The sequence below is a fragment of the Bufo bufo genome, chromosome 2, assembly GCF_905171765.1.
Source record: "Bufo bufo chromosome 2, aBufBuf1.1, whole genome shotgun sequence".
Classification (NCBI taxonomy): Eukaryota; Metazoa; Chordata; class Amphibia; order Anura; family Bufonidae; genus Bufo; species Bufo bufo.
The window spans coordinates 72349329-72493507 of NC_053390.1; the positions used below are offsets into that span (position 1 = coordinate 72349329).

Sequence of the window (144179 nt, forward strand, 5' to 3'; positions counted from 1 at the left end):
AGCGGAGACCAGTGCAGCGGAGACCAGTGCAGCGGAGACCAGTGCAGCGGAGACCAGTGCAGCGGAGACCAGTGCAGCGGAGACCAGTGCAGCGGAGACCAGTGCAGCAGAGACCAGTGCAGCAGAGACCAGTGCAGCAGAGACCAGTGCAGCAGAGACCAGTGCAGCAGAGACCAGTGCAGCAGAGACCAGTGCAGCAGAGACCAGTGCAGCAGAGACCAGTGCAGCAGAGACCAGTGCAGCAGAGACCAGTGCAGCAGAGACCCTAGTCAGTTTTGAGTCACATTTAAATAATAAATGTAATAGTTTTCTATTTTAACATGCACCTTGTGTTACCCCCGGTCCCTGGGAAAATTGTCTGGCATGAAACTGGTCCTTGGTGTAAAAAAGGTTGGGGACCACTGACATAGAGAATACATCGGTTATATGGTACCCAGTGGTGCACGCTGCAATTTTTTTTTCCATTGGATTAAATGGGCGACCCCTTTATGCCGTACACTGCAGGGCGCTGACATAGGAAATCCATCCCTCCTTCATCACTTGGTGCAGCTCACCAGTTCTTGGCCCTTCGCACGGAATGTGCTTCTAAACAGTTGACTCCAGCATCACATCCATGGCAATGAAAATGGCGGTTGACAGCATTCAGCGCAGGTGCAGACATTATACTTTATCTCTGTGCAGACTCCACTCCTGATTTTGGCTCACAATCACTGCAGTGTGAACAGGGCCTAAGCTGCATTTTTAGAACGGTGGGGACGCATGCCTCCCAAGTGTCCCTCTGTTGGGGGGACAGTCCCTCTTTCTGACCCAAGTCCCTCTGTCCCATTATTGATCCTTAAGTGTCCCTCTTTTTGACCTGGGGAATTAATGTATAAATGTGCATTAATAAATTTACTAGACAGCTTCTTACTAAAGTGTCTGTATGGTTTCTACCTGTATATTAGACCAGAACTTCATTATTTTGTGCAATTTGGACCTAAAAATATCTATAATCTGATGATTTATGTGCTAATATTTAAATGGATATTGAAGCGCAAGAAATAAATTTGTCCCAGGGGCTCCACATGCGGTAAAAAAATAAAGGCCTAGTTTGAAAAGAATTTCCGCAATGCGTGCCGGCATATATTGTCCCGCTTTGCGATTTTCAAGCGTTCCGGAGGTATGCGGACGGCTGAGCTCGTCTTCACTATGTAGTTTTGGAGACTGGATTCAGGTTTCTGTTGCCTTTGACTTGAAAAGAAGCCCCATGACAAGCTCAGGGTCGCGACCTTCCACTTTAACCAGTTCAACACCAGCCACGCCCCTATCGTGAATAGGCACATTTTCTGTATACAGTTATGGAAAAGGCAGGGACCGTAGGAAACAGCCTCTGACTTGTGTACGGGGAGCCTGACATCATCATGTGGGTACACCGCGATCAGTCATGGCAGCCGCGGCCGACACACACGGATTGCGTTTTACGGGTCAATCACGGTCGTGTGCAGCAAACCTTACAGTGATAATTGGCACTGCAACTGGTATACTGTAAAAATAAAAAATAAGTCCCCCTTCAAGTCATGTGACCTCAAGACCATGTGACTTTTTACATGATCAACCCAAAAGGGAGCACTTCTGGTATCACTACGTCCGTTCCCCCCTCTGCCGTATCTCGGGGGTTTCATTCTCCATACTCAGTCCACCTGCAGCTCCCTAAAAGTTCTCCCGACTACAACGTAACAGGCAGCGGTCGCAGGGCATACCGGGATTTGTAGTCCACACCTCGGTAACTGTCCTGCTTACTCTACCAGTGTTTACTACAATGTGAACTACGACTCCCGGCACCCCGTGCGGCTCTGCGTGCAGCCAATAAGAGCACAGGAGCGAATGTTGTACTGGAAGTGGCGGCCGCAGCGAGTGATGGCTCCTCACAGAGACTGCAGGTACTGGCCGGGGCCACAGGGGGCGGGGCAGCTGTGAGGAAGGGGCCAGTGGTGTGCGGCTGAATGTCAGGGCGGGAATAAGGAAATTCAAGCATGTCAGATCTACGCCTCCTGATATTCACTTATTATTAACCCTTCCCTCGTGTCTGATATCCTGCCCCATTGGTATATCTTCACCCCCCCCCCCCCCAAACCTATCTCCACACCTGCTAATCATACGCACCCACCTGCCCAATATTATTCTTCCCAGATATGCTATCACCCCCCGAGCCCCTCTGATGCTCGCCCCCCCAGAGCCCCTCTGATGCTCGCCCCCCCCAGAGCCCCTCTGATGCTCGCCCCCCCCGAGCCCCTCTGATGCTCGCCCCCCCAGAGCCCCTCTGATGCTCGCCCCCCCCAGAGCCCCTCTGATGCTCGCCCCCCCCAGAGCCCCTCTGATGCTCGCCCCCCCCCGAGCCCCTCTGATGCTTGCCCCCCCAGAGCCCCTCTGATGCTTGCCCCCCCCAGAGCCCCTCTGATGCTTGCCCCCCCCAGAGCCCCTCTGATGCTCGCCCCCCCCCGAGCCCCTCTGATGCTCGCCCCCCCAGAGCCCCTCTGATGCTCGCCCCCCCAGAGCCCCTCTGATGCTCGCCCCCCCAGAGCCCCTCTGATGCTCGCCCCCCCAGAGCCCCTCTGATGCTCGCCCCCCAGAGCCCATCCGATATTTACCCCCAGAACCTGGATATACAGTATTTGTACTGTATATGTAATGATGGATTCTGTTATGTTGTATCACCCTCTGTATGTACAGGCTATGATCAGTCTCCTCTGTGGCCCCCAGCGTCTGAGGATAAGAGTACCCCCGGGGTGAGATATGGAGGTGGACGGTGAGACGGGGGAGGGGGACTGCAGGACGTGGTGGACGCAGGAGAACAACATCATCATCAGGACATGGCAGGTAAAGATCAGCCCAGAGCTGCGTGGCTACTGCACTGGTGGCATCCATATGGGTAGTGCACAGCGCTGCAGAGCATTGCATCCATAAGTGGACCTCTACTAACAAGGGACTGTATATAGGGAAAGGACATCTCCACCCGAATATCAGCCCTGGCTCGTGCTGTGGGCGCTTCTTCACACTATAACTGGAGGTGTTCTCTTTTGTCAGGATTCAGAAACCTGTCCGGACTCTCACACCAGGAAGCAGAGGAGGCAGCAGTGTCACTCCGACCTAATCCACCTTCTCCAGAAAATCCAAGGTAGCGGCTACCTCTCCTGCTGGGAGCGTGGGCTCACACCAGTCACTGTGACAACTACACTTTCTGTCTTGAATTAGACTTGTTGGTTGTCACAGCCCCACCCTCTCTTTTACCAGCACTAGTAAATAAGGGTTTTTAATGTACACCCCATGTGCATTACATAGGGCTTCCAATTGGCTTCATTACCCATAGCAACCAATTAGAGTCCAGTTATCATTTCTTAAACTGGTTTGGAAAAATACAAGCTGCACTGTGATTGGTCTCTGTGGACAGGTAATACTCAGGGGTCTGATGCACTGTGCAGGGCCACATGTTATTTGCTGCAGATTACACCTTTATCCAGACTGCACTTGTGATGATATTGCATTGTGATTTTAATATCTGCCTCTTCCTCATGTCTAATTTCAGGGTTACCCCCGGCACCCCACACCCTGCCCCTGGAGCTGACTGTCTTGTACAATATGGTGATCGTTCACAGTAATGTATCTGCTGGTGGATTCCTCGCTGAGCACTCGGTGCAGGTGCAGGACGCCCTGAGCAGAGGTGAGGAACGCCCCGTGTATCATCTGCTATCGGGCGGCACCGGTGTAGCGATTGATTCCTAGCGGACATCACCTAGAAGGGGCTGCAGGTGTCTCTCCAGTAATATGCAGTTTATTTCTCTGAGTTATCAGCCATCCCAGGATCGGGGGAGGCTGATGGTAGCGTTCTATAATGAGATGAGGCATAGAAAGTGCAGGAAACTCTGGAATATTTTACATATAGAATGAATCTACATAAAAAGTCCAGTCACTGTGCACATACATTACATTACTTATCCTGTACCGATCCTGAGTTACATCCTGTATTATACTCCAGAGCTGCACTCGCTATTCTGCTGGTGCAGTCACAGTGTACATACATTACATTACTTATCCTGTACTGATCCTGAGTTACATCCTATATTATACTCCAGAGCTGCACTCATTATTCTGCTGGTGGAGTCACTGTGTACATACATTACTGATCCCGAGTTACATCCTGTATTATACTCCAGAGCTGCACTCACTATTCTGCTGGTGGAGTCACTGTGTACATACATTACTGATCCCGAGTTACATCCTGTATTATACTCCAGAGCTGCACTCACTATTCTGCTGGTGGAGTCACTGTGTACATACATTACTGATCCCGAGTTACATCCTGTATTATACTCCAGAGCTGCACTGACTGTTTTTCAGAATTCCAACAGCATTCCCTGCTTGTTCAGGGACTGCATTAAGCCTTCTTTAGGATTTGCTTTCTGAGAAGTGTCTCATACAACTGTCTAGCTGTCTCCTGTATTGTAGGACATGGGTAATGTGGTCTCTCTTGTATTCATGCAGTGATGGAGGCCCTGGGACACGGTGACACAATCAGCACTGGGCTCTGGGTGAAGATTCTTGCCGCTGACCTTTCCCTGGAGATGACCTCTGCCCTGCACAGACTGGCCGGGCTGCAGTGTGCCCTTTGGTTGTCAAATGGTCAACTGCGTGATGCTGGGGAACTGCTTTCCTTACTCGGCCATGTAAGTTCCTTGAGGGTCTCTCCTCTATCTTTAATGCCTACAAATAACATTCTTGTAGGCGTCCAACACTTCAACATCATGTAGCTCCTCAGGCTGGAAACGGCATGAGGTCCAGCTTTCTAATACACCCTCTCCGCTCTGTCTTGATTCTGCCTCTGTACCAGTAGTTGCGCTTGCACTAAAGTGGAGGGCAGGAGTGGGCTCTGTAAGAGCCTCCCCTGGGCGTAGACCCTGCAGAATGAGCTACGAGCATTCTGTGTCCTACGTTACTGTACCTTGAGCTGCATGTGAGGTCCACACGTCGTATGTTCACGCAACAGATTTTGAAAATCCGCCTACAAAATTCAGGGCGGAATCCATGCATTTATTTTATTTTTTTGTATGATTTTTTTTGTGCATTTTTTTTTTTTTTCATTTTTATTTATTCTTTTTTTCCACATTTTTTTTTTCTGTGGTTTTTGTTAGGGATCCACATGTATGAAGAGTTTTTTTTTTTTTTTTTTTTTTTTTTTACGCTTCCCATTCATTTCAATGGAAGATTCTCCAAGATAGGCCATGTGAAAGAAAGTGTTGCTTCCCATTAATATGAATGGGAGGCTATTTTAAGGCGTTTTTGGAGCTGAATTTGAGGCGGAAACATGCCAAAAAACTGTCATGGACGTTCCCGTGGCAGGTACCAGGAGATCGTAGAGACTGGCTACTCGTTGGATTAAATTGACAAGTTCCCTGGGGATCTTATTGTGTCTGTGTTTCGGTGAATGCCACACCCCTTGCTTCAGGTGTTGCTTGTTGGTATATTACCTTTCCCAGAAGTAGCCGCTTCTCACTCTTGGAGGTGCGGTTTATAGATTTTCTTCCTGCCTTCTAACTAGCTGGCCGGTTGAACTCTGTGGTGCTTCTGGAGTTGCCAGTTTTATACTTTCAGCTAAGTCTTGTCTTTTCTTATAGTTTTGTTTGTTATATTCCCTGTTGTTTGTATCTGGGCCTGAGACAGAGACTTCCATTCATCCATCTGGGGAGGAATGGGTTGTCTCTGGTCCTAACCTTATTCCAGGGCCTTATAGGGAAATCAGGGCCTAGGTATCCTGCATATGAATATTCCTACCTTCAAGGTGTATTAATAGGTAGTTATGGCTCGGATTAGGGTTGTTTAGGAGGTGACCTGTTTCTTCTCTAGTTTCCAGGCCCAGTTACTGTTCCCCTTTCCTCCTGTGTTTAGTGTGGAGTTTTTCCCCCACAACGATCGTGACAAAAACTATGTGAACTGGCTCTTATTGCGATCATGCCTGGCTAACACTAGGGGAGGTGGGGAGCCAACTTTGTTATTATGCAGTTAAAGGGGGTTATCCAGGACTTTAAAATTCATGTCCTCTCGTTTAGGGGACAAGGTACTTGCTATAGCACAGCTGTTGCAAGTTGGACCCCCATGGTCTCATATTTATAGCCAGGGATCAGCAACCTCCTTTCACTTCTGTGGGAGTTACAAGAACAGCCGAGTAAGTGTGCATGCTGGGAGTTGTAGTTTCACAGCAGCTGGAGGTTGTTGATCCCTGGAATGGGCCATCAATTTTAAAGATGCAGAAACACTCTTAAAGGGGGTTGTGACCTACTCTTATTTTCACCCAGGCAGCCCCCCTGAGGCTAGCATCTCATGCTCCGATGCGCTCCCTTGCCCTGCCCTAGATCGCGCAAGGCATGGGCTCTTTTGTTTATCATAACACACTGCCGCGCGGAAACTTCCTCCCGGCAGTGTGTTCGGTGAAGTCACCGGCTCTGATCCATGGAGAGCCTGGTACGTCACCGGAACTCCTAAAAATGCCTTTGCCCTGAGCGATTTAGCGGAGGGCAAAGGAGAGCATCGGAGCATGAACTGCTCCGATACTCTTGTCAGGGGGGCTGCCGGGGTGAAAATGGGGATATGTCCGGGTTCAGCTCTGAACCCGGACAAACCCTTTAAATATACAACAGCATACAGTTCCCTCTAGTGGCGGCGTGACATCCTTCGCTTGTGTGCATGTGCGCTCCTGTTGTAGAGAAGGCATTTCTGCTCCCAAGAGATTACTTTCTGTACATGTCCCACCCCCGCTCATTAGTAGGGGCAGTAACCAGAGCAGTGTGGGTTAGGTAAGTGGCATCGCTACTCTATTTCATCCTTTTGGACCAGTTTTGTTTTTATTGTGCACCAGCCCTTTGACCTGCATGGTTAGATCTTATGTATACTTTCTCCTACCTCTAGACTCCAGACGTCCATAAGGAAGATGACCTGTTACTGCTGATCAAAGCATGGAATGTGTCACCAGAGAAGCCAGAGACCACCCTCCCAGTACAGACCACCAAGCATGTAAAAGACGTCCTGTACAATGCTGCTGCTCTGCTCCAAGGTAGTTGCTGCCCCTCATCTCTTGTGCTCAGCTTTAGGTCACAAATCAGACATGCAGGTTGAGTCAGGAACATGTGCCCTCAAGATAGCAGAAGTGGTAGAGTTAAGCGATCATACACTTTAGATGTGTATCAGCCAGACCTACCAATTTCGGTGGGTTCGGCCAACTATCTGACATCTGTGGGGCCTCCCAACTCACCCCTGATGGCTAATGTTGGGAGAGATAACTGCCCTATCCTTTTGTTAGAGGAGGCTGGCAATGGCTTTCTTTCCTGCCCCATTCACTGCATATGCATGCTGAGGCAAGCAGAGCATGCATGTGTATGGGAGGATCGGGAGAGATAGGCGATAGCTATCTGATGTGTATGATCAGCTTAAAGGGGTTGGCCCATCTCGCACATTGGTGGCATATTGCTAGGAAATGCCACCAATGGCTGATAGGTGCTGGTCCCGGAGGTGTAGACATTTGTGGCATGTCCTAGCAATATGTCCCCAAAGTATGAGTTGGGCCAACCCCTTTGACTAATCCGATTTCCTCTTTTCCCAGGATTAGCTATTTCCACCAGTCTCATAGAAGTGAATGGTGATCGTGTATGCATACTTCTGTTCAGTACATACACAGGCCCCGGGGACCCCCGTTCTTGTGATTGGTGGGGGTCCCAACAGTATGAACCCCAGTAATCGTACATTTACCCCCTGCCCTGTGGATAGTTGATAAATGTTGTTAGTGGCCCAACGCCTTTAAGTATTGATGGGTATTTGGATGCCTCCTGACTGTGACTCGCCTTCTTTCAGGTGTCATTGCGATGAACGCATCGGATTTTCCCCGGGCGGTGGATTTCCTTCAGGAAGCTGCCAGCAGTCTGTGTTCTAGCAGGGTGCTGGCGGAGATCTACACTTGTCTGGGATACTCCTTCTATAAGATGGTAAGGTAGTAATAGCAGAATCATGAATACCCTGCATTACCGGGAAGAATCTGTCAGGAGCTTCAGCTTAAAGGGCTCGTCCACACTTGTGTACATAAAGCTGAATTACAATTTAATGAGCAATTTTTTAAATCATACTTTGCATTTGCAGATCTCTGCTTGCTGGCATTGAATGCAAACATTCTCGATTCCATCGGAAGCAGAAATCCTGTCCTGACCTAGTCTTGATTGTAGTCGTTGGAGTTGTTAAAGTATCTGTACGTTAGAGTCCAGGACGAGGGAGTTGTGATTCTGCTGTGTGAGATTCAAATGGGATTGATTACACCAATGCAGAAAGCAAATAATAGTCCCCCTCTGGGGCAGCGATCGGTCAGGACTGGTTTTTACATGGGGGTGTAAATAGGAACGTTCTCCTTCATGGACAGTAGGCAGAAATGGCCACCACCGTCTCGGTGCTTTCTATGCAAAGTGTTGTAGGAAAGTCACATGCCAACCCCTCCTCTACCCTCAGGTGGACCGGAGCTGATGACATACGGATGTAGCAGAGTTAACAGTCACTTGGTGAGTTATCACATCTAGTTAAAGGGGTTATCCGAGCTTTTAATATTGACTACCTATCCTTAGGATAGATCATCAATATCAGATCTGCAGGGGTCCAACAACCAGCACCCCCGCTGATCAGCTGTATGAGGGAGGGCACATGCAGTGCACACGTGCCATCTCCCTTCTCTCCTCCTGTTCACCGCTGCTGTCTATGCCAAACAGGGAGAGAGCACGTGCACACTGCGTGCGCTGTCTCCTCATACAGCTGATTGGCAGGGGTGCCGGGTGTCCGACCCCCTCCGATCTGATATTGATGACCTATCCTGAGGATAGGTCATCCATATTAAATGCTCGGACAACCCCTTTTAACGCTTTATCACTGTGACTGTTAACTTTGCTGCAGCTTTACCTCTTATGCAAGTCTATGTAAATGCAGCAGAGTTAACAGTCACACTTGGTGAGTTATCACATTTAGTTAACTCATTATGACTGACTTTCAAATCTGCTACATCTATGGTGCTATGTCCATACGAGAGTGGCATGTCTTATAGACTTTCCTACAGAACTGGGTAGAGATTAGTCTAGGATGGTGGTGGCCATCTTGAAAGGAATCTGATGGTGACCAGAATGGAGAACCAGAGGCAGCATGAGGATTGGACTGAAAGGTCGATTTAAGTTTATGTAAAACGGGACAAGCCCTTTAAACAATAGATCTTCCTCATTGCATCTAGAAAACGCTGCAGCCATTAGACCGTGATACTATAAATGAGGCGCACGGTGTCCCCTGCACATCCCTCAGAGCCGGAGTTTAGGGGCTCAGTAAACCTTTTACATACTACGACCACTCCTGACAAGACTGGGTAGAGAAGAGCAACTGAGTGACGAGGTCTCCCTCCAATGTGCCACCTACGTGCCCCTTAAAGACGATCTGCAGATATGGTTGACCTTTATGGGCACATTATAGATGCCGCTATTTCCTGTATGGCATCACGTGACTCGGGGGATAAAGATTGTGTACAGTCTCTTGAGGAGTATAGGGGAAGGCAAGTTAAAGGGGTCCCATATTTAAACCTGTGCTGCTTATACATCTGATACAGACTTGACCTTGTGTGGGGCTTATGGAGTTTGAGCAGCAGCAAGAGTATTTTCTGAACATGGAAGGAGGCCGGATCAGGACAGTGTTGATTTCCGAACGTGACCGGATTATGAAAGCACAGAACCCTATTAAGTGCATGGGAAGGCATGGCTTTGGGGGGTCTCCCTGTATAAACAAAATAATTTAGCATCTTGCAGTTGTGACTTTGTGATGTCTTCTGCAGGTGAAGCCTCAGGCGTCCCTGCAGTGCTGGAGGCTGGCGCTGAGGATGGACTTCCAATGCCTGTCCGCCCTATACCACAGTTCTGTCCTGTACCGTGACATGGGAGACACGGAGTCTGAACTGGAGGCCCTCGCTCTGCTTCATACGGTAAATGTCTTCAGATCGGGATGCATTAGCTGGAAGTATAGTGTGGGGTTATTCCTGGGTGTAGAATGCCTCCAGTTTGAGACATTTGTCCTGGAGTAATATCAGAAACACGTAAATGTCTGACAGCGCTGCGCTGGTCCCCGCTTCTCTCCACGCACTTCTGTGACGGTTCTGATTACAGCCGAGTGACCGCGCACGTCCCCTAGAACAGGCTGAGGATTCAAATGTATTTCTTCGTTTCCAGGCCCTAGAAAATCCAAGCGAAGACGATTCCTGCAGAAAGATGTCATTTCCGTTCAGAACAGAGCTGATTGTCAGGTCTTCAGCTCTGAGCAGTTTCATCCACACACCAGATACCTGCGAGGTAAAATATCTCATGGCGAGGCAGTGCCTGCAGAACGGAAGGTAAGGTCCATGGTTACTGCCGTGGTCATAAGCTTTCACAGACTAAGCTAATAGTAGTAAAAAATTGTTGTAGAGCAGCACAAAATGGATCTTTTGACCTGTCCGGAATGCATCAGCCGTGGTGGAACCGCCAATCCAACTCCATCCCATAAGTGCAAGTAGATAAGGAGAGAGTTTCACAGCAGCATATCCAGTGTGACTTTTTATTTGGGGACCAAGAGTGCACACACAAATCCACGCAGTAGCCTTTCTCAAGTATATGCTTGAAACGTTGTGTATTTGTGTGTGCACTCTTGGTCCCCAAATAAAAAGTCACACTGGATATGCTGCTATCCCTAAGCTAATGGGTCAGGGATCAGCAACCTCCAGCACTCCAGCTGTTCTCAAACTACAACTCCCAGAACCCTCCATTCCTATTGGAGTTACTGGAACAACTAAGCAAATGTGCATACTGGGAGTTGTAGTTTTGCTGCAGCTGGGGTGCCGAAGGTTGCTGACCCCTGGTATAGGTTATGTAACCTCAGGAGAGCAGGCTGTGTGATGACCCTCACGGGCAGATCACGCAGAGTTGGCCGCACGCTACCGAAAATGACTAAGTAATGACCTGTCCCATTCTCTCTCCATCATCCTGATTCCTCCGCTTTTCCAGCAGGATTAACACAGCAATCCCTAGGTGCCCGTTACCTCTGGGTCTCCTGAGCCCGTAGGTAGTTAACCCTGTGTCTGTGCAGGAAGGCAGCTTATGATGACCTGCATATTCCAGTGGTTTTCGGACTGTGATGGGTTTTGGTGTTCTCCTCGCAGGACAGAACAAGCAGTGGGACATTACCTGGAGCTGATGAGCGCTCTGCAGGACGGGTCTCAGCCGCAGGTATGTGATGTCTGGTGGTGCCGGGAAAGGTGAGCTGCGAAATATCTTTCTACATGGCCAGTAAAGTGTCTAAGTTTATCAGAGTTATACAAAGGGGGCAAAGAGCGGTAGACACAGCGCCCACTCATAACTCAGCAGTAATGCTACTAGGTAGCCGGCGTGCAGGTAGACAAGCCCCAGCGCTTGCGCAGGCATTGCAGAGGTGCAGAGAGATGGACACCTACCAATCTGATATGGATGGAGAAGCCATCAGTGTCCTTAACACCCCTTCAGCCTTTTGGCACTGAAAGTGTTTGATATCTGTTTCTCAGCTGAATGATTCTTCTTTATCTGATCTTCTTGATTTGAAGATGGTGGAAATCATGTTAATACATAGGTTCCATTGCACACCATCTTCTCTTATGTAACATGGCCTATTGTTCTCCTGGTTATGTAGGTGCAGTATGAAGGAAACTGACTTAATCCCCGTTGGGTGGTTATGTCCAGAAGTCGGGATATCAGACGGGTATAATGTGGTTAGACACAGGTTTTGAGAGCGCTTGTAGTTGCAGCTCTGCTTTAGCTCGGTTATTGATCTCGATCAGGAGTCAGCAACCTTCCGTACTCCAGACGCTGGGGATCTACAACTCCCAGCATGCACCACTTGCTTGACTGTTCTTTTAACTGCCATAGAAGTGAAAAGAGGATTCTGGGAGTTGTAGTTTCAGAACAGGGCTGATCCCTGGTTGAGATTATTCACGTCTTTTCTGTCTTTGATCTTGTATTCGTCACATGTAATTTTATTGTACTTTTTGGAATTTGTGCTTTTTGAAACTGAACTTAAAGGGGTTATCCCACCTTAGACAATGGTGGCCTATCGCTAGGATATGCCCCCACCTCTGGGACCCGCACCTACAAAGAGAACGGAGCCGGGGAGAGTTGTGGCTGGAGGACCCCGGCTATTTTCGGCGGCTCCATAGAAATGAATGGAGGGCGGCTGCGCATGCGCAGTGCGCCCTCCTCAAGTTTCTCCGCTCCGTTCTCCTCCTTGTAGGTGCAGGTCCCAGAGGTAGGACCCGCACCTATCAGACAATGGGGGCATATCCTAGCGATATGTCCCCTTTGTCTAAGATGGGATAACCCCTTTAACCAAAAGTACGTGTCTGCTGCAGTGGTGGCCATTCAGTTGTCACACAGCTTTCCCAGAATAAGATAAAACTGAAATGGCTTGATAAAATCTGGACTTGGGAGAACAATTCAGAAACGTCTGTTTATTGGGGGTTTTCTCAGTTTTGGGTCGTGACTTTTGATGCCAGTTGCCGATTGTCTTTTCTCAGGGTCTGTGCTCCAGTCCTGCTCCTTTGCCCAGGATTCCTGTCATTTATCTCGAAGCCTCAGCAGCTCTTTTGGAGAATAAGATGTTCGCGGACGCCATCACTGTATGCTTGGAAGTCCTGAACACTCTTCGTCATCTGACCACGGGTGATATCAGTATAGACACCATCAGGAACAACCATGAGAAGGCAGAGTCTATGAGCGAGCAGCTGAACTGTGTCCTATGGGCATCCTCGGCTCATCTTCTGCAGGGAGAGGCCCTGAGCATGCTGGGAGATCACAGAGAATCTGTCGCTGACTTCACAAGGTATTCTCGGGAGATGTTCTAGCTGGTCCTAAAATGTTACTAAGAAGCATTAGAGGGATTGTCAAGGATTACAAATACATGGCTGCTTTCTTCCAAACACAGCGCCACACCGGTCCACAGGTTGTGTGGGGTATTGCAGCTCAACTCTGTTCACTTCAAGCTGAACTGCAATACCCACCACAATCGGTGGATGGCTGGGGTGCTGATTTTGAAAGAAAACTGCCATGTTTTTAGAAACCCAGACGCTGGGGGAGAAGCTTCTTGAGTCGTGTAGTATGCTTTGTTCATGGTGCTATTCTTGTGAAGCCACATGTTTGGGTCAGTAGACTTGTGGGCATGCTGGGACACTGCCGTAATAGGAGGGCAAAAGTGGGCCCAGTAATATGCTTGTGTGAAAACGGCCTAAATCTAGTTTATCAGTGTCTGTACTTTTTATTTTAGAATGTGTAAACCTATAACGAGGATCAGCGACCTCCGGACTCCAGCTGTTCTGAAACTACAACTCTCAGAATCCTCCTTTCACTAGTATGGGAGTTACGAGAACAGCCGAGCAAGTGTGCATGCTGGGAGTTGTAGTTTCACAGCCGCGGAAGTGCTGAAAGGTTGCTGATCTCTGCAGAGGCGGACTGGGTACTTAAAGTGGCCCTGGAAAAAAAAAATGGCCCTGTTTTTTAGTGGGGCCCAAATTGACAGAAGATGGGGTAAACACAAGAAGTGGGGGGCCAGCAATACCATATTGCGGCACATTAAACCACCCCAGCAGAGCCAAAGTCCATAGTGCATCACAAAATACTGCCATAAAAACTGCCCCTCTGCGGTGGCCAGCGCCAGCTGCCACGTTCTGTCCTCCTACTTTAGTTGACTGGCAATATAGTTAAACTGAGTAGTCAGGAGGGGAGCGCCAGATCATTACTTACCATGGCTGGCGGCCATGAGGAGGGCTCAGGCAGCCCCCTGGGCATCAGCCCACCGGGTATCATTTAAAAAAAAAGAACTTTGAGAGGATGAGACGCAGGTGACAGTAATGAGCCAGCACTACATATAGGAGAAAACAGCACCACATGCCTCTCACATCCAGGGACATCTTCTGGGGGACAAGGTGACTAAAAATGGCGAATTGCGTGGTTTAGAGGTTTTTTATCTGTTACGGCCTTCACCGAGGGGAAATATTTTTTTATATTTTAATAGCTCACACTTTTTGGGACGTGGCGATATGTAATATGTTTATTCTTTATTGTTTGTAAATTTTATATGTAAAACTGGGAAGGGGGCCATTTAAACTTTTAGTATTTTGGTGTTTTTTTTTACTTTTTTTTTTTTTTTAAATTTAATAACCATTTCTTCCCTTAGGGACTAGAACCTGGATCTTTTCATCCCTTGTGCTATTCACCCTGATAGATCTCTATCAGGGTGAATAGGATCTCACACTCTCCCTGCTGCCCTGTGCTCTGTACACACAGCAGCAGGGAGCTGAACATGGCAGCCAGGGCTTCAGTAGCGTCCTGGCTGCCATGGTAACGATCTGAGCACCAGCAGTGTACTCTGCCACTGCCACCAATGAAGGGGATGGGACCCTGTGGCCACCATATAACAATGGGGGGACGGGACGGGACGGACAGACTTGTGGCCAGTGATAATGGGGGGGGACGACTTGTGGCCAGTGATAATAGGGGGGGGGGGGGGGGGGACGACGACTTGTGGCCAGTGATAATTTTAATGGGGGACGACGACTTGTGGCCAGTGATAATAGGGGGGGGGGGGGGGACTTGTGGCCAGTGATAATGGGGGACGACGACTTGTGGCCAGTGATAATAGGGGGGGGGGGACTTGTGGCCAGTGATAATAGGGGGGGGGGGGGACTTGTGGTCAGTGATAATGGGGGGGGACGACTTGTGGCTAGTGATAATAGGGGGGGGGGGACTTGTGGTCAGTGATAATGGGGGACGACGACTTGTGGCCAGTGATAATAGGGGACAACGACTTGTGGCCAGTGGTAATAGGGGGGGGGGGGGGAACTTGTGGCCAGTGATAATAGGGGGGGGGGGGGGGAGAGGCTTTGGGGGGGGCGCACTGCACCACCAATGAATGTAATTAAAGAGGACCTTTCGTGGGTCCAAAGAATATGAACTTAGTAGCAGCTGCATAGAGCGGCGCCCAGGGATCTAAGTGCACTTACTGTTATTCCTGGGCGCCGCTCCGTTCGTCCGCTGTGGCCCCCGGTATTTTCAACATTCAGAGCAAGGAGGAGGAGACGCCAGTGTCTCTCCTTCTCCCTGACAGCAGCGCTGTCCAATCACAGCGCAGAACTCAGAGCCAGGGAGTTTTTTTTCTCCCTGGCTCTGAGTTCTGCGCTGTGATTGGACAGCGCTGCTGTCAGGGAGAAGGAGAGACACTGGCGTCTCCTCCTCCTTGCTCTGAATGTTGAAAATACCGGGGGCCACAGCGGACGAACGGAGCGGCGCCCAGGAATAACAGTAAGTGCACTTAGATCCCTGGGCGCCGCTCTATGCAGCTGCTACTAAGTTCATATTCTTTGGACCCATTAACTCCTTTATACAATTGTCTGCAGCGGTATCACAGACCCAGCACCCGGCCTCAATAACGGCATGCGATCTGGGGCACCTGAGGGGTTAATGGCCGCGGATCGCATGCCCTGTTATTGAGGCCGGGTGCCGGGTCTGTGATACCGCTGCAGACACTTATGTTTTACATTCATTGGTGGCGCAGTGGCGACAGCTCCTCCCCTCCTCCTCCCTGCTATCTCCCCATTGGTGGTAGTGGCGGCCGCGTCACAGTGGAGAGGGAGGGACTCCTTCCTTCTCCACTGTGCACTGTGCTACTGAAGAGAACTTAGGCTGCGCAGGAGCGCGGCGGTACAGTCGCAAATGGCGACAAGACTAAAAAGTCTTGTCGCCATCTGCAAATTTTAAGGCGCATTGGCGACCGTTTTGGTCGCCATCTGGAGCCCTGATATATATATATGAAGGGCGTATGTCTGTTCCGTGATCACTCAAAAACGCAACCATTGATTTCAACTAAACTTGGTATACACGTCCCTTGCTACCTGGAAAGAAATCTTGTGGGGTCACAGCTCTCTAGCACGTACAGTTCCTGAGATATTCCCAAAAAATGCAAATATGACAGATCACATGATACATTAGCCAATCGAAGTCTGCAAGTCTTTCTCTTCATATCCCAACTGCCATACACACAGTCACATGTCCCTTATCAGCCAATAGAAGCTCACAGGTCCTTAGTCTCCACATACACACCGTTTTACATCAGGTTTCCATAACAACCCAGCCATTTTTCTTCACTGCTACAGGTCAGCTTTAAAGAGGCAGGTAGGGTGGCCATTCAGGCCACCCTCAAAAGACGCACTTAAAAACCCAGGTCCCGCTAAGCCGCACCCCCAATCCGGTTAGGTTACGCCCCCTCACACTCCGCAGCTGACAGGGATTTAAAAAATGAAGGTAAAAATCAACTTCTTCAGCTGCAGGGGTGGGAGGGGCCAAGGCAGGCATCAGCACTCGGCATACCTGGTCAAGTGCCAGGACCCACAGCTTCTGCGGGGGCCCACAGCACAGCTGCCAGAAGCAATGAGCACTTCCATCAATACAGATGGAAGCACTCATTGATGGAGCGCAGGGAGCTGGGTCCTGTCACTCACCGCTCAGCTCCCCGCGCTCCTCCCCTCCTTCAGGCCAGCGGCGCTCTGAATGGTGAAGCAGGAAGACTTCTTCCCATTCCACCATTCAGCCTGCAGGCAGGGATCGCTCTGCTGCCTTTGTGGGCAGAGCCTGCAGCCCGGTAATCTGCATAAGTTCTGCAGAGCGATCTGTGCCTGCAGGGAAGAGATGACTATGAGCTTCAGGAACTGGACAAGGTGAGTAGTTACTGTGTTTTTGTTTTTAATACAGAGGGATCACAGAGGACTTTATTACTATGAAGGGGGCACAGAGGACTTTATTACTATGGAGGGGGCACAGAGGACTTTATTACTATAGAGGGAATACAGAGGTCTTTATTACTATGGAGGGGGCACAGAGGGCATTACTACTCTAGAGGGCGCATTATTACTGTGAAGAGGGCACAATGGGGATTATTACTGTGAAGGGAGCACAATGGAGATTATTACTGTGCAGGGGGCACAAATAGGGCATTACAACTGTGAAAGGGGCACAGAGAGGGTATAACTACTGTGGAGGGCACACATCTGTACAAAACTACTGTGAAGGTTGTACAATGATGGCAATACTACCGTGAGGGGGTACAATTTATTATTATTATTTTTTTTTAAGTAATGGTGGAGGACAGAGAAAGGACCCGCCCCGGGTGCCAAACACCGTAGGCATGCCACTGAAGCAGGGAACTATTTGCTCCCTGCTCCACCATTGAGCCGCCAGCGCTCCACAGCAGCAGCAGCAGCACAATGTCCTCTCACATGGTCCTGCTGATCTGTGTAGGAGGAGGAGGGGGGCAAGCTGGGAATCGGCCTCTGCTCCTCCTACACAGCAGCGCCATGTGTCACAGTATCCTGCTGATGGGGAGCGCAGATCATGGGAGGAGCCGGTGACTGAGGAGAGGAGGATTTATTGTTTGTTTGTTTCACTTTCTGTGAAGGGGGCACATCTTGGCATAACCACTATGAAGGGGGCACTGGGCACATATCTTGGCATATCCACCGTAAGAGGGCACATATCTTGGCATATCTACTATGAAGGGGGCATATCTTGGCATATCTACTGTAGGGGGCACATATCTGTGAGTAGACCTGAGGGACTGAAATACTGGGTAGAAAATAAAAGTAGGCACATTAGGAGTGGGCGATATAAACAATATTAATTTGGCCAATGATAGGGCAATATAGACAAAATCTCTATCTCACTGTTTACCGCAGGCCCAGTGACGTCACGACTAGTATCAACTGTCCTGAGCTGGGCTAAGCTCCAGGGATCTCACTGCACTTACTATTATCCCCGGGCGCTGTTCCGTTCTCCCGTTATGCCATCCGGTACCTTTGCTCCTTAAGTTATAGTAGGCTGAGTCTGCCCTTGTCCTGTGGGCGTCTCCTTCTCCTAGGCTGCAGCGCTGGCCAATCGCAGCGCACAGCTCACAGCCTGGGAGGTTTTTTTTTCTCCCAGGCTGTGAGCTGTGCGCTGCGATTGGCCAGCGCTGCAGCCTAGGATAAGGAGACGCCCACAGGACAAGGGCAGACTCCGCCTACTATAACTTAAGGTACCGGATGGCATAACGGGAGAACGGAACCCCAGGGGTAATAGTAAGTGCAGTGAGATCCCCGGGCGCCGCTCTACATGGCAGCATACTTAGTTCACATAGTTTTTACAAGTGAAAGGTCCTCTTTAAATAAATAAAAAAATCAGGATTGGAAAATACTTCCTAAGAAAGTGTCCCGCTTGTCTTTGGGCTGTGAATGGTATTGCAGCTCAGCCTTAGGGCTCATGCACACGACCGTGTGCTAGCCGTTCCGTGCATTGGGGACCACAATTTGCGGTCCCCAATGCACGGCAACATCCGTGCGGATGCCGCAGACAGATCCAGACACATTCAACTTGAATGGGTTTGTGATCTGTCCGCACTGTAAAAAAGTAGTGCATGCACTACTTTTTTGCGGTGCGGAGGCACAGACAGAACACCCACGGAAGCACTCCGTAGTGCTTCCGTTCCGTGCCTCCGTTCCGCATCTCCTGGATTGCGGACTCATTGAAGTGAATGGGTCCACAATCCGTGATGTGGGATACACAAGGCCGGTGCCCGTGCATTGCGGACCCGCCGCATGTGGGCCACAATACGGCCACGGCCGTGTGCATGAGCCCTTAGAAATGAATGGAGATGAGCTGCCATACCTGACGCAACCCATGGACAGGAGTGGCGCTGTTCCTGGAAAAAGTTTCTCATAGTTTATAATCCTGGTCAGTTCTTTAGAAAAGTAAAATTTTTAAGGTGTATGAGCAACCCATGGCCTTGGAGCGGGGACCAGCTCCGGAAGGAGTCACTACATTTAGGCTGGGTTCACACAGGTGTTGCGGGAAAAGGTGCGGGTGCGTTGCGAGAACATGCGCGATTTTTCCGTGTTATAAGGGAAAATAATAATGATCGGGTCTCCATCCCGATCGTCTCCTGGCAACCGTGCGTGAAAATCGCACCGCATCCGCACTTGCTTGCGGCTGGTTGCGATTTTCACTCAGCCCCATTCACTTCTATGGGGCCTGCGTTGCGTGATAAACGCACAATATAGAGCATGCTGCGATTTTCACGCAACGCATAAGTGATGCGTGAAAATCGCATCTCCTGTGCACAGCCCCATAGAAATGAATGGGTCCGCATTCAGTGCGGGTGCAATGCGTTCACCTCCCGCATTGCACCTGCGCGGAAATCTCGCCTGTGTGAACTCAGCCTTAGTGTTTTATCCTCAAACTGCTGTTCCCTTTTAAAGGGAACCTGTCACCAGTTTTATGGTGTCCTAACTAAGGGCAACATAAATAAGTGCAAAATACAAATGCAATAGCACTCTGCAACCAGCACTCCGCCCTGCCTCTATGCTGGATGAGGCATTGGTGTACATTTTGGCCAAAGCGTAATAAGCCACTCACCACGTCAAGGTCGCCTCTATGGAGTGGTCCCTAACACTAGTTCCTACCTGTTTTTGGGCCATGACAGCCACACAAAGTCCAGGGAATGCAGGTGCAGCATGCACGCCAAGCACACTCTGCTTTTAACCCCGTCCGGTGCCATTACAGCTTTCATCGGATCCAGGGATGCAAGTACCAATATGCACGCTGAGCCCACTATATACTTCTCCTGGAGCCAATTGGCTACTGGTAGGTGCTATATAAGCAGACTCAGTTTTATACTGACTTTAAAACCAGCCTCCAGGACAGATTGACTGGTCAGGTGTGCATGACTGCATGGAGATCGCCACGCCTCCAATATATACTACAAAGAAAAAATGTGGGTGATTCAGTCAGCACAACCCTGTATGCAGGTGCACATCGCTATGGCGAAATACATACACAAATGCAATAGCACTCTGCAACCAGCACTCTGCCCTGCCTCTATGCTGGATGAGGCATTGGTGTACATTTTGGCCAAAGCGTAATAAGCCACTCACCACGTCAAGGTCGCCTCTATGGAGTGGTCCCTAACACTAGTTCCTACCTGTTTATGGGCCATGACGTTTGTATATGTATTTTGCCTTAGCGATGTGCACCTGCATACAGGGTTGTGCTGACTGAATCACCCACATTTTTTCTTTGTAGTATATATTGGAGGCGTGGCGATCTCCATGCAGTCATGCACACCTGACCAGTCAATCGTTCCTGGAGGCTGGTTTTCAAGTTAGTATAAAACTGAGTCTGCTTATATAGCACCTACCAGTAGCCATTTGGCTCCAGGAGAAGTATATAGTGGGCTCAGCATGCATGTTGGTACTTGCATCCCTGGATCCGATGAAAGCTGTAATGGCACCGGACGGGGTTAAAAGCAGAGTGTGCTTGGCGTGCATGCTGCACCTGCATTCCCTGGACTTTGTGTGGCTGTCATGGCCCATAAACAGGTAGAAACTAGTGTTAGGGACCACTCCATAGAGGTGACCTTGACGTGGTGAGTGGCTTATTACGCTTTGGCCAAAATGTACACCAATGCCTCATCCAGCATAGAGGCAGGGCAGAATGCTGGTTGCAGAGTGCTATTGCATTTGTATTTTGCGTTTGTATATGTATTTTGCTATAGCGATGTGCACCTACATACAGGGTTGTGCTGACTCAATCACCCACATTTTTTCTTTGTAACATAAATAAGTGACTGATTCTATGCTGGGTCACTTTCTTTAATTGACCCAGTCAATCTACCAACATCTTGTATTGAAAAGCTCCAGCTGATAATGATGAGTCCTGAATATTCATGAGCTCCTGACTCTCCCCGCCCACCTGCTGCTGAAGGACAGTTTCCATATGAATCAGCAGCAGGTGGGCAGGGGAGTGGCTATAGCTGTTAATTAAATAAACGCTGGACTCAATGACATCACGCTGGACTCAATGACATCACGCTGGACTCAAATCAGCTCATTAGCATGCAGCATCTTTGTGTGTATATTATGAGGTAACCATCTGTCACACCAATAAGTGAATACATCTAAGGCACTTTTTAGTAGTTAATGATTGTATATAATTAGTTAGATTATAATCGAATATCCACATGACAGGTTCCTTTTAAGTAGTTGGGGCTATAGCTCACAGTCACATGATCAGATCTGTTATATATTGTATTTGATGTCTCATTTATTAATATGTAATATATAACATTTATGATATGTTTTTCTAGGTGCATAAACTTATTGACGAAAATCCATTGTGGTAATTCTGGTGAGTGTGCCGAACTGTAAACTGAGGAATCTGGTATAGAAGTATCTTATATCCCCTGATTATATACCTCCCTGTAGTGATGTGATATCGCAGTATATTATATCCCCTGATTATATACCTCCCTGTAGTGATGTGATATCGCAGTATATTATATCCCGTGATTATATACCTCCCTGTAGTGATGTGATATCGCAGTATATTATATCCCCTGATTATATACCTTCCTGTAGTGATGTGATATAGAAGTATATTATATCCCCTGATTATATACCTCCCTGTAGTGATGTGATATAGCAGTATATTATATCCCCTGATTATATACCTCCCTGTAGTGATGTGATATAGCAGTATATTATATCTCCTGATTATATACCTCCCTGTAGTGATGTGATATCGCAGTATATTATATCCCCTGATTATATACCTCCCTGTAGTGATGTGATATAGCAGTATATTATATCTCCTGATTATATACCTCCCTGTAGTGATGTTATTGAAGTATATTATATCTCCTGATTATATACCTCCCTGTGGTGATGTGATATAGCAGTATATTATATACCTCCCTGTAGTGATGTGATATCGCAGTATATTATATCTCCTGATTATATAGTCCATGTGAAGCTGTTAGGCGACTTTCACACTAGCGTTTTAGGTTTTCCGGTATTGAGATCCGTCATAGGGGCTCAATACCAAAAAAAAACACTTCAGTTTTGTCCCCATTCATTGTCAATGGGGACAAAACTGAACTGAACAGAACGGAGTGCTCCCAAATGCATTCCATTCCGTTTAGTTGCGTTCCCAGACCGGAGAGTGAACCGCATCATGTTGTAGTTTGCTTTCCGTCCTGGGATGCGGAGCAAGACGGATCCGGCATGACCTCCAATGCCAGTCAATGGGGACGGATTAGTTTTCTCTAAAACACTAGAAAACAGATCTGTCCCCCATTGACTTTCAATGGAGTTCATGAAGGATCCGTCTTGGGTATGTTAAAGATAATACAAACTGATCCGTTCATAACGGATGCAGACGGTTGTATTATCAGTAACGGAAGCGTTTTTGCTGAACCCTGCCAGATCCAGTAACAACGCTAGTGTGAAAGTAGCCTTAACTGTTAATCATCTTTTCATCACATCGTCCTGCTCTGGTTGTAAATGGAGAGCCTGAGCATATACACCAGAGCCAGTCTGAACCAGCAGAGCCGCAGTGTAAAATATGGGGGGAGGAATCTACCGCCAGAGTCACTACTGACATGAGATTAGAAGTCATTTTAACGGTAGCGTTCACCGTCAGATATCACCTCTGAGGGCCACATGGCCATAAGCTACCATTCAGCTCTAATTGCTCAACTTGCGTGTAAGATGATAAAACATCATAAAAACGCAGCAGACCTGTCGTCACATTGGTATGTGGTTGGACCCCCGCGCCTTTCATAATCCGGTAACTGCATGTGAACTGTAAAACTAAACCAGAAGAGAGGGGACAGCTGCGGTAATGGTTTTTAGGAACCTGGTTCCTGTACATGGCTGCTGTAACGGAGCTGCTCTCTGAATCTATCTTCAGGACAAAGAAGAGGTTAAAGAAAACCCCTCTCAGCATGCTGCGGGAGAGATACTGCAGCTGCATCCCCCCTTCTTCCCTCCAATTAGTTACTGAATAATTACCAAGAGCCTGCGGACAGGGGAACTACAGGCTGCTGGAGGGCACGAAAGATGCCGCTTTTCCTTAGCCTCCTAACCGTCCCGTTAAAATTGGAAAAATCCTCCCAAAAATTGCACTTTTTTTTTATTGTGTGTCTGCAGTAAATCTTGCTTGCACTCAACTCAGGGGACACTATTGCATTTTTAACCCTTTAGTGACATAATTATTTATCTCCTGATTATATACCTTTTTTAGCAGTCATAACTTTTTAATTTTTTCTTCTATATATTTTTATTTTGCAGGATTAGTTGTAGGTTTTTTAGGAACTATTTTGGAGTGTATATATAGAGTATTAATTTACTTTCTCGTGCATGGCATTGGGGGACACAGCACCATGGGTATATGTCCAACTACCACAAGGAGGCGACACTAGACATAAAAAAGTGTTGGCTCCTCCCCGTTGGGCTATACCCTCTCCACAGACACTAGGCAGATCAGTCTTGTTCTAGTGTCCATAAGAGGCAGACCTGACCTGCTTTTTGTGTGCAGGTCATCCTGCTACTTTTTTATTTTATTTATTCTTTCTTTCTCTTCACTGCAGGTTCCGGCCTGCGGCAGGGGTGGCTCCATTGTGTTCCACTTTAGTTGTCCCCCTGCGGGCACGTACTCAGGTACCTGGCAGCCACCCAGTCCCCAAACCTGCTTCCGCAGTGGAATTCTGGCAGTCCCACGGTTCCCGTGTTGAGTCCGCCGAGGGGGTGGTTACTGCTGCGCCTGAAGACGTCTGAGGGTGAGTATGTTAGATTAGGGTCTCCCACCCTCCTTCCCGGTCCTTGGCGCGTTCCCCCCTCTCCTCCCTTCCCGGATACCTTATACAGCTCTCATTGCTGTGTGGGTAAATGCCTTGCCTCTGATACAGTAGATTGTGGATTCAGGCCCCAGCAGAATCTGTTATCTCTCTGCTGTATCCTGGCCCCAGAAGCCCCTGGCCTTCCGTTTTTTCACTCTCTGGGGGTCGCTTCTTAAGTTCTCTCCCCCACCTGGCCCCCATTCGTCGCAGCAGCTCTGGGGCACTTCCGCAGCCGTTCGTCCTCGGCCGTGCTCCACTAATTTAGGCCCTGGCTTTTCGGGCCTACTAGGCCGCAACTCCCCGCCCACTTTCTGTCCTTCCCGGGCTTACTCTGTCTCCTCCCCTCCGTGGGGGGAGCCTGGGAGGGGCCTCTCCTGCCTGCCAATCCAGCCCCGGGTTCCCTGCTCTCTCAGAGGGGCGGTTCTTCCTCCGACTGTCGGCTCCTGCTCTCTCCGGTCGCCATCTTCTGCTCTCCTGCTTGGGGTGCGCTGCACAGCTCCTGGGGTCTGGTAGGCAGCCTCTGGCTGAATTACTCCGCAGGTTCTTTTCCCTCCCTCCCCTCTCGATTGCTGCATTCTCCTGCAGCCCTGCCACCTGCTCTATAGCTGCTGCAGCACCTCTTGGGGAACGTGAGATCCGGGGACAGATAGGACAGCCCTGCTGCTCTATGAGGGCCTCCTCTCCCAGCCTCCCTATCGGATCACCACGTACTCGTGCGTCCGTTGTCTACGGAGGTTTCCATGTGGTCGCCTTGTCCCCCTCCCACCCTTTTGTGTGTAGGTCCCCCCTGAATGGGCTCCCTTCATGTCAAGCCATGGGATCCTTGCCTGACTCGCCCAATCCCTGGCGGAGTCGCTGGAGCGCTGCCTACAAATTGCGGTCTCCTCTCCCCCCCCCAGGGTCCTCCCTACAGATGGGTCACGCTCAGGTACAGGGTCACGCAAGGAGTAGCCCACGGACCCTCCTCGGGTGGTCTCAACTAGCTTCCATCCCTCCTCGGCATCCTCGGGTCGTCCCAGAACAGGCCTGGGGCTGGTGACGAAGCCTTCTCTGTCAGTTGCCTCTGGGGACACCTCTGCACCGATTCCCTCGGAACAGAGCATCAGGCGGTCTTCCACCATGCAGAATCCCTCTGTGAGGTCAAGACAAACGTGCACGGTGGAACCTACCCTACCCAGGTTTGGTACCCCTCTGGTGGGCTTTCGGATGGCGCTCTCCTGCCTGCACAGGTAATTATCGCACAGGTAAGGCAGCCGTTTCCGTGCTTAACTGGCACACCTACGCGGTGTCTCTGGTACGTACGCCCTCGTAGGCTGTACACGACAGACCTTCCTGGCTCCCCTATCCAGGGGCTATGTTCTGGGCAAGCTGATGATTCAGGCAGACGCCACTTGTAGGGTTGGCAACCCTTCTCGGCCTCTAAAGGTTCTTTTGTAATGCCTGTACCAGAGAATACAGGCCGGCTTCTATACCGTGGCGATTACATCTGTCTGTTTCCAGCCGCCTTGTTACTTTCATAGGTAGAGTACCTACACCTACTCCAGATGCTGTAGCCATTACTCCTGACTGGCTCTATGGTGTTCCATGCGGCACTATTTCTCCCTACCGGGCGAGATATACAGGCCGCCCTCAATTGCCATAGCAATTGCACCTGTCTGTTTCGAGCCACCTTGCTCCCTTCCCGGGTAGAGTACCTACACCATCTCCTGATGCTGTATCCAGTATCCCTGGCGGGCTCTATTGTGTTCCGTGCGGCACTATTTCTCCCTTTCTGGCGAGATATAGAGGCCACTCTCAATTGCTGTGCAATTGCCTCTGTTTGGTTCTAGTGGGCACCAGGCTACCACCTTGTGCCCTTCATGGTGGAGTACCTTCACTATCTCCAGAGGCTGTTGCTGTTGTTCCTGTCTGGCCTTATGGTGTACCTTGCGGCACTGTTTCTCCCTTACCGGACGAGATATTGAGGCCACCTTTTATTGCCGTGGCCACTGCACCTACCTCATCATAGTGTGCACCAAACAGCCATCTTACTCCCTTCTTAGGTAGAGTTCCTGCACCGTCTCTGATGCTGCAGCAGTTACACCTGTCTGGCTCTATGGTGTACTATGCGGCCCTGTTTCCCTCTTTTCTGGTGGAATAGAGGGCCTCCTTCAGTTGCCATTGCACTTACTTAATTGTGGTGTGCACCTGTCGTTCTTTGTGGTACCGTGCGGCCCTATTTTCCCCTTCCCGAGGTACCATTGCTACGGGGCAGGAATATAGGTACCATTGCTACGGGGCAGGAATATAGGTACCATTGCTACGGGGCAGCCGTTGCACTTCTCTGGTCCTAGGGTGCACACTGCGGCCACATCGCTCTAATCCTAAATCTAGTACCTCTACCATCTCCAGATGCTGTACCATTGCACCTCTCTGGTCGTGTCTCTACACTACACAGCCGTATTTCTACCTTACAGGTTGAGGACCTGCTCTCTCCAAATGCGGTCGCATTCCCAGATGCTGTGGCTTTGTTTCCACCCTCCTTAGAGTGCAATATGCAGCCACTTTACCTCGGTTTTAGGTGTGTATTTTTAGTACCCACGTGCTGGGCCCTATGGTGCAATCTGTGGCCTATACAGTTGCTGTATTACTGGGTGCTTCCTTCCCCGGGCTCTAATCTGTGCTGCGGATGTTGGTTACTTCCCTTTTTGGTTCTTCCATACATCTGCCACTCCGTTACTGTCGTGCTCCTTGTACTTCTCAAGGCACTGTCCACAACGGCCATCCTGGTTCAGCATGTACATGGTATCCATATCTGGCAGGGGTGGGCCATCCCAACCCCCACCTCCACCCTGTCGGTCTATTGCCCAGTATAGGGCTGATCTGTTCTGATCTGATGGGTGGTCCACTTACAACCACGCTCCCTACACCATTGCCAGGTGGTTGTTGGTTTTTGTGCTACGGTTGCTCTTGCCATCCCTATCAAATACTACTGTCTGCTGCACTCCGCGTTCCCCATGTTATAGAGGAGTACCCGCATTGTTTTCTTTACAGGGCGGACCATTCCTGGTGGAGTACAGTGATCTCCACTGGATCTTCTCCGTGTTGGGGTACGTAGCTTGGTGTGCACCGGCCGCTGCAGCAGTTTTTTGGCCATCACTGATGTCCTCCGCCACACGGAATCCTTCTGGGGTCAGCGACATTATCCTCGCTGGACGTCCTCCCTAATGAGTCAGGGACAGAACCACTGAGCGCCACACACCTGCCTGGTAGGTGTATTTTCTGCTGATTGCTCTGGCATCAGACAGGGTTCCGTAGTTCCTTCTGGGTCCGGGTGTTCCCTTATATTCTCTGCTCAGTTGTGCTATATGACAGAGGGGCAGTCCCCTGGGACCTTGGTATTGTCTGCGCCTGTCTTGTACTCTCTCCCCCTGGGAGTCTTCTGTATGTCGGTCACAGCTGGTTTCTACATTTCGTGTAGTCACTCCCGGTTCTTTTATGGCGACTTCGCCATTCCTTATGCATATGGGTGTCTGTTGTTTTAGTGGTACAACCCAAGCCGCTGTACTTGCCCTCCCCGGGACAATGTATGCAGATAGCTAGCCACTATTCTTGGATGGCTAATTGTCCATGGCCAATTCCTCCCCATATGATGTTTTTTTTTTAATTTGTTCTTAGGCGGGTACTCCTTTTTGGATTCCTTGTCCCCGTTCATTTGACCACACGGATTCTGTATGATAATCATTGTTTGGGAGAGGCCTGGGTTGATTGTTCCCCTTGCAGGTTCCAATAGCCTCTTGGACCTTTTGGGATTCGTGTCTATCTTCCCATCCTCCCACTTCAAGTACCTGGTGTTGAGTGGTTTAGGGCTACGGTCTGCATTTCCACCTTATGGTCTCCTTCGGGAGGGTCTTTCTCCTGTTTGTAGAACCTTCCTCCTTAGTCTGTTGGGAGTGCTCGCCATCTCCTCCCATGTCTCTCAGTTCAGTGTGTCCCTGCTGAGTTTTCCTGGGCCTGCATCTCCCTGATACTTCATTTGGCCGGAGTTTCTCCAGCCTTGCGCTTCTCAGCGATATTTTTTTTTCAGAGGCTCGTTCCTCGTCTCCTGTTTTGGAGATGCAGGGCTTATCTTATCCTTTCTTCTTTTTTTTTTTCTGGCCTTTACTTACAACCCCCTCCCTTCCCAAGGGTTGGCGGATTCCCTTAGTGCCTTTGGGGTTTTCACCTTTCAATAGGACGCTTCACTTCATCACCTGCTTCGCGGTGGGGGGAGTCCTGCTCCCTTCTTATGTGAGCCTTGCTATGGCTTCCCTCACTCCAGTGTGCCCCTGCTGAGTTTTCCTGGGCCTGCATCTGGTCCCCTTTTTTCCCTGATACTTCATTTGGCCGGAGTTTCTCCGGTCTTGCGCTTCTCAGCGGTATTTTGTTTTCAGAGGCTCGTTCCTCGTCCCCTAGTTTGGGGATGCAGGTCTTATCTTTTGCTTTTTTCTGGTTTTTACTTACAACCCCCTCCCCTTCCAAGGGTTGGCGGTTTCCCTTAGCGCCTTTGGGATTTTTTCCTTTCAATAGGACGCTTCACTTCATCACCTGCTTTGCGGTGAGGGGAGACCTGCTCCCTTCACATGTGAGCCTTGCTATGGCTTCCCTCACTCGTTTGGCCTTCAGTGATTCCATGTTTCCTTGCTCCCCTGGCCCGTCAGGGGTTGGCCTCAGGGTGTTTGTGCTTTCACCTGAGACTATTAGAATGTTAGGTAGCTCCGATCCGCGGTGCTGTCTTACTTTCTCCCCATCCTTCGGCTGAGCTCGGTGTTCCCCTTTGCCTTCTTCTTGCATTTGGGTCGTTCTCCCAGGCATTTGTCCTGGGGTGCTGGCAGTCGTCACTGTGGCTTCCTGCCATTTCCATGCTTTTCTCCTGTTGGGTCACATGGTTCTTTCGCACCTGTATGCCCAACAGGTGGCATGGCTGTTCTTTTCCCACCCTCGGGGACTGCTTTGGGACGTCCCATGGTGCTGTGTCCCCCAATGCCATGCACGAGAAAATTAGATTTTTTGTACTCACCGTAAAATCCTTTTCTCGTAGTAGGCATTGGGGGACACAGATCCCTCCCTAAGTTTTTTACTTCCGCTTCTTCGGGCTGGTCTCTTGATCTTTCCCGGTACGGGAGTTGTTGGTTCCTTGCCTTTCTTCTCTCTCTACTGCTTTTGGTACAAACTGAGCTGCCTAGTGGCTGTAGAGAGGGTATAGCCCAACGGGGAGGAGCCAACACTTTTTTTTATGTCTAGTGTCGCCTCCTAGTGGTAGTTGGACATATACCCATGGTGCTGTGTCCCCTAATGCCTACTACGAGAAAAGGATTTTACGGTGAGTACAAAAAAATCAAATTTTTATTTTATTTTAAGGGGGAAAGAAAAAAACCTGAAATTTTTAACATTATTTTGTGGAATTTCTTTTCTGGGTGGTAAAACTAATATAACTTTATTATGTGGGTCCATACAATGTGATATATATATATATATATATATAAGTTCTCCAAAAAAGAGGCAGCACTCCAATGTAAAAAGTGAAACGACCCGCTTTATTCCCCTCTGCAACGTTTCAACTGCTCATTGCAGTCTTTATCAAGCTTGATAAAGACTGCAATGAGCAGTTGAAACGTTGCAGAGGGGAATAAAGCGGGTAGTTTCACTTTTTACATTGGAGTGCTGCCTTTTTTTTGGAGAACTACTACCATTGTCGACTACCTTGCCCGTAGCCTGAGGAACTTGCACCAGGATTTACCATATAGTGCTGCTGTTTTTTCTTTGTTGGAATATATATATATATATGTCACAACCAGACGGCTGAGAAGCTCTGACAGAAGCCTTTCAGAACCTCCTCCTTGAGTTTTCTTTGTTTTGGTTTTCAGTTCCTCATCTCGTTAGTCTCTCTCAGCTGTCATCTAGTTGGACTGATTGCATCCCTTTAAATTCCTCCCCATAATGCAGTAGTGTGCGGCTTATACAACTTCCTGGAGTGTGTGTGCATGCTGTTCCTATTCCCCAGTCTTCTACAAGATAAGTGCTGTACAGTTATTTGTGATTTTCTGTTTGCTGGATCTCAGATGACCCTGACTCCCTCCGTGTCTAGTGTAGGGAGCCGGTGGTCGTGTCCCCTCACTATTGTAGGGTCTTCAGGTGTTAGATAGTCGAGGTACGTGGATATGCGACCATTCACCTTTGGGGTGTTCGCATAGGCTGGATCTTACCCACTTGAACATAATGGGGAAAATTGGACTGCACTCCAGACGGTTTCTTTAGTAAAACAGGTAGTGTTTATTCACTCATGTGGTAGCAGCAAAGAAGCGACGTTTCGGCTCAACATGAGCCTTTCTCAAGCATTGATACAAGTGCAAAAACAAGCATATATAAGTGAACCAATCAAATCATTGGAAACATCAACATAATTGATACTTAATAAAAACAGTGTAAAATTTACATATATTTATAAGGGAATCATCCCAGTGATCATAAGTAAAGTGACTAGTGCTATCAGAGAAACAAGTACATAATGAAGCTGACTATCATATGATAATACATAAAATCCATAAATCCTGTCAGCTGTTCCTTAGGCTGGGTTCACACGAGTGGATGCCGTGCGTGACATCCGCTCCGTGAATGACAGCCAAGACCCGATGCAGACTGCAGAGGCACGGAGCATTAACATGACTGATAATGCTCCGTGCCTCTCTGTGACCTCTTTACTACGAAATCACAGCCTCATCATTGAGGCTCGGAATCACCATTTTTCTAAAGGGAGTTTGGCCAGTATATATATTATCTGCTGAATTAGATACTATAGAATTGCTGGATTCAATATCGGATCACAGTGGATAATTTCCACTAGTTGCAACCTAGAGGAGCGTCCCCACTTTTCCAAGATAGGAAACTATCCCCTAACAGCGGCCCCAATGCTGTATGCACGCCAGTACCAACAGCATCGCGGGCCGCATACAAGTTGCGGCTCGTGACCCAGAGGGTTCTCCTCATCAATATATGCCAGAACCATAGACTACAAGCAGTCAGGATAGCCAATCTACATATTGCCCTACCTTATATGTGATCGAGACAAGAGCACTACCCCCCAGAGAAAAAAAAAAGAACGCAGCAATTTACATAAAGTCAAAGCGAATATTTTGTGGGCTCCTCATCCACCGTCCAGGCTCATCATTGTTCGTTCATTTCTTTCCCCGAAATTCCAGTGAATCTGTAATGATACACAAAATTAGTGGTACAAGTGACACTCAAAAGAACCCATTAACCTTTTTTTCCTGATTTCTATTATTTTTTGTTGCTTTTTTTTATAATATTATTTTTTCACAATTTGCATTTTTTATAAAACATTTTTATCAATGAACATATCCCCCACAGGAGAAATACTCAACACAAAATCAACAACAGCATATCCCTAGGGCAAACTTTTCTCCTCACAGTCCGCCTCCATATCTGTAATCAATGTTCAAACCATTAGGCTGTAAAGTATTAAGAGTTTGAATCCAATATGATTCTCTCTTTTTGAGTAATGATACACGATCACCTCCCCTACGGGGCATTTGTATCTGGTCAATAATCCAGCATCTCAAGTCTTTTTCACTATGTTGTTTAAGTGAAAAATGCCTTGGTACTGAAAGATCTGTCCGGCCCTTTCTAATAGTGAACCTATGATTGTTGAGCCTAGTTTTCAGGTCGGTCGAAGTTTCCCCTACATACAAGAGATGACAGGGACAGGAAAGAACATACACTACGAAAGTGGAATCACAAGATAAATGGTATTTGATGGGGTATGATATACCAGTATTGGGGTGTGTAAAAGACCTAGATCTGCTAATAAGACGGCAATTGACACAATGCAGGCACGGGAAACATCCAGTGCCTGATGGTGCCAGTGTGATCTGTCTGGTAACACTTTTAGGTCCCACGTCTGCTCTGACTAGTTGGTCTCTGATATTTTTGCACCTTCTATATGCACAAAGGGGAGGTGTCTTAAACTCTGGCACAACTTTTTTGCAACCTCTTAACACGGGCCAATGTCGTTTCAAGATCTTATCTATATCATTACTGTACTCGAGTAGGTGGACACAAATGTAACTCTCCTATCCATCTTCTTGTTTTTGTTGCTAACCTGTAACAGAGAATCGCTATCAATAGCTAATGCTTTATCTTTCTGTACTTCCAGTAATCTACTGGGGTACCCCCGTGCCTTGAATTTGGAGATCATTTCCTCAACAGTTTTATCAAGAATGTCCCTATCAGTGACTATCCTCCTTGCCCTCAAAAACTGAGAGTATGGTAAATGTTTTACCATGCTGCGAGGGTGACAACTCTCATATCTCAGTGTTGTGTTCCTGTCCGTGGGTTTTATAAATAATTGCGTACTCAAAGATCCATTGGACCAAATGACATTAGTGTCCAAAAATTGGACAGAGACATCCGAGTGAGTAATAGTAAATTGTAGTTCCTCGTCTACACTGTTTAAGTGACGGTGAAAGTCTTCTAGTTGTTGCCTTGTTCCAGTCCAAATGAGGAAGACGTCGTCTATGTATCTCCACCACCCCTTGATGTATTGGGCATGGTGGGAGCCATAGACAACGTCTTCCTCAAATCGGCGCATATAGATATTGGCGTACGTGGGGGCCACATTGGACCCCATCGCCACGCCTCGTTTTTGGACATAATAGGTGTCTTGAAAAAGAAAATAATTAAATTAACCGTTTTGTCCAAAGGTCTATCCTTCTGTCCCAACTCACAGGTAAATTGGCTAGATCTGGGGTCTGACTTGAATAATTTTTTCCGCTCTTTGAAACTCAAGGTATGGTTCCATGGAACCAGTGGGGAGCAGATGAGAAGACAGAGTGAGTTTTCATGCCATATGTTTAACCTATTTAACCAGAGTTCGTTTACTCCAATATTGAATGAACCTGCCATTGATGCGTATGCCTCGGCCGTTAAATCTGAGATTGGGACGCTGAGGTCACTCCCGCGTTCTGAGGGCTTCAGATTCCCGAATCTCACTGCGGCGGAGGCTTACGCGTTAACTGAATTGAAAAGTGATAAGGAGTTAACCATAAAACCTGCCGATAAAGGCAGTTCGGTCGTGGTAATGGATACTGCCAAATATATCCAGGAGATTTTAAGGCAGTTAGGTGATATAAAGGTGTACAACATGGTATCACATGATCCCAAATTTCAAATTGCACGGGTGATTGAACAATGTGTCTCTGATGCTTTGACTGCAGGTGTCATAGATCAAAAACTCTCTGAATATTTGATTGTCCCTCACCCTATCACCCCGGTGATTTATATACTACCCAAGGTCCACAAAACCTTGGTGGACCCACCGGAGCGCCCCATTGTCTCGGGGACTGATTCAGTATTTGGGCACGTTGCAATCTTCTTAGACAAGGTGCTGCGTGATTTCTCTACCGGTGGGCAATCTTATATTAGGGACACATCTGACTTTTTTTTTTTTCAATCAAATCGTTTTTTATTATTCAAATAAAGTTGGTATATCACAATACAATTTGCATCACAAATTTCTTAGTGTTTTCTCCCCTCCACATCTCAAATACACACAATTATAAAAACATTATCATATGTCCATATATTTGTTACATCTTCTACAGTCATTGTACATAATGAATATACCAAGATAAAGAAAAATCATTTACAGAGTCATTTGACTGTTATAACCCCAACTGCCACCCCCCCCCCCCCAGATCAGAGCATGAATTTCCAAGACCTTTTATATTACAACATGAGTGTGAGACAGCCATTCATTCCACAACTTTTCAAACTTCAAAGGACATCCCCTCCTAACAAACACTCCCCTCTCTAATGTTAACATATCATGCACCTTTCTCACAAATTCATCCACAGTTGGCGGACTCCCCTGGATCCACCTAAAGGCAATCAATTTCCTGGCTACATACAGTAGTCTCCCAACTGCCACCTTGACCGCCTCTCCCCCACCAATCTCCTTCACATATCCCAGCAGACATATCTTGGGGTCCTTCTGCACCCTCAACTCCAGGTTACGATTAATCAAAGTCAACACCTCGTCCCAATATCTACTTAGCACTGGACAAGACCAAAGCATATGAAATAGATCTGCACCTTCCGCCATACATTTTGGACAATTGTCATCAGTTCTAATCCCAATTTTCCGTAAAAACACTGGAGTTTTGTAAACTCTGTGGATGATAAACAGTTGTGACAACTTGCCCTGTTCACTTACAGACACTCTCGGAATTGCCTCCAATATATCTTCCCACTGTTCCTTAGGGATGTCCCCCAGATCCTTTTCCCATTTTCTCATCCTAGTAAGGGGGAATTCTATCAGAAATTTGTCTAAAAGCAGAGTATACACCTGTGAAATCAGACCTCTCTTTCCTCCAGCTGGGAGAACCAGTTTATGGACCACATCCATTTTTGCAATAATGCATCCCTTCCTTATCGTGACCTCATAGGCGTGTCTCAGTTGCAGATATTGATAGAACCACACTTTGGGAATGTTGAATTCCTGCTGTAGACCTTGAAATGATTTAAATACACTAGTCTCAATCAATTGACCTATCCTCATTACTCCATGGGATTCCCAATTTCGAACTCCTGATAGAGAAATGAATTCTGGCATCAAGTTATTGTTCCATATTGGGGAAAGCTCTCCTACCCCACCAACTCCCCTAATCAGTTTCACCTTTGCCCACACTTTTTTCATAAGCTCTATAAGCGTCACTTTCTCTCTCCCCCCATGCATCCCTGCACCTTCCAGAATACCCATAAGATCCCTACTACCCAACCAGTGTTGCAGTATCTTCCCCGTCACATCTGGTAGCTGAAATTCCATCCAACCCTTGAAATGTTGACACTGAGAGGCTAAGAAATAAATCCAGGCGTTAGGGACAGCTAAGCCACCTTCAGCCTTGGGATATTGCAGCGTCTCCAGCTTAATCCTAGCTTGACCATATTTCCAGATAAGATCTCTAAATATCGAATGTATTTTCCTAAATCTCTCCACTGGGATCCATACAGGTGCATTATTCAATATGTATAGTAACTGAGGCATCATTACCATTTTTAGGAGATTCACTCTGCCCACTACTGACAAAAAGAGTCTACCCCATGTCCTTGCCTTAAGCCTGAAGGTATTTAGCAAAGGAGTTAAATTAAGCTCTTCAAAATCTAGCAGTCTAGGTGTTATATATAGCCCCAAATATTTAAACTTGCCCACCCAGGGTATCAAACTATCTGCCTGCACACCAGAGAGTGCCTGTCCATCTACCGGCATCAAGGCAGACTTCTGACAATTTATCCGAAGCCCAGAGAAGCCACCAAATTTATCTATCAAAGCCATGGCCGCATCCAAAGAGCCCCCAGTGTCACCCAGAAATAACATAGTGTCATAAGCATACATTGCCACTTTATTTTGCGTCTCACCATATCTAACACATCTGACTTTTTAATCAAGTTGAGGGAGACCAACTTGGTGGAAACGGACTCCATCACTTTGGTCTCTTTTGACGTTGTATCTCTATACACTTCAATCGAACATCACAAAGGGATTTCTGCAGTACAGAGCATGTTAGATATGTCCTCATTGACGCCTGAATTTTGCCTTTTCATCATTAGACTCCTCACTATTGTTCTTGAGTTTAATTATTTTCTTTTTCAAGACACCTATTATGTCCAAAAACGAGGCGTGGCGATGGGGTCCAATGTGGCCCCCACGTACGCCAATATCTATATGCGCCGATTTGAGGAAGACGTTGTCTATGGCTCCCACCATGCCCAATACATCAAGGGGTGGTGGAGATACATAGACGACGTCTTCCTCATTTGGACTGGAACAAGGCAACAACTAGAAGACTTTCACCGTCACTTAAACAGTGTAGACGAGGAACTACAATTTACTATTACTCACTCGGATGTCTCTGTCCAATTTTTGGACACTAATGTCATTTGGTCCAATGGATCTTTGAGTACGCAATTATTTATAAAACCCACGGACAGGAACACAACACTGAGATATGAGAGTTGTCACCCTCGCAGCATGGTAAAACATTTACCATACTCTCAGTTTTTGAGGGCAAGGAGGATAGTCACTGATAGGGACATTCTTGATAAAACTGTTGAGGAAATGATCTCCAAATTCAAGGCACGGGGGTACCCCAGTAGATTACTGGAAGTACAGAAAGATAAAGCATTAGCTATTGATAGCGATTCTCTGTTACAGGTTAGCAACAAAAACAAGAAGATGGATAGGAGAGTTACATTTGTGTCCACCTACTCGAGTACAGTAATGATATAGATAAGATCTTGAAACGACATTGGCCCGTGTTAAGAGGTTGCAAAAAAGTTGTGCCAGAGTTTAAGACACCTCCCCTTTGTGCATATAGAAGGTGCAAAAATATCAGAGACCAACTAGTCAGAGCAGACGTGGGACCTAAAAGTGTTACCAGACAGATCACACTGGCACCATCAGGCACTGGATGTTTCCCGTGCCTGCATTGTGTCAATTGCCGTCTTATTAGCAGATCTAGGTCTTTTACACACCCCAATACTGGTATATCATACCCCATCAAATACCATTTATCTTGTGATTCCACTTTCGTAGTGTATGTTCTTTCCTGTCCCTGTCATCTCTTGTATGTAGGGGAAACTTCGACCGACCTGAAAACTAGGCTCAACAATCATAGGTTCACTATTAGAAAGGGCCGGACAGATCTTCCAGTACCAAGGCATTTTTCACTTAAACAACATAGTGAAAAAGACTTGAGATGCTGGATTATTGACCAGATACAAATGCCCCGTAGGGGAGGTGATCGTGTATCATTACTCAAAAAGAGAGAATCATATTGGATTCAAACTCTTAATACTTTACAGCCTAATGGTTTGAACATTGATTACAGATATGGAGGCGGACTGTGAGGAGAAAAGTTTGCCCTAGGGATATGCTGTTGTTGATTTTGTGTTGAGTATTTCTCCTGTGGGGGATATGTTCATTGATAAAAATGTTTTATAAAAAATGCAAATTGTGAAAAAATAATATTATAAAAAAAAGCAACAAAAAATAATAGAAATCAGTAAAACAAGGTTAATGGGTTCTTTTGAGTGTCACTTGTACCACTAATTTTGTGTATCATTACAGATTCACTGGAATTTCGGGGAAAGAAATGAAAGAACAATGATGAGCCTGGACGGTGGATGAGGAGCCCACAAAATATTCGCTTTTACTTTATGTAAATTGCTGCGTTCTTTTTTTTTCTCTGGGGGGTAGTGCTCTTGTCTCGATCACATATAAGGTAGGGCAATATGTAGATTGGCTATCCTGACTGCTTGTAGTCTACGGTTCTGGCATATATTGATGAGGAGAACCCTCTGGGTCACGAGCCGCAACTTGTATGCGGCCCGCGATGCTGTTGGTACTGGCGTGCATACAGCATTGGGGCCGCTGTTAGGGGATAGTTTCCTATCTTGGAAAAGTGGGGACGCTCCTCTAGGTTGCAACTAGTGGAAATTATCCACTGTGATCCGATATTGAATCCAGCAATTCTATAGTATCTAATTCAGCAGATAATATATATACTGGCCAAACTCCCTTTAGAAAAATGGTGATTCCGAGCCTCAATGATGAGGCTGTGATTTCGTAGTAAAGAGGTCACAGAGAGGCACGGAGCATTATCAGTCATGTTAATGCTCCGTGCCTCTGCAGTCTGCATCGGGTCTTGGCTGTCATTCACGGAGCGGATGTCACGCACGGCATCCGCTTGTGTGAACCCAGCCTAAGGAACAGCTGACAGGATTTATGGATTTTATGTATTATCATATGATAGTCAGCTTCATTATGTACTTGTTTCTCTGATAGCACTAGTCACTTTACTTATGATCACTGGGATGATTCCCTTATAAATATATGTAAATTTTACACTGTTTTTATTAAGTATCAATTATGTTGATGTTTCCAATGATTTGATTGGTTCACTTATATATGCTTGTTTTTGCACTTGTATCAATGCTTGAGAAAGGCTCATGTTGAGCCGAAACGTCGCTTCTTTGCTGCTACCACATGAGTGAATAAACACTACCTGTTTTACTAAAGAAACCGTCTGGAGTGCAGTCCAATTTTCTCCATTATATATAGATATATATATAGATATATAATTTTTTTTTTACTATTTTTCATTTCCTCCTGCAGCTTGTCAGCTCTGCAAATGCTCCCTCTCCTCCTCCAGACTGGCGGGGGGCTGCCTTAGCTGCTCATAGCTATAGATATGAGCTTTGTACTGTTTGAATGTCGACATTCCAAGCTTTCAAACAATTCTAGAATTACATCAATATCTTAAGTACATGGGAAGATGTTACTGTTAGAAATCGGGATGCAGTGAATGTAGCTTAATGTGAAAGTAAAAGCAGGTTTTACCAGCGACTCGATTCCCGACTCGATTTCTAACAGTGATATCTTCTGCTTATCTTGGGCTAATGCTGTCATTTTGGCCTTGTATGAAAGCCTGCTTTCAAACAAGACCAGTAGCTTCTAGCTGCTACCGTTGAGGAGATAGCAGCAGCTAAAGCAGCCCCTCCCCCCCCCCCCCCTTCCACTTCTGCCTGAGCTCAGCTCGGGCAGAACAGTTAGGTGGTTAAAAGGATTTTCTGAGATTTAAAAGGGTTGTCTCACTTCAGCAAACAGCATTTATTATGTAGAGAAAGTTAATACAAGGCACTTACTAATGTATTGTGATTGTCCATATTGCCTCCTTTGCTGGCTGGATTCATTTTTCCATCACATTATACACAGCTCGTTTCCATGGTTACGACCACCCCGCAATCCATCAGTGGTGGCCGTGCTTACACACTATAGGAAAAAGCACCAGCCTATGTGCGCTCCCATGGTCCCGGCCACCAGAGAGGCCGATGCTTTTTGCTATAGTGTGCACGCACGACCACCACTCAGTGCTCCAGACAAAAAAAAAAATCAAGAAGCCATTGGCTCCTAACCTGAAAAATTTAGGAGCCAAATAAAATTTTTAGTCGCCAAATTTAAAATGCATATATTTATGGTATGATAAAAAAAAAAAGACGTGTCTTACCTTGTGTAGTTGCCCATTTGTCTCTCCTTTTAATTCGTTCTTCTAACCATATCAATCTTGAGGGGTTGTGCACTCATTTCCATGACCTCTCAGACTAGCCAGATTCACGTTGCAGATCCTGCTTCCCTGATCCCTAAGTGCTGGGCCTTGGCTTATTCGCTTCCAGGCCTCCGCTGCTTGTCTTGGGTTTCTCCATGAAAACTTTTATCTTGATGCTGCTGCAGCCAATCACTGGTCACAGTGGAGATCTGCTCCCCTTGCATCACATGACCATTTAACATAATGCAAGGGAAGCAAGGTCAGTTATTGGCTGTAACGGCGTCAAACAGGACGTTTTCATGAAGGGACTTAAGACGAGCAACGGAGGCTGGAGAGCAAACGAGCCGGGACCCAGCACTGGGGATCAGGTAAGTATGAGTGTATACAAACCCTTTAAAGGGATTCTGTCACCAGGATTTCACTTACTGAGCTGTTAACATGGCCACATCAGTCTCCACGATTTATATTACAATATACTAGTATTACTGCGCTGTGTCTTATTTGTCTATAAAATTGCTTTTATTAATATGCAAATTACCTAAATAAAGCATCCAAGGGGCTGTCCCTCTGTCCGTTGGAGCCCAGCCGCACCCCTTCTCCTTGAGCCCAGCACCGCCCCACTGCTAATTTATTCACTCCTCATCGTCGACCTCGTATGCCTGGTGCGCCGTAATCTCGCGCATGCGCCGTGGAAAGACCAGTCAGCGCATGCGCAATGTGTTCTGCCAGGACACCACGCGGGCGCTGACTGGTCTTTCCACGGCGCGAGATTACGGCGCACCAGGCATACGAGGTCGGTGATAAGGAGTGAATAAATTAGCAGTTGGGCGGTGCTGGGCTCAAGGAGAAGGGGTGCGGCTGGACTCCAACGGACAGAGGGACAGCCCCTTGGATGCTTTATTTAGGTAATTAGCATATTAATAAAATCAATTTTATAGACAAATTCCAATGCACAGGACAGTAATACTAGTATATTGTAATATAAGTCATAGAGACTGATGTGGTCATGTTAACAGATCACTAAGTGAAATCCTGGTGACAGAAACCCTTTAAGGAGTTAATATTTTTTTATGGGGTTTTTAAACCAATTTTCTTCTATATGTGACACAGAATGGGTTAAAATAAACTATCCCCACTGCACTCCTTAAAAGGCCAATCACTTAAGAGAGGCGCCACTGCAACCAGTGCCCACATCAGCGGGCGCTGGGGTACAACCCCTCTTACCCTCACCAGGAGTACAGCACCAAGCTACACTGACATATTGTAACAAACCCACAGCTTTGTCACCAGGATGGGTTTTCAGCCTCTGTACATACGCGTTTATTCACTGTATGTTACTACCTCACTATTTTCAAACTCTCTGCTTGCAGTCAGCCAAGGGGACACTGAAAACTATCTGAACCTTCTACTTATTACTGCTGAGGTTCCGTTACAATGCATCAGTGTAGATAAAGCATGGCGTTTACAACTGGATTGCAGGCTTTGGATGTAAGCATGAGCGTCTGTATTCATTGACAGCAAGCGGATATCTTCAATTTGATGCAGAGAGGCAAGAGGACAGGGAGGGAGTTCCATTTTGAAGATAAAGGTTTGTCTGGGCTGTTCAGAGTTCATATACACCGTGTAGGCCGCTACAAGCCACGTCCCTTCATAAGAACTTGTAACTTTATTTGCAAAGTTGTCACACAGCAAACACTCACCCAGCACATAACATGGCCGGTTCCCTTCTCGGGATCTATGTGCACGCCAGCCGGGACAACACACAGGCGACGTTTGTTACGCCCACCACACTCTCACAAGCCAATCAGCAAGCAGGACACAGGAGGAGACTCACAACCGTCCAATAGAAATGAGCTTTGTTCGTGCAGTAGCGAATACACGGGAAATGGCCGGGAAAATTACTAGCCAATCAGGGGGAGGTGAAAGACTCTACTCCAAACTTGCCAGACTGCTGGAGGCGAGAGCACAAGATGCGGGAACCCAAGCCACGCCCACCCTCTATGCCGAGTAGTGTGAGGGGCGGATCTTCACCCAGCAGACGTCTGCAGCGTGTGTACGCTGGATGAAATTTCTTAAAGAGGCAGAGCAGCGGAGGATCTAGGCGCAAATGGCGACAAGACTACAATGTCTTGTCGCCATTTTGCAATTCTAAGTCACATTGGCGACCATTTTGGTCACCACCTGGAGCGCTGCCAATGATGGATTGCAGGGTGGTCGTAGCCATGGAAACAAGCAGTGTATAATGTGATGAAAAAATTAATCTAGCCAGCAAAGGAAGCAATATGGATAATAACAATACATTAGTAAGTGGCTTGTATTTTCATTCTGTACATGATAACTGTCACTTGTTGAAGTGAGACAACCCCTTTAAATACTGATTGGTGGGGGTCCAACACCCCCGCAAATCAGCTGTATGTGAAGGCAGCCTACTTGCAGCTTACCAGACACAGAGCCATACATTGTGTAGCGGTTGTGCTTGGTATCGCAGCTCCGCCCCATGCACTTCAATGGGGCGGAGATGCGCCTAGGTCACGTGACATCACATTTAAGAGAAGGCTGAGGTGCCACTGCGAGCGTCTGTGCCTTCTCAAACAGTTAATCGGCAGGGGTGTCGGATCCACACACCGATCATATAATTATGACCTATCCAGAGGATAGGTCATCAGTTATAAAGTCTTGGAAAACCCCTTTAACCACCTCAGCCCCCAGTGCTTAAACACCCTGAATGACCAGGCCACTTTTTACACTTCTGACCTACACTACTTTTCACCGTTTATTGCTCGGTCATGCAACTTACCACCCAAATGAATTTTACCTCCTTTTCTTCTCACTAATAGAGCTTTCATTTGGTGGTATTTCATTGCTGCTGACATTTTTTACTTTTTTTGTTATTAATCGAAATTTAACGATTTATTTTGCAAAAAAATGACATTTTTCACTTTCAGTTGTAAAATTTTGCAAAAAAAACGAGATCCATATATAAATTTTGCTCTAAATTTATTGTTCTACATGTCTTTGATAAAAAAAAAAATGGTTTGGGTAAAATATATAGCGTTTACAAACTATGGTACAAAAATGTGAATTTCCGCTTTTTGAAGCAGCTCTGACTTTCTGAGCACCTGTCATGTTTCCTGAGGTTCTACAATGCCCAGACAGTACAAACACCCCACAAATGACCCCATTTCGGAAAGTAGACACCCTAAGGTATTCACTGATGGGCATAGTGAGTTCATAGAACTTTTTATTTTTTGTCACAAGTTAGCGGAAAATGATGATTTTTTTTTTTTTTTTTTCTTACAAAGTTTCATATTCCACTAACTTGTGACAAAAAATAAAAACTTCCATGAACTCACTATGCCCATCAGCGAATACCTTGGGATGTCTTTTTTCCAAAATGGGGTCACTTGTGGGGTAGTTATACTGCCCTGGCATTCTAGGGGCCCAAATGTGTGGTAAGGAGTTTGAAATCAAATTCTGTAAAAAATGGCTGGTGAAATCCGAAAGGTGCTCTTTGGAATGTGGGCCCATTTGCCCACCTAGGCTGCAAAAAAGTGTCACACATCTGGTATCTCCGTATTCAGGAGAAGTTGGGGAATGTGTTTTGGGGTGTCATTTTACATATACCCATGCTGGGTGAGGTAAATATCTTGGCAAAAGACAACTTTTCCCATTTTTTTTTTTATACAAAGTTGGCATTTGACCAAGATATTTCTCTCACCCAGCATGGGTATATGTAAAATGACACCCCAAAACACATTCCCCAACTTCTCCTGAGTACGGCGATACCAGATGTGTGACACTTTTTTGCAGCCTAGATGCGCAAAGGTGCCCAAATTCCTTTTAGGAGGGCATTTTTAGACATTTGGATACCAGACTTCTTCTCACGCTTTGGGGCCCCTAGAATGCCAGGGCAGTATAAATACCCCACATGTGACCCCATTTTGGAAAGAAGACACCCCAAGGTATTCAATGAGGGGCATGGCGAGTTCATAGAAATTTTTTTTTTTTGGCACAAGTTAGCGGAAATTGTTTTTTTTATTTTTTTTCTCACAAAGTCTCCCTTTCCGCTAACTTGGGACAAAAATTTCAATCTTTCATGGACTCAATATGCCCCTCACGGAATACCTTGGGGTGTCTTCTTTCCGAAATGGGGTCACATGTGGGGTATTTATACTGCCCTGGCATTCTAGGGGCCCTAAAGCGTGAGAAGAAGTCTGGAATATAAATGTCTAAAAAAATTTACGCATTTGGATTCCGTGAGGGGTATGAGGAGTTCATGTGAGATTTTATTTTTTGACACAAGTTAGTGGAATATGAGACTTTGTAAGAAAAAAAAAAATAATTCCACTAACTTGGGCCAAAAAATTTTCTGAATGGAGCCTTGCAGGGGGGTGATCAATGACAGGGGGGGTGATCAATGACAGGGGGGTGATCAGAGTCTATATGGGGTGATCACCCCCCTGTCATTGATCACCCCCCTGTGAGGCTCCATTCAGATGTCCGTATGTGTTTTGCGGATCCGATCCATGTATCCGTGGATCCGTAAAAATCATACGGACATCTGAATGCAGCCTGACGGGGGGTGATCAATGACAGGGGGGGTGATCAATGACAGGGGGGTGATCAGGGAGTCTATATGGGGCGATCACCCCCCATGGAAGGCTCCAGGGAGACGCCTGTATGTGTTTTGCGGATCCGATCCATCTATCAGTGGATCCGTAAAAATCATGCGGACGTCTGAATGGAGCTTTACAGGGGGTTGATCAATGACAGGGGTGTAATCAATGACAGGGGGGTGATCAGGGAGTCTATATGGGGTGATCACCACAGTCATTGATCACGCCCCTGTAAGGCTCCATTCAGACATCTGTATGCGTTTTGCGGATCCGATCCATCTATCAGTGGATCCGTAAAAATCATGCGGACGTCTAAATAGAGCTTTACAGGGGGGTGATCAATGACAGGGGGGTAATCAATGACAGGGGGGTGATCAGGGAGTCTATATGGGGTGATCAGGGGTGATCAAGGGTGAATAAGGGGTTAATAAATGACAGTGGGGGGGGGGGTGTAGTGTAGTGGTGCTTGGTGCAACATATTACTAAGCTACCTGTGTCCTCTGGTGGTCGATCCAAACAAAGGGGACCAGGTAGCAGGTATATTAGACGCTGTTATCAAAACAGCGTCTAATATACCTGTTAGGGGTTAAAAAAAACACATCTCCAGCCTGCCTGCGAACGATCGCCGCTGGCAGGCTGGAGATCAACTCTCTTACCTTCCGTTCCTGTGAGCTCGCGCGCCTGTGTGCGCGCGCGTTCACAGGAAATCTCGCGTCTCGCGAGATGACGCGTATATGCGTGACTGTGCGCAGCGCTGCCACCTCTGGAACGTGAATCTGCGTTAGGCGGTCCGGAGGTGGTTAAAGAGGACCTTTCATTACAAAAAAAATATCTAAACTAAGCATACAGACATGGAGAGCGGCACCCAGGGATCTCCCTGCACTTACTATTATCCCTGGGCGCCGCTCCGTTCTCCCGGTATAGGCTCTGGTATCTTCAGATTTTCGGCTCAACTGGGAGGAGCCTGCTCTTGTTCTCCTTTGTGTTCTGGCCAATCGCAGCACTCAGCTCATAGCCTGGGAGAAAAAAACCTCTCAGGCTATGAGTTGAGAGCTGCGATTGGCCAGCGCTACAGCCTGGGAGAAGGAGACGCCCAGGAGAACAACTGCAGGCTCCTCCCGGTTGAGCCGAAAATCTGATGATACCGGAGCCTATATCGGGAGAACGGAGCGGCGCCCAGGGATAACAGTAAGTGCAGGGGGATCCCTGGGCGCTGCTCTCCATGTCTGTATACTTAGTTTATTATTTTTTTATCATAATGAAAGGTCCTCTTTAAGTGTAATATAATATTTTGTAGTCTGCAGTGAGCTGTGTATCGTCCTGTTCCCCGGTGCTCAGTGCTGTGTGATGTGCTGATGGTAATAGAAATATGTAGAACATTCTGGAACTACGACGCAGAAAGAACGGTCTGATTTCTCCCGGGAGTTCCTGTAATTGATGTGCTAGACATATCAGCGCCAGGATTTTTCCACATCTAGCAGACACAACCTCCCCGGCTCCATCTCCAGCTCAGTCTATCAGTGGTGCAGGTGGAATGACGCTTCACAGAAGGATCCTTTACTGTACTATTTGGGGGGTTCATCATGAGGCAGATTTTTCAAGTCAATTTTGCAGGAGCCTGCGTTGCCTTAAAGGGTTTCTATCACTTCGTTTCACCTATTTAGCTTTTAGACACTAGCGATCCGCTAGTGTCTGCTTTATCTAACCATCCTAATATAAGAGCTTATTGTCCTGCCGTTTAGCTAAAAAAATAACTTATATAGATATGCAAATGAGCCTCTAGGTGCTATGGGGGCGTTATTAGCACCTAGAGGCTCCGTCTACCTTAACAAACTGCCGCCGCCCAGCGCGTCCCTCCAGCCCGCCCATCTCCAGCTGAAGCGATCCTCTCCGTGCGCGTCTCTGTTCTGCGCATGCGCAGTGAATGTCTGATCGCTTCCCTGCTCAGACATCTCCACTGCGCCTGCGCCGATGACGTCATAGTGCTCCGAGGAACAGGCGCAGTGGAGATGTCTGAGCAGGGAAGCGATCAGACATTCACTGCGCATGCGCCGAATACGAGGAGCATCGCATTCCGGAGGAGATGGGCGGGCTGGAGGGACGCGCTGGGCGGCGGCAGTTTGTTAAGGTAGACGGAGCCTCTAGGTGCTAATAACGCCCCCATAGCACCTAGAGGCTCATTTGCATATCTATATAAGTTATTTTTTTAGCTAAACGGCAGGACAATAAGCTCTTATATTAGGATGGTTAGATAAAGCAGACACTAGCGGATCGCTAGTGTCTGAAAGCTAAATAGGTGAAACGAAGTGATAGAAACCCTTTAATTTGCACCAAATCGATCAAATTGATAAGTTTGGTGCATCTTTTTAGGAGTTGTCTCATCTTACCATTAATAAGGTGAGATGGGACTAAGTGCCGACCACCAGCCGGCCGGGAAACAGGAGAGTGGGCAAGATTAGACAACCCCTAGGAGCGCCTATCGGATACCTGACAAGATTAGACAACCCCTAGGAGCGCCTATCGGATACCTGACAAGATTAGACAACCCCTAGGAGCGCCTATCAGATACCTGACAAAATTAGACAACCCCTAGGAGCGCCTATCAGATACCTGACAAGATTAGACAACCCCTAGGAGCGCCTATCAGATTCCTGACCAGATTAGACAACCCCTTTAAGTATTATGCTTATGTCTTGAGATAGTATTCCACTTTCTTCTCCACCCCCGGAGTAAGATGGCAACAATTTTTGTGAATTAAAAAAAACAAAAACATAGGTGATAAATTTGGCTTAAAGAGGATCTTTCACTAGAATAAAAAATGTAAACTAAGCATACAGACATGGAGAGCGGCACCCAGGGCGCCGCTCCGTTCTCCCGGTATAGGCTCCGGTATCTTCATATGTTCGGCTCTACCCAGTTGAGCCTGCCGGCGTCTCCTTCTCCCAGGCTGTAGCGCTGGCCAATCGCAGCTCTTAGCTCATAGCCTGAGAGAAAAAAAAACCTCTCAGGCTATGAGCTGAGCGCTGTGATTGGCCAGCGCTACAGCCTGGGAGAAGGAGACGCCGTCAGGCTCCTCCCAGTTGAGCCGAAAATATGAAAATACCGGAGCCTATACCGGGAGAACGGAGCGGCGCCCAGGGATAATAGTAAGTGCAGTGAGATCCCTGGGCGCCGCTCTCCATGTCTGTATGCTTAGTTTACATTTTTTATTCTAGTGAAAGGTCCTCTTTAAATCCCAACATTTTATTGCAGACTTCTGGAGTGCAGGGCTTGATAAAATCTCCCTTTTTGTATTTTTGTTACTCACCATTTTTAGGATCTTTGCTAGCTGTCAGTGAATATATTATTGTTTAGATTCTGAGTCTGAAATCCTATCCTGACCTAGTGCTGCTCACACAGCTGAGGAATTGTTACAGTGCATCAGTCCTGACCATCCCCTGTGAGCAATATAATCTCGATGGTAAGGTGTGTCTTTTTGCTGATGACACAAAGATTTGTAACAGGGTTGATGTTCCTGGAGGGATTCACCAAATGGAAAAGGATTTAGGAAAACTAGAGGAATGGTCAAAAATCTGGCAACTAAAATTGAATGTTGATAAGTGCAAGATAATGCACCTGGGGCGTAAAAACCCAAGAGCAGAATATAAAATCAGTGATACAATCCTAACCTCAGTATCTGAGGAAAGGGATTTAGGGGTCATTATTTCAGAAGACTTAAAGGTAGGCAGACAAGGTCATAGAGCAGCAGGAAATGCTAGCAGAATGCTTGGGTGTATAGGGAGAGGCATTACCAGTAGAAAGAGGGAGGTGCTCATGCCGCTCTACAGAGCACTAGTGAGACCTCATTTGGAGTATTGTGCGCAGTACTGGAGGCCATATCTCCAGAAGGATATTGATACTTTGGAGAGAGTTCAGAGAAGAGCTACTAAACTAGTACATGGATTGCAGGATAAAACTTACCAGGAAAGATGAAAGGACCTTAACATGTATAGCTTGGAAGAAAGACGAGACAGAGGGGATATGATAGAAACTTTGAAATACATAAAGGGAATCAACAAGGTAAAAGAGGAGAGAATATTTAAAAAAAGAAAACTGCTACAAGAGGACATAGTTTTAAATTAAAGGGGCAAAGGTTTAAAAGTAATATCAGGAAGTATTACTTTACTGAGAGAGTAGTGGATGCATGGAATAGCCTTCCTGCAGAAGTGGTAGCTGCAAATACAGTGAAGGAGTTTAAGCATGCATGGGATAGGCATAAGGCCATCCTTCATATAAGATAGGGCCAGGGGCTAGTCATAGTATTCAGTATATTGGGCAGACTAGATGGGCCAAATGGTTCTCATCTGCCGACACATTCTATGTTTCTATAATTCCAGCATGATCTATTTGATGCTGCGTTCACACCTGTGTTGGAGGCTTCTTTGGACATTCTGCATGCAGCTCAGTTTTTTCCGGTAAAATAACAGACACCATAACAGATCCTTATGAGCCCCATTATAAGTCATATGTCATGTGCCGGATTTGCCACAGCCTGAATTCAGATTTTCTGCTCCTATGAAAAAGTAGGAACAGGGAATTCATAGCACAGGTGTGAACAAGGCCTTACCTGCAGGACAGGAGAGAGAGACTTGTTTTGCTGATGTCCTGAGCTCACAGACGATTGTCCAGCCTGCATTTAAAGAGGACCTGTCACCGCTCCTGACATGTCTCTTTTAATAGATTCACGTGTTCCCCATATACTAACAGTTCTGGAGCATCTATTCTTATGTCTCTATGTTGTGTCATCCCTTTATTATTTCTGCTAGAAGTTATGAATGAATTGCTAGCAGTCTGCAGTAAGGGTACAGAGGGGAGGTAACCAGTTGGGGGTGTGTACCCTCATAATCTGAAAATGGCAGCACTGATTGGATAGAGTCAGTCTGTGCAGGGACCCCCCCTCCCCCCCCCCCCCCCCCCCCCCAACTGGTTACCTCCCCTCTGTACCCTTACTGCAGACTGCTAGCAATTCATACATAACTTCTAGTAGAAATAATAAAGGAATGACACAACATAGAGACATAAGAATAGATGGTCCAGAATTGTTATTACATGGGGAATGCATGTGGCTATTACAACAGACATGTCAGGAGGGGTGACGGGTACTCTTTAAAAAGGGGCAAACTATTAATTTGAATAAAAGCTGATTTGGTAAAAAAAATAATACAAACTATTAGGTCTCACAAAGGATTGCCTACAGTTATATGCTCTAAGAAAGCCTCAGTTATCAGGGCAGGCTTTAGCCTATGGACATAAACCAAGACTGTGTCCGTTCACTGACTGCAAACAGAAACTTGGAAATGAAATAGAAACTATATCAGAACATTTTCCTTTATACAATGGATTATTAATAATTTACAGCTGATGGTCCATGTCTCTCCAGGATCAGTAGAACTCACTGAATATAAAGTGTGGGGAATCCTAAAAGCAGCCGCCCTCCTGGGGAGAGGCCACCAGTTCCAGCAGATGGGGGAGGACAGGACGGCTCTGATGAATGCAAAACTCGGCCTGCAGATTGCTCCAGGTAAGAGGGGCAGTCAAGATAGTGAAGTTAGGAGTATCGCAAATTTGCATAGGAACTTGGGGGGGGGGGGGGGGGATGTGTTTATTGGTGCCCTGGTATACTTCATTGAGGCCTGTAGATTCATAGCACTGATCACATTTACATCTGCCTTTTCTGGAAGCCAAACCTCTGCTTAGAAGTCCCATCCTTACCATAGGCCATTTTGACACAGCAGGATATATTCCTGGTACCAGGACCGGTGAAGCAGGAGGTCAGTATACTACACAGACGCAGTGAGCGCCCTCTGCTGGTAGCGGTAGCGGTGCAGTTATCTGCTGGTAGCGGTAGCGGTGCAGTTATCTGCTGGTAGCTGCAGCGGTGCAGCAGGAGGTCAGTTATTATACAGTGAGCCCCCTGCTGGTAGCTGCAGCGGTGCAGCAGGAGGTCAGTTATTATACAGTGAGCCCCCCTGCTGGTAGCTGCAGCGGTGCAGCAGCAGGTCAGTTATTATACAGTGACCCCCGTCTACTGGTAGCTGCAGCGGAGCAGCAGGAGGTCAGTTATTATACAGTGACCCCCGTCTACTGGTAGCTGCAGCGGAGCAGCAGGAGGTCAGTTATTATACAGTGACCCCCGTCTACTGGTAGCTGCAGCGGAGCAGCAGGAGGTCAGTTATTATACAGTGACCCCCGTCTACTGGTAGCTGCAGCGAAGCAGCAGGAGGTCAGTTATTATACAGTGAGCCCCCTCTGCTGGTAGCTGCAGCGGAGCAGCAGGAGGTCAGTTATTATACAGTGACCCCCGTCTACTGGTAGCTGCAGCGGAGCAGCAGGAGGTCAGTTATTATACAGTGACCCCCGTCTACTGGTAGCTGCAGCGGAGCAGCAGGAGGTCAGTTATTATACAGTGACCCCCGTCTACTGGTAGCTGCAGCGAAGCAGCAGGAGGTCGGTTATTATACAGTGAGCCCCCTCTGCTGGTAGATGTAGCGGTGCAGCAGGAGGTCAGTTATTATACAGTGACCCCCGTCTACTGGTAGCTGCAGCGAAGCAGCAGGAGGTCGGTTATTATACAGTGAGCTCCCTCTGCTGGTAGCTGCAGCGGTGCAGGAAGAGGTTGGTTATTATACAGTGAGCTCCCCCTGGTAGCTGCAGCGGTACGGCAGGAAGTCAGTTATTATGCAGTGAGCCCCCTGCTGGTAGCTGCAGCGGTGCAGCAGGAGGTCAGTTATTATACAGTGAGCTCCCTCTGCTGGTAGATTTAGCGGTGCAGCAGGAGGTCAGTTATTATACAGTGAGCGCCCTCTGCTGGTAGATGTAGCGGTGCAGCAGGAGGTCAGTTATTATACAGTGAGCGCCCTCTGCTGGTAGATTTAGCGGTGCAGCAGGAGGTCAGTTATTATACAGTGAGCGCCCTCTGCTGGTAGATGTAGCGGTGCAGCAGGAGGTCAGTTATTATACAGTGAGCTCCCTCTGCTGGTAGCTGCGGCGGTGCGGCATGAGGTCAGTTATTATACAGTGAACGCCCTCTGCTGGTAGATGTAGCGGTGCAGCAGGAGGTCAGTTATTATACAGTGAGCTCCCTCTGCTGGTAGCTGCGGCGGTGCGGCATGAGGTCAGTTATTATACAGTGAACGCCCTCTGCTGGTAGATGTAGCGGTGCAGCAGGAGGTCAGTTATTATACAGTGAACGCCCTCTGCTGGTAGATGTAGCGGTGCAGCAGGAGGTCAGTTATTATACAGTGAGCTCCCTCTGCTGGTAGCTGCGGCGGTGCAGCAGGAGGTCAGTTATTATACAGTGAGCTCCCTCTGCTGGTAGCTGTGGCGGTGCGGCATGAGGTCAGTTATTATGCAGTGAGCTCCCTCTGCTGGTAGCTGCGGCGGTGCGGCATGAGGTCAGTTATTATACAGTGAGCGCCCTCTGCTGGTAGATGTAGCGGTGCAGCAGGAGGTCAGTTATTATACAGTGAGCTCCCTCTGCTGGTAGCTGCGGCGGTGCAGCAGGAGGTCAGTTATTATGCAGTGAGCTCCCTCTGCGGGCAGTTAGAATATTATCCTTTAACTATCTGTGTGCCTGGGATGAGTATCGGAAATATACAGAGCTGTGACTGCTATAAAGATATTAAGTCAGTCAGCTCTCCATGCTGAATAAAAACAATATTTCATATTTGCTGTGAATTAGATAAGTGGTAACGAGAACATCATTTCACTTTCAGCCTTTCCAGGTGTGACTTTATGTCTAGTGGATGCTCTGCGGAGACTGGGGCGGAAGAAGGAAGCCGCATGTGAATGGAGGAAGTTCCAGAGCAACAAGGAAATATTACATCAGCAGTGGGAGGATATCAGAGGGTTAGTCTTACCGTTTTAGATGTATGATGGGTATATTTGGGTGGGGTCCTAATTCTGTATGATGTCAATATAATATCTGTGCCAGGCAGCTGCTGGCAAAGCATACAAAATAAGATTTCTCGCTCGTATCAATGTGGGACACAGACCGTGGGTATAGCTGCTTGCTGCCACTAGGAGGTGACACTAGGCTGAAAAGTGATAACTCCTCCCCTGCCGGCTATACCCCCTCCAGCCTGGAGAGAGCATATCCGTTTTTAGCTTAGTCTCGTAGGAGGCAGACCTCCCTGCTTATGCAGGGCGACTTACTTTATTATCTTTTTTTTTGCATTACACTACCGTTGAATAGGGTTCTGACTATCACGCTAGGGATCGACCGATTATCGGTTTTACCGATATTATCGGCCGATATTGAGGATTTTGAACGTTATCGGCATCTATTTTGCCGATATTCCGATAACGTATTGGGAACACAGAACGCGCTGCTCTCAGCGCGTTCTGTGTTCCCTCCGCAGCACAGGGGAGAAGGAAGCAGTGTCTCCTCCCCCTGTGATGCTGCTGCCGCTGCCGCCAATGGCAGGAGAGGAGACAAGAGGAGGGGAGGGGCTGTGGCCGCTGCGCCACCAATGAAGATGAGTCTTTCATTAATTCATATACAGGAGGCGGGAGCTGGCTGCAGAATCATATAGCCGGCTCCCGACCTCTATGAACGGCAGCTGCGGTCCGCGGTAGTTAACCCCTTAGGTGCCGCGATCGCAGCTACCGCTCATAGAGGTCGGGAGCCGGCTATGTGACTCTGCAGCCAGCTCCCGCCTCCTGTATGTGAAAGAGAGGTATCTTCATTGGTGGCGCAGTGCGCGCCCCCCCCTCAAGCCCCCTAGTATTAATCATTGGTGGCGCAGTGCGCCCCCCATCCCCATCCCAATAGTAAAAACATTGGTGGCGCAGTGCGCCCCCCCAGTATTAATCATTGGTGGCAGTGGCCACAGGATCCCCTCTCCCCTCCTCCTCCGATCGGAGCCCCAGCAGTGTAATCCTGGGGCTCCGATCGGTTACCATGGCAGCCAGGACGCTATTGAAGCCCTGGCTGCCATAGTCAGCTCCATGCTGCTGTGTGCACAAAGCACAGAGCAGCAGGGACAGTGTGAGATCCTATTCACCCTGATAGAGATATATCAGGGTGAATAGGACAAGGGTTCTAGTCCCTAAGGGGGCTAAAAGTTAGTAAAAAAAAAAAACACAAAAATATTAAGTATAAATGAAAAAGATTTACAAAAAAAATAAAAATAATAATACACGTTAACAATAAACATTAATTTTCAGCAGATTTGTGTAGGAAAATTTTTTTTTCCTCAAAAATAAAAATACCCAGAATATCGGTATAAATTATCGGCTATCGGCCTGAAAGTTGACAAATTATCGGTATCGGCCCTAAAAAATCAATATCGGTCGATCCCTATATCACGCTACCCCCTTCCTAACCGGAGGATGGCACTATCACTGGACGCTATTCCATCAGTCGTTTGCCATCACCACGCTTCCTGGGGCATTATCCCCTTCCTCAAGTGATCCCTTAACGGGGGAATCACTAATCATCATGCTATAATTCAACTACACCACAACACTAGATGCCTTGGCTTCCTTCACAGGTGGGCCGTGGAAACAGTCCGTGCCGCTGGTGCCTTGTACTCCCCATCTAGTGGTATATGGATACTGCCACTGGATACTGTGGCTACATCCATATTGCATCCTTCTTTTCTTTAGGCGTTGGTTCGGGGCACAAACATGTCGACTTTTGTTCTCTCAGGGCGGTCACCCGGCAGCACTTATGTGTCCTAGACCCCTCATCCCCATGGGCCTGCACCGTTCAGGTCGGTCAGGGTAGTAGTCCTCGACGACGTGTAGTGCACACGCCATTACACAGAATATGGTGATTGCGATCCAGCGAGCAGAATGTTGCACTGACTCTGTATTCTTTTTCCACCACTCTTCCTTATCTAGGTGAGGGTGTTATGCTGGCACTCTGCAGTGGCGACTACAGCATGTTCTCCTCCGCAAGGGAAGTTTTCACGCTAGGGCTAGAGATTGTAATCGCTGCAGTGGGGCAGCCCCCCTCATGTAGGGGTTCTACCCTGGCACTGCTTTGGCGATTGCACCTGTTCAGCGCCCTTTTCAGGTGGAGTGTTTAAGGTTAGCTCTACTTAACTGGGACAACATGGTACCATGGCTTCTACTGGATGTCCTCAGGCCTCCCCCTCAGTTTTACACTGGCGGAGCATGCTGTAGCTCCTACTGTACAAAGGGTATTTGCGTCACCACTACATACTAGGGTTCCTATTGCACAGCTCCTTTGTCAGATGATGGATTCTTCTAACACTGGGATCGGTGGCCTCTACAGTGTGGCCTCCTCCTCAGCTGGAGTATGGCGTTACCATTACTCTTGTGTATTCCCTTGTATGTCCTCCTCCTTAGGCGGAGTATTGCATTACCACTAGATTCTAGAGCGCCAGTCTCAGTGGGACTGGGCTTTAGCCCTGACCTCTTACTGGTTTACACTACCAATAATTGGCCGTTGCTCTGTCAACTGTTGTCCTTCTCTCCTCAACTCTGGCTTTGCGATTGCATAATGCTATAGCTGATCTGGGTGCCGTGACGCCATCGGTGCTACCTTTCTTCAGGTATGAGTAATGTCCACGCCACCTCAAGCAGATGGTGGTCATTCCTTTCACTGCTCATTCTGGGGGTGGACTACGTGTCTCCCAACGCCGAGCAGAGCCGGTGTCTGTCACACCTTGCCACCGCTGGTAAGGATTTTGTTCCCGGAACGGAATACCCCTTTTTCTTTTCCGGTCCCTCCCCCAGCTGGTTAGCTGACCACCTTCCCCTTCTGTCTAGCTGTCCAGTAGCCATGGGTTGTACGGTTCTGGAATCCCATCTTTATTTTTTCCACGTGACCAGGGTTCCTTGGGTACAGTTGGGGCGTTGGACGTCTGATTCACACTCCACCTGGCAAGAGTATTTCTCTCATCTTGGTCCTACTCATCTGCCCTTCCATGCAGGGTTGCCACATTGTCAATATATGGTCACTGGCGGGCTTACCATGACCGGTGATGCTCAAATCGGCTTTGCTTCTACCTTTCTCCAAGGTATTGGTTATTTGGCCTGCAGTTGGGCATGCCTGGCTCAGGCGTTTTTTTCTCTGTGGTTTCTCAAGCAGCTTCTCTCTGTAGAAGTCTCACCACAAGCCTCTACGGCTCTAGGGGCATTGGTCTACCAATTTACCACTTCCTAGGGGGCGTTCTCTTCACCAGAGGAGGATCCTGCGGACCTGGATTTTTGGTTCTGCTTCCACAGTTGTGGCTAGGAGCCGGCTTAGGGACTTAGTCTTCTTCTTTTTCTATTTCTGGGAAGGCAGCATTTCGAGTGGCGGGATCATCCACCCGGCGTTTTTCGGAGTTGATAGCGCCTTCTTGTACGTACATTTGTCTTTATGTCATAAACATAAGGCAGTGCTCCGCCCAGTATCTTCTTTCCTTGCAGAAGGTAGTCGCCACCTTCCACGTCATCTTTCTCCCTCGCATTTTAGAGAGCAGCCTCTCCATCAGCCATGTGATTTGGCCTCTGAGGTTGCTTGTCCATGACTAGCGCTTTCCGCCGTACGGATTTTTACCTGTTTTTTTCCTAGAGGTCCTTGTCAAACCTTGGCAGCCTCCAGGTATATCTGTTTGTCAGTTGCTCGGGCATTCCGCTCCCGAGGCAAGGCACTGCCCAGCGGAGTTATGGCCCACCCGACCAGCGGTCGGATTTTCTCGGGTTCATCTCCTCCATGCATCAGCTTTCCAGTTGTAGAAGGCAGTGTCTTGGTCTTCCGGGCACACGTTCACCAAGTTTTACTGGGCGCCTTCCTAGGCATCGGCGGATGCTGCTCCGGGCAGCAAGGTCTTGCAGGCGGCAGTGGATTACGCATCCTCGAGGGAGTTTTCTCCATGGGCGTGTGATTTGTTTCCCTCCCTGTGGACTGCTTTAGGACGTCCCACGGTCTTGTGTCCCCCAATGATACGAGCGAGAAAACAAGATTTTTGTGAACTCACCTGTAAAATCTCTTTCTCGCTTAGTTCATTGGGGACACAGCTCCCACCCAGTAATTTCTGTTTGCCGCAAATGATGGCGGTTGATGAGCCAGTATGGTCCTCGGTTCTGGTTCGATCCGACTGACATTGGTCAGTTATTGGTTGTTTACCGTATGGTTTTTCTCCTACTCCTATGGCTTGGGCACAAACTGATATGCTTTATCCAGGCTGGAGGGGGTATAGCCGCCACGGGAGGAGTTATCACTTTTCAGCCTAGTGTCGCCTCCTAGTGACAGCAAGCAACTATACCCACGGTCCTGTGTCCCCCAATGAACTAAGCGAGAAAGAGATTTTACAGGTGAGTTCACAAAAATCTCGTTTTAGTGCATAAGAGAGACATAGCAGAGCTGAGAAGACCACAGCTCGAGCCGCACCTGAAGAAGCAAAGAGCCGCATGCGGCGGCCACCCCTGCACTATAGCAATAGATGCAAACATAACATATGGACTAAGCCCTCACTCTAATGATAAAATCTGAGACTCTTAGCCAATGTATTTTGATCAAAACGCATCTGTGCAACGGTGGTCTCAGTCAGGCAGGTCCTACGCTAAACCTATTTATGCCGTTGGGAATCTATATTCAGGAGTGCAGACCCTGCACACATAGTGCGCTGCTCCTAGTCACCTCTGTGTGCATCCAACACCTATATGTACCACCTAATCAAGGTCGCCTGTGGGATAGGTGGGTTCAAAAGTGCACGAATGCTACTCCCAGGATAGGAGCGCTTTCACACCAGAAGGTGCCACTCCTTCAAGACAAATAAAGATAAATCACTTAAAGACCATATGTTATGTTTGCATCTATTGCTATAGTGCATTCTTTTCTGTGACTTTATAAATGTAGCCATGCACCTCTGCATAGTTACTATCATATCGTGCAGGATGTTTTGTATCTTTTTTTCTGTGATTTTTTTTTTTTATATATATTTTTTGGAGTGATATAAAAGTAATTGTAAAAGAAACAATTGTGGATGAAGGTTGTGAGGATGTTGAAATCATGTGGGTGAAAATGCAGAGTGAAGAAAATAATGGAAAAAATAATTCTTGGTGTGATCTATAGACCCCCCAATATCACTGAGGAAATACAGGGAGTGCAGAATTATTAGGCAAATGAGTATTTTGACCACATCATCCTCTTTATGCATGTTGTCTTGCTCCAAGCTGTATAGGCTCGAAAGCCTACTACCAATTAAGCATATTAGGTGATGTGCATCTCTGTAATGAGAAGGGGTGTGGTCTAATGACATCAACACCCTATATCAGGTGTGCATAATTATTAGGCAACTTCCTTTCCTTTGGCAAAATGGGTCAAAAGAAGGACTTGACAGGCTCAGAAAAGTCAAAAATAGTGAGATATCTTGCAGAGGGATGCAGCACTCTTAAAATTGCAGAGCTTCTGAAGCGTGATCATCGAACAATCAAGCGTTTCATTCAAAATAGCCAACAGGGTCGCAAGAAGCGTGTGGAAAAACCAAGGCGCAAAATAACTGCCCATGAACTGAGAAAAGTCAAGCGTGCAACTGCCAAGATGCCACTTGCCACCAGTTTGGCCATATTTCAGAGCTGCAACATCACTGGAGTGCCCAAAAGCACAAGGTGTGCAATACTCAGAGACATGGCCAAGGTAAGAAAGGCTGAAAGACGACCACCACTGAACAAGACACACAAGCTGAAACGTCAAGACTGGCAGGGCTCCAGACTAAAAAAAATATCAAGCAGCCATTGGCTCCTAACCTGAAAAATTTAGGAGCCAAATGAAATTTTTAGTCGCCAAATTTAAAATACATAATATAGCTGGGATGCTTAGGAGCAGGGGGTTTTCTAAGCTGCAGCCCACGCAGTTAAAGGAGTTGTACACTCATTTCCATGACCTGTCAGACTAGCCAGATTCGCGTTGGTAATCCCTAGGTGCTGGGTCCCGGCTCATTCGCTTTCCGGCCTCTGCTGCTTGTCTTGGGTTTCTCCATGAAAACGTTTGGCTGCAGTGGCATCAAGACAATCTCTGGCCACGGTGGAGATCTGCTCCCCTGGCATCACATGACCATTTAATATAATGCATGGGAAGCAGTGATCAGTCATTGGCTGTAACACCGTCAAATAGGAGGTTTTCATGAAGGGACTCAAGACAAGCAACAAAGGCTGGGGAGCAAATGAGCCGGGATCCAGCACTGGGCATCAGGCAAGTATGATCACCAACAAAGGTCCTGCCAGTCTGAGGTCCAGAAATGAGTGTATCCAAACCCTTTAAGGAGTAATTTTTATATTTTTCTTTAAGGGGTTTCAAACCAGTATTATTCAATATGTGACACAGAATGGGTTCAAAAAAACCCCACTGCACTCCTTAAAAGGCCAATCACTTGAGTCGCCACTGCAACCAGTGACCACATCAGCAGGCATCACGTAATGACGGGACCAGCATGACAGTGGGGGTGGGGGGAGGGCAGCTTTTTTTTTATTTTTTTACATTAAGAAAAAATATAACAGCTAAAAATATAATACTACACGAGCTTTACTCTTTATTCTCAACCCCTCTGCTTGCCGGTCAGTGAATGAAAACCTCTTGTTTGCTGTTGTTTCTTGAGGAAAGATCGCCCATATTCTAGTGCTGCTCACTGTGTAACTGTGGCTGGACATGGACATTCAGTCTGTCAATGTCAACCTTAAAGGTTTCCATTCACTGCCAGCAAGCAGAGATGTAGGAAAGCTAGGGGACCTCCTCTGGCAGCTGAACTAGCCTGTGCTTAACCCCTTATAGGCTGCTTCAGTGCCATTTTCCCTCTTTTTAACTCTACCACATGTCTTTGGCACAGAAAGGAGCAGTTAAGGGCTCTCTGCCCATCACCCCCGTGTCAGTAAGGAGCCGTGCACGGACATCGCAGTATAGGCGGCAATCTCTCCTTGTCAATTGGTTTCACACCGGAGTCTGTCTGCAGGAGCTCTGCACTGCCGGGGTCGCAGAGCATTATATTGATTTATGATGCTATGTAACCCTTACAGTTCTGGAATGTATTGGATAACACTGACCGCATTAGGTCAGTGTTATCCAGTACATTCCAGACCTCTAAGGGTTACATAGCATCATAAATCAATAAAATGCCATGCGACCCCGGCAGTGCTATGCAGACCAGGACAGCGAGTGTTAAAGCAGCACAGCCGGTACTTATTCTTGGTCTTACGGATCTCTGCCTTCTCCTTGTGCCCAGTCCTATAAAACACACTAATAAATCGGATGACTCGCCTCGTGTTATCAGCCGTGGACTGTGCGGCCCTAGTTGAAGTGTAAAACTGCCAGACTGCTAGAAGCGGGAGCACAAGCCACGCCCACCCTCTATGCCGGGTTATCTGAGGGGCGGGTGTTCACCCAGCAGACGTCTGGAGCGTGTGTCTGTGCTGGATGAAAGCCTTTTTTTTTTAAGAGGCAGAGCAGCGAGCGGAGGGTCTAGGCGCAAATGGCGACAAGACTACAAAGTCTTGTCGCCATTTAGCAGTTCTAAGTCGCATTGGCGACCATTTTGGTCACCATCTGGAGCCCTGACTGGGCCAAGAAATATCTCAAGACTGATTTTTCTAAGGTTTTATGGACTGATGAAATGAGAGTGAGTCTTGATGGGCCAGATGGATGGGCCCGTGGCTGGATTGGTAAAGGGCAGAGAGCTCCAGTCCGACTCAGACGCCAGCAAGGTGGAGGTGGAGTACTGGTTTGGGCTGGTATCATCAAAGATGAGCTTGTGGGACCTTTTCGGGTTGAGGATGGAGTCAAGCTCAACTCCCAGTCCTACTGCCAGTTTCTGGAAGACACCTTCTTCAAGCAGTGGTACAGGAAGAAGTCTGCATCCTTCAAGAAAAACATGATTTTCATGCAGGACAATGCTCCATCACACGCGTCCAAGTACTCCACAGCGTGGCTGGCAAGAAAGGGTATAAAAGAAGAAAATCTAATGACATGGCCTCCTTGTTCACCTGATCTGAACCCCATTGAGAACCTGTGGTCCATCATCAAATGTGAGATTTACAAGGAGGGAAAACAGTACACCTCTCTGAACAGTGTCTGGGAGGCTGTGGTTGCTGCTGCACGCAAGTTTGATGGTGAACAGATCAAAACACTGACAGAATCCATGGATGGCAGGCTTTTGAGTGTCCTTGCAAAGAAAGGTGGCTATATTGGTCACTGATTTGTTTTTGTTTTGTTTTTGAATGTCAGAAATGTATATTTGTGAATGTTGAGATGTTATATTGGTTTCACTGGTAAAAATAAATAATTGAAATGGGTATATATTTGTTTTTTGTTAAGTTGCCTAATAATTATGCACAGTAATAGTCACCTGCACACACAGATATCCCCCTAAAATAGCTAAAACTAAAAACAAACTAAAAACTACTTCCAAAAATATTCAGCTTTGATATTAATGAGTTTTTTGGGTTCATTGAGAACATGGTTGTTGTTCAATAATAAAATTAATCCTCAAAAATACAACTTGCCTAATAATTCTGCACTCCCTGTAGAAGATCAACTCTATGTGCTAATGGAGTGGGTGGCACAGTGGTGGTGATGGGAGATTTTAACTACCCACACATAGATTGGGAACATGGTTCTGCAAGAACATTCCTCAGCTTTTTGCAGGATAATTTTATGGGCCACTTTATAGAAGATCCTACTAGAGGCGATTGTTCTTCTGGATCTAGTCATTTCTAACCATGCAGAGCTTTAGGGAAATGTCAGTCCATGAAAACCTTGGTAACCACAATATAATTATATTCCAACTAAACTGTAAAAAACAAAACAAAACAAAAAACTCACTTAGGGGCACAAACTTTTGTCTTGTATTAGAAGAGGTATGGACTCGCAGGGCAGGGATGTAATATTGCCACTATACAATGCGTTGGTACGGCCTCACCTGGAATACACCTTTCAGTTCTGGGCAACGGTCACGCTCTGGGCAACACCACACTGAGCATAGGAGGGAAAGGGATTACTGGAATAAGGCCTGGAAACTAGGGAAGGAAAATGGACACCTCCTAGAGAAAACCCTAACTCCAGTCCTGACAGACTACCAGTATGAACAGGCCACAAAGGTAGGCAAGTTCATACACAGGATACCTAGAATCCTATCTCGCCCTATAGGACCCTGGAACTAATGTTAGGACTGAGTCTACCTGTTCCTCCAGGTAGACTCAGGGAAGGACGAACAGGAGTCTCCCTCAGGCCTAATGATAAACAACAGTGAAAGGCAACAAACACATATATATATATATATAACCAAAATACAAAAGGGAAACGAGGGGGGGCGTGGCCTGGTCGGACATGTGAACAGACGCGATAGCGGGGAGCTCCTGACCTGCCAGCAATTATCCTGCAGAATCCTTCTTCTGCAGCTAGCTCTGCAGCACCGGCACATACTAATATGACCCGCACGGGGAAGAAGGAGCGGGAGCTGAAGGAAGCCGGGTCTTCCACGCCGGCGAAACAAGATGGTGCCGCATCGGAGGTGGGAGGGGCACAGTCAGGAGAAATGGCTTCAGTTGCGACCCCTGCACCCCCAAGTTCAGCCCCAGGCCCTGTAACTACATTATGTATCCAGCATGGTCGGCCTGATATTGGCGCTGCTGAGCCTACATCAAAAGATATCTTTAATGCTGTACAGCAATGCAGTAGCTCGCTTGCTCTCCTCACTACTAATATGGGCAGCCTGCAGGAAAATGTGTCCCTTCTCCGTCAGGACTTGCGGAAAGTTACTGATAGAATGGCGGAGGTGGAAGTCAGAGTGGGTGCCTTAGAGGATCAATTGCCTCCTGTCAAAAGAGATCTGGGCAGGATTATTCACAACTTGACCCTGCTGATGTCCAAAACGGACGACTTGGAGAATCGATCAAGGAGGAACAACCTCCCTCTAGTGGGGGGTCCCTGAAAAAGCAGAGGGTGCAGATCCGGTAGCCTTTTTTGAGGACTGGCTTACCCTAAAATTTGGAAAGGACTTGCTCTCCAAGGTGTTTGCTATTGAAAGGGCGCACAGAGTGCCGTTCCGTGTGCCACCACCAGGGGCCCCACCTCGTCCAGTGTTAATGAAGCTACTTCACTTCAGGGACAGAGATGCGATTCTTAAGAAGGCGAGGGATCACCCTGAGCTATTAATTAATGGCGGTAAAGTGGGTGATATATCCGGATTTCTCTGCTGAGGTCCAGCGGAAGGGAGTCAACTTCCTGGAAGTCAAGCGACACCTCCGGAATTTACAAGTTCCGTACTCCATGTTATACCCAGCCAAGCTTCGTGTGGTGGCGCATGGGGAAGTCTGTTTCTTTGATACTCCTCTAGAAGCGGCACAGTGGATCGACGCCAATGAATCCTGGCTCAAGAATTGGAAGCCGGTGGACTGAGAGCCTCGCTTTTGGAAATTCTGGGACACGTGAGATATATTGATAATGCCCTGGGACATGCTTGCGATGTTGTTTCTTTACTTATACGACCTTTCTGTATGTTTGATGCAGCTCCCTTTTGATTAATATGCCTATGAACATATGTTTAGGTTAAATATGCTTAGCCAGTTTGCCCGCTTGGGTTTTCTCAGTATATTAATGTAGGGGTCATCTGGGGTTACTGTAATTTACCACTATGTGCTGCGCTGCAGATATACTTGTATATAGGCGGGTCAGCACAAACGACCCGATACATGTGTGTACTCTGTTACACAGGGTTTTTTTGGCAGCCATTCAGCCATATATATGGCCGACTGTAGGGAAGTTTTTTCGCCATATTTGCTGCTTTTTTTTCCATGTAGGGATTTTATCCTAACGGGAAATTATTATGCTGTTGGGATACTTTTGAGGGTTGGGGAAGGGGGGATCGGGCGGTGGAACGGGTTGGGTAATCCTATGCAGGGTGTGGGGAGTATGCAGGTACCATATGTTACTGGGGAATTATGTTTTGTTCTAACATGTACTGTATGGCCCAATGACACATAACATAAGAATTGTAGGCTGGAATGTTAGGGGTTTGGGAGAGCCGACAAAACGTGCGGCGGTGTTTTCTGCGCTGCAGCACTTACATCCCGCTAACTTCTGTCTGTCAGACTAATTTGTCTCAGACTACTATACCGGTTATACACAAACCGTGGGTTGGTCATGCATATCACTCTGTCCTTTCTTCTCATTCCAGGGGGGTGAGTGTTCTGGTGCATAGGTCACTACCGTTTATATGTCATTCGTCCTGTACAGACGTTAGTGGGCGATTTGTATGTCTCCACTGTACTTGTTACCATTGGTCTTTTATTTTGGTTGCGGTGTACATTCCACCGCCGTATAATAGTGAGGTGATAAAAGAAATTATGAGATATGTTGAGGAATTACCGCGCTGTCCAATACTATTAATAGGAGACTTTAACACCTGTCCCTCTGTGGCTCTGGATAGAGGTGGGATGTCAGATGGGGGTAGAGACTCTAATTTCGCCAAAGTGCTGCGGGAGCTGGATCTACATGATATGTGGCGGGTGAGAAATCCTACCGCCCGGCAGTTCTCCTGTTATTCTAGCTCGCATCATTCATTATCTAGAATTGACTTAGCCATAGGCACTCCTGAGGTACTGTCGCTGGTGACTGACATTTAGGCTGGGTTCACACCTGAACTTTTTACAGCGCGTTCCTACGCGCTGTAAAACGCTCAACAGGCAAAAACCAATGTTTCCCTATGGGCATGGTTCTCACCTGAGCGTTTTACAGCGCGTACGAACGCGCTGTAAAACGCCCTACGCCCCAAGAAGTACAGGCGCTTCTTTGGGGCGTATTGTCGCGCGTAACACCTCTGTTTTTCATTGTACACCTCTGTGGTCAATAGCAAGAACGCGCGTTTCAAAAATACAAAAACGCCCCAAAATACGCCCGATAAAAACACCTGTAAACAGCGCATATCGAATACGCTCAGGTCTGAACCCAACCTAAATACTTACCAAGAAGTCTTTCCGACCACTCCCCGATTTATGTAGAACTGCAACTGGGCACCAGACGCCCCCCTGGGGTTGGGGCTTGGAAGCTTAATCCTTTCTGGTTACAGCTAGTAGATGGGAGGGTGGAATTGGGGAATAAATTAGATAATTTTTTACCCAGAACGTGGGTTCGGCGCCCTTGGGGGTAGTATGGGATACATGCAAAGCATTTGTCAGGGGTTTGTACATCCAAAAGATTAGTCACCATAAATCTAAAACTAGGGACGCTCAGAAAAAGTTGCAGGCTCTGGTAGTGGAGGCGGAGGAGAGGTATGTGTGTCACCCTAATAGGACTAATGAGGAATCACGCAGGTTTTTTCTTAAACGAAAGTCTTTTGAGGCGGGAGAAAGTTCTGGGAAGTTACTGGCGAGGGTTATTAGAGCCCAGGATGGTCCATCTAGAGTTTTGTCTCTTCAGAGGGCTGATGGTTCTATTGCCACGACGGACGAAGATATTTTGGCAGTATTTCATGCCTATTATGAATCCCTTTTATAGGACAAAATTAGAGGTGGACTCTACAAACATAGCCACATATCTAGAAGGAATTGCGATTCCGCAACTGTCAGCGGAGAGTGTGACATATTTAGATGGCCCTTTGACTCTTGCCGAGCTGGAGGTGGCGATACAATCGTTCCCAAATGAAAAAGCCCCTGGGATAGATGGGCTGCCAGCAGAGTTTTTTTTTTAAATATAGCGGTGTCCTGTTGCCTCACCTCCTGTCGGTTTTTAATGATGCCCTGTTAACAGGGAGCCTTCCTGCCTCTATGAGGGAGGCTATTGTAGTGGTCTTGCCCAAGCCCGGTAAGGATCCCAAATTCCCTGACTCTGTCCGATTTCTCTGTTGACCTCTGATATTAAGATTTTAGCAAAGGTTTTAGCGAATCGGTTACAATCGGTCATTACAAATATTATTTATAGCGATCAGACAGGATTCATGCCGAATAAGTCTACCTCGGTTAATCTAAGGAGACTTTTCCTTAATACTCAGAGGAAGGTTGACTCAGTAGGAGGACGGGCTGTCCTCTCTTTGGATGCGGCTAAGGCCTTTGATAGTGTTGAATGGAGCTATCTTTGGGAGGTGCTGCGAGTCATGGGATTTGGGACAACCTTTATCTCCTGGGTTCAGTTGCTGTACAATGGCCCCATGGCCAGGATCCGGGCCAATGGGGGTATATCAGAGGCATTTGAAATGGGTAGGGGAACTCGTCAGGGGTGCCCGCTGTCCCCTCTTCCCTTGTGGGTCCCGGGAAGAGAGGGTGTCCCTGTATGCGGACGATATGTTAATCTATGTGGGTAATGTGGAAAGATCCTTAGGTCCTATTATGTCCCTATTTCAGGAGTTTGGGGATAGATCTGGATTACGAATTAATTGGGATAAGGGCTCTTTCACACCTGCGTTATTGTCTTCCGGCATAGAGTTCCGTCGTCGGGGCTCTATGCCGGAAGAATCCTGATCAGGATTATCCTAATGCATTCTGAATGGAGAGTAATCCGTTCAGGATGCATCAGGATGTCTTCAGTTCCGGTACGGAACGTTTGTTGGCCGGAGAAAATACCGCAGCATGCTGCGCTTTTTGCTCCGGCCAAAAATCCGGAACACTTGCCGCAAGGCCGGATCCGGAATTAATGCCCATTGAAAGGCATTGATCCGGATCCGGCCTTAAGCTAAACGTCGTTTCGGCGCATTGCCGGAGCCGACATTTAGCTTTTTCAGAGTGGTTACCATGGCTGCCGGGACGCTAAAGTCCTGACAGCCATGGTAAGTGTAGTGGGGAGCGGGGGAGCAGTGTACTCACCGTCCGTGCGGCTCCCCGGGCGCTCCAGAGTGACGTCAGGGCGCCCCAAGCGCATGGATCACGTGATCCATGTGATCACGTCATCCATGCGCATGGGGCGCTCTGACGTCATTCTGGAGCGCCCCGGGAGCCGCACGGACTGTAAGTATACCGCTCCCCCGCTCCCCGCTCCTACTATGGCAACCAGGACTTTAATAGCGTCCTGGGTGCCATAGTAACACTGAAAGCATTTGGAAGACGGTTCCGTCTTCAAATGCTTTCAGTACACTTGCGTTTTTCCGGATCCGGCAGGCACCTCCGGCAACGGAAGTGCATGCCGGATCCCAACAACGCAAGTGTGAAAGAGGCCTAAGTCTATTCTTCTACCCTTGGATAACCCTGCCAGAACCCTCCTTCCTCAGTCTTGCCCGCTACAGGTTGCGCACCAAATCAAATATCTGGGGATCCTAGTTACTGCACACCCGAATAGCTATATTAAACTTAACATGGAATCGTTATTGAATACATTGTCTGAGAAGGTTAAAGCCTGGTGCAAACTACCAATGTTGGAAATTGGGAGGAGCAACCTCCTTAAAATGATTGTTATGCCCAAGCTTATGTATGTCCTGCATAATTCCCGATTTGGATACCTCATAGGATATTTGTCAAAATAGATTATTTAGGGACCTTATATGGCGTCGCAAAAAAGCTTGGATCCGTCTTGATACACTGCAAAGAGGGAAGGAGGCGGGGGGACTTGCAATCCCAAACGCCTGGTTATAATATTTATCAGCTCAATTGCAGCAGCTAAGAGGATGGGGGAGAAACCCTGGGGATAGTACCTCAGCTAGATTGGTGGCCCATATCATAGGCCAGGACTCCCCGGTGACTCTATTAGAACATGGGGGGTTGGCCGATAAGATGTCAGGTCATCCAACCCTTGCAATGATACACAAGATCTGGCAAAAATGCAGGACGTTGCTTGCAGTTCAAGAGTTTACGCAGGTCTCCCCTATCTGGAGAAATCCGCATCTGCCCGAAATGTTCCATTTAGAAGGGTTTACACCATGGGAGCGCAAGGGAGTGAGATTTTTGTATCAGTTACAGAGTTCGGGTATCTTTTTAAGTCCTTTGAACAGTTGAGAAATGAATTTGGTCTCCCGCAATGGGCCTTTTATAAATTTCTGCAATTACGCCATGCTTTCCAGAAGCAGGCACAATCGACGTCATTGAAATGTACTACGGTACTGCTGTTTCAACAGATCCTTACAAACAATTCCTCATGTGGTTTGATATCATCCATTTATAGGAATTTGTATGTAAAATCATTGAAACAAGAGGTCCTAGCAGTCAAGCATGAATGGGAGGCAGAGGTGGGGCCGATTTCGGAGGAGCAATGGAAGTCGATTTTAGCGCTAACTCCCCAACTGTCGGTGTGTGAGGAACACCGTATGTCTCAGTTGTTTTTACTGCACCGTGTGTACAGGACCCCAGAATTCCTATGTAAGATAGGTGTTCGGGTAAATGCGGACTGTCCTAGGTGTGGTAACGGTCCTGCATCCCTAATGCATATGCTCTGGGACTGCGCGGAACTCCGGAATTTTTGGACGGCGATTTTGATTTTTCTCAAAGACGCCTATAACATATTGGTTCCGCCTGGACCGAGGGCATGCGTGGCTGGAATATTGGACATTAAAAATCGTCACCACCGTCTAGGAGTACAACGTATGCTTTTTCAGGCCAGGACATTGATCGCCAAACATTGGCTTCGACCGCAAGCTCCGACTAGGAAAGAATTCCTTAAATAGGTTGTCGGAAGTCTTGCGACTAGAAAAAGGTGTTTATGTTAAAAGAAAGTGTGTGGTGAAATGTGATATGGGAAACTTGGGAAAACTATAGGATACGTTGCCCTGACTAGTCTCCCTTACTAAGGATGTAGATTCGGGAGCTGCTGTGTCCATCAAAATATTCTCCTCTCTATGATGCTTATACATGGCGCCAAGTTTGGGTTCCCTGGTATGTATAATTGAAATACCGCTGATATGGTAGGATAACACCTGCTGTACTTATATGGGTGGTACTTCAGGTATTGACCATTAGAGTTATGAGCATTGTACTGGGTTGGAAGCCTGGTGCCCGTTTCACCGCCGAGGGGGGGGGGGGGGGGGGGGGGGGTTTGGTTGGTTAGGTGGGAAATTTTTGTTGATTATGTAAAAGTGAAAAAGTCGACGTATATGCCTTGTACAATTAATCATAACACACTGTAAATTGCGGTCACTGTTGACCTTTATTATTGTATCGATTATATTATACCCTTTTCATGCGCTTAATGAACAGACGGACTCTGTGATGATCTTTGTAACCGCTTTATTATCTATTACCAAGAAATTGTACAAGCATTCTTTATTCTATGGAATATTGTTAATAAAAACTATCTGATTAAAAAAAAAACGAAACACTTATCTTCAATGAAGCTTTGGTAGCACCAATAACTCAGCCGAGATCCACACACCAGCTAACCACAAGTCCAACAGAAGCTATAAACCGCACAGCATAGTGGGAGAAACAACAATAAATAGAGAAGGTAAAATGACCACATTAGGGCTCTTTCACACCTGCGTTGTTGTGTTCCGGCATAGAGTTCGGTCGTCGGGGCTCTATGCCGGAAAAATCCTGATCAGGATTATCCCCATGCATTCTGAATGGAGAGAAATCCGTTCAGGATGCATCAGGATGTCTTCAGTTCAGGACCGGAACGTTTTTTGGCCGGAGAAAATACCGCAGCATGCTGCGCTTTTTGCTCCGGCCAAAAATCCTGAACACTTGCCGCAAGGCCGGATCCGGAATTAATGCCCATTGGAAGGCATTGATCCGGATCCGGCCTTAAGCTAAACGTCGTTTCGGCGCATTACCGGATACGACGTTTGGCTTTTTCTGAATGGTTACCATGGCTGCCAGGACGCTAAAACCTGTTTGCCATGGTAAAGTGTAGTGGGGAGCAGTATACTTACCGTCCGTGCGGCTCCCGGGGCACTTCAGAGTGACGTCAGGGCGCCCCACGCGCATGGATGACGTGATCGCATGGATCACGTCATCTGTGCGCATGGGGCGCTCTGCCGTCATTCTGGAGCGCCCTGGGAGCCGCACGGGCCGTAAGTATACTGCTCCCCCGCTCCCCACTACTACTACGGCAACCAGGACTTTAATAGCGTCCTGGCTGCCATAGTAACACTGAACGCATTTTGCCTGGCACTTCCGGCAAATGGAGTACACGACGGATCCGGACAACGCAAGTGTGAAAGAGGCCTTAACCACACCTGGGGAAAGAAGGCCTGACAAGCACCAGAAACAACACACACGTCATTTGATCCAAAAGGATAACATGTCAGATCAAACCACGTGTTGCCAGTCTCACAGATCTCCTGTCGCAGGAACGTCCGTGACAGCACCAGTCCATAGAAAAGATGCCCTGGAGTTAGAAAAAGTGCAAAGGAGATAAACTAAACACATAAAGGGCCTGGAAGATCTTAGTTATGAGCAAAGATTAAACAAACTGAATTTGTTTAGTCTTGAAAAAAAGATGTCTAATCTGTACAAATATATACGGCCTCACCTGGAACACGAGGTGAGGCCGTAAACAGACCACCCAAAAAAATATTGACACCCTCAAAAAACAAGGGGCCGCTCCCTACGCCTGGAGAAAAAAAAGATTCAGTCACAAGAGGCGACAGCATTCTTTACAGTGAGGGCTGCGAATCTCTGGAACAGCCGCAGGAGCTGCTCACAGCAAATACCGTAGACGGCTTCAGAAAGGGTTTACGTGACTTTTTGTTTCAAAATCACTTGAAGCTTCTTTTTTTTTTTTTGCCTTTCCCTGGATCAGTATAGCAGGATTATAGGTTGGACTTGATGGACTTTTGTCTTTTTCCAACCTTAAAGGGTTTCTACCACTTCGTTTCACATAATTAGCTGTCAGACACTAGCGATCCGCTAGTGTCTGCTCTACCAAACCATCCTAATATAACTGCTTATTGTCCAGCCGTTTCGCTAAAAAAATAACTTATATAGATATGCTAATGAGCCTCTAGGTGCTATGGGGGCGTCATTAGCACCTAGAGGCTCCGTCTACCTTCACAAACTGCCGCCGCCCAGCGCGTCCCTCCAGCCCGCCCATCTCCTCCGGAATGCGATCCTCCCCGTGCGCGTCTGTATTCGGCGCATGCGCAGTGAATGTCTGACCGCTTCCCTGCTCAGACATCTCCACTGCGCCTGTTCCTCGGAGCACTATGACGTCATCGGCGCAGGCGCAGTGGAGATGTCTGAGCAGGGAAGCGGTCAGACATTCACTGCGCATGCGCCGAATACAGACGCGCACGGGGAGGATCGCATTCCGGAGGAGATGGGCGGGCTGGAGGGACGCGCTGGGCGGCGGCAGTTTGTGAAGGTAGACGGAGCCTCTAGGTGCTAATGACGCCCCCATAGCACCTAGAGGCTCATTAGCATATCTATATAAGTTCGTTTTTTAGCGAAACGGCAGGACAATAAGCAGTTATATTAGGATGGTTTGATAGAGCAGACACTAGCGGATCGCTAGTGTCTGAAAGCTAATTAGGTGAAAACGAAGTGGTAGAAACCCTTTAACAACTATGTAACTATGATTTATTACCAGCCTGAGGATTGCAGACAATTCACATGGGGTATAGGAGGAGACCTCGCAGCATTTCTTTCAGGAAGTCCCAGCTGATGTCCGCGTGAGACATAAGGGGGAGACACGGACACACAGGCTAGAGCATTAGAGAAGGGATTGGGGAGAGCAGCTTTCCGGGAGCCGCTCACTGGTCTCGTTGGCCGCCTCTTTACCTGCTCTTCTGCTTTCTCCGCAGTGATCTGCCCCTGTACCTGTCTATCATCAGCCGGAAAGAAGAGTCCATGGATGCATCTCTGGTTAAAGAACTGGAGGACTATGTGCAAAATGAAGAGAAGATGATGACGACTCCTAGCTGCACATCCGGGGCCATGAAGACGTGAATTTTGTCATCATAGACTCTTGTTACCCATTCAGTGGCTGCAGCCTAAGTGGGGCTCACAGACTCCCCCATAAGAGGACAGCAGGATTATAGATGGTGGTGTTGCTTCAGGGTTTATTTCACGAAAAGTACTTATCCCCTATCCACAGAATAGGTGATAAATGTTGGATCGCTGGGGGTCCCACCACTAGGACCCTCAGTGATCCCACCACTGGAGAACAGTCCGCAGATTCCCTCTCTGAATGGAGTGGTCCGACGCTCTATTAACCTCTATGGGACTGATGTAGACGGTACTCTATTAGTCCCATAGAAGTCAGTGGAGAAGTGAACCATTAGGTGCACTACCACTCTATTCGGAGAGGAGACTCAAGGACCCTCTACTCTCAGGACCATTGGGGGTTCCAGCAGCTGTTCCCCCCCCCCCCAGCATTTATCAACTATTCTGTGGACAGGTGAGAAATATATTTTGTGGGATAGCTCCTCTAAATCCAGGCGTTCTGCCTGGTAGGGTGGATCCTGCTGAGTAAAACGAAACCTGTGTGGTTAAAATATGTTTCGCCATACCAAAGAATAAAGTTTTATCTTATATGCAAATTAGGGCTTCAGTGCATCAAAGGGCAGGCCCTATCCTCCCAGTGCACCTCAGTTCCTGCGCTTTCCTGCATTTGCCACGCCCCTTCTCATTGACTGACAGGGCCAAGCACCCTCATTGTCCTCTTGCCTGGCCCTGTAAACCTGCACATGCATCTAAGATTCTATAATCAGCGCATGTACAGTACATGTCCTTCAAGTTTCCCCGCTGCCGGGATGACTACTGCGCATGTAGAATCTACAGCGCATGCAAGGAATTCCAGGGCCAGGCAAGAGCACAATGAGAATGTCCTGTCAGTCATCGGGAGGGGGCGTGGCAAACTCTACAAAGCTGAGGTGCACTGAGGGGATAGGGCCTGCCCACCGTTGCACTTAAAGGGGTTTTCTGAAACCTTACTACTGATGACCTATCCTCTGTATCAGTGTCTGCAAAGGCAATCCGCCTAATGTCAGATACACAGGTATTCTCATTCCAGACAATTATGGATACTGTGGATATGCCACAAATGTCGGAATTGGAAAAACCCTTTTAAGGCCCTCACTTTGTGCTCAGGGGGATACTATAGCTGGAATATTCATATTTTCCATCACTGGAACTAAGAAGCCTGAACCATTAAAGGGGTTGTCTCAAAAAAAATATTCTACAGTGTTCAAACCAGCACCTGGATCTGAATACTTTTGTGATTGCAGGTAATTCAAAATTTAGTATAGCCACTGAGTTATTTAATAAAATGTATCTGTATAGCGCCACCTGCTGATTGTTCTTATTTCTCTGTCCACCTCACGGAGGTGGACGCACATGCTCAGTTCCAACCGACTCCTGGGCTGTGATGGGGAGAGATCTGCAGCAGAAAGGACGTGCCCCTGAACTATCAGCTTAATCTAAATTGATAATCTAGGATAGTAGGACGCACAGGGCTACTAGTTCACCAACCAGGGTGCTCACAGTCAAGTAGTATCACCCCACTACTAAATAAATCCTTAAAATGTATATAAAAGACTGGGCACACCTGAAGAAATGTGGTCACTGCATTTATTAAAGTTAATTGCGATAATATAGATTAAGTCTAAAAGCACGTATGGCTAAAAATGAATCTAACAATCCCAAATAGCGAGAACGATACACAAGATATACAAATGATGTATACCACCTGTAGGTAAATGGCAGAACAATACACAGGATGTACAATAAATGATGGGAATAAATATAGTGAGGTTAGTACATCAATTGCTAAAAATAAATCCGAGATAAAATTGATAGAATAAATATAGCAGCATAAATCGTCTAGAACAGCATGGGTATATTGTGCCGACTGCTTGTAAGTTTGTTGCAGCAGCGCGAATCCGGTGCGACAACGTAAATCAAAGCTGCTGGCAGCAAAATATGGCAAGTTAGTTCAGAGTTTAGTATTCATTCCGATAAACCCAAAGTCCAGCACAAAGTCTTCGTTATTTGCACCACAGGTTATCACAGCCTCCAGAATAGTGGTTTGATCAAAGATATACAACTTTCCTGCTGTGATTTTTGCACACCATTATTACGGGTGGGGACCCTATCCACAGCACCCGAGGAGGCAGGTGGCCACAAAGTCTGGCAAATATTGTTAGCCTCCAGAATAGGCCACCAACCAAATTCATTAGGTCAAGGTGCATCCGAGACAACAGTGCCCGAGCTGTGCGCAGTGGCGTCCCGCTGTATCACTGACCTAGCGGCGTCCCGCTACAGGTAAGTAATAGGATTTGAAATTATTCAGGTCGACTCTGATATCAGAACAGTCTTACCAGTGTTTTGAGACCTCTGCCGTCCTGTGGACTTCAATAGGATACTTTCCTTCTGTCCTTCAGGATGTTGGTTTACCGCGTTGGTGGATTGTTTCACGTGGGCCCGCCGGTTTGGATCCAGGCTCCGGTTTACTACCACCACTCCCGCGGGGTTTTAAAGTTAGTATTCGGCAATGGTCTTTCACTGGTTCTTTGTGGTGCACTCACATTCAAGTGGGGGGTCTGACCAGACGCGTTTCGGGGTTGAGATATCCCCTTCCTCAGTGGTAGTAAACCGGAGCCTGGATCCAAACCGGCAGGCCCACGTGAAACAATCCACCAACGCGGTAAACCAACATCCTGAAGGACACAAGGAAAGTATCCTATTGAAGTCCACAGGACGGCAGAGGTCTCAAAACACTGGTAAGACTGTTCTGATATCAGAATCGACCTGAATAATTTCAAATCCTATTACTTACCTGTAGCGGAACGCCGCTAGGTCAGTGATACAGCGGGACGCCGCTAGGTCAGTAATACAGCGGGACGCCGCTGCGCACAGCTCGGGCACTGTTATCTCGGATGCACCTTGACCTAATGAATTTGGTTGGTGGCCTATTCTGGAGGCTAACAATATTTGCCAGACTTTGTGGCCACCTCCCTCCTTGGGTGCTGTGGATAGGGTCCCCACCCGTAATAATGGTGTGCAAAAATCACAGCAGGAAAGTTGTATATCTTTGAACAAACCCCTATTCTGGAGGCTGTGATAACCTGTGGTGCAAATAACGAAGACTTTGTGCTCGATATTGGGTTTATCGGAATGAATACTAAACTCTGAACTAACTTGCCATTTTTGCTGCCAGCAGCTTTGATTTCCGTTGTCGCACCGGATTCGCGCTGCTGCAACAAACTTACAAGCAGTTGGCACAATATACCCATGCTGTTCTAGACGATTTATGCTGCTATATTTATTCTATCAATTTTATCTCAAATTTATTTTTAGCAATTGATGTACTAACCTCACTATATTTATTATCCTGTGTATTGTTCTGCCATTTACCTACAGGTGGTATACATCATTTGTATATCTTGTGTATCGTTCTCGCTATTTGGGATTGTTAGATTCCTTTTTAGCCATACGGGTTTTTAGACTTAATCTATATTATCGTAAATTAACTTTAATAAATGCAGTGACCACATTTCTTCAGGTGTGCCCAGTCTTTTATATACATCCTAATATAAATCGAGCTGAGCAATAATTGGGGAGATCTCTGGATCCATGTGAGGTGCAGGAATAGAAATAGATTGTCACCTGGATTTTGTGTATAGAGTGAGGACATGGGTTGCTAGATGGCCGCTAGCACATCCGCAATACCCAGTCCCTATAGCTCTCTGTGCTTTTATTGTGTAAAATAAACGATTTGCATATGTATCAAATAGGTTTTTTTCCACAATAAAAGCACACAGAGCTATGGGGACAGGGTATTGCGGATGTGCTAGCGGCCATCTAGCAACCCATGTCCTCACTCTATACACAAACTCCCGGTGACAGGTTCCCTTTAAGTTCATTCTTTACAGAACACCACTCACCCGAGAGAGTTATTTTCTGGACATCCATCAAACCTAGATCCTTCCCTGCCAGGGGGTGAGGTGAGGTCCAGTGCTGGAGTTTCCACTGGCCCAGATTCTAGTTTACAGCCGATGCTTGGTCATACAGACCCCAATAATGTCAGACCACCAAGGTCTTATGACTATGGAGAGACAGCTGTGCCTGTTCTACATAGATCCTTTACTTGCACCTTTTATAACTGCTGCCCTCAGACCCTCAGGAGATCGGCCCTCTTACAGAATGGGACAGCGATGGGGTCTAACGTAGGCCCAATGTATGCAAAATATTAAATTCATGTAAATGCTACAGGACAGACGAAGAGTAGCTGGAAGCGACCCGGGGGCACATCACATTGCCCATGCCCGGGGGTCCTGCAGGTTATCAGGGAGATGACAGGGCTGTCAGGTGACCAATGTGTCTGAGGGCAGTGCCCAGATATTCCTTCCCTACCGATCATCCATGAAGGACTGTAAGAAACATAGGAGCAGGTCAGCGATTACTGTGGTTGGCACTCATGGGTCACTAGGGATGGTCTGGATGAGATCACGGCTGGGTTCCCTCAGCAATCCAAAGAACCCATCAGTTGGGCTTTCACTGACACTAGTGTTGGGGCACTGTGGTTGGCACTAATCGGCTGTAGGTATATCACTGTCATGGGGTGCTGGGCCATAACTCTTCTATGTCTCCCTGTTAGGAGGCCATTTTCTAGCTATCTTAAAGCAATATTCTGGTTAGAATTGGTTTTCCACTGAATAGGGGAATGTTAGATCTTGAGGGTCTGACTCCTGGGACCCCCACCAATCATGAGAAAAAGGGTCAAGCCCCTCAATGCATGTAGAGCACAGGTTGGGCATGTATGCTGCTGCTCCATTCATCTCTATGAGACTGCCAGAGATGGACGAGAGCAGTACACCACAATATCCAGCAATCCCATAGTCTGAATGGAGTGGCAGTGCACGTGCTTAACCTGTCGGCGGCACAGGACCCTGCACTTGTGATGGATGGGGGTCTCAGTAGTCAGACCCCACTATTCTAACACGTATCCTTTATCCAGTGGACATTGTAACCACAACACCTCTTTTAGGGTTTAGCAGGGAGCTCATCCTGCCAGGTTTACCCCAAGTAATTGGGTTAGTGCTTTATTCAGGCAGGCAGTAGCATCACACTGCCACGAGAAGTGCTCTTGCTCTCTATTAGGCGGTAATACTCGGTCTCCCACCCTAATAACGGGTTAATGCCATTCCATTCCATTAGAGGGTATTCACACTGGGCAGATTTGCTGCCTAAGTTTTTGTAACTGAAAATCAGTCCATTCATCTGAATAGGGTAGGTTTGGAGACAAGGACCATACATATTGATGACCTATCCTGAGGGTAGGTCATCAATATACCACCCCTGCACAACCCCTTTAACCCTGTAGTGTTTGGTACCTAAAGAAAAAACATACCCCCCCTTCCCCGTTAAAGGAAATGTGTTGTCACTAATGTTATGTTTAACATATTTTTTAAATATTTTTGGGTGATGTTATTTTACATTTTTCACATTTAATAAAAAAAATCATAAAACCCTGAAGTTTTTGCACTGGCCACTAAGCCTAATAATAGGCGCCACTTCTGTACGGATCACTTTGCTGCAGTTATCTGCTTATCTGTTGTCTTAATCCTGCCTGTAATATCACCTCTGTGTACAGATAACACAGGATCCTCCCTTCACAGTAGGTGATTGTCACAGCTTATCTATTCCTTCCTCGTACAATGACCTCTGCACAGGGCACAGACCAAGCCTAGAAGACTCTCCCACAGAAGTCACTGAGGTCCCCTTCTGACCATTGCGTCTATGGACCATGGGGCTGCCGTAAAGTAATGTTCTTAAAGGGGTTGTCTTATAGGTAGGGGTCCCGCTGGGAACAGGACTCCGTACCGGCCACCACCAAACACTCTCCCCATAGAAGTGAATGGGAGCGCACCGCATATGACCGGCCACCGCTCCCATTCACTTCTATGGGCCCTACGGAAATATCTAGCGCCGGCGAAATGAGTAGAGGGCAGCTGAGCATGCGCCCTCCACAACTTTCAGGGCTCCGTTCTCGATATAGGTGCAGGTCCCAGCGCTGTGACCCGCACCTATAAGACAATCCTAGCGATATGCCCCCGTTGTCTGAGATGAGACAGCCCCTTTAATGCTTTCTAACTGCTGTTAAGAAAGTCTCAGGCAAGATGGCCGCCCCCATACCCATGTTCAGGAAATAGAATACAAAAATCTGCAATCAGAAAATAAAAAACTGATTTTAAAAAAATGGAGACGTGTTACTATCTGGTTTTAACTGGCAGATAACATTTTTGGTGACACATTTCCTTTAAGTGACCTTGTGGTCCCCATACGGTAAACGGTCGGGTGGACGTGGTCAGCCGTGACGTATCCATAGGTGGCACGTCACTGCTGGGAGACACGTCAGAAGAACGTCATTGGTTACTAGGGGGATCAAATCCTGGAAAACCCCTTTAAGATGAGAAGGGGAAAAAAATTTAAATAAACCTCAAGAATGCAAAATGAGTTGTGAACTAGTTTCTATAGGCTGGGGTGTGAGCCAGAGACTTCCTACACAGGAGCCCAGTCACCCAGACATGGCCATGACTAATCACTGACTGATGTATGGCTGCTGCTTTGACTGACAGCTATCTCAGCCAATGTTTGATTGTCAGTCGCTCCAGCCAATCACCGACAGCCAGATAACAGCTTCCTCCAACCACGAATTTAGCTTTTGCCACTTTTTATTCCGAAAGCCTCACTTAGCCACACCTCTTGGCTATATTTTTGGCCAATCAGCGACCGACGATTCCCTGTTGCTAGGCAGCTCTCTGTCACCGAAGCGAGTACCAGAGCGGTCAGCCAATAGAAAGCGGTCACAGGTAGAAAGCGTGGGGCGTGCTTCTCGTCACGTGACTTTTGTCCTCGTCTCCGCCTTCCGATCTTTGTCAACCGCTGATTGGCCGTGGTTTATGCGCGCCTGCGCGTTGACGGTGAATGACGCAGCTCTTTGCCGTGCCGCAAGCTCCTCCCCCCGCCGCAGTCAGTCACACAGCGAGAGACACCGGGCTGTGAACGTTTACCGCCAGTGTGTACCGGAGTCAGGGGGGCGGAGCAGCCAGCGCAAGCGAGAAACCCGGGACTCGTCACCATCCAGCTCGTTAGCGGCGGCGGGGCGAACGGCCCGGACACTGAGGATGGCTTCCGGATCTGAGTAAGTGAGGGGCGCCGGTAGGCCGCAGCGGTGAGCGCCGCAGAGGGGAGGCCTGGGGCCTGTTCTACTGACTCATGTCGGTGAGGTGGGGGTGGGGTAAGCCGCCGTTCTCACAGCGCAGGGCCGAGTCCAGTGCGGCCTAGCTGTCCCGGGCCTGACTCCATCCGGCTCCCTGCATCATGCTGTGTCATGCAGGCCCGAACCCCTCGGTGCCCTGGCACACGGGCGCCCCCAGCCGTCCTCTGGAGGGAGAAAGGCTCATCACTTCACATGATGATGGGGGGCTATAGCAGGCAGGTGAGGGCCCCTGGGGGCCCACACTCCTCACTGTAACTCTACATCCCTGAGCGGTGGGGGAGGGGCGGTGAGCTCTCCATGGTCTTATTACCTGGAATACATCTAATGGAGCGCTGCCAGTCAGTGCGGGCACTGCTGCTGTCCCTCGCCATCCCTCATTCATCTAGAATCTGACTGGAAAGCCCGAAAACAAAGGACTGAAGGGGGCGCTGCCATGCCTCATTGTCACTTCTGGTATACACTCCCCCATAGTAATGTACAGCATGCCAGGTCTGGAACCAGAGGGCATGCTGGGAGTTGTAGTTTCAAAGCAGTGACTACAAGGCCCCACTGATCTCACGTCTGTACTGGTCTATAGGAAACCCAGGATAAACTCTGCTCCACCTGGCACAAGTGGTGTGGCCCCAGGGGGCCCTTCATGTGAGCGGGCCATTTGTAGGGAATCCTGTTTGGCATGACTGGTGGGATGTGACGTCACATGATGGATCAGACTGGTTTCCTGTGTGTCCTGGGTACACATCCTCCATGGTGACATCCACATAACAGAAGGAGAGCCATTACCCTAGGTGCACAGTAGGGGGCACCAGAGCTGCAGTTTCCGGTCCATAGAATAGAAGCTGCTGATTGCTCAGTCAGGACATTGTATTTATTTATTTTCTTCCAGGATTGGTAGTTCATAAAAAAAAAAACTACCCAAAGCAGAAGAAAATGGTAAACGGGCAAGTCCTGGAAACCCCCTTTTATAGACTGCGGCACATGGGAAGGGTGTGCCCAGTGTCGCCAGGCCCCGGTACAGGGGGCAGTAGATTATACCCGCATCCTGCAGCTTCTGTCCAAGTGCGGACACTTGAGAAATGCAGCATTTGACAATTTTTCGCGTTTACTAATCCCTTTTTGTTAAAGGGGTGGTTACCTCTGGGACATTGACTGCATGTCCTAGTGTTATCCCAGCAATGTCAGATAGGTTAGGGTCCCACTTTTAGGACCCGCCTCTATCTCCAGAATGGGCCCCCCTCGAAGTGAACAGAGAGCAGGAGCACATGTGTGGGTGCTCTCCATTCACTGCTATGGGACTACTACCAGTCGGCGCCTGGCTATTTTTGGACATGCCATCGTTGTCTCAGATGGGCCACCCCCTTTATACCAGACGATTAGTGGGAACACTCGTTTCCGATAATTGCTGTCAATCACCCGCTGAAAGCATCTTTGATGTGGACTCTAACATTATGGTCCTGTGTACACAAGGATCTGCGGGCCGGAATCTGACTGTGTGGGGACGAGCGATCACAGAAGCGATCGTTCATCCTTTTTTAAATGCGGCTCTCACCCCTGACGAGCAGGCAGTTATTGGGAATGAACAGTTTGCTCCCTATAATTGCCTGCACAGTCGGCCTATGTAAAGGGGCAGCTGGAGGCCACCAGTGCTCAGGCTCCCTGCAGCGCCACCACCAGGGGGCACAAAGCATTGTATAGCTCTTCACTGTGACCAGCTGATGGCTGTCCCGGGTGAAGCACCCCCTGTCTAGTCTAAAGGGTATTGGGTTTTCTAAAACGGGGATCCCATCAGAGATAATTTGTGAAGTGCACTACTCCTGCTTTAGTAGCATAAAATAAAGTTCAAAGCCCCTTTTTTGTAACTTTGTAAGCGCCCACGCGACAATATATATTTTCAGGGCCATATTTGCGGTTGGCGGCTTCGCACTGTGACGTGATGACATCGGGATATGACGGCTATGAAGTCATTTTATTAAAGGGTTTCTATCACTTCGTTTCACCTATTTAGCTTTCAGACACTAGCGATCCGCTAGTGTCTGCTTTATCTAACCATCCTAATATAAGAGCTTATTGTCCTGCCGTTTAGCTAAAAAAATAACTTATATAGATATGCAAATGAGCCTCTAGGTGCTATGGGGGCGTGATTAGCACCTAGAGGCTCCGTCTACCTTAACAAACTGCCGCCGCCCAGCGCGTCCCTCCAGCCCGCCCATCTCCTCCGGAATGCAATGCTCCTCGTATTCGGCGCATGCGCAGTGAATGTCTGATCGCTTCCCTGCTCAGACATCTCCACTGCGCCTGCGCCGATGACGTCATAGTGCTCCGAGGAACAGGCGCAGTAAAGATGTCTGAGCAGGGAAGCGATCAGACATTCACTGCGCATGCGCCGAATACGAGGAGCATTGCATTCCGGAGGAGATGGGCGGGCTGGAGGGACGCGCTGGGCGGCGGCAGTTTGTTAAGGTAGACGGAGCCTCTAGGTGCTAATCACGCCCCCATAGCACCTAGAGGCTCATTTGCATATCTATATAAGTTATTTTTTTAGCTAAACGGCAGGACAATAAGCTCTTATATTAGGATGGTTAGATAAAGCAGACACTAGCGGATCGCTAGTGTCTGAAAGCTAAATAGGTGAAACAAAGTGATAGAAACCCTTTAAATGACATGTAATCAGCACAGACAAGTAACTTTTATTATTCCCCATTTTCAAGCTCGGTAATGTGTTTTGCCATCAGTGAAACACTTGCAGCAGATGGGCCCGATTCAGTAATGTGAGCAGTACAGCATTAGACATTGGATGTTTCCACTCACTGACAGCAAGCTGGAGTTCCCATTTATCAGAACTGTAGCGCTTGACTTTTCCCAGATCCATTTAAGAAACGAGTTGAGCTCCTGCTGGTTGCTGTAGGCAGCAGGGACAGGCTCGCTGCTAGGACTGATAACTGAGGCCCGTAGTATATGAGCGCTGCGTATATGTCAGTGCTCCAGACTAAAAAAAATACCTAGTAGCCATTGGCTCCTGAACTGAAAAATTTAGGAGCCAAATTAAAATTTTTAGTCGCCAAATCGAAACCGAATAAAAATTTTGGTATCGTGACAACGCTATGCAGATCAGATCGGCGTAGGGCTGTTTCGATACCAAAATTTTGATTCGCTTTCATCACCATAAAAAAGTATTGCGATACTTAATACCACGCAAAAAAAAACACCAAAAAAGCCGCGTGCATTTTATGAAATGTTCAGCCCATAATAGAACAGTCCGATTCTATTTTTTGGGGTGACAAGGTGACAAAAAAAATGGCGAATCGCATGTTTTTTGTTTATTTATTCCTGTTACGGCGCTCACCGCATAGGAGATATATTTAAATAATTTAATAGTTTGGACTTTTCGGATGCAGCGCTATGTAATATGTTTATTTATTTATTGTTTATATATTTTATATGTAAAATTGGGAAAGGGGATTTAAACTTAATATTTGGAGAGTAATCCGTTCAGGATGCATCAGTTCAGTCATTTTGACTGATCAGGCAAAAGATAAAACCGCAGCATGCCTGAATGCCGGATCCGGACTTGCCTGAATGCCGGATCCGGCATTTTTTCCCCATAGGAATGTATTAGTGCCGGATCCGGCATTCAAAATACCGAAATGCCGTAAAAAGATACAAGACGGATCCGTCTGTCCGCATGACAAGCGGAGAGATGGATTCGTTCTTGAAATGCATTTGTGAGATGGATCCGCATCCGGACAAATGCTTTCAGTCACATCCAGATCGGCAGAACTGCTTGCCGGATCACACTGCCGCAGGTGTGAAAGTAGCCTTAGTGTTTTTTTGTTTTTTTTTAACTTACTATTAGCCCCCTTACGGGCTAGAACCCTTGTCCTATTCACCCTTAGGCCTCTTTCACACGGGCGAGTATTCCGCGCGGATGTGATGCGTGAGGTGAACGCATTGCACCCGCACTGAATCCGGACCCATTCATTTCTATGGGGCTGTGCACATGAGCGGTGATTTTCACGCATCACTTGTGCGTTGCGTAAAAATCGCAGCATGCTCTATATTCTGCGTTTTTCACGCAACGCAGACCCCATAGAAGTTAATGGGGCTGAGGGAAAATCGCAAGCAAGTGTGGATGCGGTGCGATTTTCACGCATGGTTGCTAGGATGAAAGTCTATTCATTGTATTACTTTCCCTTATAACAACATGGTTATAAGGGAAAATAATAGCATTCTTTAATACAGAATGCTTAGTAGGTGGTCAATTGAGGGTTAAAAAAAATAAATAAAAAATTAACCCACCTCCTCCAATTGATTGCGTAGCTGCCAGTCTCCTGTTCTTTCTTCAGGACCTGTCAAAGGACCTGTGGTGACGTCACTGTACTCATCTCATGATCCATCACCATGGTAATGGACCATGTGATGAGCTCAGTGACGTCACCACAGGTGCTTTGACAGGTCCTGAAGAAAGAACAGGAGACTGCGTAGCTGCCAATCAATTGGAGGAGGTGAGTTCATTTTTTAACCCTCATTGGCACTGCACCACCAATGTTTATTATACTGGGGTGTTGGGGGGGGGGGGGGGGGGGCGGCACTGCGCCACCAATGAAGATAACTGAGCTGTTCGCAGCTCCCTGTCATAGAGGTGGGTGCCGGCTATTTGATTCCGGCACCCACCTCCTGTATTTGTATTACCAGCTCAGTTATCTTCATTGGTGGCGCAGTGGCCACAGCCTCCCCTCCTCCTCCCGTCTCTCTTCTTATTGGCGGCAGCGGCACAGGGGGGAGGGAGAGACTCCTTCTCCACTGCGCTGATGAGAAGAACATCGGCGGCGGCGGGGCAGAGAACTATCATCTCCTGTGCCCTGCGCTGTATTCAACTGCAGAGCTGCGGCGGCGGGTCTAGTCGCCATCTGGAGCCCTGTATGTATGTAGTGGTCACCACAGGCCGTTATATTTGCAGTTTCCCTCCATAGGTAGAGTAGACCCCTACATAGTGGACGTGTTTCTCCACTTTTGATATTTTAGCGTGACCACTTAACCAGGTTATCTCGGCGTGTAGCTCTGGGTTGGGGTACAGATTCGTGGGGCGGCCATATGGTTTTATCGGTAGAACCATGTAATCATTAACTGCAGTGACTCGCAGTAAAACCGCATAGCAGTGTGGTCTGTGTGGTTGTCAGTCGCCCTGTGGCTGCTGTGTGTGAACATGCTGTACCCCACCTTAAAGGAGTTGTGCATGAACAGGAAAGAAGGGTTGGCAACCCTCCCCCATTCTGCCGGACTTGCAAAGGGAAGATGACTTGCCTGCTTCCCCGCTCCAGGCCTGCGATGCTCTGCTGTGCCCAGAACCCTCTAAACCCACAGTCCCCAGTGGCCGCTTGAGTTTGAAGGTAGCTCCTCCATTAACCCACAAATTAGTACTGCCGATGGTCGGCACAAGTGTGTCGGGGGTTGTGACGACTTTCCTGCCGCCTTATTTATTTCACATGTGCGTCAGTCTGGGCCTTTATGGTTCGGCCACACAGAACCCAAAACCGGGAGGGAGTTAAAAAAGAAGTCATATCTGTCCTGTATATTTCCTCCCTTTTTATGATCTACTCCTGATTTCAGCTTCCTAAACCTGTGCACGTACCCCAAGTTCTATCTGTGTCTCCGGTGCTCTCCTTTGTACTCTGCAGCGACTGGTAAACCTGTGTATTGTGGCCTCTCGGGTTACGTCTCCAGGCGGAGTGCTCCCTGTCATATAACATGGGAGCGGCCATCGCTTAGCAGCCTCTGCACGGCCTGCACTTTCATTTCTATCAGCAAATTGTAAAGAAACGCGACTGCTGTCCTCCCATTACCCCAGTGATGGCCTGAGCGTTCTCCCCCACAGCCGCAGACACCTTGCACCCCCTGGATCTGCTGAATTTTTAATGCACTAGTCTTAGCGAAAAGTCCTTCAGCTTCTTAGGGAATTTGGCGCATCTACTTGGAGTCCATGTGCCAGAAAATCCGATCTTTGCCTGGCAGTAACTGGCGTAGGCCTGACCTTATGACGAGCCTCATTCAGACAGTCTCCATTTTGAGGTCCGCAAATTGTGGATTCGTAAAATACGGACACCGGCCGTGTGCACGCCACAACTGTCTAACTCCCTTCACTAGAACTTCTCGTTCTTGAAAACTGACAAGAATAGGACATGTTCTATAATTTATGTCTCTCTATATTGCATGAAAGCGGTTTTCCAGGATTTTTTAATTGATGACCAATCCGAAGGATAGGTCATCAGTATCTGATCAGTCGGGGTCTGACACGTGGGATCCCCGCCGATCGCCTGTTTGGGAAGGTACCATCACTTGGCCATGGCTCTACTGCAAGCGTTAGTCCCTTCTCAAGCCACTGATCAGAGGTGGTCCCAGGTGTCAGACCCCCAGGTCATCAGTCAAAAAAATCCCTGAAAACCCCTTTAACCTAGATGTACGGGGGAATGGCATACTACAGCGTCCCTCTAACTGTCCATGCCAGGCAGTGTACAGGGTCAGTGTTGCTCCATATATCAGCATCCTGTGCCACATGGTGGTGGATTGGGCTGTTAGATTTAAACATGTCCGATCCTTTTGTTCTCACAGGAGACGAGCTGCCACCTTCTGGACACACGCATGCACAGCTGTGTAAGGTGTGCGGCCTCTTTGTCCCCTCTGCAGGTTCATGCTGTTTGTACTGTAGTGTGTATAGCCATGTCCCCGAGGTGCCTACCAGTCTGTCGATTGTGGTGGTAACTGTATTGTAATGGCACTTGCGGCCATCTTACCTTCAGGTTAATAGCCTGAGGTAACATCCATTGTGAACCTCGGAGTCTACAATGTGGAGATGACTGGAGACGCAGAGATCTGATGCAACCTGTGCGCTGGGAAGAGGATATCTCCGGTTCATCTATAGTCCACCATTGGCAGAGTGCCCGGACCCTCTGCCTGCTGAGCGGAGAGGACGGTCCTGCCACTGACCACAGCAAGAACGTTCATTCATTATGGACATTATCACCTATCAACAGGATAAGTGACTGTCCTCTGGGACCCCCCACCGATATCACTACGGCAGGATTCTGAAGCCCCCCACAATGACTGCGGCGAGGGGTAGTCTGAATAAGGCAGCGGCCAACCATGCATCCTGCTGCTCAATTCAGTGCCTATGGGCATGACGGAAACAGCTCTGCTACACTGTCTGTTACACATGCTGCACATCGGGGGGGGAGAGATAGGTATTCGTTCCCTGCAGGGTTATTGGATTGTAATGAGGGGCATTCCAAAATGATATGAGGGGTTTGCAGGAGGCTACATTTGAGTGTGTCGTCGTCCCCCCTCTACTTGCTGCTAATCTCTTCCATTGAGCTCGGGTCTGATCTCATCTGTTCTTTCTCCACCACAGATCTAAAAGCGATGACTTATCGACTGCAATTCTCAAGCAAAAGAGCCGACCAAATAGGTTGATTGTAGATGAATCCATCAATGAAGACAACAGCGTCGTGTCCCTGTCTCAGGTACGGAGCGGCTTCTCTATTGTATGACCTCTGGGTCTGATTAGATGTTTCAGCCACCAGAAGATGTAGATCTGTCAGCAGTGTAGTATCGTGTGGACGTAGAGGATGGACATGGGCTACAGGAAAGCTGCTTGACTTGTCCATATATTGTATTGTATGGACATCTTCTCTGTTACCAGATAGCCCGGCTCCTAGTCATGTTAGGCAAGTGCTGTAATGTAGAATTCAAAAATAAAATATTGAACTGCACTTCCTGCTCAAAGTCCACAATAAACGGGAAATGTGCTAAAGGGCCTTGGGGGTGGGGGCGGGGGGATTTCTCCTGAGGCGCTGACGTTCACAGAGGCTATTAGTCATGCTGCAGATGACACTCGAAACTTCTGCAATGAGCAAAAGGGTATTTTATGTCTGAAGAGTTCAGCTGTATAGTCATGTAGGACCCAATATAATCCTCGTGGGCTGTAAGCCCACGGACCAGTACGGCGGCGTGCAAAAGTTTGGGCACCCCTGGTCAAAATGACTGTTATTGTGAACAGTTAAACAAGTTGAAGATGAAATGATCTCCAAAAGGCATAATCTTAAAGATGACACATTCCCTTTGTTTTTTCAGCAAAAACAATTTTATTTTCATCTTTTACATTCTCAAAATAACAAAAAATGGGTGGTGATCCTGAACACACCTTAAAAGCCACAATAGACTACCTCAAAGGGCACAATAGACTACCTAAAAGGGCACAAGCTGACGGCCTTACTGTGGCCCTCACAGTCCCCTGACCTGAACATCATTGAAAATTTGTGGATAGTCGCCAGCGGCACGCTCCAAGTGCAAAGTGAAGCTGAGACTGCGCAGTGGGTGATGTCAAAGGGCGTTTTCAGGCTTCAAACCTAATAGGCCCTAATGCTTTACATAAAGAAAAAAAAACGTTCTCCTGTTCCCTGCTCCTCCCCGACACGTTAGTTCTGGACAGGAGTCATCTGCACCACTGCAGCCATTAATTACCCTTGGTGGTGACGTGTCCCCAAGTGGCATATCACTGCAGGGCCACTTGTCCCAAGTGATAAGTGTATCTTAAAAGAGTGATTAAGGGCTCTTTCACACTTGCGTTCTTTTTTTCCGGCATAGAGTTCCGTCGTCGGGGCTCTATGCCGGAAGAATCCTGATCAGTTTTATCCTAATGCATTCTGAATGGAGAGAAATCCGTTCAGGATGCATCAGGATATCTTCAGTTCCGGAACGGAACGTTTTTTGGCCGGAGAAAATACCGCAGCATGCTGCGCTTTTTGCTCCGGCCAAAAATCCTGAACACTTGCCGCAAGGCCGGATCCGGAATTAATGCCCATTGAAAGGCATTAATCCGGATCCGGCCTTAAGCTAAACGTCGTTTCGGCGCATTGCCGGATCCGACGTTTAGCTTTTTCTGAATGGTTACTATGGCTGCCAAGACGCTAAAGTCCTGTTTGCCATGGTAAAGTGTAGTGAGGAGCAGGGGAGCAGTATACTTACCGTCCGTGCGGCTCCCCGGGCGCTCCAGAGTGACGTCAGGGCGCCCCATGCGCATGGATCATGTGATCACATGGACACGTGATCCATGCGCATGGGGCGCTCTGACGTCATTCTGGAGCGCCCCGGGAGCCGCACGGACGGTAAGTATACCGCTCCCCACTACTACTATGGCAGCCAGGACTTTAATAGCGTCCTGGGTGCCATAGTAACACTGAACGCATTTTGAAGACGGATCCGTATTCAAATGCTTTCAGTTTACTTGCGTTTTTCCGGATCCGGCGGGCACCTCCGGCAAATGGAGTGCACGACGGATCCGGACAACGCAAGTGTGAAAGAGCCCTAATAAAGATTATATTTTTTGTTTACTAGTCAGTGAGGTTACAACAGTTACGCTAAGGTCCGAGTGACCGTTTAACCTTTCACGTGCTGCTTGGGGACACGTTACCACTGAGGCTGCACACAGGGGACCAAAGTTTCCCGACCATATCAGGCACCTGCCATGTATGGAGCAGGATCAGCCCGTGAGCCTTCTGCGTACATTCCTACCAACAATGACTTAAATGTATGTTATAGGTCGCTAACAGGGTAGTGATTTTTACAGGGCAAAATGGACGAACTTCAGCTGTTCCGTGGGGACACTGTGCTTCTTAAGGGAAAGAAGAGGAGAGAAGCTGTGTGCATTGTCCTGTCTGATGACACCTGCTCGGACGAGAAGATCCGCATGAACAGGGTTGTTCGTAATAACCTGCGGGTACGGCTTGGAGATGTAATAAGGTAAGTCGGTTCAGCCTCACCGAGTGCTGGGGGCTGTTTGACTGCCTTGTATACAGAGGCGTCCATCTTATTCTCCTGCCCTTGAAGGGGCCTCCATCACTGTTTTCATAGGGACTTTGACCTCTCAGTAGTTTAGAGATAAGGTTATTAGATGATCAGCTCAAAGAGAAAGTACCAGTCAAACATCTAGAAACAGTTAACGCTTTGTGACAGAACAGCTCAACCTTGTTAATAAAGGCCAATTTAAAAAATGATTTTTAGCCAAAAATGAGTAACATGCGATCATGAAAAAAACATTGCCTCCGTAGCTGTACATATCCTTTTGAATAGCGATCTGATGGTTGATATTGCCTCTAGGGATCGACCGATTATTAGCTTTACCGATATTATCAGCCGATATTAAGGATTTTCAAAGTTATCGGTATCTGCATCTAACCTTTCCGATAACGAATCGCAATGTTCCCGCAGCAGCACAGGGGAGAAGGAAGCAGTGTCTCCCTCCCTGTGCCGCTGCCGCAACCAATGAGAGGAGAGGAGGGGAGGGGCTGTGGTCACTGCACCACCAATGATCTTAACTCATTCATTCAAATTCAACAGGAGGCGGGTGCTGGCTGCAGAATCATATAACCGTACCCGACCTCTATGACAAGTAGCTGCGATCCGCAACAGTTTACCCCTGCCGCAACTGAGGGGGTTAACTGCCGCGGATCGCAGCTACCGCTCATAGAGGTCGGGTGCAGCTATATGATTCTGCAGCAAGCACCCGCCTCCTGTATTTGAATTAATGGGCGAGTTATCTTCATTGTTGCGCCCCCCCAGTATTAGTCATTGGTGGCAGTGGCCACAGTGCCCCTCCTCCTCATTGGTGGTAGTGGCAGCTTCTGATCGCAGCCCCAGCTGTGTAATCCTGGGGCTCTGATCGGTTACCATGGCAGCCAGGACACTACTGAAGCCCTTGCTGCCATAGTCTGCTCTCTGCTGCTGTGTGCACAAAGCAGCAGGGAGAGTGTAAGATCCTATTCACCCTAATAGAGATCTATTAGGGTGAATAGGGTTCGCCTGCGCCGAAGACAAGTGAACAGCGCGGGATTTCGTCAACGATGCGGTGGACCGTGCCATCAATCAAGAAGGGCGGGCAGAACAGAGGACCTGGGCGGGATAATGGGTGAGTGGACGGAGCCTCTAGGTGCTGATTTTACGCCCACATAGAACCTAGAGGCTCATTAGCATATAATAAAAGTGCTTGTTTTACAAACGGCTGCAGGGAGAAATGTTAGAAACATACTGTTATGTAGTGCTGACATTAGCGCATCGCTATATCAGTCAGCTACATAACAGTATTTCTGGTGGTAGAAACCCTTTAAGTCTTAGATTTTGAAACTATTAAAATAATAAAATAAAAATACATAGGAACGTCCTTAAAATTTGTATTTGCTTGTGCAGGTAGTCACTGTGTAATATTAGCTATGCTGACCATTATGGGCAGCCCCCTTGTAACTTATAATCCACATACGTGTGTGTATGAGTATGACATTGTATAATTCAATTGCTCTTTTCAACAAATGAAAACTTTACGAAGAAACTGATATAAATGTTCTGTTTATTATCAAATGTTATACAAACATATGAAATATAACCTTATAATATATATTTTTTTTAAAACAATAAAAACTATTGATTGGAAGGAGAAAAAAAAGTTGCCCAGGGGGTAAACATTTTTGGAAAAGGCAAAAAAAAACAATCCACATTTAGACTCTGCAGTGAATGACTTTGGAGGACCCTGTGTAGCGGACACACTGCTGGTCTGTGCCCGGTTAGAAAGGTCACATTCATTGCGGTCACAGTTGGTATTTGTGATTGGCCTCAGTTTGTAGAAGATGACCCCAGGACTGCATTTCTCACTACAGGCTTGGAGTAGGGGAGATACTAAGAGGAGTTTTTGCTGTTTATCGTGTCTGTTCTCTGCCTATTGTTCCCCTTATAGACAACATGCAGCAAGTTCCTAACTTGTGCCCTGGGAGAGTGTGTGTTGTACACCGAGGCCCCGTGACTCCACTTTAGCCAATGTGTATGTCGCAGCTGGGCCTCTATTGTTTTTGGCAGATTTATGGCTGCATTTACCGGTAAATTTCGCACAGGCGAGAGAGGCCAGACATTTTCTTTGCCCGCCTCTGGGGAGATGCAACTTTTTCAGATGAGCGTGTTCACCACTGTGTGTCTCTGCCTGACGTCATCTGTAATGATTTATTTATGACAATTGTGTTAGTAGAAATGATTCCAGTGGAGGTCAGGCAGAGACGCACAGCATTATAACGCCATGCGGTAAAGGAGCAGAGTCCACTACGGGAGGCCATGCTCCCATTCAGTGTGTGTCAGGCAGTGACACCGCTCGTCTGAAACTGGCCCCTTTTTCTTTATTTTTTTAAGTTGCGTTTCATAAATGAGTCTGAATCCTGACTGAGCCGTTTTATAAATGAGGAAATACATTGGTGAGGTGGGCCTCAGTCTATACACTAGTAGTGTGCAGCTTATTTGTATAACACACTAAGGCTGACTTCACATCACCGTTTAGTTTTCTGCTCTTCTAATCCTTTATTTTGAGCATCCGTTGTACTTGTTTTGCATCCGTTTTTGTCAGTTCCATTTGAGATCTGAAAAAGTCCAGCGAGGAAGAACAGATCTCTGGTGTAACTGACAAAAATGGATGCAAAATGAGCATAACAGATGCTCAAAATAAAGGATATAATTTTTCTTTTTAAGGTCCAAATATTGGCAATTATCCGGAATGAATGTTTGCACAAATGCTCTTTCCCAGCCCATGTGACTGTGTCGTGGACAAACAAGAAAACGCTCATTTGTCAGCTGATTTAGTCTTTCATGCGGTAGAACATTGCTCTGTGTAAATGTGGATGTGCTGCCAATGCGTATACGGTTTATGGATGGACAGTCATAGTCACTATTGTTCATCCTCGTGCAGCAGCGATCATTACTGCATGTAAATACAGATAACTTGGTGAGCAGTGATCAAGAATGGACATTGCCCTTGAAGGGGTTGTCTCACTTCAGCAAATAGCATTTATCATGTAGAGAAAGTTAATACAATACACTTAGTAATATATTGTTATCCATATTGCTTCCTTTGCTGGCTGGATTCATTTTTCCATCACATTAATCACCGCTCGTTTCCATGGGTACGACCACCCTGCAATCCATCACCAGTTGTTAATGCTTGCACTCTATAGGCAAAAGCGTCAGCCTCTCTGGTGGCCGGGACCAAGGGAGCTGACATAGGCTGGTGCTTTTTTCCTATATTGTGCAATCACGACCACCACTGCAGGGTGGTTGTAACCATGGAAGCGAGCAGTGTATAATGCAATGGAAAAATGAATCCAGCCAGCAAAGGAGACAATATGGACAATCACAATACATTAGTAAGTGCCTGGTATTAACTTTCTCTACATAATAAATGCCACTTACTGAAGTGAGACGACCCCTTTAACCAGTAGATCTGAAAATGGAGCCCGGGTGTATTATTAGCATTAGTCAGAGCCATTGCACCTGACAACTTAGCTGAGCTCTGACAATGTAAGTGACTGGTAAAAAGACTACACTTCCCAGAATGCACATCACCCGTGCAAATACTATGAAGATGCTACATAAATGCCACCTTTATTCTCTGATGCCTTGAAGAAAAATTTAACCCGATTTTAAAAAGAAAACAAAAAAATAAACGTAAGATGTGAGAATATCGATCTTGGTTTTTGTGCAGCATTCAGCCATGTCCGGATGTGAAGTATGGAAAGCGGATCCATGTCTTGCCTATCGATGACACAGTAGAGGGCATCACCGGAAATCTGTTTGAAGTGTACCTGAAGCCTTACTTCCTGGAAGCTTATAGACCCATCCGAAAAGGTATTTACATACTGTCCAGACCTCTGCTGTGTCTGACATCATCATGATCAGTTATCTGTGTGATCAGAGGTCGCACTACGTTTTTTTTTTCCAGAAGAGTAAAAATACTCCTGACCATTTTTGAGGAGTATTTTTACTCGAGAAGTACAAAAGTTACGGTAATTAAAATACATAATATATAGGCCTGCACTTGCTCACATCTGCGTTGGAGGCTGCGTTTGGAGCCTCTGTTGCAGATTCTGTTGAAAGACCTGACAAAAAAGCCTCATATGCAGCACTTTTTTGTCTGGTAAAAAGACAGATCCCGAATAGAAACTGAACAAATCCCATCATAGTCAGTGGAGTCTGTTCAGCTTCTTCCCTGTGGGGTGACAGGAGGAGGTGAGAGCAGGGTCACCATTGGGGTGACAGGAGGAGGGGGGGAGCAGGATCACTGGTGAGGGGGGGGTCAGGGTTACTAGTGGGGTGACAGGAGGAGGGGGGGGAGCAGGGTCACCATTGGGGTGACAGGAGGAGGAGGTGGGAGCAGGGTCACTAGTGGGGTGACAGGAGGAGGGGGGGGGGAGCAGGGTCACCATTGGGGTGACAGGAGGAGGAGGTGGGAGCAGGGTCACTAGTGGGGTGACAGGAGGAGGGGGGGAGCAGGATCACTGGTGGGGGGGGGGGGGGGGGCAGGGTTACTAGTGGGGTGACAGGAGGAGGGGGGGGAGCAGGGTCACTAATGGGGTGACAGGAGGAGGGGGTAGTAGAGAACTGGGAGACTGGACGGAACCATGATTGGGAGGGGGATTTGAGATGTGAAGGAAGTGTCTTCAGCTTACAGTTTCATCTTATTATAATATCAATCTTATTGTGTTGTACTTAAAGAAGCACTCCAGTGTTCTTTTGCCTGTATAGTGCATGGTAGACTGTTTAAAAAAAAATCATACAGGCCCTTGTATATGCCTTTTTGTTATTTCTTCTCCTCTAATATGATGTGATTGATTCCTCGAATGCAGCCTGTATTTCCTGTGGCTTTGCAGAGGGAGGCAGAGTCTGTCCAAAATGCCTTTGCTCTGCTCAGTCATATCTGGAGACAGCAAGGGATAGATCAGCAACGTAGAACTTATGTACCCTGTCGCTGCAGAGTCTCTGTGTAGACTGTCATGTTGCTTCAGCCTGTTTCCCCTGCCTCCTGCTTATGATAGGTTTCTCACTGTCGCCTCCCACAAGCAGGAGGCTTGGAGATGCAGTGTGAGTCAGGGAGTTATAGAACTGTGGTTTACAATTGCACTTCACACTTGCTTTCTCTAGCGCGAACCTATGGCACGGGTGCCAGAGGCGGCACTCAGAGCCCTCCCTGTGGGCACCCACATCCTGGAATAAGTCTGTTGTGTACCAATATGCCATAGACTTTTCCTGCCATTCATCAGCGCAGGGTGCACTATGAACAGCGCAGGCAGCGCACTGAATGTAGGCAGGGTATTGTAGCTAAATGATAAAGTACATGGAAGATACACTATACTGGACTGTAGTATCAGGGTGAATTACCGTGTCGGCACTTTTCGATAAATAAGTGGATTTTGGGTTGCAGTTTGGGCACTTCGTCTCTAAAAGGTTCGCCATCACTGCCCTAGCTGCTCTGCCTTCAGTAGGAGACCCGACCTGGTGGGCCCATCCTATCAGCTGCCTGAAAGACAAAATGGGAAGGCTTCATGAACAAATGAACACCTGTACGATTTCTACAAAACTGTTTCATTAAGGGCTCTTTCACACTTGCGTTGTCCGGATCCGGCGTGTACTCCATTTGCCGGAATTACACGCCGGATCCGGAAAAACGCAAGTGAACTGAAAGTATTTGAAGATGGATCCGTCTTCAAAATGCGTTCAGTGTTACTATGGCACCCAGGACGCTATTAAGTCCTGGCTGCCATAGTAGTAGTGGGGAGCGGGGGAGCAGTATACTTACCGTCCGTGCGGCTCCCAGGGCGCTCCAGAATGACGTCAGGGTGCCCCATGCGCATGGATGACGTGATCCATGTGACACGTCATCCATGCACGTGGGGCGCCCTGACGTCACTCTGGAGCGCCCGGGAAGCCGCACGGACGGTAAGTATACTGCTCCTCACTACACTTTACCATGGCTGCCAGAACTTTAGCGTCCCGGCAGCCATGGTAACCACTCTGAAAAAGCTAAACGTCGGATCCGGTAATGCGCCGAAACGACGTTTAGCTTAAGGCCGGATCAATGCCTTTAAATGGGCATTAATTCCGCATCCGGCCTTGCGGCAAGTGTTCAGGATTTTTGGCCGGAGCAAACAGCGCAGCATGCTGCGGTATTTTCTCCGGCCAAAAAACATTCCGGTCCGGAACTGAAGACATCCTGATGCATCCTGAGCGGATTTCTCTCCATTCAGAATGCATTAGGATAAAACTGATCAGGATTCTTCCGGCATAGAGCCCCGACGACGGAACTCTGTGCGGGAAGACAATAACGCAAGTGTGAAAGAGCCCTAAGATGCAAGGCATCATAAAGACTGGCCTGGACTTTTCTTCTGATTACTTAGTTGTTGTTTTTTAGGTTCTGTGATGAGGCTGCACAGTGCAACTGTTAAAGCCCATGAGCTGTGGCACTTCTGCCTTTAGTTCTGTAAGCTCTTATCTAATGTAACCGATTGTTAGTGAAAGACTGAGCAGAGTACAATATATGTAGAGACATTGACTGGTAAGATCTCAAGTGCTGAAGAAAGGCTGCTCAAGTCTTAGGGTTATCTTCAGACTTTGAGCTGTGCAGAGGTAAAATCGTACATTTTCGATTTGTGCTTCCAGAAGTTTATTTTTTCGGCATTTGCACATCTTAGATTTGCCAGTTGATCATGCACTGACTTTACTGGTGTTTTCCTACAGGTGACATTTTCCTTGTGCGTGGAGGCATGCGTGCCGTGGAGTTCAAGGTGGTGGAGACTGATCCCAGCCCATACTGTATCGTGGCCCCAGATACAGTCATCCACTGTGAAGGAGAGCCCATTAAACGGGAGGTAGGAAGTGACGGAATACTGACCGACTACTGCTGTGCTATATCTCTGGCTTTACTTGTTTTGTCATTTACATAAGAGATGCTTTGTTTTACCAGGATGAGGAGGAATCTCTGAATGAAGTGGGTTATGATGACATCGGGGGCTGCAGGAAGCAGTTGGCCCAGATCAAGGAGATGGTAGAGCTTCCGCTCAGACACCCGGCACTTTTCAAGGCTATTGGTGTCAAGGTGATTTCTGAGACTGATGGGATTTGTGGAGATGCTTTGTGATTTATAATGCTGACATTATGTGACCTCTGCTTTGTAATGCAGCCACCTCGTGGTATCTTGCTGTACGGACCCCCAGGAACTGGAAAAACTCTCATTGCTCGAGCTGTCGCTAATGAAACTGGTGCATTCTTCTTCCTCATTAATGGTGAGACCTTTTGTTCCTTATTGATGGGGAAGCTTAGGTACAAGCAGTTTTTGTGCACCTTCAGCATTTGCTGCACACGAGAACCGTCTAGTCACATGGAGTGTGACATTTCTGTCTCATTGCGTAGTGCAATGTCCTGACTGCGTATGCAAACTGGTTATTGTATTAGCGTAGGGTTTTATCTGTTTGATGAGTTTGCCGCTGTAACTGGTGTAATGACCTTCTTTCCTGTACGCAGGTCCTGAGATTATGAGTAAATTAGCTGGTGAGTCAGAGAGCAACCTGCGCAAAGCCTTTGAAGAAGCTGAGAAGAATGCCCCTGCCATCATCTTCATTGATGAACTGGACGCCATTGCCCCTAAGAGAGAGAAGGTATGTGAAATGCCAGCTTTCATGTATGTTAGTTGATGGCCTCTTTTTAAAGAGGACCTTTCATGGGTCCAGCCATGTAGCGCGGTCCAATCACAGCCAGGGAGAAGGGGAGTTCTTTTTTTTTTTCTCTCTTCCTCTCCCTGGCGGTGATGCTCTACCCTGAGGTACCAGCCGGGAAAATTGCAGGGGGGCACAGTAGGCGAACAGAGCGGCGCCCAGACAAACTAGTAAGCGATATTACATCCCTGCTCTATGCCCTACATAGCCTGCTTGTTATTTCATAATGTCTGGACCCATGAAAGATCCTCTTTTAAGGCTGTGTTCACATCTGCGTCGGGGGCTCTATTAGGGGCCTGAATCACAGGTTTTGTTCAATGTAGGACACAGTAGCACAGAAAGCTATAGTTTGTCTGGTAAAAAAGCGGGTTTTCTAATAGAAACCCACTGATCCTATTATCAGTGGGGCCCGTCTGCCGTTCCTTGCCATTATTGTGGTTGTATTGCTCCTACAACTGAGCAGAACAATGGACATTGAAGCACTGGTGTGAAGCCAGCTTTAGCGGATTCTGAAATTGTGCCTTTGTGGTAGAGGTCACTCATCCAGTTCTTCCTGCCTGCAGACACATGGAGAAGTTGAGCGCAGAATTGTGTCCCAGCTGCTAACTCTTATGGACGGCTTGAAACAGAGGGCGCACGTCATCGTCATGGCTGCCACCAATCGACCCAACAGCATAGACCCAGCACTTAGACGCTTTGGTAAGCCCCATGTGGGAGGTTGGGTAGGATGACAATATGTTGTTTTTTCAGACATGGCTCGATCCTGTCCATAGTAGATCATTAAGTCATGTTGTGTCTTTTCCAGGCCGTTTCGACAGAGAAGTGGACATTGGAATCCCTGATGCTACCGGCAGACTGGAAATTCTACAGATTCACACTAAGAACATGAAATTATCAGATGATGTGGATCTAGAACAGGTAGGGAACAGTTCTTGAGTGGCACCTGGCAAATTTTAATTCCCTAACAGTCCTGCACGTGGAGGAGATGCCTGACAACAGCAGGGTCCTCACGATGTATGTAGGTGAGGAGTGGAGAGTATCCTCTGTTTTTGCAAGTTGTACCTAAAATTGAATGTGACTCCTTGTTTGCACAACATTGGGCGGCTGTGTGAAAGCGGCCAGCAATATTACCCAACCGTCCATCTGTCTGACCGTAAACTAGGATTAGTCTGAAGTGTCATTGCTCCTCGTTGTATGCTAATGAAGAATGGGGTTGGCCAGGCTTAGAAAAACACGACTGCTCTTCCAGAATCTGCTCCACTTCTGTCCACAGGTTGGGTGGTGTGGCCCTTTCATTTGAATGGAACTAAGCTGCAGTACGAAACACATCCTGTTGATAGGTGTGGCGCGGTTTTGGAAAAAGCCATGTTTTTAAAATTATGGACAAGCACAGGAGCAAGTATAACCTCACACTGATAGAGCCCTGTAAGCCCCTCATTGTAAAAGATCAGTGTGCCTCATCTCCAGCACAGTTTAGTGAGGTATTAGGTGAACGTGGCAGCATTGTTTTTTCCAGAACATACACTAACCTTGTTAATACTGTTGTTTTAGTGCTAGAATGTACCAGACATGTGTAATAGAAGATGTGATACCTTGCTGCTTCTCTTCTGGATTGGTATCCAGCTCTATAACATTCTCATTGTCATCGTGTAGGTTGCCAATGAGACCCATGGTCACGTTGGTGCTGATCTGGCTGCTCTGTGCTCAGAGGCCGCTCTCCAAGCTATCCGCAAGAAAATGGACCTGATCGACTTGGAGGATGAAACCATAGATGCTGAAGTAATGAATTCATTGGCTGTCACTATGGACGACTTTAGGGTAGGTTAAGAACATGGATGTTTTATGTCTCATGTTGTGTATCATTTGTCCCCGGGTATAAAAGTGATATCATTTGTTTCATCTCTCGTAGTGGGCGCTAAGTCAGAGCAATCCATCTGCGCTGCGTGAGACGGTGGTGGAAGTGCCACAGGTCACCTGGGAAGATATTGGTGGTTTGGAAGATGTCAAGAGGGAGCTGCAGGAACTGGTACAGGTAGGTCATTCAGGGTTGTCTGCAATTTATAGTGCAGCCAAGTAAATGAGAAAATGTTTCTTGGATTAGGAATTCTGAGATTTTACAGGACATGGACAGGTTTGGACATCTTATACAAATGTCACTGCAATAAAGTGGCCTAAATGGGAGAAACTGCAAAAAAAAACCATTTGAGCAGTTCCTCCCATTTAGGCCACTTTATTTCAGTGTTTTTCTTTTTTATTTTTTTTATTTCTATATATGTATTAAATGTGCCATTGTGTTTTGCTGATGGCCTGTGTCACATGGTCTGTTATAGGTGGGGCTTGCAGCCTTATTGTACCTCACATTGCATTAGTGATCCTACTATGGAGGTGTGTGGGAGCCTGGCTGCGAGTTGGATCTGAGCACCTCTCAGACCTTGTTCACACACCATAGGTAGTCTAGTGGTAGGACCCACTGCCACACGGAGATACCTTGACGGTGGTGCAAAAGGGCTCCGATATGTTCCTGGCTGGAATATGTTGGCGAAAGTCTCGGCTTTTAACATCAGCTTGAGGGATTAGCCAGCATTGTTAGTTGCTTATCATTGTGGTGCACCTTTTTCAGGGATTTATACATCTCATACAAATGACCCAATAGATCGACTGTGGTTAAGTACAGGTGGTAGCGTGGCTGTGATAAACTGCTGCTCTAACAGCTGAGATGGGAGAAAATGCTGATCTTGGCTGTTTAACTCCCATGTGAGAAAGGGAGGGGGATCTCATTGTCCTGTCCATGTCAGCCCTGCATTAACAAAGGCAATAATGAACGGTCATATAGACCTAAAGCAGTACATTATGGTGTCTGAGCTGCAGACGGCATGTTATAGAGCAGGGAGAGCTAAGCAGATTGATATATTTTATGGGAAAAGATTCAGTAAAACTTGTAATTTATTCATTTAAATTCTCTGCTCATTCTGGGCTTTGAAGTCCAGTAGACGGTCCGATCAGTGAGTGACAGCTAGCCATATGAAGGCTTGTTTTTTTTTTGTTTTTTTTAAAGGGAGTCTGTCACCACAATTGGACATTATAGACCGCTTACATAGCGCTGTAGCCCAACTGTACATGAGTCAATTGGTACCTTTTTGTTGTGGTGTTCTGAAGTTCAACAGAGGCAAAATCGCTGTTTTATTCATATATAAATGAGGGCTTGTAAATGCCCAGGGGCGGCGTTCGGGCTGTAAATGCCCAGGCCGCTCTGCTTTCTTGGATAACTCCTCCCAGCCTCTTGCTTGGTCCACCGTTTAAGCCCCTTGCATCATCAGGTGCACTGGCCGAGATCCGACGAGTGCTCAGTTCGCCGCCGGCCGGGGCATGCGCACTGTGATGACCATTGTGGGCAGCGGCATCGCCCCATGCGGGATAGTTATGCTGCAGCGCTATGTAAGCGGTCTATAATGTCAAATTGTGGTGACAGACTCCTTTTAAGGGACAAGTTGTGCTTAAGGCATTTTTAATAATGCATTCACTGGTGGGAACCTGAAAAAAAATAATTCTACATGGGGTGGAATCAGAAAAAATTCAATTCCAATGTTTTAGCCGTTTAGTTTTTACTGCTTACTATGCGCTGGAAATGATGCAACTTTAGTCTGGGGGTCGTTACAGTGATACCAAATGTATGTAGTTTGTTTTTAAGCCCTTTTTTAATTATTTTTACTTTATTTTTCCCCCCCCCCCCATTCTACTTACATGCATTTATTAGATTGCTTATACCATAGGCTACAATGGCTTTTTATTGCAATTTATGGAAAATACACTGTGTTCATATTAAACCCTGCCAGAGAAGGCCCCAGGTTGCAAGAGAATTGCTCTTGCAGTCTTGTCACAGTTGGGGGAATCCTTTGGTCACGGCGAGCAGCACACTCCCGATAAATGACTATCCCCATCCCACCTATCCCTTGGTTGAACTTGATGGACGTTTGTCTTTTTTTTCAACCGTATTAACTGTGTAACTATGTAACTTTTTAAATTCTGTGGATGCAATTGACCACAGCATCCGAGAAGTTAAAATTCCTTGATGGGAGTTGTCTTCGATCATGGGTTCTGCCGTTGCATCTGCTCACACCCATGAATTGAGTGCCGCCTTTGGAGACGCGACATCTGTCGTACATGTACAGTGGGTGTCAGGAAGGGTTTAAATATTTGTCCCAAAATGATACCTAAATATAGACACTCTTAAAAATGACGTTATACCTGACAGAATGAGAGGAGCTAAAACAGACATTTTCTCTGCCTTTAAGGGGTTGTACAGATCACAGGCTTAATTTTGTGTGCAGCCCCTGTGCGTTGGAGGCTTATGGCCACAGTGAATATATTGGCAGCCTAGGCCGTGGCATTACAGCATTGTGTAGGTGGGTTCAGGAGTCACTCGTTGTCTGCCCTCATAACCAGCTAATCAAGTATAGGATTGGGTAAAGGTGATATTTCTCAGCATGTGTCCTCTGTATTCCTCTGACTTGTGGTCCTTTGTCTTTTCAGTATCCTGTGGAACATCCTGACAAGTTCTTGAAATTTGGTATGACTCCGTCTAAAGGTGTGCTGTTTTATGGGCCACCTGGATGTGGTAAGACCTTGCTAGCCAAGGCTATTGCCAATGAATGCCAGGCCAACTTCATCTCTATCAAAGGCCCTGAGCTGCTCACTATGTGGTTTGGAGAGTCTGAAGCCAATGTCAGAGAGATCTTTGATAAGGTAAGAGTTGGTGACTGGGTATGCGATGCCATGTGCAGAATTTTCTTGGCACAGTCTACATTTTAATGTGTGTCTCTTGTGTTGCAGGCTCGACAAGCTGCTCCCTGCGTCCTCTTCTTTGATGAATTGGACTCTATTGCCAAAGCCCGTGGAGGTAACATTGGTGATGGTGGCGGAGCTGCTGACAGAGTCATCAACCAAATCCTGACAGAGATGGATGGAATGTCTACCAAAAAGAATGTCTTCATCATCGGAGCCACCAACAGACCTGACATCATTGACCCAGCCATTCTGCGTCCTGGACGTCTGGACCAGCTTATTTACATCCCACTCCCAGATGAGAAGTCCCGCATTTCTATTCTTAAAGCCAACCTGAGGAAATCTCCAGTGGCTAAGGCAAGAAACTGTCTAGTTGTAGTTTTTATAATTGTAGAGCTTTTGTTTTACTTCTTTCCTCAACCTCTGTTTTACTTCTGGTTTGTAGGATGTGGATGTTGACTTTCTGGCTAAGATGACCAATGGTTTCTCTGGTGCTGACTTGACTGAGATCTGTCAGCGAGCCTGTAAGCTGGCCATCCGTGAATCCATTGAGAATGAAATCCGAAGAGAGCGGGAGAGGCAGACAAACCCTGCTGCCATGGTGCGTAGTGGACCCGGTAGATCAGATCTTTACCTTCTTTGGTTCTTGTTCTGTATCTGAAAGTTTTGTTGTCTACCCTGCAGGAGGTGGAAGAAGATGACCCTGTACCTGAAATCCGCAGGGATCACTTTGAGGAAGCCATGCGTTTTGCCCGCCGTTCTGTCAGCGACAACGACATCAGAAAATATGAAATGTTCGCACAGACTTTGCAGCAGAGTCGCGGCTTTGGCAGTTTCAGGTAATTTGAGCTGCGTTGTGGTTGACGTTAGAACGATTAATATCTCAATTTCCTTAGCTGTTCTAGGTTTAAAAGTACCTTCATAGGTCGCTCAGATTAGGGTACACGATGGGGGTCTAGTACTGTTTCTGTACGAGCCACAGCAGGCTCCAGTTAACTAATTAGGACCACACTGTTTAGTTGGTCTGCGTTGCTAATGACTATGCGTTATGGATGCCGCACTGCCGCTAACAATACAGATAAATTAGTTAATTGGAGCCTGCCCGGTACATGACCGCATTGCGGCCGTGTCGTGTTGTTGTATCCTCAGACTCAATGGTTCATACAAAATTCAAACTTCACCTATCCCAGTGGTCCTGTGGATAGCTGATATGTTTCAATCTTGGGCAAGCCCCTTTAAAGCAAGGCTCTTCTCTTGAACATAATTTAACTGGATGAGATGGGTCACTGCTGGATCGAGCATTTCCTGCTTGTCGGAGGGATCAGGAAGCGGAGACTAGCAGGGACCCATTAGGATAGATCATCAGTCAAAAAATATATATAAATCTTGGAAAACTTATTTAAGCATCGGAATGGAGTTTGGCAGTAAGGTATCATTTTTTTAATCTTGTTACGCCATTCTGAGCCCATGTAGACACAAATTATTGACTGTTTTCTGTGTGTTATGGGTGGAATAACTGATCTCCTTCTCCTTAGATTTCCTTCTGGAGGACAAAGTGGAGCTGGTCCTAGTCAAGGTGCAGGAGGTGGAGCTGGTGGGAGCCACTTTACTGAAGAAGAAGACGACCTCTATGGCTAGATGAGCCTTTGATGCCGTCCTTAATTGTACAGCATTGAAATTCCTACGTTAATGGACACTCTGCTTTTCATTCCTCAGTCAGAACAGCGTAGCTGCACACCCCACTCCTGGTTTTTTGTTTTGTTATCTGGGTGTGAGAAGATGGGGCGCCAGGTCTCTCAGGATACAGGCTGACTCTTTTTCTTTCTTCTCTCCCCCTCCCTGTAGAGTGCTGGCGGGGGGGGCTCACGTGGCGTTCTTGTGGCACTCACAGCACCCGGAACAGACATGCATTTTGTTGCTTGATATTCCGAGCCTTCATCCTCTGGTAAAGATCTCACAGCATCTAGACTTTGGACAAGCTGAGCCTGTTTACCATTTATTGGCCACTGTGGTCAGGATGCAGGTGCTGCCCTCTGGCTTTTAAAGGGTTAATATTCCTATGGGTGCATTAAAGGAGATTCAAGCAACAAATGCATGTTTTGGCATTGATTTAACACTATTTCCGAGTGTCCAGACGGCTTCAGACAAGAACGGGCAGTGTTTTTTTTATGTTGGTATTGGGCATAATGTTGTTGGATTCTAAAAACAAAAAACGCAGGTTGACGTCTAACGTGAGAATAAACTGACTGATCACTGATCTTCCCGTCTTGTCCTTATTTTGGTGTTGAGCTGTCAGTCATAGCTCTGAAAAATAGTGCAATAGGAGCAAGTCCACGCTCAGCAGAATGTTGCAATAATTGCTGCATCTGACAATTAGTCCACTTGAATGGGATTGGTTGCGATACATGTGCATAGACATGAGCGGACAGTCACAGAAATGTCTGCAACAGAACTGCTGCTTGTGAAAATCTGCAGTGACCGGTCACTTCCCCTAGGGGTTGTAATTTTATTATTCAGCAGAAACCTAATCAGTCCAGTTTAGAGCCCTGACCTGCTATTTCAACAATGAGCACAATTGCGGGTGTGTCATTGACAATATTACAATGCGCTGATACCTAAAAATCATGAAACTATAGGAAAACACACGACCGCGTCTTGGCCTCCGCAAATTGCAGAACGAAAAGGGCCGCCAATTAATAGAAACACCTATTCTTGTCCACAAAATAGAAAAGAATAGGACATGTTCTATTTTTTATTTTTTTTTGCGGGGCAGCGAATGCGGAGTGCTGTTCGCATCTTCTGTGGCCCCATTGAAGTGAATTGGTTGCGGATCCAAACAACGGTCGTATGCGTGAAGCCTTAGCTGAGATGTTAGTAAGGAGCCTGCAGTCCCCATCATCCTGCTTATGTTGCAGGCAGTTAAGGATGGAGATTTGTAACAGTGAGGAAAGCTGCTCACATCAAGGCTTTTTTTTCTCTTCCTGCCTGTGGCAGTATGGTTTCTACACCGAAACTGCCTGTGATTGTTTCATGATGCCATTTGCCATTTTTCCACATTACAAAACATCATCCAGATTTTAGTTCCCAACACTTGAGTCGCTATTTAATTTGCAGTCATTCTCCAGCTAGAGTTATGTTATTGCAGCTTTCAGTTGCACATTTTTGGCTCATGCACCAGGAAAGGTCCCACCACACTAAAGGGAGCCATAGGACCCACTTCATCTGACCATGTAATTTTTAGGCCCCATTCACACGTCTGCACCTGTTCCGCAATTTTGCGGAAAGGGTGCGGACCCATTCATTCTCTATGGGCCCGGACGTGAAGCGGAGAGCACACTATGTACTCTCCGCTTCTGCATTTGCGAAGCGTGGCCCCGAACTTCCGGTCCGCAGCTCCGCAAAAGATAGAACATGTCCTATTCTTGTCTGCAGCTGCAGACAAGAATAGGCATTTCTATAGGGGGTGCCGGCTGGGTGTGTTGCGGATCCGCAATACACCACGGTTGTGTGAATGGACCCTTACACTTTACAGGAAAGTATAGACGGCCATGCTTTAATAGGCAGTGAGTCAGTGCAAACAACCTTAAACAGTTTGGACACAGCTCCTAAAGAACTCGTTGACAGCTGTATGCAGTGAGCTCCTCCTAGTGGTAGTGCAGGTAAGCACAACTTTACAATTCGGTGCTGGGCTTACTCTCACCACATGCCCCCAATAGCAATGGTGTGGTCTTCACAGCGGTAGCTATTCCACCACTACTTGTCCATATGGAAACCACAAAAGTTTTATGAATTTTTTGTTAGGTTGGGGCTGGATAGAGTTCACACAGAGTGGCAATAGGTAGAGCATGGAGAGGTGATGCATTAAACAATCTTTTGGGGGGAAAGGACTCCCCTTTCTGTCTGGTTACCAGCCAGGAGCAACAGTTCAGATTAGTGGTGGAGTGCATTGCAGCTACTTCTCCACTGTGACTCGCCAGCCGGACGCACCTTCAGCAGACCAGATACAGCACAGACATGGACTGTGCACTCACCCATGCTGCATTGGTAGGAACCCTCCCAGCTGGGTTCATGTGGCCATGTACAGCGGTGCCCGTGCCAATGACCTAGAGCAGTGATGGTGAACCTTTTAAGATTGTGCCCAAACTGAACAAAAACCCACTTATTTACTGCAAAGTTCCAACACGGCAATTTAACCTGAATACTACAGTCTACTATAGTATATCCTCCATGTACTTTATCATTTAGCGATAATAACGTGCCTACATTCAATGCACTGCCTGTGCTGTTCATAGTGCGCCCTGCGCTGATGAATGGCAGGCAATGTCTAAGCCATATTGGTACACCATAGACTTTTTCCAGGGTGCGGGTGCCCACAGAGAGGGCTCTAAGTGCAGCCTCTCGCACCCATGCCATAGGTTCGCCACCACTGACCTACAGTAACACCACTCCCTTCCCGTATCAACATGGTGGCACAGGACGAGGCTTATGTGCCAAACAATATTCCACTGTGCACCCCATCTACTACTACTACTCAGATTGCCTAAATCCCATAAGTTGTCAGTGGGTATATGCCAGTCTTTAACAGGTCCACAGGCATTAAATACCGCTCCAGCAGAGCCAAATACCACAGTGCAACACAAAAAACTGCCCCAGCAGCATCAAAAACCACAGTGAAGCATAAAATACTGTCCCAGCCAGGGGTGCATCTAGCCTTTCTGCTGCCTGAGGCAAAAACTGAAATGGCATATTTGGAAAACATTACATTTAGAGCTACCAAACATACAGGGTAATACAGCGCCACATACCTCTTACATCCAATGATGTCTCAACTGATGTAGATGTTCTCTTTCCTCATCTTCTCCTTTCAGACGAGACCACCATGATGATTTCTTTCAGCCAGCTCTTGTCTCTGCAAGAGTTTGGCACACATACATACTTTTCCATCCTCCTCCCCACCTTCTGAACACCCCATCCTGCCACCCCTAGTACTATGCCCATTGTGCTCCCAAAACTGTACTGCAGAAACAGTGGTGCTGAAAATACTAGTACCACACAGATAGTACACCCTTCAATAATTACAAAGAGCCCTAAAAAAATAACTATGCCCAGCAAATTCGCAAAAATAATTGCACTAAGCTGATACTGTGCCAGGATGCCCCCACTGTAAGAGTCCTCCAAAAAGTCCCACCAATAGTAAGAATTCTCTGCCAGAATGCAGTGTGTGGTAACAGTGCCCCCATTAGGCTACTTTCACACTGGCGTTTCACGGATCCATTTGAAACTGATCCGATTACAAAATGACAAAACGGAGACGAACAGAACCTTTTAAGACGGATCCGTTTGTCTCAGTTTTTGCTTCTGTTTAGCTTCCGTGGGTATAGCTATGTCCTCTAGGAGGTGTTGACACTAGTAAAAGCTATTAGCTCCTCCCCTGGTAGCTATACCCCCTCCAGCCTGGAGAGAGAGCTTGTTTGTGCACAAGCAGTAGGAGACGCAAGCCAACCAACGGAAAAAAACATGGAACATCAAGCATGCCAAGGACCCAACGGGGTTCTAGCCAGCAACTGTCACAACTGTGGTCGAACAACAATACTGGGTTGGTGCTGTGTCCCCCAATGAAGAGCGAGAAAGAGATTTTACTGGTAAGTTTTTAAGAAATCTTGTTTTCTCGCCCATATTCATTGGGGGACACAGGAACCGTGGGATGTCCAAAAGCAGCCCACAGGGAGGGAAGAACCACAGACCCATGGAAGCAAGCGTCCCTGCAGGCATCTAAGAAACTGCCACCTGCAAGACCATGCGGCCCAAGGCAGCGTCCGCCGATGCAGAAGTAAGCACCTGGTAAAATCTTGTGAATGTGTGTAGGGAGGACCAAGTAGCCGCCTTACACAACTGTGCAGCCGAAGCGCGATTCCTCCGAGCCCAAGATGCGCCCACCGCTCTGGTGGAGTGAGCCGTGACACCTAAGGACGGAATCCTGCCCCGGGTGCGGTATGCTTCAGGTATTGCAGCCAGAATCCAACGTGCGATTGCCACCTTGGAGGCCGCTAATCCCTTGCGAGGACCCTCCGGAATCACAAAAAGGGAGTCCGTATGGCAGAAGGGACCGGAGGCTGCAAAATAGATCTTTAGAGCTCTGACAACATCCAAATGTAGGGTGTGAAGGAGAGGGACACAGTGAGGGAAGGACAATTTCCTTGTTGATACGGAAGTCAGTGACCACCTTCGGAAGAAAGGAAGGAACGGGCCGGGGAACCGCTTTATCCTTATGAATAACCAGAAAGGGTTCTCTGCAAGAGAGCGCCACCAACTTGGACACCCGTCTGATGGAAGTGATAGCTACAAGGAAAACTACCTTCCAGGACAGTAGTCGGAGAGAAATCTCCCGCAAGGGCTCATAGGGCGAAGCCTGGAGCGCTGAGAGGACTAAAATCAGAACCAGGGCGGTAAAGGAGGATGGTACGGAGGAATCGTATGTGCCACTCCCTGAAGAAAAGTCCTTACAGGCCCCAGGGGGGCCAGAGGGCGCTGGAAAAGGATAGAAAGCGCCGACACCTGACCCTTCAAACAACTAATGGCCAGACCAAGGTCCAAACCTGATTGAAGAAAGGACAGGACCGCGGGGAGAAAAAAAACAAAGTGGAATGTTCCAGCTTTCACAGAAACCCAGGAAGGACCTCCAGATCCTGTAATAGATCCTGGATGATGCAGGCTTCCTGGCCTGAATCATAGTGCGGATGACATCCGCTGAAAAACTTCTTTGCGTCAGAATGGCGGTCTCAATGGCCACGCCGTCAAACGAAGAGACCTTAAATGCTGATGGAAGACCAGTCCCTGCGAAAGAAGGTCGTCTCTGAGTGGTAGGGACCAAGGGACGTCTTCTAGAAGGAGAACAAGGTCGGCGTACCACGCGCAACGGGGCCAATCCGGGCGACGAGGATCATCGGAATGCCCTCCATCCTGATTTTCTGTAGAACCCTGTAGGAAGGGAAAGGGGGGAAACACGTAAAGGAGGGAGAACCCCTGCCAAGGGGAGATCAGAGTGTTTACGCCACAAGCTTCCGGATCTCTTGCTCGGGAGAGGAAGGTGGGAAGTTTTCCGATTGAGTCTTGAGGCCAATGTAGACAGATCGCCTCGAATACCTCCGGGAGGAGGGACCACTCGCCCTCGATCTATTGTCGTCCTGCTGAAGGGAAGTCGCAGTCCAGTTCTCCACACCTGGGATGTAGATTGCTGAAATTGCCGGTACGTGGGCCTCCGCCCACCATAAGATCTTGGCAGATTCCTGCATCACCGTGAAACTGCGTGTTTCCCCCTGGTGGTTGATGTATGCCACCGCCGTGGCGTTGTCTGACGGGGCGACCATTCAGGAGGTAGGTCCAGTGCCGGAGGGATAAAATAATCGCCCTGAGCTCCAGGACATTGATCGGAAGCTTGGACTCCGACCGAGACCATGTGCCTTGGACTGTCCTGGAAGGGAACACTCCTCCACAACCTTGCAGACTGGCGTCGGTGGTAACAACCGCCCAGGATGTTGGAAGGAAAGACCTTCCCAGAACTGGAACCGACAGCCACCAACAAAGGGACGACCTCACTTGGGGAGAGAGGCGGATGGGATAGTCCAGACTCTCGGACGATTTGTCCCAGGAAGACAGGATCGCTGTCTGGAACGTGCGAGAGTGGAACTGGGCAAAGGGAATCGCCTCGAAACAGGTGACCATCTTCCCTTACGTCCTCATGCAGAGGCGAATAGACGGAAGCCTGCAATCGAGAAGAACCCTCACCGAATGACGTAAGGCCAGTCTCTTGTCCGGAGGAAGGCGAACTTGTGCTTCTTCTGTGTCCAGAAGCATACCCAGAAAGACCAGTGGTCTGGAGGGAGTTCAGAGATGACTTCTGCAGATTGACCAGCCACTTGAAACGTGCAAGGGCTTCCAGCGTGATTTGCACGCTGCTCGACACCTGAGCGAAAGAGGGAGCCTTGATGAGGATCTGGAACGGAGCAGAGCGAGAAGAGGGGCCAGAATTTTTGTGAAGACCCGAGGCGCAGTTGCCAGCCCGCAAAAAATGGATCCGCAAAAAATACGGATGACGTCCATGTGCATTCCGTTTTTTGCGGTATGGAACAGCTGGCCCCTAATAGAACAGTACTATTCTTGTCCGTTATGCGGACAATAATAGGACATGTTCTATCTTTGAATGGAACAGAATTACAGAAACTGAAGGCATATGGAGTACCTTCCGTTTTTTTTTTGTGGATCCATTGAAATGAATGGTTCCGTATACGTAACAGAAAAAAAACGGAACGTAAGCGGAAAAAAAAAAAATGTTTGTGTGCAAGAGGCCTTATAACATGTGCCAATATAAAAAAAAAAAAACTTTTAGTACTCCGAGTAGAATAAATATCCACATAGTGGCCCCCTTAGAATGTGGGCCAGTAGAAAAAAATACCCCCTTATAAAGTGTGGCAGTACAAAAAAATAAAAAAATCACCCTCATTTAGTGCTCAGTGTACAATGTGTGCCAGTACAACAGTGCCCCTTTTTAGAGCCCCTAATGTCCCCATAGTGCTTCCCAAGTTACAATATAACGACCCTTTTATGGCCAACAGCATGCTGCCAAATAAAAATAATACACTCAAATACTTACCTCCATTCTGCTGTCAGCAATGCTGTAGGCTACAGGTACTAGCACTAAAGGGAGACATCACTCACATGCCCGGCCACAGCATTCATGAGGTATGGGTTTATTGGCTAAGCTCGGGCCCTCTCAAACCCGTTAAACTAACCATCCACCTCTCTCCATCCCGAATAACCACGCACAGCCCACTGTTCAGATTAAATCGGCCACAGCAGCCGTTTTATTAAATAACATAAATAATTATAATAATAACATAACCATTTGACTTAAAACTGACGAGGGAGGGCCCTGAGCTCTCTCAAAGTGAACTTTCCTTCCATTGGAAGACTGACTCACTGCGATATTTGGGGGTTGACCTCACTCCCGATATGGCGAGCTTTACAAAGCTAATTTCCCACGCATATATACAGAGATCAGGGTCTTCTAGATAGGGTGGCACCCTCTCCCACTCTCTCTCATGGGGCGTATCGCTGCGACTAAAATGACTATTCTACCTGAGATCCACTCAATCCCACCTCCTCATATTCATATGGGCGGGAGGGCGGCACAGAATCCCGAGGTCGGTTCTTCTATCTAGTAGGCATCAGGGCGGTCTGGGGGTTCCGGACCTAACTAAATATTACTGGGCAGCCCAGCTACGCTCTGTTACGGCCTGGGCTTCCTTGCACCCTTATTCTGTCTGGATGCAGGTAGAAAGACTCTGGCTAGCTCCTGTACACCCTAACTCCATGTTATGGGCTGGGCCTGACAGGACTCAGCCAGACAAGGATCTCCTAGGGCCCATGGCGTGTACCAGACGCATCTGACAGCAGTGCAGTAGTAAATTCCCTCTAGAGTCCACTCATTCCGCCATGACCTCCTTCTTATACCACCCCACGCTTCCTGCTAGTCTTAGCACGTCTACAACGAGACAGTGGTTTCAAACGGGGGTGTTTCGTTCGCTGATATTGTGGAACCCTTTACTAGGGTCCTCCTACCGTTCACTACCCTGCAGGCCAAATATGATCTCCCACCTTCCTCCAACTTCTTCTATATCCAGATTAGGCACTTTGCCCAGTCCATCTTTTCGGGGGTTACAGTTTCCCTTCCGACCTCCTTTGAGCGCATATGCAGGGAAGGGGTACATGCGAAAGGTTTAATTTCTGAGATTTACTCTATATTGCTGACTCCCTTCCCTGATCGGGCCCAAAGGCATTCCTACATGGTGAGGTGGGAGGAGTACTTGGGGAGGGCCTTACCGGACTCACTCTGGCACCTTATATGGAGGAGGGCAGCAAAATCATCTATGTCGGTACTTCACAAGGAGAACTAATATAAGATCTTAATGTACTGGTATCACACTCCTGACCTCCTCCATAGAATGAATCCAGTAGTTCCAGGTGATTGTTGGAGATGTGGCTTGCATAGGGGTACATTGCCTCACATTTTCTGGGATTGTCCCAAGATAGGCCCTTACTGGACTGAAGTAGGCGCTCTCCTGACCAATGTTTTTGGAACCGAAATCCGACCGGAACCTGTGTCCTTCCTGCTTAATGTGGTCCCCAAACAAGTCAAAAAACATGCACTCAAGCTGCTGCTACTGATATTAACAGCAGCTCGTTGTCTAGTCTCCCGATCGTGGAAAAGCCCTGACCCACCACGGGTCTCTGGTTTGTATGCCAGGGTGATGGAGGTCCGAACAATGGAGTATTCCACTGCTATGTATCAGGACAAAATGGCACTCTTCAACGCCATATGGGACATGTGGGACACTTATTGGGCCACTAGGCAACCTTGAAGAATCATGGTGAAGGGATTGTTCCCTTTCACCCTCTCTGTCTTTGTCCGTCATTTGTCATGTCTGTTGGCTATTTGTTGGGTTGGGTAATTAATTTTTGGGCCTTAGGGTCCTTATGGCTATCTCGCTTCTACCTGATGTGTTTGTTTTTTTTAAGATGTATTGCACAGCAGTTTTAGTTTTCTTCTTTTCAGGCTGGTTACAGATGGATGCAGTCTTAGTTCAATTTAACGCTTTATTTTTGTTTGGTCTTCAATGCTTCATCACTGAATATTTTCAAGTGTTTCATATGCTCATCTAATATGTATGTGATGTATTTTGTGTATTATCCTTTCCTTGAACTTCTGTACACTATGCTATTGTAAAAGTGTATTCACGTTTTTTGTTTTATATACCATAATAAACATACAATTATAAAAAACTGACGAGGGAGGTCGTAGAAGCCGCCTAAATGAACCTTAACCGGCCAAAATCACCACGGCAATTCCATCTTGCCCCCAGCCGCGTACCACAAGCTCAGGGACACCAACTGATGGACGCCACACCAAGCCAACCAGGTGCCCCAACTCTGAGAGTCCAGCCCCACCATTGAGGCCCTCTCATTCACCTGTACCATCCAGTAGCCCCAGCTTCTATGACCTCCCCCCGCCAACAACGCGCAGCTTGACCCCCAATCCTCAAGCTCGCGCGTTCCACTCCCCCTTGCAAATCCAGCGACCACAAATCAATGTCCACTGCATTAAGGTGGACCCCCATCCTCTCTCCAGAAACCCCCGATTCCAACTCCGGGTGCAGCACCGACACTTCCCCATGCTTGGCACAAAATCGCCCAATTGCCCTATTTAACTTGATCCTGGCCTTATTCAACTTGTCCACAGATCTAGCCTCCCTCCAGGACTTCCTCGGCACAATGTCTGACCACACAGTCACCATGGACGGGAAAAGGGACCACAAACGCAAAAAATCGAACCTGATGTCCCAAGTCAATTCCCTGCAGGGGCGAACACCTAGGTCATTACCCCCCACGTGCAACACTAGCACATCTGGGGCCCTATCCAACCTGGCATGACGATGTACCTCCTGCAGGACACTACCCCACAACATACCTCGATGCCCTATCCACCTCACCACTGCCACATCGCGGTCAAACCCCAACTGTCGCCCGTTCCACTGAACATCGGCCCACAGGGCCCCCCAAAAAATGAATGAGTGGCCCAAAATCCACACTAACAGCGGGGCGTCACCTGCAAGACAACAAAACCAAAACAATGATTAGAAACAATCCCGCACACTCAAACCGCCCCTAACCGCACATATAACCGAAAGCGCTCTGACTCCCACCTCCCAATGCGCTTTATTACCTCATCTCGCACACCCAGTCGAGCAGCCTCCGTGACGGCCCCAATCCTGAAGGAATGACCTGTGAAGTTACCAGAATCCATTCCCAGGTTACGCAAACACTTCTTAAAGACCGCCAGGAATTGAAACCTTGACAGAAAGGACCTATCTGCATGCCTAAGAAGCGGGCCCCCACCAACCTCGGACCCCTCCTGAAACTCCCGCAAGCACTTGACTGGGCACAACACCCCGGTACCTCAAACAACGTTATATAATGACCCTTCCCCTTCCGATCCGTCTTAGAAAAACGAAGATAAACCACCAACCTGTTGGCATACAAAACTACATCCTCCCCGCTCAATCCCCCCGCACGACTCACACTTCTACACACTAACTCCCCCAAACGAAACGCCCCGAAAAAAGCCAGAGAAAACGCTAACCTGAACAACCTCAATTCCCAAACCAAATGGCAGACCAAGGCCGCTTGCTCCCCCAATTTGAGCAACAGAGAAAAGGACACCGGAAGTCGAGGGTCCCTCACCCGCCGAAATCTCCTATACCCCTTAAACACTTGCCGCACCAAAAAGGACTTAGTGATGTCTGGGGAATTCCGCAACTTGAACCCAAAGGCCAGCCCAGCCATGCAGCTGTTCATCTGCGCGACCGACCAGCCCTGTTCCTTCATATGGCCAATGAACAACAATAGCGGGATTTCCCCACCCATCACATCGACCCCCAGTTCTTCACACCACCGTTGCCAAGTACGCCAGGCCTTATCATATGCTCTCCACGTGCCTTCACTCAATGATGCCTGCAATAGATCCCCTACTGTACCTCCAAGATCTCCCACAGCGACTCTGGACACAACAACCTGTCTGTACTCGCCTCTGGGGCCAACTGGCGAAACCGCTCCCACTGCAAACGAGAAAGTGCGTCAGCGATGCTATTAGAAGACCCTGCCACGGGCACTGCCACCACCCAAGCATTAAGAGACAGACACATAAGGACCAACCGCTGTAATAAACAAATCACTGGGAGGGGAATAGGCAGTCAAGCCATTGATCGCTTGCACTACTCCTAGGTTGTCACAATGAAACCTAACTTTCCGGTTCCTAAACTTTTCCCCCCAAAGCGTGACCGCCAACACAATTGAAAAGAGTTCCAATAACGCCACATTTTTAACCCAGCCATTTAACACCCAGGATTCTGGCTACCTACCCGCACACCACTTTCCATGACAGTACACCCCAAAACCAACCCCACCCGCAGCATCTGTAAACAAATCAAAGTCAAAACTATCAACAACCCCACTCATAACTAACAATCGCTGCAGAAACGAATCCCACACCATTAGATCCCCTTTCAGTTCCTGACCCAGCCTGATAAAATGATGCAGAGCCAAAATACCCCCGGTCGCGGAAGCCAACCTCCTACTAAATATGCGGCCCATAGGGAGAATGCGACAGGCAAAATTCAATTTGCCCAGCAAGGACTGTAAGTCCCGCAGGCGAATCTTTTTCGCCCTCAACGCGGCCGCCACCCCCGCCCTCAAATCCAACACCTTGTCCTCTGGCAATCTACACTCCATTCTCAGGGTATCAATGACTATCCCCAGAAAACTTAACTCCGTTGTTGGCCCCACTGTTTTGTCTACTGCCAATGGAACCCCAAAAAACTCAAAAACTGACTGCAACGTGGATAACAAAGAACAAACTCTAGACCCTCCCGACCCTAAACACAAAAAATCGTCTAGGTAGTGAATAATAGATGAACAACCCGATTCTTGAACAACCACCCACTCCAAAAATGAACTAAAACGCTCAAAATAGGCACAAGACACTGAACAGCCCATCGGCAAACACCTATCCACAAAATAGCCGTCATCCCAAAAACAACCCAGTAAATACAAACTATCCGGGTGAACCGGTAACAGGCGGAATGCCGACTCTATGTCAGATTTTACTAATAGGGTACCCGGTCCTAACTTTCTCACCCACTCGACAGCCGCGTCAAAGGAGGCATAAACCACCGAACAAAGCTCAAGGTCTATGCCCTCAATGACCGACGCACCCTTTGGGAAGGATAAATGATGTATAAGCCGAAATTTATTCAGCTCCTTTTTGGGAACCAAACCCAGAGGAAAGATACGCAAATTACTCATGGGTGGCGTGAAAAACGGACCATCCATCCTTCCCAAAGAAACCTCTTTTTCTAACTTCTCCGACACGATTTCCGGGAATTCTAATGCCAAGCGCAAATTCTTCCGCGTCTCTACCACCGGCAACGGATGAGAGGGGATATGAAATCCTCACATAGAACCCAAACGTAAAAACTCTGCCACTTCTTGGTTAGGATATCTACTTAGATAATCCCCCATCCTTTCCACTCGCACTGGAGTCCGCCCCTTTTGCAAACCCATCTCCCCCTCTCTGTCTACCACCTCTAAAACACCTGTTGACCCCATGGCTGCCCCCACACACGGAACATTCATGCTTAAATTTACATTTTTATCCAAACTTGCAACCTCCTTCATTAAAAAGGAAGCAGAACCCCTTACCGGCTGGCGCATTCCCCGTGGACTGGGCCGACCCCCCGACTCACTCCGAAAGGGCTGACCAGTCCTTCCAGGTGCTGTAACTCTCATCCATAAGGCTATATCCTTATGGTCCCATCTCATGGTAGGGCGGACCGCTTTTCTTTGACGGAATTGTTCGTCATATCTTATCCACCCGGAACCCCAGTACACCCGATAAGCTTCCCCAATTGCGTCCAGGTAACAAAAAAGTGCCGAACAACAATCGGGATACTTTTCCCCAATCACACTTGCTAGAATGGCAAAGGCCTGCAGCCAATTACCAAACGTCCACGAGATAAGCCGAAAACCACGCTTGTCGTCTTCCTCCTTCCTAACCCCATCCTTCTTTACTACATCTAAATTAAAGCATTCTAATGGAAGGAGAGAAAAAATTTCTACGTATTCTCCCCGCCAAATCTTTTCTCGCACGTCAGGCTTCAAGTGTGCTCCCAGGGGACCCTCAAAACACACATACGCTTCCACTTTTGCCGCATCATCTAACCTGGGCCTATCCTCGTCCCCCCCCCGCCTGCGTCTGTACTAACACTGACCCCGCCACCCCTCCGCTAGCGTGTGTGGGCACATTACGAGCCCCCATCCCCAATCCCCATGCCTGTAAGGGGGCCGCACCTAACCCCCCTCCATCCGGACTGACCCCAGCTAGGCCACATAGCAAGCGTTTCAAACCCCCAATAATGGTACTATTGCTCCCACCCAAACTGCCTGACCCTTGAAGTATAGATAGCAACGATCCCATGGATGTCTCACCTAGCTGCCCGGGCGCTGTGAACCCAGCAGCCGAAGGTCCTGATTCCTGTCGCACGGCTCCTAGATCAACCGGTACAGTCCTCTCTTGATCTCTTGCTTCAGATGCAGACGGCGCCCCAGCTGCGGCCACGCTGGGCGCGTTGAACGAGACTCTGGAAAGCTCCCTCACATCTAGGCCGTCAGGACCAGCCTCAAGCCGTCCGTCCTCCAAAAGAGGCCTGCGCACATCCCTTCCTCCGACATGCGCAGCCTCGTGCCGCTTCACCACCGCATCTTCACGCCCAAGAGGCCTGTCCTGGTACCGGACCTCCGCTAGATGATGCTGTTCTTGGCGAGGCCTGTACCCGCTCCTGGCTCTGCCAGGCACAGCCTTGTATGTCACTACTAGGGGCCCATCCTGTGAAGACCTGCGCAGGGCTCCGCTACCTGCCTGCACAGCCCTGCCGTCATCTCTGCTGCTGCCACTACTCCCACGCCGAGCAGGCCTCCTCCTTCTGATGGAAGGGTGTTAGCGGTTTTCTTCAGGCAGGTTTATGCTGGTATAAGATGAGGCATCAGACCTCCAACCCGTGAATATTTCCCTGTGCAATGAATATCCCTTTGCTTCTGATCAGAGAGATAAATATCAGCCCAGACCGAACTTAGGCTGTTAAATATCTGACATCTTTATTTTTCATCACATACTTATAGGGCTTTTTGGGGGCGGGCGCATATTGTTTCTCAAGGTCCAATTGGAACAATCCTGGTATTTCTAAAGAGGCTCTGGGAACATGTGTCACCAAATTACAGTTGAAACTTTGTTAAACAATGCTGGTATCTGCTGTATACAATACTTGCAAAAGAGCTATTTTACATTGAACAGGTTTCCCTCTATATGATAACAAGGTGAATAGGCTATCTTAGTAATAGAGTAATGAGCGAGCACTCATACACTTGGCAACCAAATTGACATGTGCAGAAAATATTTATTATATCCCCATAAAATACAAGTAATAAAATTTATAAGAACAATGTAGCAGTAATATACAACATTACAATCACATATATTGTGGTAGATATGCTCAACACTATATTCATATGACTCAATAGTGTCGATAAATTCAATAATATATATCACACCAAGAAACTTCAAGTATATGCTGTTATTTGGGAAGGAGGGGGTATTATCTTCTAGCGCTCTATCCCAATTTGGGAAACTGAATGTCACTGAAAATGTTGTAGGTGTATTCACTGGGAGCGCAACATGTTCATAAAGTGTCCACAGGAATCCTGATAATGTGAAAAGTCTCTTATAGCATATCCTTTTAAGCTCGATATGAGCTTTGGATTGAAGAAAACTTTAAATCGATATTTGGCTTACCGTCAAGCGTCTGCTGTCTCCCTATTGCTTCAATGGAGCTTTAAATATTTGCCGGCTTATTCAGTCGCTCCATACAGCAAGCTGGTTTAAATTTCGCGGGAGTTCCAAAGATCGCAGGAGTTGCCACTCTGTTCCGCAATTTCCTTTGGTGCAGCTTTCGACGATAAGAATAGTTAATCCTTTACTGTAGAGATTTTCTTCTGTATGGCCATACAGTATTATCGGAGGCTTTTCAATGCAGGTACATCACTTGTTTCACCATACGCGTTACGGGTAGATTCACTCTCCCTTCCTCAGTGGTCAAGTGTCTGCCTGCTCTGCCTCCATTTTTATCCATTCCTTTGATTGCTTCCCAAATCTCGGACACCTGTTGTTCATGCTACTCCCAGTTTGCAAGGGAATCCTCCCACATAATCAAGGGATAATTCTATACAGCCTTGATTAAAAAAAAAAAAAAAAAAAAAAAAAAAAAAGGATTATTCTTTCTTTTTTTTTTTTTTTTCCCTTTTCTCTTGCAGTTTCCATGCGTTTTTTATGCGTTTTTTTGGGGACACATGCGTTTTTTTGGCCCAGATGTCCCAATTGGTGTGATATATCATTATGTGAAATATAAACTTGATATCTGATTGCCAACACTTATAAAATGACTTTTTATAATAAAATATTATTAAACAAATTTTCAAGATTAAAATATCAATATAAGAATATAAAACAATAAATAATAAATGTGAGGAATCTTGAAAGTTTCATAGGAATCCTAGAGTTCAATACAATTATTCGGATTTGATAGAGAAAGAAGGGTGGGTATCTCGGAGCCAAGGACACGTCGCAGCGCCGATAGACGGCCTAGCATGCGACGTGCCGTCGGCCACGAGACATCCAACCTACATAAATCCAAAAATTTCCAACTCCGAATTAAGGCCTTTCGGTTGTAGAGATCCAAATTCATAAATGCGTCTGGATTCTATCCTAGACATTTGTCTGATAAAATCCCCGCCTCTCCAGTGTTTCTCCACCTTCTCCAGTGCCGTAAACACCAGACTTGATGGATCCTGATTATGCATCTCTTTATAATGTTTAGATAGGGAATGTTTATCGTACCCCTTCCTGATGTTGGCAATATGTTCGGCCACTCTTTTTTTGAATGGCCTCTTGGTACGTCCTATATATTGTCTGTTACAGGGGCACTGGAGAAGGTAGATAACTCCACTGGAGTCACATGTAAGACAATCTTCTATCTCCCAATTATAGTTGTTCTGAGTCGAGGGGACATTAGTCGTCAGGCGGGGTTTTTTATTCATTCTACAACCCATACACCTTCCACATTTATAAAAACCCTTCAAACTCAGCCAAGTTCCTGAAAAACTCAACTTATTCTGTTTCCACGGTTTTACGGTAGGGGCCACCTTGATACCTAGATTGGGTGCCCTAGTGAAGGTAATCGTCGGAACAGTCGGGAGTAAGTGTCCCACAATTTTGTCATTCAACACATGGTGCCAATGGGTTTTAATAATTTTCTGAATCTTCCTATAATTCTCATTAAATGGAAGAACAACTCTCATGGCTTCTTTATTTAGTGTTTTATCTTCCTCATTATCCATCTCATTTTTATCTTTATTGTCCTCCTTATTAAAGAACTCTCTTCTATCTAATTTCCTAATTTGGTTGAGTGACTCCTCCACTAAGTTTTCAGGATATTCCTTCTCAATAAATTGTCTTTTCATCTCAATGGCTTCCATCTCAAAAGTATGTCCCTCTGTGCAGTTCCGCTTAATCCTACGGAACTGACCAGAGGGAACATTTGTCAGCCATTTCGGCAGGTGACAGCTAGAAAAATCGATATAACTATTTCTAGCTGTGGATTTACAAAATGTCTCACATATATATTTATTACCAGATTGTGTGATTAATAAATCCAAGAATTCAGTACTCTCCTGTATGTTTGAGGTAAAGACCAGATTTAAATTATTAATATTGATTGTTTCTAGGAATTTTTCCAATTCTTCTTTACTCTTTTTCCAGATGAAGATCACATCATCTATATAACGGCGCCACAGGGCCAGATCCGTCCCCAGCCTTGGCTTGATGAGGTTGTACTCCCACTCAGCCAAGAACAAATTAGCATAGCTGGGGGCGAATCTGGTCCCCATGGCGGTACCCCGCTTCTGCAGGAAGAATTCCCCCTCAAAAAAGAAGTAGTTGTGGCTCAGGATATACTCTATTCCTTTCGTTATAAACTCTTTTTTTATTGCTCCATACGAGCCATCTCTTATTAATTGCATTTTTACAGCATCAATTCCTTGCTGATGTTCAATCACAGTATAAAGTGACTGAACATCAAGTGTACCCATAATCCATCCAGTCTGGACATCTAAGTTTTCCAGAATCTGTATGATTTGGGTCGTATCTTTAATATAGGAATTGGTTTTCTTGACTATTGGCTGTAACTGTACGTCTATATATTTGGACAGGTTGGATGTGATAGATCCAATCCCTGAGACGATAGGGCGTCCTGGGGGATCATTCGGATTTTTGTGCACTTTGGGCAGACAGTAGAAGCATGGTAGCCTCCTCTGTGTGCCCAAAATGAAATCCAGTTCCTGCTGTGATATCGTACCATTATCCAATCCGTCCATACTGTATCTCCTGAGCTCCAACTCAAATCTCTCAAGGGGGTCTCCCCCCAATTTTTGATAGGTCTCCCCATCTGAGAGTTGTCGGAGACATTCCCTATTATAATTAATTGTGTCCATCACCACTACCGCACCTCCCTTGTCCGCGGGGCGTATAGTGATGGAGTGGTTTTTTTGTAGTAGTTTCAATGCCTCAAACTCTCCTCTGGTAAGATTGTTTGTGGCTCTTGGTCTAGCTTTTAGTTTGCAAATATCTTCCTCTACACACTTCTGAAAGGCTCCTATTTCTTTGCTGATTTCACTCCTTGGAAACATATTTGATTTATTTTTTAGGAGGTTTTTGTTAGGGTTTTTTGTCTTTTTTACGTTTTTTTCAACTATCACTTTCTCATTCCTCACAATTGGATTTTTGATAAAATATTTTTTGAGGCAGATATTCCTTATTAGTTTTTGTACTCCTATATACGTAGAGAATTTATCCATCTTATTCGTGGGGGCAAACTTCAGACCTTTCTCTAACAGATTATTTTGGGTTTTAGTCAGGGTGGTTGAACTTAAGTTAATTATTGCGCTGAGATCCGTTGCTAGTGATGTCTTTTGTGATATGTGTCTCTTCCTCTTACTTCGTCTTGTCTTTCTGACCCTCCTCTGTGTCTTGAGTGTTGGTATCTTACTTGTTCTATGTGGTTCATCTTTTGGGGTGCATGGTGATCCTGTCTCTGTGATATGTGATGTTGTCCCTTCCCTGTGTTCTGGTATTGATAGGTGCTCTTGGGTCTTAAATTGTAGTGATGTGTCGGTGATTCTAAACTGTGATTGGGAGGTGTCCTTTCTCTGTGCCGTATTCGTGCTCTGTGATGTGCTGGGGTATGATCTAAAAAATGCCGATCAGACAGCTCCTCATATCTGTTTGTTACAGAGATTGAGTAGCTGTCTGATAAGCCCTGCCGATCCCTATCCCCTTCCCTTTTCTTCCCTTTTGGGATCTCATTCTGTGATAAGGGAATTTGTTCCCCAGATCTTTCACCCTGGTGATTTCTCTGTGTATTCTGGTGTTTTTTAGTTTTTTTATTAATGATCTCACTCTCAATTTTATCTAATCCACTACAGAGTCTTTGTTGCCACATTTCAAATTCACTATTTCTAGAGAATTTTTCAAGGTGGTCTTTTAATTTTCCAATTTTTTGATTCAGCACTTCCAATAGTGCTGTTCTCCTTTTTATTATGAGTTGCATGAGTGAAATGGAACAGGAGAATTGTAATCTGTTCCATTCCACCTCAAACTCCTCATCCAGGAGATCTTGTGATGGGGTTTTATTCAAAATTAACCCCTTAGGAATTTTACCATGCTCTATATACTGCTGTAGGGACCTTATCTCCCAATACTGTCTGAGTTGTTTCTGTAGCAGTCCCTCTAATTCTCTAAAGACATCTGCCATAGCTTTATCGCTACTAAAAACATCATCCTGCATATCATCAAATTTAAAATTTTCTGCTTTCGCCTTTTTGCTTTCAATGTGGTGCCAAATGTCCATAATCTACTGTAAAGGAGCTCACACACAGGGGTGAATAGTGCGTACAAAAAATAGTGGTAGGTTGTGGTGGCTCACTAGCAAGTAGTTAAGGTATGGTGCTGCAAGCTCATATAGAGGGAATCACCCCACCCTCTCTTAAAGGCAAATGTAGTAATAGAGTAATGAGCGAGCACTCATACACTTGGCAACCAAATTGACATGTGCAGAAAATATTTATTATATCCCCATAAAATACAAGTAATAAAATTTATAAGAACAATGTAGCAATAATATACAACATTACAATCACATATATTGTGGTAGATATGATCAACACTATATTCATATGACTCAATAGTGTCGATAAATTCAATAATATATATCACACCAAGAAACTTCAAGTATATGCTGTTATTTGGGAAGGAGGGGGTATTATCTTCTAGCGCTCTATCCCAATTTGGGAAACTGAATGTCACTGAAAATGTTGTAGGTGTATTCACTGGGAGCGCAACATGTTCATAAAGTGTCCACAGGAATCCTGATAATGTGAAAAGTCTCTTATAGCATATCCTTTTAAGCTCGATATGAGCTTTGGATTGAAGAAAACTTTAAATCGATATTTGGCTTACCGTCAAGCGTCTGCTGTCTCCCTATTGCTTCAATGGAGCTTTAAATATTTGCCGGCTTATTCAGTCGCTCCATACAGCAAGCTGGTTTAAATTTCGCGGGAGTTCCAAAGATCGCAGGAGTTGCCACTCTGTTCCGCAATTTCCTTTGGTGCAGCTTTCGACGATAAGAATAGTTAATCCTTTACAGTAGAGATTTTCTTCTGTATGGCCATACAGTATTATCGGAGGCTTTTCAATGCAGGTACATCACTTGTTTCACCATACGCGTTACGGGTAGATTCACTCTCCCTTCCTCAGTGGTCAAGTGTCTGCCTGCTCTGCCTCCATTTTTATCCATTCCTTTGATTGCTTCCCAAATCTCGGACACCTGTTGTTCATGCTACTCCCAGTTTGCAAGGGAATCCTCCCACATAATCAAGGGATAATTCTATACAGCCTTGATTAAAAAAAAAAAAAAAAAAAAAAAAAAAAAAAAAAAGTTAAGAAAGGCTGAAAGACGACCACCACTGAACAAGACACACAAGCTGAAACGTCAAGACTGGGCCAAGAAATATCTCAAGACTGATTTTTCTAAGGTTTTATGGACTGATGAAATGAGAGTGAGTCTTGATGGGCCAGATGGATGGGCCCGTGGCTGGATTGGTAAAGGGCAGAGAGCTCCAGTCCGACTCAGACGCCAGCAAGGTAGAGGTGGAGTACTGGTTTGGGCTGATATCATCAAAGATGAGCTTGTGGGGCCTTTTCGGGTTGAGGATGGAGTCAAGCTCAACTCCCAGTCCTACTGCCAGTTTCTGGAAGACACCTTCTTCAAGCAGTGGTACAGGAAGAAGCCTGCATCCTTCAAGAAAAACATGATTTTCATGCAGGACAATGCTCCATCACACGCGTCCAAGTACTCCACAGCGTGGCTGGCAAGAAAGGGTATAAAAGAAGAAAATCTAATGACATGGCCTCCTTGTTCACCTGATCTGAACCCCATTGAGAACCTGTGGTCCATCATCAAATGTGAGATTTACAAGGAGGGAAAACAGTACACCTCTCTGAACAGTGTCTGGGAGGCTGTGGTTGCTGCTGCACGCAATGTTGATGGTGAACAGATCAAAACACTGACAGAATACATGGATGGCAGGCTTTTGAGTGTCCTTGCAAAGAAAGGTGGCTATATTGGTCACTGATTTGTTTTTGTTTTGTTTTTGAATGTCAGAAATGTATATTTGTGAATGTTGAGATGTTATATTGGTTTCACTGGTAAAAATAAATAATTGAAATGGGTATATATTTGTTTTTTGTTAAGTTGCCTAATAATTATGCACAGTAATAGTCACCTGCACACACAGATATCCCCCTAAAATAGCTAAAACTAAAAACAAACTAAAAACTACTTCCAAAAATATTCAGCTTTGATATTAATGAGTTTTTTGGGTTCATTGAGAACAAGGTTGTTGTTCAATAATAAAATTAATCCTCAAAAATACAACTTGCCTAATAATTCTGCACTCCCTGTATATATATCGTGCGTGTGTGTGTGTGTGACACATGAAGACACTGAAGACTATGAAGGAGATAAAAAAAACCTTCTGTGTAATTTGGTGCACAGTAGGAAAAAATCTCCTGCATAGTGAAGAAAGAGAAAAAAGAAAAGTAAGAAGGCATGCAAGCTCTACACATAGATAGGCCTTGACCAATAGAAATTCTTTTTAGACCTGGAAGGCACACATTCCCCGAGAGTGGCGGTGGGTGGCGCTCAAACACTCACCATCCGCTACCACACCCAGAACATGCGCAAATGCTCCCAAATGAATCAGCCTTCTTTTAAACAAATGTGGCCCTAATCGGACAACATCTATTTAATCTGGTACAAATATGCTACTGACCCACAGTGAATCTCTGTTAGACATGGTTCCGACAGGGGGGATCAGTCCCTGAGGAAGGTCTTTTAAAACAGAGTCGACCAATAAAGGTGATATAGCATTCACATGGACACCAGTCCCACCAACCAATGTTCCAATGTTGGGGCGCCCATGGTTCAGTGAGACCGGCATCAGTGTGCCATACCCCACCGTTGCTGATGAGGACCCGCTGGTAGCCTTCACTAAGAACATTGCTCTCAGAGCCAGCAGCCAATAGATCCCTCTCAAACCAACGGTGGCGGCTTTCACATGGGAAGTAGGGACCAGAGTGCTGATTTATAGAATTTCCCTTGCAACGACCTGACCCGATCACGCTCTCATAACCGTAATCAGGTCAGACCTTACACAGGGAGGCATATAGAAAATAAACCTACATACCATTCCTAAGCCAAAAAGAAAGTCTACTATAGTCATCCTATGCTTAATAAAACTTTCCACGACAGTTCCCTCCTCTCTGTAATATGTCCCCTGTGTTCTTTGAGTCTCTTGCTGAATTTTCGGTTTCCTCAGCTTGCCCTTGTCGATTGTGATACTCCTTGGGTGTCATTGCCTCCATGATGATGCTCCATCCTTCGGTTCGATTCTTTGGGGAGTTGACTCTGAGGCAGGTCCTGATGTGGTAAGGTGTGGCGTGGCGATGAACGTTTAGTTGGACATCCTTTCTATCAAAGACATAGGTTGATCCGTGGTGTATCTGGGAGCTGCGATGAGGATGTGATTATCTGCACGTGACTGGGCGATCCGATCGATCAAACAGCAGGAGCATCTCACCAGGATATATAGGATAAAGAGAAAAACAACAACATGAGGATATATATACTCCTATTTCCTTCAACCAGTTACCTATGAAAACAGGAAATCTCCAAAACCACCCAAAGCTGCGAAAGGATTCTATCCCTCAGTAATAGCCCTATCTCTGTCCTGAATTACAGTGATCTTATCCATATGGGCCTGGACTTTATCCCTGGTATCTGCAGTACTCTCCTATAAACTCACAGAAACCCCCCTAAGAAGCTAAAAGATAATCCAGCTGGTGCACCTGTTGGCAAGGGAAACAAGAGCGAAATATCATTATAGTCAATGTTTAATTTCTTAATCAGTTTTGCCACATATTCTTCTTATATCTGCTGCAAGTCTCTAGGCATCAGAATTAATGGACTCATTGTCCATGGGGTTGGGAAGGGTCTTCCCATCCAATACTACTCTTCCCTTTGACCATAGACCGTTAAGAGTCTCTGGTCAGCCCTTGAATCTTTAATCCCCTTGCATATATTGTTCTACTGGGCTGTGCAGACTGTACAATAGGCTGACTAGCATGCTCAGACAAAACCTGTTCCACAGGTTCTGTAAAGCCAGAAGCTTGTGGTAGAGTCCAGTGTGCGCATATCCCATCACCCGACTGTACAATGGCACATATGGGGGTAGGACAGGAGTTGGAGTCACAATGGGGCTGTCTTGTGTTTGAACTGCACAAGTCAGTCCAAAACTTTTGCACAGATAGCCATGTTTGGCCACAAGTTTTTTATATACATTTCATTCCAGTGAGGGTCTCTTTTGTACCATGGAAAAGTGTCTGTCATTCAGACATAGGCCCTTGATCATGGCCATATGAAAGTCTGAAAAAGACCCTTCTTTTGGGAATGGGTCAGTACATTTAATTCCTTCTCTCCATTTACACATATTATCAACCCAAGGATCAGTATAAAATGGACCTAAACACCTCTGGACAAACATTTTTGGACTTTCCCCCAATTCGTTTTTAGGAGACAGTTTTACCATAGAGTGATTCGCAGCAGACTTAGGGACATGATTTTCAGTTCTAAATTAAAAATTCAGTTTATTTTTGGGATCCTCCTTACCCTAAGAATTGCCCATTTTTACTTAGCTAAAATATACAGTGAGATCAGCTGAATTTGGAGGTTTATCAAAGGATGTTTGTGTTCAGTGCAAAAATACTTACTGATAAACCTTATGCTTATCAGTTTATGTGGGTTTTTATCCTATTTCTTCTAATTCAGGTTCATAACTACTCCTGAATTTATGGCAGATTTTAAACTATTCTGGATGGTATTACTTCTAATTCAGACTCATACTACTCCTGAATTTATGGCAGATTTTAAACTATTGATGGCCAATTTTATACCTTCAATTTCAGCATGAACTCACATACAATCTATACATAATCTATACACAGTCTATACAGTGAAATTCAACCTTATATATATATAACGACTAAAAATGCTTAAGCAACTATACAGCAATATACAGGTTTTAGCAAAGGATATTCGTTGCACACAATACTGTTTTTCAGATTAGGGGACTACAGACCCCATTTTTTCTTCAGGAATATCAGATCCCTGGGAGACATCAGATCCCTCTATTTCTTTAGGAATATCAGATTCCTGGGAGACGCTTATCAGAAGCGCTTACCGGGTTCAAATAATCCACTCTTACAGTATAGGGCAGTAATAATATATATCTTAAATATAGAATTACTTACCCGATACTGTATTTTGGTGGATCCCACCTTCTGACACTGTTAAATATCTGTCATCTTTATTTTTCATCACATACTTATAGGGCTTTTTGGGGGCGGGCGCATATTGTTTCTCAAGGTCCAATTGGAACAATCCTGGTATTTCTAAAGAGGCTCTGGGAACATGTGTCACCAAATTACAGTTGAAACTTTGTTAAACAATGCTGGTATCTGCTGTATACAATACTTGCAAAAGAGCTATTTTACATTGAACAGGTTTCCCTCTATACGATAACAAGGTGAATAGGCTATCTTAGTTTGTTTCATTGTATGTGAGGTGAGATGTTAAATAGCTCCTTTGTTCAGAGATGCTGCTATTGTGTCCAGCACTGGCAGAGGGTGTGTTACGTGCTAATTCGATGTGCTGCATGCATCAGAGATTAGGCTTGTATAATATATGTCTTATCTGTGATGTATCAAACGATTTATGAAAAATCCCTTTCAAAGGGGATCCCGCAGAAACCGGTCCTGACTCCCTGGCTGCCGCTGCGGTGGGCTGGGAAGGGGTCCCCCCTGCCGCCGCTGGGACTGGATTCCTCCCACGCCAGGAGGCAGCAGGAGAGGTAAGGCTGGGAACCTCCCGGCGTGAAGGGTCCCCTGAGGGGCTCCTGACACGGCGCCGGACCCGGGGGGGTAACTCGGGGCTTAGGCGCTCCGGCGGACGTCTTGCTGATGGAGTGGGGCTAACATGGCAGTCACCTGCTGCTCCAACATACATAAACTAGTGTCCCTAGGACTGATTCACACCTGTTAATCCTGCACCTACCTCTATTCCTAAAACTTAACCTTTATTGTTATACTTTTTAGAATGCTAATTTCTAGCCACACATTTAAAATTCCAGTACATCCCAGCCATTCGTATATGTCTGTTTCCTATTAGGGATCTCCTAACTAAATATACTGGTCCAGGACAGTTCACACTGGTGCCTTTCTGGCTGCGCGCTGCCAGTAGTAATCTAGGCACTGTGTTACTTCCTGTTATACTGGCTGCATCGATGTGCTGTATTAAAACTAAAGCTCCTCACTGCCCCCCGTAACTGGACGTGCTAAGGTGAGGTGAGACGCTCGCTCCTGCTTTCCCAAGATGGCGCCCGTTTCCCGCTCCCTCTTTCATTTAAAACCTCAGCCCCGCCCCCTCTCAGACCACTCCCCGCATCACGTCCACACTTATTAACCCTAACCTACCCTAGCCCTCAAAAACCCCTCATGCCGGCCTCCCCTGAACTTTGTTTTCCATCCGGCCTTACTATTGTATCGTTGTCCTGAGAACAGCGATACAGTTAAAAATGCAGAGATGAGCGCTTCCACAATGGAAGCGCTTATTGATCATGGCCCTTCCGCTGCCCTCCACTTGTCGCTACCTGGTGCTGTCTCATTGGTGGTGCACCCCTGGCCCCAGCACCACAAAATACCTTCTCAGAAGCTGCCCCTCTGTGGTCGCCAGGACCAGTTGCCATGTTCTGTGCTCCAGTTGCCTCATGATGGCAATATAGTTGAATTCAGGAAACAGGAGGGCACCTGTGGTCGCTGGCCAGGTACATAAGTACTTGACGCCCCCATGTTAATTAACTCTGGAAGCGACATATCATTAATTCCCGGCTGGCGCAGTGAGGAGGGCTCAGGCTGCCCCCTGAGCATGGACCGAACCCCCCCTTCACACCCAGGAAATTTCCCTGTAGAGTCTATGGCCAGTCTGCCCCTGCATGCACCAGAGTGTGGTGGGACTACTACATCCACTCCCACTATAGCTATGCCCAGGGGCGTAACTATAATCCATAGGGCCCCACAGGAAAAAAAGATGCGGCCCCACCACCTAGTGTAAGAAATTAAAAACAGCAGCATAAGTAGCAATAATTAAAGGTACGAATAATAGCCGCATATATCAGAAAACCCACATTATAGCAAAAAGCCAGCATATTGTTATTCACCACAAAAAGGTACAATGTTCTTGCATCTGATTGTCTCCCATAACCTCTGGGCCCCATAGTAAGTACTATTGTTGCTATGGCTATAGTCACACTACGCCCATGGATTTGCCCTCTTTGGGCATTTAGGCTACTTTCACACTGGCATTTTGGCTTTCCGTTTGTGAGATCCGTTCAGGGCTCTCACAAGCGGTCCAAAACGGATTAGTTTGGCCTTTAATGCATTTTTAATGGAAAAGGATCCGCTCAGAATGCATCAGTTTGCCTCCGCTCCGTCTCCATTCCGCTTTGGAGGCGGACACCAAAACGCTGCTTGCGGCGTTTTGGTGTCCGTCTGACGAAACTGAGCCAAACGGATCCGTCCTGGCACACAATGTAAGTCAATGGGGACGGATCTGTTTTCACTGACACAATATAGCGCAATAGAAAAAATCAGTTTTTTCTATTGCGCCATATTGTGTAAGTGAAAACAGATCTGCAGCTGCAAGCAGCGTTTTGGTGTCCGCCTCCAAAGCGGAATGGAGACGGAGCGGAGGCAAACTGATGCATTCTGAGCGGATCCTTTTCCATTCAAAATGCATTAAGGGCCAAACCGTCTTGGCTATGTTAAAGATAATACAAACGGATCCGTTCGGAACGGATGCGTTTGTGCAGATCCATGACGGATCCGCACCAAACGCGAGTGTGAAAGTAGCCTTAGACAAAATGCCATGTGACAAATCCCCCTATTTAAAAGAAAGTTTGCTCTGCTGCTCTCTGGTGGCAGACATAATATATGAAACCTGCAGTAAGAGATTGGGAGGAGTTTTTGTGTCCCCTGTAAATCTAACCTTGCACTTAATTAGATGTAGTTCTGAAAGCATAAACTAAATGACAGGCAGTCACCTTCACAGATAATTAGTTCTCACATTTGTTGTAATTCCACTGACTGTAATTCCTTATTTTGGCCACAAGAGGTCAATGTAGTACCACAGGCCAATTGCTCCATACATCTGCATTGAACTTTAGGCTATGTCCACACAAGACTAGAGTTGCACCCGGCCGGCCAGTATTTTTTTTTCTACAGTCAATATTAATTTCTTGTATTTTCCTATAAGGACTACCACTAATGAGCACTTCCATTGCGGAGCGCTCATTAGTGCAGCCTTTACTCGACCCCCCGTGTTAAAAAAAAATAAAATACAAATAAATTACTCACCTCCTCCATTTGCTCGTGCTACTGATTGGAGGACAGGACCTGCGAGACGTCATCACGCTGGAGCGCAGGTCTTGTCCTGAGTAGCCAGTCAGCAGTGCGAGCAAATGGAGGAGGGGAGTAATTTTTTTTGCAGAAACAGAGAAGGGGGCACTAATGGGGGCATTATTCTAACTGGGGTCATTAATAATTCTGGGGGGCATTAATTTTACTGGGAGCCACAGTATGATAGCGACTTAAGGCCGAGTTCACACGAACGTGTGTGACCCGTGCCTGTGCTGCGGGCCGCAATGCACGATCGCCGGCCGTGGGTCAGCTGCATCGGATCGCGGACCCATTCACTTTAATGGGTCCGCGATCTGCCCGTTCCGCAAAAAGATAGGACCTGTTCTATCTTTTTGCGGAACGGAAGTACGGGACGCAACCCCACAGAAGCACTCCGTAGTGCTTCCGAGGGGTCCCGTTCCGTGCGGCCGTTCCACAATTCCGGATTTGCGGACCCATTGAAGTGAATGGGTCCGCATCCGTGATGCGGAATGCACACGGAAGTGTAGCCATGTATTGCGGGCCACAATACGGCCACGGATCACACACGTTAGTGTGAACTAGGCCCAACACCCCGTGCTAAGCCACGCCCACAGTCACAGTTATAGACTATGGGGGAAATTTATAAAAATAAATTAATTATTTTTTACAAAGCTTGTAGGTAGTCTTGATCTACCTGCACTGGAGTAACATGTGCCTAATTAAAGGGAACCGGTCACCAGAATTTTGTGTATAGAGCTGAGGACTAGATGGCCGCTAGCACATCCGGAATACCCAGTCCCCATAGCTCTCTGTGCTTTTATTGTGTAAAAAGACCGATTTGATACATATGCAAATTAACCTGAGATGAGTCCTGTATGTGAGAGGAGTCACGTACAGGACTCATCTTAGGATAATTTCCATATGTATCAAATCGTTTTTTTAAACAATAAAAGCACACAGAGCTATGGGGACTGGGTATTGCGGATGTGCTAGCGGCCATCTAGCAGCCCATGTCCTCAGCTCTATACACAAACTCCCGGTGACCGGTTCCCCTTAAGAGGCACCAGCTAGGAGATGGCATAGACTTGAACTATAACTTACGCCAGTTTTTGTGGAAATTATAGTAAATCGGGCAGGCTGCACTAAACCCTGGCAAGAGTGGCAAAAATCTTTAAAAGTTTCAAATTAAGGTGCAACTACTATGGCGTGCCTTTTTTTTTTTTTTTTTACATTTTATAATATGTAATTAGGTATGTTTGCAACCAATTTTTCATTTCTTGTATGCATCTAAAACAAATAAAAAAATAAAATTATAATTATCCGAGCTGTAAATTTTTAAGTAAAACTTCCGTTATATGTATGCAGCTCCTATGGAGATCTGTATGTCTCCATGGTTACAGACTGCAAACAAATCCTGATAGTCTGACCTTGCAGTCATATGTTAAAGGGGTTCTCCTTTTTTTTGCTATTACATGCTAACCTGTGGAGAAAAGATATTGTTCCCATACTTACCTTCCACAGTGCAGCCGTTCTTGAGATCTGCTCCCGGTCACATGGTCCCTCCAGATGGCTTTTCAGTACTTCCGGCCGAAGTCCGTCTTCTTGTCTTCTCTTCCTTTCTCCAGCAGGAGACGGATCGTCACTAGTGACATCATCCCCTCTGCAGCGTACTCAAGTTGTGTTTAATAGTGTTTCTGGGTGTTGTAGTGCAATAGACACTAACCTGAGACGGCTGACTCTCTGCAAGGGCAGGGGATGATAGGAAATGTTCGTGACGCCAGTGCCAATTAAACGGTGGCACGCCGTTTGCTGATAGCAGGAATAACTGAGGAACCACGTGATGTTAAAACAAAACTCCAACTTTAGTAGTTTCCATATAGAGACATTAATGGAAGCACAGTTCCTTTGCATACAGTTGATTTTTCAATACGGTCGATGCAGGCAATACAGATTGAGCAAGGTGACTTCAGAGTGTTAAACACACAGGACTTGCAGTACAGGAGCTTGCACTCTATCTCTGACTGATCCTGGAACATAGCAAATCTTCTCCAAGGCCCAATACCTTAACTCTGGCGTATATCCTTGGTTTTCTCTTTATAAAGTACCTCCTCTGTTATCTTGAGTACCTCTTGCTTTTCTGCGCTTTGCCTCTGTCTCTCTCTCAGCTTCCTCAGGCTCTAGAAACTTCTGAACAGTGGTCTTCCTGCTTCTGCATATATATATCTTCAGGAGGGGAACCTTCTCCTTGGATTTGGAACCCGGTTACAGGGACTGCAATACCCTCTCCTGGTCCGCAGGCTTCAGGCCTGGACTTGTCTCGGACATAGTCTAAGCTACAGCTTCAGACTACAGGCTGCAGCTTTAGACAGACACTTAGACTAGACTCTCTTAGACTGACCTTCCTTTCCCTGACTGGGCATTATATAAACTAGGGCTCCCTAGCTCCCTCTAGTGACTAGAAGCTGGAATGACACCCCTAGCAGGCCTGTACATGCAAGTTTCATAGTAACAGGGAAACACATAGCATTGCATTACATGACATTTTATAAAACTGACATATACCAACTTCCCCATAATTAAGGAGGGACGACAGCACACCAAGTGACACTTTTGTAGTGACGGGCATTACAGTCCCCGTACACTACACCTCCTGCTGGAGAAAGCTCCGGGCGGCGGTCTTCACAGTGCACTAGGCTGAATGCGCATGTGCAGGACCGCCGGCCGCTCTCTGTATTGTACAGGCTTCTATATGAATGTACAATACAGAATGAATGTAAGCGCTGTGCAGGAGTGACAGCATAGCTATAGGCCACAGAGGCTGATCGCTATGCTGTGCATGTCACAGGGGCATAGTCGTAGCTACAGGGGGGCAAGATTATCCCTTGCCCCCCCCTGCCAATCAGATGATTCTTATGCCGGCTTACAGGTTCTGATTCCCGCAGTCACGGACATTCTAAAATGTATACATAATATCCCCCCCTGCAGCCCTCAATGTGCCCCCTCCTCATTTTATGGATGGCTGGGCACGCGATCCCCCCCTTCCCCCCCCCACACACCCACACTTCCCCCATTTTCAGGATGGCCGAGCGGTTTGCAGAGTGTCAGCTGACACTCTGCTTGAAACGGCCGACATCAGCTGTTTAACCCCTTGCATGCCACGGTCCATAGGGACCACTGTATAGAAGGGGTTCACAGGGAGGAAGCTCCCTCCCTCTCCCATCGGGCGCTGCTGTGCCGTTGCAGCCACCCGATACTTGACGGGATCACAGAGGGAAGGGGGGCTCACTCCCTTATCAGCCGCTGCTCTGTTGTTGCAGCGTCCGATGGTTACCATGGCAACCAGACGCCTTCATAGGCTTCCCATGGTATAGCTAAGCCGGAGGCAGCAGCCAGATCAAGGTAGTGTAAAGTCACAATGCACTATATAGTGTACTGTTGTGTATTATATAGGCATCAGACCCACTGGATCTTCAAGAACCAAGTGGGTCTGGGTAAAAAAAAAAAAAAAAAAAAAAAAAAAAAAGCTGCACATTTATCACTGATTAAAAAAATAAAATACACTACACATGTTTGATATCACCGCATCCATAACGACCTTATCTCTGAAATGGTCATGTTACTTTCCCCGCACGGTGAACGCCATAAAAAATAAATAAACTATGATGAAATTTTAATTTTGCGCACCTCACTTCCCAAAAAAGGTAATAAAAAAAGTGATCGAAAAAGTCGTATGTACGCCAAAATGGTACCAAACAGTCATCTCATCCCGCAAAAAAAGAGATCCTACCTAAGACAGTCAAAAAATTTAAAAGCTATCACTCTCAGACAATGTAAACACTAAAATATGATTTATTTATTTTTTGCTTCAAAACTGCTATTATTGTGCTAAAGTGAAATAAAAAAAAAGTTGACATATTAGGTATCGCTGCATCTGTAAGAACCTGCGCTATAAAAATACCACATGACTTAACCCCTCAGGTGAACACCATAAAAAAAAAAACTGTGCCAAAAAAAGCCATCTTACATCACAAAAAGTGTAATACCAAGCGATCAAAAAGTCATATGCACCCCAAAATAGTGCCAATCTAACCGTCATCTCATACCAATTTTTTTTAATTAGGTTAGTACAATAAAAAGGTATCCCTGCATACCGCAGTAGTCTCGTATTTTGTAATCTTATTTATATATACTTTTTAGTTTTTTTCAGTAGTATGATTAAGTGGTGAAAATTATTAGTGCCCCCCCATTTTTGACTGTGGTATCTTATGTGCCCCCCTTATATATTGCTCCTAGAGTCGCCACTGCACAGGGGGCACTGGATGGCACAAGGGGGCAATGGTTGGCACAATAGGGGAACTGGATGGCACAAGGGGGTAATGAATGGCACAATGGATAGCACATGGGGGCATTGGATGGCACTAGGTGCACTGGACGTCACTGTTATGGGGGGCACTGTGGACGTCACTGTTATGGGCGCTGAGTATAAGTGATAGGGCTCGTGCACAGAACCGTATCTGTTTTGCGGTCTGCAAGTCGCGGATCCACTAAATACGGTTACTGTCCATGTGCAATTCATATTTTTTTGCAGTCCCATTGAGTTCTATGGGTTTTAGATCTGCATTATGAGGACCAGAATAGGACATGTTCTATGTTTCGCAGAACTGACATACGGATGTGGAAAGCACATGGACGTCATCAGTGTGTTTTTTACATCCGTATGTCAGCTCCAGCAAAGACAGAACATGTTCTATCCTGGTCGTCAAAATGAGGACCTTAAATCCATAGAACTCAATAGGACTGCCAAAATTGTGGATCGCAAAATGGATACTGTCGTGTGCATAAGGGTTTAGATACACAGCTCAGCAGGCTGTGTCATACAAAATGGGATTAGATACACAGATCTGCAGGCGGTATCATACATAATGGGATTAGATACACATTTTAGCACCCTGTATCATAGAAGATGATATTAGATATACACTTCAGCAGACTGTATCGCACACAACAGGATGTGTATCAGGCACACATACAGGATAGGATTAGATACAGATGTGATTGGATACGCTGATTCAAGCTGCTTTTCACACTGAGGGCAGAGCCTGTGGACGGTCAGTGATGGGATTAGATACACAGCTCAGCAGGCTGTATCACACAGGATAGGATTAGATACAAGTGAGGGCAGAGCCTGTGGATGGTCAGTGATGGGATTAGATACACAGCTCAGCAGGCCTTATCACACAGGACAGGATTAGATACAGATGTGAGGGCAGAGCCTGCAGACGGTCAGTGATGGGATTAGATACACAGCTCAGCAGGCTGTATCACACAGGATAGGATTAGATACACATGTGAGGGCAGAGCCTGCAGACGGTCAGTGATGGGATTAGATACACAGCTCAGCAGGCTGTATCACACAGGATAGGATTAGATACACATGTGAGGGCAGAGCCTGCGGACGGTCAGTGATGGGATTAGATACACAGCTCAGCAGGCTGTATCACACAGGATAGGATTAGATACACATGTGCAGCGTACTCAAGTTGTGTGCAATAGGTGTTTCTGGGTGATGTAGTGCAATATACACTAACCTGGTACAGCTGACTCTCTGCAAGGGCAGGTATAGGTAGGAATAGTTCGTGACGCCAGTGCCAAGTAAACGGTGGCACGCCGTTTGCGGATGCAGGAATAAATTGAGGAAACGTAGTATTAAAACAGAACTCCAACTTTAGTAATTTTCAAGCAGAGACAATATTGGAATCGCAGTTCCTTGGCATACAGTCGATTTTGCAATTCGGTCGATGCAGGGCAGATTCAGTTACAGCAAGGTAATTACAGAGTGTTGAACACAGGACTTGCAGCACAGGAGCTTGCACTCTAATTCTGTCTGATCCTGGAACATAGCATATCTTCTCCAAGGCCCATTAACCTAATTCTGGCTATTATATCCTTGGCTAAAGCGTTATAAGTACCTCCTCTGTCTTTCTGAGTACCTCTTGCTTTCCTGATCTTTGCCTCTGTCTCTCTCAGCTTCTGGACACTTCCTCAGGCTCTAGAAACTTCTGAGCTGTGGTCTAGACTGACTTTTGCTTCCCTGTCTGGCCTTATATAAACTAGGGCTCTCTAGCTCCCTCTAGCGACTAGAAGCTGGAATGACACCCCTGCAGGCCTGTACATGCAAGTTTCACAGCAACAGGGAAACACATATCATTGCATTACATGACATTTTATAAAACTGACATATACCAACTTCCCCATAATTAGGAGGGACGACAGCACACCAAGTGACACTTTGGTAGTGACGGGTATTACAGTTCCCGTACACTACATACCCCACTGCTTTAAGCTGAGTACGACCTCGTACTCCATCATGGGTCGCCCAACTGGAATCTCTACCTGAAATAGAAAATAGAGACATGCAGGCATACATACATGTAATTCATCTGCATTTACATTTACATCAGGTCCAATTGGCAAAAGTGAAGGGTAGTGACAAGGGGCGTCGTTCTCTTCTCTCAGGATAGTGAATGGAACGGGGGCGCTGACCTGGCACAGCGTAACATTATAACCACAGGATAGTCCATGACAATGAATAAGTCCTATATAGAAACTGCAAAATCGGATAAACAGTATAAAAGTTTCTTGGAGGCTCAAAGAACAAACATGAGTCCGTACCCAGGTCATTTTCATATTAAATCACCGAGGCTCTCATGCGGTGGAGTCCATCTCTGGGCACAATACTTTTAAAAGAGTAAGAATCTCAGAGGCTCAGGTACTTTTGAGTCTGTCTCCGGGCACGGTTCCTTAGTATGAAGTTGCACAATAAAGGACAGCAAAATAACGGAACTAACAGGAGTTTCCGTGGGTGTATCACAGGCAAGGGCTCACGTGGAGGAGTCCATTCTTGCGCACAAATGTCAAGTAAGGTATTGCCGGTGGCAACTGTTTGGAGGAGACACCACCAGAATAATCAAAGTCTCCTAAACGGTCTGGCGGACGTCCCCTGGTCAATCCGGGTAGACCTTCTCAAAACAGGGGTCTCTCTTCCCTTAGCACGAGGTAGGAGGGAGAGGAGCAACAGGAGGGTCTCCATCCGTGAGACCTTGGTCAGGAACAGCTGGAACAACAGGAACAACTGGAACAACAATATCACGAGAGGGGGGTACTGGATCCGGAGCATCTTGAACCGGCTCTTCTGGAGGTGAAGCTACAGTAGGTGCGGAGCAGGCACCAGCAAGTTCAACCACGGTGTCAGAAGCCAATGCATGGGATCAGCGTCATACCTGAGATTACTGACAGCCTGCATAGGATCCTCGGGCGGGTATTGCTGACTCTGACACAGGATATTCAGATCCGGAACTCTCGGCACTAGGTTCTGGTGTCAGGCAGAGCTTCAACCCGGTTTCGGTGTACAATTTGGATCCCTTGTCTTCCCGGGTGATCTCATAAGTGTGAGTTCAACATTTGGGATTGCAGTGACAACATAGGGACTTCGCTCCCACTTACTGTCCAATTTGCTGGTACGACGGTTATTCTTTAACCATACCACGGCCCCCTATGGTCAAGGGTTCTGCATGGGCCTGCCTGATCATAGTCTCTCTGCCTGTCGGTCTCTAGCAAGGTCCATACGTTCCTGAACAATGGCTTTGGCTGCATCTAACCGCCTTTGGTGCTCAGCAACCCCGTCCGGTGTTAGGTATGGGTTAATGAAATCAGGCACATGTATGTCCAATGAATGATCAGCAGGCAATGTCCCTTGGCGCCCAAACATCAAGTAAAAAGGGTATACCCGTGGAACAATGTATGGTATGATTGTATGTGAACATGAGCTGTGGCACAAGACTGGGCCAATCTCCTCTGTTTTCAGGAGGCACGGTCCTCAGCATCTCTATCAAGGTCTGATTCATCTTTTTTCACATAATCAGTTACCTTGAGGATGGTAGTCCGTCGTCCGGATCTTCTTACAGTTGTGTAAGCGGCACAGTTCATGGAACACGATGGGACTCAAAAGCAGGTCCTTGATCGGTGAGATCTTTTCTGGAACATCCATAGGGCAGGAGAAAGTGCTTCCAGAACATTTCGGCTGTAGACTCTTGGCTGTCTGGTCACTCACAGGCACTGCTACAACAAACTTTGGGAAATGGACAATAATAGTCATGACATAAGCATACCCTGAGCGGACTAGGGCTCCAGTTTCACATGGTCGATGGCGACAGTTCAAGAGGACGGGTACTTACAATGGGTCTCAGTGGTGCCCTTGATCATGGTGCTCACTTCGTTTCAAGGCACAGGCTACACACTCTCGACACCACTTCTCCATGTCTTCCTCTCATGCCTACCCAGTAAAACCGTGGCGGATAGTAGCTTCAGTCTTTTGGACCCCAAGTGGACCAGGATTGATTGTGGTACATCTCCAACACCATACCTGCATCTCGTCGGGTATGAGAATCTGGTGCACTCTCTCGTTGGACACTGGGTCTAGGCTTCTCGTAGCAATAGGCCCCTTTTGTATGAAGAGTTGATGGCGCTGTCTCCACAGTTTGATGAGCTCAGGATCTGCACTCTTCCGCCGAATCCTCTCAGGGCTCTGCCACTAGTAATGAAGTCCAAACAACTCACCCAGCACTCTACTTTCAGATTGTAGTTTCACCCACCTTTCTTCTTTAGGAGAGGCCTACTGGAGGGTGAAGGAACTGCAGCTCTGTTATTGGTAGCTCGAGCCTGATCCTGTTGAGCAAATTTGTTATAGAAAGCCGGCATCTCTACATCTTCCCAAGCATCTCGCACATCATCAGGAGCTGTCTCTGTGGGAAGCCTGGATAAAGCATCAGCATTATCATTAGTACGTCCAGCACGATACTTTACAGAGAAATTATAGTTGGCAAGGCGAGAGGCCCATCTCTGCTCCAAGGCCCCCAATTTAGCTGTATTTAGATGCGCCAGAGGGTTATTGTCAGTGAATGCAATGAACGGGGTGTTGGGCGGGTAGATAATCCTTGAATTTTTCTGTCACCGCCTACACTAATGCCAGGAACTCTAGTTTGAAGGAACTACTAATTCTGGTCATTTTTCTCAGTCCTTTCAGGGAGCGGCTTGCATATGCTATCACTCTCCTCTTTTCCCTCTTGGATCTGGGCTAACACAGCTCCCAGGCCTCGCTTGCTTGCATCAGTATAGAGATGGAAGGGCTTGCTATAATCTGGATAACCTAACACTGGAGGCTCGGTCAGTTTCTTTTTTAGCAATTGGAACGCTATCTCTCTTTTCTCATTCCACTCAATGGGCACAGGAGTTCTAGGACTCTTTTTGGGTTGCCCCCCTCAAGAGTTCCTGGATAGGATCAGCTATTTGAGCAAATGGGGGATAAAAAGTCCTATAGTAGCCGGCAAAAACCATGGAAACTTCTCACCTCTTTGACGGTAGTAGGAACCGGCCAATTACGGACAGCTGCTAATTTATCAGGGTCAGGTTGCACTCCCTCTCCGCTTACTACATGCCCCAGGTATCTTACTGCAGGTTTGAGCAGGTGACACTTGGGATGGCTTTACCTTCAAGCCATATTTGATAAGGATTTTCAAATACTTCTGCCAAATTGTTCAGATGGTCTTCATATGTTTTTGAGTACACAATGACGTCATCTAGATACAGCAGCACTGTTTCGAAGTTATTTGTGACCCAAACTACGTTCCATTAGTCTCTGGAAAGTTCCTGGGGCATTACATAGCCGAATGGCATACAATTGAATTCGAACAGGCCCATGGGAGTAGTGAAAGCAGTCTTTTCCTATCTGCAGGGCCATGGGTACTTGCCAGTAGCCACTGGTCAAGTCCAATGTGGAGAAATAGGCAGAGGAGCCCAGAGCAGTTAGTGACTCCTCAATGCGGGGCAGTGGGTATGCATCTTTGTGGGTTATTGATTAATTTTCCTAAATCCACACAGAAACGGATACCACCGTCCTTCTTCTTTACAAGGACCAAGGGGTGCAGCCCACGGACTACGGCTGTCCCGGATCACATTAGAGTCTTTCATCCTCTTGGATCATTCTTTTTCAGTCTGATATGAGGTAGGTGGTAAGGGTCTGTACCTCTCCTTGATAGGAGGATGAGAGCCAGTAGGTATGGTGTGTTGTATGGCACTCAACCTCTCCATAATCAGTGGCATGCTTACTGAAGGCCTGGTTGGTGCTCCTTGACAAGCTGTAGAATCCCTTCTTGTTGCCGTTGGGGGGTATTCTCGTCCCCCACATGGAGCTCTTCCCACCAGGGCACTTGTGGCTGGGTCACCGGCGAACATCTGCTGTTGCAGCTGACGGCTTTTCTGTCACTGGAAGACGAATGATGTCTTGGAAGGACACTGGGACAGCTGGGCAACACGGCAAATGCTTAGTAAGCGCAACAGGATGATTACTCAGATTAATCAGACGACAGGTACTTTACCTTGGGAGACGTTCACCAGGCACTTGGCAGCTCTCACATAAGGATAATCCTCCATCTGGAGTGGTTCCACCCAGGGCTGGATAATCTCGGCCTTGACTCCCAGGACAGCACGACACCACAAAAGAGTTTGAGAATTAGGAGGCAAGTCACAGGCTTAATATCACGGATCCTGGCAGTACAAATTTCTCCTTTCCCATTAGCAAACCTCTGCTCGGGCACTTAACACGTGATAGTCTTTGAATCACCCTCCTGGATGCAGAGGAAGCAGTGGGCAAAGTCTGATGTAATACGGCAAGTATCTCTGACTAACAGTTTTTGAAAACATTGGTGCCTAGAATGACAGGATGTCCTCCTCTGTCACCGGCTGTACTACGATCACTCCTGTTGAGGCAGGGTTACTTCTCCCACCCTGAGGGTGGGTTCCAGTATCCAAGAACCTTTACTGGTTTGCCATTGCTGGCGATAATTTCCACCCAGGACTTCTGGCGGTTGGGTCAACTGGTTGGTGTCCCAGAACTTTTCAAATGCAGCAGCTGAATAGCAGTGACCTGAGACCCAGTATCTAATAGGGCTTCAAAGGGGACCCCGTTGATCTCTATATTGATTTTAGGATGGGATCCTACATACGTGGCATCCAATTTGGATCCTCTGGAACCTAGTGTTCTACCTCCCGAGGGGTGGTCCTCAGCCTCAGGGTTGCCCGTTTAACTGCCAGCACGTGGATTCTGTGTGTCCCAGCTTTTGCAGTATGTACCACACAGGCTTCTTGCGACCTCTATTACGCCTCCCAGGATCCCTGGGGTGTGTCCCTTGGTATGGAGGTGAGAACGGCCTAGGAGATGACAGGAACTCTTCTTCTGTATTATGGGTTTTTCCCATTCCTCTATTTTTCTGCACACCTTCTCTAGACTTTTAGTGAGGTGATTTACTTGCTCTGTCAGCATGGCAATAGTATCAGTAGTGACACTTGAACAGCTTGGCCGGCCTCAGCTCGGTTAGTGACAAGCGGTTTTTGGTCTTGCAGGCTGATGACTCAGATAGGGCGCTCAAATCAGGGAGATACTGTGGACCCCAGAATTTTTACTAGCCAGTTCTTTAAAGTCCAGATAGGCACTGTTAGGGTGCTGGGCGGACAGCATCTTTAACTGGGTCCTTATTTGTTCACTAGGACACCCCGTTGATAAATTGTTCCCTCAGGGTCTGGTCCTGGTTATCAGCCTCTTTGGGATCTATCTGAATTACAGCCCCCTAAGCCTCCTGAAGTGATAGGGCATAGTCACGGAGGGACTCACCAGGCTTCTGTCTCTTGCCAAAGAAGTGCATCTTTATCTCTGAGGCAGTCCTAGTCTCAAAAGTGGCTCTGAGGCGGGTGAAGATCTGTTCTAGAGTACTCCGCTCAGTAGCAGGCCATGATAACACCTTCCCTGCGGGCAGCCCCCTCCAGTTGCGCCAGCATGATTTCCATTTGCTGGTCGGCATTTATAGGGTATACTCGGAATAGTGCCAGCAAACTTTTCTTCAAAGTCCCTGTAGGGTATGGGTCTCTCCCCTGTAGCGGGGGAACATGGGCCCCGAAATAGTAGGCATGGTAAAGGGCATCATGCTAGGGGCTGTAGGTGATCAGGAGCCGCACGCTCTCACGGGGCCGGCTGCTCAGGCCACTCCTGGCTCTGACATGGTAGTCTATTGAGAGGTGGCCGCTGGCGACTAAAGGGGCCGGAACACTCCCCTTCCCTCGGTTACAAGTGCTTACCGGTATCGCCGGGCTTGCGCAGGTCAAGTCTCGTGAGGTTCCGGACGTCCTGAGACAGCGGTGACGCAGGAGAAGCAGGGACGCGGCGGTGCGATGATGAAGAGGGGCGGGACTCTCTGTGTCTTTGCAGGGATCGCCCACGAATGTCCTCAGCGGCGCGGGAAACTTTACTCCAGGCAGCCGGTGGCCATCTTTAGCAAAACGCTGTCCATTCACTGACAGCAAGCAGGATTGTAAAAAGTCCACAAAACCACACTTCCAATGCGGGATTTTCTTCCTCTGGGTAGCGCAACACTGCACAGCGCTTTTTAGAGGTTTTTGGTACACTTTGGGTATGATTTTCAGTCCACAAAGTCCACTTGAATAAAAAAGGCAAATTGTCACTTTGGTCACAGGGCAACTGTATAAGGCACAAAGTTCACGCTTCTTGCACTAGAAAGCGTGCGCATCCTGTTCGTGACGCCGCAAAAGAGAAGTGCAGCGTACTCAAGTTGTGTGCAATAGGTGTTTCCTGGGTGATGTAGTGCATATACACTAACCTGGTACAGCTGACTCTCTGCAAGGGCAGGTATAGGTAGGAATAGTTCGTGTCGCCAGTGCCAAGTAAACGGTGGCAACGCCGTTTGCGGATGCAGGAATAAATTGAGGAAACGTAGTATTAAAACAGAACTCCAACTTTAGTAATTTTCAAGCAGAGACAATATTGGAATCGCAGTTCCTTGGCATACAGTCGATTTTGCAATTCGGTCGATGCAGGCAATTCAGTTACAGCAAGGTAATTACAGAGTGTTGAACACAGGACCTTGCAGCACAGGAGCTTGCACTCTAATTCTGTTGATCCTGGAACATAGCATATCTTCTCCAAGGCCCATTAACCTAATTCTGGCTTTATATCCTTGGCTATAGCGTTAATAAGTACCTCCTCTGTCTTTCTGAGTACCTCTTGCTTTCCTGATCTTTGCCTCTGTCTCTCATCAGCTTCTGGACACTTCCCTCAGGCTCTAGAAACTTCTGAGCTGTGGTCTAGACTGACTTTTGCTTCCCTGTCTGGCCTTATATAAACTAGGGCTCTCTAGCTCCCTCTAGCGACTAGAAGCTGGAATGACACCCCTGCAGGCTGTACATGCAAGTTTCACAGCAACAGGGAAACACATAGCATTGCATTACATGACATTTTATTAAAACTGACATTATACCAAACTTCCCCATAATTAGGAGGACGACAGCACACCAAGTGACACTTTGGTAGTGACGGGTTTTACAGTTCCCGTAACTACACATGTGAGGGCAGAGCCTGCAGACGGTCAGTGATGGGATTAGATACACAGCTCAGCAGGCTGTATCACACAGGATAGGATTAGATACAGATGTGAGGGCAGAGCTGTGGACGGTCAGTGATGGGATTAGATACACCGCTCAGCAGGCTGTAATCACACAGGATAGGATTAGATAACAATGTGAGGGCAGAGCCTGTGGACGGTCAGTGATGGGATTAGATACACGCTCAGCAGGCTGTATCACACAGGATAGGATTAGATACACATGTGAGGGCAGAGCCTGTGGAGGTCAGTGATGGGATCTAGATACACAGCTCAGCAGGCTGTATCACACAGGATAGGATTAGATAACATGTGAGGGCAGAGCCTGTGACGGTCAGTGATGGGATTCAGACACTGGGTGAGAAGCAGATTCATGTCTTAGTGTAGTAACATGGACACAGGAGTTGTAGTGGGTGGAGCTGCTGCTGACAGAGCAGAGTGGAGGGCGTGGCCATCCTGTAACTCATCTCGTGCAGTGCAGCCAGGCTTGTGTATCAATAAAGTTATGTATTAAACAAAACAAGAAGGGGAGAACGTAAACAGATCTGCCAGGATAATGTGATGTCTTCAGGGGGAAGGAAAGCTCAGACATGAAAAACAATAAATGGGTCCAATCCACGGGGCTTATGTATGCATGGTCAGGGGTGTTAGGAGCACATGAAAACAATTTTTGATTTTGGACCAGACAATCTCTTTAGGGGCCCTTTACAGGGCCAAGAATCCAAAAGATAATCTCTAATGAGTATTCATAGGAACGTTCGTTAGTGATTATCTGGTGGTGTAATGTACTGCGATTACCCGATGAGCGATCGCTTGTGCGCACACAAAAATAATCATTTGGCAGATCGTGCTGCGTAAACAACCTCTGTGGCAGCAAAACAACAGTCAGTATGGGGACGAGAATGGCATTAGCGATCACTGCTCCCCATAACTGTGGAGGAGATCGCTGCATGTGGACACAGCTTTCTCCTTCACCCAGATGAGCAGGCGCTTCCTTGCTGACAATCTGCTGCTCTATCGGCCCGTGTAAAAAGGACCTTCAATCTCTGCCATCTGTCCCGTCTTCTACTGTCTCTAGAAGAGGATTTATTTCTAGTCTGTGACCATGGAGACACATAGGTCTTCACAGAAGCTGTGTACTGTTAACAGTAGGATAAGTAAGACTATTTGTAAGGTTGCTTCATTTTACACTTTCAAATAATAGAAACTGTAAAATAAATGGATGCAAAACTGTAATAACCTTCGAAGATTCTTAATCCACACTACAAGAAAGAAGTTTCGGAGGATGCAATTAAAATTTTAAGCCAAGAGTGCAGTACTGCTCCAGCCCACAGAGGATGCCATTGTCATATTAGCATTGTTGTTTTTTATAATACAGTGTAAGGTTATTTGTTCACTCCTCTGGCCAGGAACAGAATAGACATACAGTCACTATAGACTAGGTCGTATTATATTGATACCCACCGTTACACAAGGTCACGGCTGGAACAAATATTTGTAAATTAAGAGAACAAAAAAGCTCTGGATCCCTTTAATAAAAATGTAATAAATAAAATTAGTTAAAATTTACTTAGTGAGCTGACTCATGCCAGCGACCACTACCTCACAATGACACATATATAATACAAGACATACATTGAAAGTGACAGGATAGCGGGGGATGCTGGGAAGATAATGATAAGGAATAGTCACTCCGAAGCTGCCTTTCACAATCCACAGGGCTTCAGAGCTGAAAATCTTTCAGTATTTTTACTTGTTCAGCATCTGCACAGCACTTGCTCTGATGATTTGCAATCTTTAAACCAAATCACTGTACAATAAAATAACGTAGAGAACACTAACTGCCCCTTGCATTATAGAAGCTCGGTTTCAGGGTTGACAGCAAGCTTGCTGA

General features: G+C 47.0%; 2 protein-coding genes across 2 annotated transcripts; both read left to right on the forward strand.

The window, feature by feature from the left end:
- The first annotated feature begins 1649 nt into the window (after positions 1–1649).
- On the forward strand, positions 1650–70813 carry FANCG (FA complementation group G). Its single transcript, XM_040421205.1, has 15 exons — positions 1650–1919; positions 2710–2856; positions 3064–3154; positions 3563–3697; positions 4519–4700; positions 6937–7081; positions 7876–8006; positions 9869–10015; positions 10260–10420; positions 11225–11291; positions 12608–12912; positions 21256–21296; positions 48963–49103; positions 51298–51430; positions 70189–70813. Exons 2-15 carry the CDS (start codon positions 2773–2775, stop codon positions 70331–70333), a joined length of 1908 nt encoding a protein of 635 aa, XP_040277139.1. The 5' UTR covers positions 1650–1919; positions 2710–2772; the 3' UTR covers positions 70334–70813.
- A 6499-nt stretch (positions 70814–77312) lies between these two features.
- On the forward strand, positions 77313–102210 carry LOC120992308 (valosin containing protein). Its single transcript, XM_040421207.1, has 17 exons — positions 77313–77531; positions 85009–85120; positions 87226–87398; positions 91168–91310; positions 94197–94327; positions 94423–94554; positions 94639–94741; positions 94980–95113; positions 95734–95869; positions 95976–96088; positions 96824–96988; positions 97080–97202; positions 99701–99913; positions 100001–100309; positions 100398–100553; positions 100637–100791; positions 101488–102210. The coding sequence occupies exons 1-17, from the start codon at positions 77515–77517 to the stop codon at positions 101588–101590; spliced, it is 2418 nt and encodes an 805-aa protein (XP_040277141.1). The 5' UTR covers positions 77313–77514; the 3' UTR covers positions 101591–102210.
- Positions 102211–144179: the final 41969 nt, after the last annotated feature.

Excerpts from the sequence above, each read along its gene's own strand:
- FANCG (XM_040421205.1), top strand. The coding sequence starts at position 2,773 with ATGGAGGTGGACGGTGAGACGGGGGAGGGGGACTGCAGGACGTGGTGG. Across the intron at positions 2,857-3,063 it reads TCATCATCAGGACATGGCAG|GATTCAGAAACCTGTCCGGA; the intron begins GTAAAGATCAGC and ends CTCTTTTGTCAG. Across the intron at positions 3,155-3,562 it reads CCTTCTCCAGAAAATCCAAG|GGTTACCCCCGGCACCCCAC; the intron begins GTAGCGGCTACC and ends GTCTAATTTCAG.
- LOC120992308 (XM_040421207.1), top strand. Across the intron at positions 87,399-91,167 it reads CGGCTTGGAGATGTAATAAG|CATTCAGCCATGTCCGGATG; the intron begins GTAAGTCGGTTC and ends GTTTTTGTGCAG. Across the intron at positions 94,742-94,979 it reads ATTCTTCTTCCTCATTAATG|GTCCTGAGATTATGAGTAAA; the intron begins GTGAGACCTTTT and ends TCCTGTACGCAG.